The following is a 144,179-nucleotide window of genomic DNA, read 5'->3' as shown; positions in this document are numbered from 1 at the left end:
CATTGTGTTGTATGTATGATTTGTCAAGTGGAGGTGTGTATTGTGGGTGCTTAACAGTGCTTTTGTGGTGTTGCGGTTATGATGTAGTTGTGTTGTTTGGTGGTGTTGTGTGTGATTGTGCCCGTGCTGTGTATCTGGGGGTTGGTGTATGTTCCTGCTCTGTGTGTGTGATGGGCATAGTGTGTGTACTATGCATGTGCGTGTGTGTATGTGGCTGTGTGTGTGTGTGTGTGCACATGTCAATGTGATGTTACATGTGTGTTTCGCCCTCGCCACCCATTTCTGATATGTATGTTGTGTGTGCGCAGGTAGTAAGGCTTTTTGCAACAGTGACAGGTAAGTGTGTGTGTTCACGGTTGCTGTCGTTGTTGTCGCCGCTGGACCCTGAGTTGTTTGGCAAGCCGGAGCAACGGGAAGCAGTGTAGTTCTGGTTCCATGGCGGCTACGGATGGGTATGGCTTCCTGAAGGTGACTATCTCCTTTTATACTTTTGGTTTCTGGTTGGGTTTCCGTGGTGATGCGACTGCGGCAAAAACCTTGGCAGTGTGCAGCCTCTTAATATGTCCGGTGGAAACACGGTCTCCGCCGGCTTGCAGGTGGCTACGGTCAACCCTGGGAGCCTGACCGCATAGCGGTGCCAGAGGTGGTTTGGCTGTATTCTGTTGGGAATACTGCCATGGTCATAATTTGGCGGTCTTCTTCCCCAGCCTGTTGAAAGTACGACCACCAACATGACGGTCCAAAGACCGCCAAACGCATAATGACCCCCAGAGTGTATAGCCTATTTCTATTGCTGTTCCTGTACATTCTGATGTGGATTATTGATAAATGTTTTCTATTTCTGTTCTAATTTCCATAGACCCAAAGCATTCACACATTTCCAAATATATATCCCATGAAAGATGTTATCTAAGCAGTGTACAGCAATGTAGTTCACAAATCTCATTATCTTACTCATAGGTAACTGGTAAATGAGCAAACATCATTCATACCTTTGGGAAATTTGTGCCCGGATGTACAAAAGCATTTTTCTGGTTACAACCGGCCCAATTTGCAGAATCAGGCTGTTTGCGACTAGAAAATATTTTTTCCAATGTACAAAAGGCAAATTGTGATTCACTAGCATGTTACCAAATCGCATTTTGCATTTCCGGGTCTGCATTTGGAAGGGGTGTGTTTAGGGCATCCCTTCTAAATACCAAATTGGTATGGTATGTGTTGGAAGTGGCACCCGGGGTGAGCAGTGTAGTCGATCCCAGGAAATCACTCCCACGTACTCAGCCCGAACCGCTACATGGTGCCACGGATATCAGACATGCTAGTATATACGCACTCACACACACTTGCTTCCAGCACCCTAATGTGGTGCTCTGACATTCGGCAGGGGAGTTGTCAATGAGTTTGCATACCCGTCTTGGGCCCAAACCTTCCTCTACCCTCCAACCAATTCTCACCCCCAATAGCAAGAGATGTAGTAATCTTTACATGGATATGGGCTGCGTGCAGCCGTTGGTTTCACTTATTCAGGATCCCAGGGCAAAGGTGGGAGGAAGAAAGAGAGAATGGCTGATCAGGCAACAGTCAACAAATGGAGGTATGGCCTCAACTTGGGAAGTTCACTCAGAGGTCTCCACACCAGACTTCTGGTGAGGTCACCAGTTTGCAAAGCATAGGGGTAGGAGGCAGCCTTGGGACACACACTGTTCACAGTGGTGCCCAGCCAAGTTAGACACTCCAATCCACAAACATTTCCCAATTACTCACTTCCCAGGAACAGAGCCACCACGTCTGGGGCGCAATGACTTGGGCCACCTCAGGCGTCCTAGGTGCACATGAAGAGTTAAAAAATCTGCGCCTCCCTGAAAGGCAGCACAACTTCAGATGCACAATGACTTGAGTCACACCAGATGACTTTATTAATCCACGAAGAGTTACCAATTTCCATGCCCTCCTGGTATGGGGACAACGTCTGGTGTGCATTGACTTGAGATTCACCAGACAATTCTGCTCACAAAGGAAAAGGTATCAATGCAGCACTTCTCTGGAATGTGACACAACATCTGGTGCATGATGACTTGAGTCGCACCAGACAATTCCAAAAACACAATTAGTTCCAATCCTGTACCTCCCTAGAATGAGGAACAATGTCTGGTGTGCGATGACTTGAGCTGCACCAGACAAATCTGGTCACACATAGAGAGACGCAAGTTCAGTCATGTGGCACAAGGTAAAATGAGGTAAGGCTCCCACCTCTGAGGGTCGCAACTAGTGACAGGGACACCCACACAATAAGCATGCAGTCGGGTGTCACACAAGAGAAAGTGGCACGCTCAACAAAAGCGGGCCACACGGTGTCCCACAACCGGTAATCTGCTCACTACCAACTAAACATTTATGCATGTTGTGGTCCCACAATGAAGGGCCACATTAGTTGAATGCAGGCAGTACTTTGAAAGCTACGCACCAGGCAAATCCAGCACAATACTTTGTTCTACGCTCACACCGCTGGTACCCGGTGGAATCCAACAGATGAAGTAGACGCGTAAGAGCGTACCGCTCTCCAAATGACACAGGTAGAAAGTGTAGGTCCCTCGCAGGAGGTCTTTGATGTCCCTGAGAGCACACTCCAGCAAGCAGTTTTCCCAGGTTAGCCATAAAGCAGGAAGGGTGTGCTGTCTCTTCCCAAGACAGTAAATACTCCTGTGCACAACAGATTCCTCTAGCAGTTTGCACCACAGAGTTCAGGGTCTCTGTCCCGAGTTCCTGCAAGTGTATCTCTGAGTTGCTAAAGTGTGGTACTCCTAGTTATACTAAAGTGTGCCTTTGAAGTTGGGTGTTCAAAGGATTTCCCTTTGAACCACAGATGTCTCCCCTAAATGTCAGTCCTGTCTGCCATGAGGCTGTGGAATGCAGATCTTAATCTTTTTTTAATTTTATTTTTTATTTTCAGTCATAACTTATAACAAACACATTGCAGTGCAGTGCAATCCTCTAGAACAGCATCACATATGATCAACAGACCATCAGTGCAAGAGCTATACAGTGACAAATATATCTAAAAGCAGAAGTTAGACATTGGACCATAGAACGCCCAAAAGAGACAAAGCGTAGACAATAACCAGGGTAAATTGGGTATCAACATGAACTTGCATCAGTCATGGTCTGAGATGCTAGCGGGGAAGCGACAATTGTAGCTAAATAGTCCATCAGTGGTCGCCAGATATCTCTAGGTCTACAAAAACAGGTTGGAGAGAGGTGAACAGTTCGCTAATTGTATCACAGTACGTGAGACTGGACAACCAGGAGGTGATGCTGGGAACAATCTTAGATTCCCAACAAAGCACTTTTTCCTGCTGTGTTAAAAGGAGTGATATTGCACTAAGGTGCCTAATGGATTTACGCAAATTACCAGTGTATCCAAGCAGGGCTGCAAGTAGGTCAGGACTGAGAGGCCACCCCGCAATGACCGATAATCGATAATGCACCTCACACCAAAAGCAACAAATATTGGGGCAGGTCAATAACATATGTAGAAAGTCTGCAGTCAGTGCTCGGCTTTTGGGGCAGGCTAATGAGCAGGCTGGGTCGATACTGGACTTAGCACTGGGGGTGACGTAGGCTCTCTTACAGACTTTAAAGTGAAGATGTTTGTGATTGGGCTAAACAAATTGACTTTGCGTGCAGCATGTCTCCCAGACTTTCTGGGGCAGGGGGCATCCCAAATCCCTCTCCCATGGTTTCCCTGAACACAGCATCCAGAACCAGAAGGGCCTTAAAATACAATAAACAAAACTTAGGAACCAACCTAGCCCCCGCAGAAGCCACCAAGGAGAGTGGAGGAAACTCGGCCGGCGCTAGTGGATATGTGGGATAACGTACACGCAGAGCGCTCTGCTGTCGGCATAGTATGAAATGCTGTAATTGTGTGGCACTTGTGAAACGGGAATCTGTAGTGCAGGAAAATATGTGGTTGCCCGGAAAGACGTCTCCGAAGGTATGAAGTTGAAAGGTCTGCAGCTTGCGCTGAACTAACGCCTCCTGTGTGATGGGTGTGAAAGGGTTATTGATTAGTTTCAAGGGGGGAACACAGTGAGTCATAGTGAAGTAGGCGGGCAAGCTTATGCCAAGCCCAGCTGGTTGTGGCAAGGGTCCTGATATCTTTACAATGTACTGGGACACCATTGGGCAGCAGGACTCCCAGCAGTACAGGGGCCGCTAGATCACGCTCTGGGTCAGGCATCAGGGTGAATCCAGTGATTTGTATACTCATATTGCACCACCAAATAATAAAGTTGGAAGTGCGAAACCCCGAGGCCGCCACGCTCATAAGAAAGAGTGAGGACCTCCAAACAAATGTGTGGGTCTCCATTCACCCACACCAAACTAGTAACCAGGCCACGGAGTGTAGCAAAAAATGAATTATTAAGCGGAACCGGGATGTTCATGATAAAGTACAAAATTTGCATAGGAACCACCATTTTAACAAATGGGCAGTAAATCTCTCAACTGCAGGCCCATTGTTTAACCGTATCACCTGTTCCTTGTCTCTGTGGATATGGATGCCTAAGTACTTTGCAGATTCATGACACCAGTACAAGGGGAACTCTGTCACAGGTGGGTGAGTGATGTCAGTCAATGGGAATAGCTCCGTCTTGTTCCAATTTTTATGTAAACTGGAAAATTCACCAAAATGATTTACCTCATCCAATGTTGGAGTAAGATTAATGCCTGGGTGGAGGATGAAAAGTAAAATATCATCGGAATACAGCGATACCAGGAGAGGCCCCTAGTAAATTGCACACACCTCAAATGCCCTACCAGGGGATCCATTGCAAGAATGAAAAGCAGTGGGAACAATTGACACCCCTGCTAGGTACCACGCGTAATAGGGAAAAAAGGGGGATAGGACACCAGTGAGCCATATAGCTGCAGTGGGTTGTGGATATAGCAAGGATATCAACTTGGAACCAAAGCTTCCGAGTGCGGTGTATAAGAAGGGCCACTCGAGGGAGTCCAAAGCCTTTTCGGCATCCAAAAGAGCAATTGCTGCCTGCACCTCCAGAGATATTCTATTTAGCACAGAGAAAACGGTGCGAAGATTGATGCTGGTGGAGCGGTGTGGCACAAATCCAGGCTAAGTAGGGGATATGATCTCATTCAGCAAGAGGGAGAGGCGGGTCGTGATCATCTTGGCCCGAATTTTATTGTCAACGTTTAATAGAGAAAGAGGTTGGTATGATCCGCAATGTAGGGGGTCTTTACCGGGCTTGGGTAAAAGTGTAAATACCACCTCTTGCATGGTTTCAGGGGGGACCCCGAATTCCATAGCCTCAGCATAGACTGTTATGAGACGTGGAATAAGTATATCTTTGAACTTCTTGTAAAACGCCCCACTGAACCCATACAGCCCTGGGGCACTCATCTCCACAAGTGAGTCAATAGCCTGTACCACCTCCTCGTCAGAAAAAGGCTCACTGAGAAGTTGTTGTTGAGCAGCAGTCAGCCAGACCATAGTCATTTCATCGAGATACTCCTGCAAATCTGGACCTGGCAGTGTAGGCTGCGCAGTATACAGCTCTGAATAGTATGTGTAGAACTCCGCCTGAACCTCAGCGGACCGACTGCGATGCTGCCATCCAGCTTTTCAATTTCTAAAATGTGGGATGCTGGGTAGGATGGCCTGAGCAGCCTCACCAGTAACCTCCGAGTCTATCCTCTTCACCATATCTACGGGCTTTAGCGTACCTGCCCATGTATTGCATCTCCCTGCACACTAGAGTAACAAGCTCATCAAGCAAAAGCTAACGATGGTGCAGTAGAGGGGAAATCTCAGTGGACGCCATCTCATGGTTAATATCAGAGAGCTGCGTCTCCACCTTTGTCTTTGTGTGGATATGCAATCACCTCTGGCATATGGCTTAAAGGCGTCCCATAGCACTGCCCACGTGCCCAGAGAGCCCTCACTCAACTCGAAAAAGTCAACAGTTGCCTTTGTTAGAGCTACGCAAAATGGAGTGTCCAGTAGTGCCATATCTGGAAACCTCCAAAATCCCCTAGCACCACTGGCTTCGGGGATAGCGACAGTAATAAGTACTGGTGAGTGATCGGACAGTGTATGGGGCAAGTGTTTAACCACTGTGACCCAGTGTGCTATAACTCAAGTGATCAACCAATTGCCAATACGTGACCATTTGCAATGAGGCGCTGAGTGGAAGGTACACCCCACGCCGCCTCCGCCAAGCAAGCGCGATGGATCGTGAAGTGCCAGAGTGCTGCAAAGGTCCTTGAGTACCTGATGTGAGCGAGGTTTAGAAGTCGGAGCATGGGAAGTGATTTCAAGTGTGGGGTCCCGTGCTATGTAAAAATCCCCACCCATCAGGACATGCTCTGTGTTGAAGCGATCTACCTGTGCTTGGAGATCTTGAAATAATTCTGGAGCATCCATGGGTGTTAAGTCAAGAAAAAGGGAGACCACCACTCCCTGGTACTGCAAAGGGTCCTTCTCTCTGGCCAATAGGAGGGCAGTGTTGCGGTTCCTATAATTCAGAAGTTGTGCTAAAAACAGGCAGGCTGGTGCCACTGGAGGGGGCTGAGAGCCTAAGGTGCAGTGTGCCCTTTCCACCACGAAGGTGGATGTGAAACTTATATGATACCTGATATGCGCAAGTTGTTGCGGCGCCCCTTTGCCTCCAGTTCTTGGTTTTTAATTGCTAGTTTTCAACTTCCCCTCCACTTTATTGATGCACTTTTTCAATGCCGCTGTGTCGTCCTCAATAGCAGAGATGCGACCCTCCGTACCCTCCAGACGTGATGCTGTTTGTCCAACCTGTTTCCCATGTTGTCCAATCTGGAGGTGATCAAATCAAACCTGGTGTCACTGGCGCGGAACCCAGCCCTCTGCTCCAATCGCACAGTCCTGCACCAAATCATCTCGGGCTGCACAAGCATCCTCAGCCAGGGCGGACGCCATGTCCACCTGTCTTCTCTTTTTGAGGTGGAGCTTGCGCTGTTGACAGTCACCATGGCCCATGACCCCATGACCTCACAGGGCCTCACCACCGCCGTTCAGAGCAGTCCGCCGTGGCCCCCAGCCCACGCACTCCAACACCCAAGGGCCGGGGAAGCCGGGGCAGAGAGCTATCACTCAAGACATCCGAGCCACCTCAATAGCAAGATGTAACTGTGCATGTTATGGAAACGGATCAGCTCCAGATCTTGACTATCCAACCGGGAATGGCAGCATCGGGACTGGGCCCTGGATTAGCCAAGCCTGCAGCAGGCATGTAGCCACCCCGACGGTTCACCAGCGTGGCAGGGGGCTCCAGGGATCAACCCTGCCGCCATCCGATGCCCCCCGCAACAGCAGCATGGCCAGGGCCCAGAGCAGCTGAACGCACCGCTGGACGACCACCACGGGTGCCGCAACACCACTAGCAACTGCAGCACCAGGACATGCCTCCTGCAGTCACCGGTGTACAGGCCCGGCGGGGCCTACAGGTTCCCCATTGGTCACAATCTGGTCCTGGAGGGGGGGAATCACTCCGTGAAGTCTGTCCCAGACAGTGCGGCACCGCCTGCAGGCCCTGCGTCTGAGGCTTACCTGAGGCCCCTGTCGCCTTGAGGCCTCAGAGGCACGCGGGCAGACTGGCACAGGCTGAAGCATTAGCAGCACCCGTGCCCGATAACGCAGCCACCGCAGCACACCCCCACCGCCGCAGTACACACCCCGCACCGCCACCCCCTTCTCCTCACTGCATCGCTGTTGCTACAGACTTCAATGCGTGGCCACTACCATTCTCTGCAGTTTATTGGGAGACACCACAGGAGCTACACCGCCTCGCGGCCATCTTGGTCAGCAGCCTCGCCATGCCTCCTGCAGATCTTAATCTTTAGTGGTGCCATGATCTGGCTTTGGGAAGCCAAGTACCAAAACCTCTCCCTCCAAACAATCCAGCCAGGCCCTCAAATGGCAAAGTTCTGTCATTCCAGTTGCCCACGTTTTAATGCTGTCACTGGGGAATGCACAGATATGTTTTCCCCCATCCTCCAAAGGAATGAAGTTGAATTAAAAAGGCATACAAAAGGAGTTTTAAAACATAGATTTGCCCACTTTCTAGATGTGCCATTTCCGAGATATTACTGACAAAGGCACCTTTACCATTGGATAAAGGGTTTGTCATTGTGAATCCAATGATAGTAGACATTATGAGGCTGCTCCATTGCAAACCACTATTGCAGCGAGGATTATGTGAACATTCCGCCCCCATTAACCTATGGGCAAAGCAGCTCACAGTGGTACTGAAAACACACATGGGTATTTTTCACTCCCTGGGCACATGTGTCCTAGCGCACGCACAAGCCTGCAGGGGCTGGCTGGACACAAGGTTTTGTATGCTCACACAGGCCTACTGTGACAGGCTCAGTATATATAAGAAAACACCAATGTGCAAAGGTACACATACAGGCAAGCTGTGCCAGGCTCAGTATGTATATGAAAACACAATTGTGCAAGTGTGCACATGCTGGCAAACCGTGCCAGGCTCAGTATGTATCAAACCACAACTGTGCAAGTGTGCACATACTGGTAAGCTTTGCTATGCTCAGTATATACATTAAAACACCAGCAAGCTAGGCTAGGCTCAGTATAAATATGAGAACACCAATGTGCAAGTGTGCACATACTGGTAGGCGCCACTTCCTAAAATATGTAGAAAGGGCATGCATACTTTCCCACTACTACTAACAGTGGGAAAGCATCCAGGGCTCTAAGGCCACTCCAAGAGGATCAGCAAAATTTCAGGGAAGAGCTGATATTCAAGATAGGAAAACCCATGTGGGGGTTCTCCCCTTCAAGGGCATGAGAAACCCTTGTGTACCTTCTCTGTCTTCTGCCTACCAACTGCTCCGCACCCTAGGGGGTACTCCAGGGGTAGAACAAAGCCTACTCAGGGTTGGCCAAGGTGGAGAAGATGCCACCCTGAGTTCAGGCGCACCAGTGCCTCCACAGGCCTGAACTATCAACCTTAATACATGTTGGTCAGTTTAGTCTGGTGGGTCGCACACACATTGCAGCGTCCCACTAGTGGCCAGGGCTGTACCTGTCCCGGATATGTAGTGTACCTTTTTGCAGGGCACTCCTGGACACACAAGTACCCTTTCCTTGCATGGGTAGGAAGGGCACACACACTTTCTTACTGCAACACAGTAGGAAAGTGCCCAGAGTCCTAAGGCCATGCAAAGAGAGTCAGCAAAAAAAAGTGGGAGCGAAAAAGCAAAATCTTTCAGGAAAATCACAAACGGCTATGTCCAACAGTATGTATTACTGTTTTGAGACTGGAGTCCGGACACAATGCAGTAATACTTTACCATCAATTTAAAATGGGTGGCAACCCATTTGCAAAGGGAAAAGGGCCTCCAAGGGACCACTTACCCTGTGAGAATGTAAATATTAGTATTTTTAAGGCCAGGCAGCGGTCCCAAGGACCACTGCCTACTTTTAAAAAATGAAACTGCAAAGTTTTATTTTTCTTTTTAAATGCATTCCATTTTCCTATAAGGAAAATTTGCTGCATTAAAAAAAACAGAGCGCTTTGTCAAAAAGCAATCACCGACAGGGTGGTCTGTTGACCCCAGCAGGCCACCCTCTCTGTGATGGCTGTGATTCCTATTGGTTCACACATTGTGACCTACCTCATTAATATGGATGAGGTAGGTCCATTTGCAACCCACTAGGAATCACTAATGAAAATCAAAAGAGATTCATACATTAGGTATACCGATTTACGAATCCCAATTCGGAAATCAGTATTCCTAATGTTAGTACATCTGGCCCTTTGTCCCTAAATATTCCATCCACCAAACTTCAGTTTTAATAATTTTTCTGTATACTCCCTCCTCTAGTTGATGGATATATTATTTTGCAAATGGTCTACCGTGGTCCAAATTGTTTGGAAAAAAAAATATGAACACAGGAACACAAGATAATACTATAGAAGAAACAACTGGTTGTTCCACATGGTAGACAGAGGATGAACAAGCATTTGCAATGCAATGGGTCTCGCATTTGCTTCAGTTACAGCTATTGGTGTTGTAAATTCCTAACTGGACTTTTCCTGCCACATAAATTGAAAATGAAAAGTAAAACATTAGTTAACTTAAGCAAACCAATTCAAAGTGCCACGACTGCCATGAGCATGAGTGCGAAGGAGGGACAAAAAAGGAAAAATAACTTTGCTCTCAGTGAAACATATCGACAATCGTGCAATTATCCATGTAACGGGGACAGTCTGCAAGGCGGTAACAAACCGCCCCAAGGAGGGACCAACATCAGTATACCTAACAGCAGGTAATTTAACTGCGGGCCGTTTGCTTCAGCAAGTTTAACAAAGTAACACGCCTGACGTCCCAAGGAACTTTGGAGCCCGGCGATAGAGCTCCAATCCTGTCTTTTTGACTTAAGCACAACAAACCGTGTTAGTCAGTACAAACCTGCCTCTCCCTGAAGATGTGCCATGTAAAGGTGTAAAGGCGGCATCCGCAGCCCCTGTAACCAGGCTGTTTGCAGGCCACACACACCGCGCTCTCAACTTCTCATTCTCCTGCTACAGTCACAATGCTCACTGAAAGGACTGCACTGCTGACGGGAGCTCTGTAAAATAAAACAAAGTATCCATATTTCCCGGGGTCTTTGAAATGTTAGTTCAAAGCAAAGTACAGCTATGTAATTTACTGGGACTTCCTTGTTTAGGGGATAGCTTCGCAATTGTTTAACTTACTGGCTGCTAAAAGATTTTCTTAATCCGATGTAATTGAATAAAACCATGTAATGGTCTAAACTGTCAGTCCATACGCTCACTATCACATGTTTCCACCAAGTATTACAATATCAGCTGTACAGATTTCTTTCCGATACATCCTCAGTGGCTTTTCATAGGTCAGTGCCACCTTAAGCACGCACACAGGTGTCCTCCAGGAGCCCATCATAATCAGTAAACTCAGGAGCACAATTATAACACACATTCCATTCTGCGGCATGTTGAGTGAAGGTTGAGACTGGCACGCGCACCCATTGAAATAACGCTAACAGCGTCCGTGAGGTCCGAGACACACACACAGGCATGTCTCTGATATAGTCCCACTGGGGCCTAAGATGCACACTCGCAACGCATAGATGAAGGTGTCATACTCGCAACGCACAGGACTATATATCACACTCACACCGCACATATATAGATGTCATGCTCACAACACACAGATGAAGGTATCACCCTCACAACTCACAGATGTGACACAACACACAAATGCAGGTGTCACACTCACAATGCACAGATCTGTATTTCATAGAAATAAAGCACAGATGTAAGTATCACACTCACAGATCTATATATCACTCGACACACGGATCAATAAATCACACTAACAATGCACAGATGTAGGTGTAACACTCGCAACGCCCAGATGTAGGTATCACGCTCACAAAGCACAGATGTAGGTGTCTCACTCACAATGCACAGATCTATATATCACACTCACAACACACAGATTTAGGTGTCACACTCACAACACACAGATTTAGGTGTCACACTCACAACACACAGATTTAGGTATCACGCTCACAAAGCACAGATGTAGGTATCACGCTCACAAAGCACAAATCTACATATAATACTCACAAAGCACAGATGCAAGTATCACACTAACAATGTAGAGCACTGATGTATCACACTCAGTGCACAGATGAAGGTATCACACTCACACTCACAACTCACAGATGAAGGTCTCACACTCACAACTCACAGATGAAGGTATCACACTCACAGCTCACAGATGAAGGTATCGCACTCACAACTCACAGCTGTAGGTATCACACTCACAACGCACAGACGAAGGCATCACACTCACAACGCACAGACGAAGGCATCACACTCACAACGCACAGACGAAGGTATCACACTCACAATGCACAGATGAAGGTATCACACTCACAACGCACAGATGTAGGTATCGCACTCACAATACAATGTAGGCATCGCACTCACAACACAGATGTAGGTACCACACTCACAACGCACAGATGTAGGTATCAAACTCACAACAAAGCTCTACATGTCACACTCACAACACACAGCTCTACATATGCTCACAACGAATGCACAGATGTAAATATACTTATAAAACGCAGATGTAAGTATAATTGTGATACAGTCGGAATTTTGTGCTTGCTTGCAACGCACAGATGTAACATGTCACTCTGAACGCACAGATGTAGCTAGAGTTCTGGCACAGCTCCAGTGTGTTTAGATGTGCACACTTTGAACCAACACACAAATGTGAGGGCTCAGCGCACTGTTTTCTCTCCTCGCTTTCCCTAAACCCCTTTGTGTTGCTTCAGAAAATTGCTCCAAGGCCCTTCCCCAAAGTTCAAAAGTTCGCCTTTTACGACCTCCAGTGACTTCTCACATGTTACTAATAAAACCTGCCCATTGCTAATACCAGGGGGAAATGTCTCAAGCAAATACAAGCATTTGCAATGCAGTGGGTCTCGCATTAGAGCTATTAGTGTTGTGAATTCCTAACTGGATTTTTCTTTTTTTGCCACCCAAACTGAAAATACGGGTCTCGCGTTTGCTCATTTTAGAGCTGATAGCGTTGAAACTCCTAACCCGACTTTTCACCAAAAAATTATCTATGTAAAGTGCTCGACTTCTGCCAAGCGAGATCGCGCTTGTAAATTAGAGAAAAAGAAGTCCACGAGCCCGATGGAAAACAGCGAGCCTCGCATGTTTTCTATACTTGGTCACTGCGCTCGAGGAGGGCTAGCCACCGGAAAAGGCATGCCATATGTGTGCCTTCAACTAATTAAAGCAAGCAGATTTTATTAGGCAAGCCCACGAACCAATAAAAACACTGACGTGATGTTGACAGGGCTCCGAAGCCCTTTTCTAAACACGAAAGAGTCTCCCTGCTACGCATGCGCGAGCGCATGCAACGCAGGCTCGACCCTAAAAAGGAGGACACACTATGTTACAGGGCCGTAAACTTGAAAATCTTTGATGACAAGCCAATAAGAGGTGCATGCTTCTGTTTAGGAAAACTAGTGGAAGTTGACTGGACCGAAACATTTGCATATTTCAGGCCCAAACTAGACATTATGTAAACAGTCCCCATATGGAAATAAAGAGCATGAAGATAGTGGTAAGGGTCATATCCCAGATCCCGAAGATGTAAGGACTAGCTAGCAGGGTCAACGATGAGGCTGCATAAATTAATTGCTGATTAAGATGATATGTAGTTGGCTGGGGTGCAAGATTTGACTTACAAACCTTCTTTCACTCTAGAAGGTGGCTTGGTTGGCCAGTCAACATACACATCAGGGTCCCACTGCCTGCTCTTAAAAAAAGAAAAGAAAACTTTTCAGTTTTCTTTTTGTAATGCGTCCCGTTTTCCTTGAAGGAAAAAGGGCTGCATTACAAAAAAGGATTGCTTTATTAAAAGAAGCAATCACAGACATGATGGTCTGCTGATTGTGGCCATTCCCAAATGGGTCGCAAACTGCGACCTGCCTCATGAATATTAATAAGGCAGGTCTCTTAAGACCCATTTGGGAATCGCAAACAGTGTTAGACACACTGTAATACACAGCAGTTTGCGATTTCCTGATAGTGAATCGCTAAGATTTGCTATTAGGAAATTGCAAAGAGGTTTTTTCTACATCTGGCACTAAATTACTTTTCGAGGACCTGAGCTATTCATAGAAAGAGGTATCAAATGTGTTGATAGCACTTGTTTTACTACTATATTGTTAATTTCTTCTGCGGTGTGCACCTCTTCCAAACTCCTCCAAAGCGCAGCAAGAAAAAGGGAGGGGAAAAGCTGGAAATGAAATAGGAGAACACAGAGTTATACATAATCCTTCACAGCTTTTGGGGCTTGCTTTGTGGTAACGCCATGTTCGGTTCACTGGTTTATCCTGCTGAAATAGCTCTCATGGGTTACAACGACATCCTGTGAAAGTTTAGCAGCATGGAAAGCTACAGTTTTCCTAGTCTCTAGTGTGAGAGTTGGTCAGATGTCTAAATCTATGAGGAGATCAGGTTCTGATACTTCCGTTCAAGGGTAGTTTTTCAAAGTCCCCATGGCTTTGTTCTTCATTTGGATGGGAATTGCGTGCAACTGATCCATTGGATTAGATTTTAAAGCAAGGATTTGAACGCCATATGCAACATAATACCGTGGATGAGTCGTTATCAACAATGGGTAAGCTTCCATATGGGGGGACTTACTTTCATTGTCTCTGATGTTAGTTAGCTTTGCTCAGTGAAAATCAACCCTGATTTTAACAGCCATTCATTAGCATCCTATATATTTTCCCTAAGTCACATTCAAATTGCAGAGCTCATTGTTTACTTTGGGGCACTAAAATTACCGAAATGATGCACAAAGAGTGCAGTGACACACTTTAGCGAGTCTGCAACCCACAATATGCCGAATGTGTGGGTCATGAGCAGTAGAATACATTTCACCATTGTGTGTTTGTTTTTATATAGAGCAGGAATACGTAGCGTCTTTTATCTCACAATACAGGTTTCCACTGGTAGTATACAATTCTTCAAATGCCCAAGGGGGAAAGTGTTTGTTGAAAATGATTTGTTTTGTGAAAAGTAAATGATTATTTGTGTTGTAATCCCACAATTACTTGTTTATACATTGAACAACAATATTACAGAAGATGTAATTATATTCCAGGTTCATGGTCATACCGTAAAGACAACACAATTTAAAAGATATTGTATGGAGTTCATTAAAACTGGCTAGTAGATCACTTTTTAATGTGCCAACGATCAGGACCCAGGGGGCTTGTGTCCCCTTGCATCACGCAAGGTGATGTAAGGTGATGCAAGCTCTCAAGTCAGATTTACTATGTCACACAAAGCCACCTTGCATTGTGTGATATAGTAATTGTGGAGCAACAGATAACAGTCCATGCTGCCTTGTATTGCCCTGTGCTGGGAAGGTATTCCATTTTGTAGAGAATGGGTGTTCCCATACATTTACCCATGGTTTTTGGTGAATTCCCCTACTTACTAACACTAGTAAACTTGGGAATGTGTCAAAATTCTACCCCTTCCAAGGTGAAGTTTAATAAGGTCCAATATGCTTATTTATCCTCATCATTCCCTCTTTCTGTGTGTTCTGAATTCTGCCCTCTGAAATTAACTGAAATTTAAGAAGAGGAAAAAAGTAAAGTCTCCAAACAGAACCAGATGGTCCACTCAGGCACTCTGATGTTTACAGTCTTCTACTTTGTTTCACCTAAATATTGGTTCAAAAATGTCGTTTGACCATAACATTGTGGTCAAAATATCATAACTACCAATTTCAAAGTTAAGTATGTTTTTGCAATAACAGTTTATCATAGCACTTGTTAGAAATGGTGTCTTTGGTTGGCAATCAGGTTACCTCCTGTCCAACAAGGACCCTCAGTCTCGTCAGGGTAAGTCACACATAATCCAAACTTTCCTGTGCCCACCCTCTGGTAGCTTGGCACTGAGCAGTCAGACTTAACTTAGAAGGCAATGTGTAAAGTATTTGTGCAATAAATCATTCAATGACTGTAAGGAAATGCCTCCTTGGCATGGTTGCCCCCTGACTTTTTGCCTTTGCTGATGCTATGTTTACAATTGAAAGTGTGCTGAGGCCTGCTAACCAGGCCCCAGCACCAGTGTTCTTTCCCTAACCTGTACTTTTGTATCCACAATTGGCAGACCCTGGCATCCAGATAAGTCCCTTGTAACTGGTACTTCTAGTACCAAGGGCCCTGATGCCAAGGAAGGTCTCTAAGGGCTGCAGCATGTCTTATGCCACCCTGGAGACCTCTCACTCAGCACAGACACACTGCTTGCCAGCTTGTGTGTGCTAGTGAGGACAAAACGAGTAAGTCGACATGGCACTCCCCTCAGGGTGCCATGCCAGCCTCTCACTGCCTATGCAGTATAGGTAAGACACCCCTCTAGCAGGCCTTACAGCCCTAAGGCAGGGTGCACTATACCATAGGTGAGGGTACCAGTGCATGAGCATGGTACCCCTACAGTGTCTAAACAAAACCTTAGACATTGTAAGTGCAGGGTAGCCATAAGAGTATATGGTCTGGGAGTCTGTCAAACACGAACTCCACAGCACCATAATGGCTACTCTGAAAGCTGGGAAGTTTGGTATCAAACTTCTCAGCACAATAAATGCACACTGATGCCAGTGTACATTTTATTGTAAAACACACCACAGAGGGCACCTTAGAGGTGCCCCCTGAAACCTAACCGACTATCTGTGTAGGCTGACTAGTTTTAGCAGCCTGCCACAAACCGAGACATGTTGCTGGCCCCATGGGGAGAGTGCCTTTGTCACTCTGAGGCCAGTAACAAAGCCTGCACTGGGTGGAGATGCTAACACCTCTCCCAGGCAGGAATTGTCACACCTGGCGGTGAGCCTCAAAGGCTCCCCTCCTTTGTGCCAACCCAGCAGGACACTCCAGCTAGTGGAGTTGCCCGCCCCCTCCGGCCCGGCCCCCACTTTTGGCGGCAAGGCCGGAGAAAATAATGAGAATAACAAGGAGGAGTCACTGGCCAGTCAGGACAGCCCCTAAGGTGTCCTGAGCTGAGGTGACTCTAACTTTTAGAAATCCTCCATCTTGCAGATGGAGGATTCCCCCAATAGGGTTAGGATTGTGACCCCCTCCCCTTGGGAGGAGGCACAAAGAGGGTGTACCCACCCTCAGGGCTAGTAGCCATTGGCTACTAACCCCCCAGACCTAAACACGCCCTTAAATTTAGTATTTAAGGGCTACCCTGAACCCTAGAAAATTAGATTCCTGCAACTACAAGAAGAAGGACTGCCCAGCTGAAAACCCCTGCAGCGGAAGACCAGAAGACGACAACTGCCTTGGCTCCAGAAACTCACCGGCCTGTCTCCTGCCTTCCAAAGATCCTGCTCCAGCGACGCCTTCCAAAGGGACCAGCGACCTCGACATCCTCTGAGGACTGCCCCTGCTTCGAAAAGACAAGAAACTCCCGAGGACAGCGGACCTGCTCCAAGAAAAGCTGCAACTTTGTTTCCAGCAGCTTTAAAGAACCCTGCAAGCTCCCCGCAAGAAGCGTGAGACTTGCAACACTGCACCCGGCGACCCCGACTCGGCTGGTGGAGATCCGACACCTCAGGAGGGACCCCAGGACTACTCTGATACTGTGAGTACCAAAACCTGTCCCCCCTGAGCCCCCACAGCGCCGCCTGCAGAGGGAAACCCGAGGCTTCCCCTGACCGCGACTCTTTGAACCTAAAGTCCCGACGCCTGGGAGAGACCCTGCACCCGCAGCCCCCAGGACCTGAAGGACCGGACTTTCACTGGAGGAGTGACCCCCAGGAGTCCCTCTCCCTTGACCAAGTGGAGGTTTCCCCGAGGAACCCCCCCCTTGCCTGCCTGCAGCGCTGAAGAGATCCCGAGATCTCTCATAGACTAACATTGCGAACCCGACGCCTGTTCCTACACTGCACCCGGCCGCCCCCGCGCTGCTGAGGGTGAAATTTCTGTGTGGACTTGTGTCCCCCCCGGTGCCCTACAAAACCCCCCTGGTCTGCCCTCCGAAGACGTGGGTGCTTACCTGCAAGCAGACCGGAACCGGGGCACCCCCTTCTCTCCATTCTAGCCTATGTGTTTTGGGCACCACTTTGAACTCTGCACCTGACCGGCCCTGAGCTGCTGGTGTGGTGACTTCGGGGTTGCTCTGAACCCCCAACGGTGGGCTACCTTGGACCAAGAAATAAGCCCTGTAAGTGTCTTACTTACCTGGTTAACCTAACAAATACTTACCTCCCCTAGGAACTGTGAAAATTGCACTGTGTCCACTTTTAAAACAGCTATTTGTGAATAACTTGAAAAGTATACATGCAATTTTGATGATTTGAAGTTCCTAAAGTACTTACCTGCAATACCTTTCGAATGAGATATTACATGTAGAATTTGAACCTGTGGTTCTTAAAATAAACTAAGAAAAGATATTTTTCTATATAAAAACCTATTGGCTGGATTTGTCTCTGAGTGTGTGTACCTCATTTATTGTCTATGTGTATGTACAACAAATGCTTAACACTACTCCTTGGATAAGCCTACTGCTCGACCACACTACCACAAAATAGAGCATTAGTATTATCTATTTTTACCACTATTTTACCTCTAAGGGGACCCCTTGGACTCTGTGCATGCTATTCCTTACTTTGAAATAGCACATACAGAGCCAACTTCCTACAATGACACATTAGAACACCACAAAAATACACCACACAGTGTTTAAAAAAATATATATTTATCTGGATAAATGCAGGTAAAACCGATTAAAACACAATAAGTATATGTTGAGATATCTCTGTAAAAATTATATAAAGTGTCTTTAGTCTCTTAAAAGCAACAAATGTCTCCTACAAGCACAAAGTACTTGGTTTGCATGCAAAATCTCCACAAGGAACCGCAGAGGAGGAGATGTGTGGAAAACAGGGAGGCATGCGTTGATTTCTCGGGCCGCACATGGTGATGCATCGTTTATTTTTCACGCAGGGAAGGCTTTGGGTCGATTTTTGGTGCTCGGTCTTGGATCCTCTTCGGGTTGCGGGGTTTTTGGACGCCCCAGGGACGATGCGTTGAAATCTAGCGGTGTCAGGACGAAGTCACAGGGGCTGCGTCGAACCTGTGGGAGTTGCATGGAAATTTCTACCGCACGGCAGGTGCTGCGTTGATTCCTTTCTGGAAGTTGGGCTGCGTTGTTCCAGCTCGGCTGTGCATCGATCCAGTGGGCCGCGCGTCCAGTTTGCGGCTGCTATGCTGGCATTGCGTCGATCTTCTCGCTGCAAAGTCGGGCTGTGTGGTGTTTCGGACGGCATGCAGTGAATTTTTCACCGTGAAGCAGGCTGTGCGTCGTTTCTGGCAGACTGGGCATCGATTCTTGCCGCACAGGGAGTTCTTCTTATAGAGATGAAGTCTTTTTGGTCCTGAGACTTTAGGGAACAGGAGGCAAGCTCTAGCCAAACCCTTGGAGAGCACTTATCAGCACAGCCAGAGAGCAGCAAGTCAGCAGGGCAACAGCAAGGCAGCAGTCCTTCACAGAAAACTGTCAGGTGAGTCCTTTGGGCAGCCCGGCAATTCTTCTTGGCAGGTTGCATGTTCTGGTTCAGGTTCTCTTCTCCAGGAAGTGTCTGAGTTGGTAGGGGCAGAGGCCCTGTTTAAATACCCAAATGTGCCTTTGAAGTGGGGGAGACTGTGCACAAGGTCCCCTTCCAGTTCAATCCTGTTTGCCTGGGTCCCAGTAGGGGGTGTGGCAGTCCTTTGTGTGTGGGCAGGCTACTGTCCTTTGACATGTAAGTGTCAGGCCCTCCACCCTCTCAGCCCAGGAAGACCCTGTCAAAATGCACATGTATGCAAGTGAGGCTGAGCATCCTGTGTTTGGGGCTTGTCTGAGTTAATGCACAAGGGAGCTGTCAACTGAACCTAGCCCGACGTGGCTTGTGAGGCACCTAAGGATTTAAGTGTAGAGAAATGCTCACTTTCTAAAAGTGGCATTTCTATAATAGTAATATTAAATCCAACTTCACCAGTCAGCAGGATTTTGTATTACCATTCTGGCCATACTAAATATGACCTCCCTACTCCTTTCAGATCAGCAGTTACCACTCAAACCGTATATGAGGGTAGCCTTAATGTTAGCCTATGAAAGGAGCAGGCCTCACAACAGTGCAAAAATGAATTTAGGAGTTTTAAACTACCAGGACATGTAAACTACGCAGGTACATGTCCTGCCTTTTGTCTACACAGCACCATGCCCTATGGATTACCTAGGGTCTAACTTAGGGGTGACATGTGTAGAAAAAGGGGAGTTTTAGGCTTGGCAAGTACTTTTAAATGCCAAGTCGAATTGGCAGTGAAACTGCACACACAGGCCTTTCAATGGCAGGCCTGAGACATGGTTAAGGAGCTCCTTAAGCAGACGGCACAATCAGTGCTGCAGGCCCACTAGTAGCATTTAATCTACAGGCCCTGGGCACATACAGTGCACTTTACTAGGGACTTAAAAGTAAATTAAATAATCCAATTGGGTATGATTCAATGTTACCATGTTTAAAGGGAGAAAGCATATGCACTTTAGCACTGGTTAGCAGTGGTAAAGTGCGCAGAGTCTTAAAACCAGCAAAAACAGTATCAAAAAAGTGGAGGGAGGAAGGCAAAAAGCTAGGGTGACCACCCTAAGGCTGTCAGGTCTAACAGCACTTATTCAAAATGACTTCTATGTGACCACACTCAAAACAGAACTGGCACTCACCAGTAGCCTTCATCTGTGACTTTCTAGTGAAACACAACTCAGCACACCTACAGTGCATTCTGGTGAATGTGGTCTAGCTTTGTATATTGAAGTTCTTCCAAAGAAACAAAGCTTAAAAACTGTTAATTTCTTTGAATATTTCATTTTTGTAGCTTCAGACATACCTGTTTGGCCCTTCTGTTGAGCACAGCAGGTACTAGTTCACAAACCTATTTGCACCATAACATTTAAACACCAATGCCTTCTTAACCGTTCATCGAACAACATGTTACTGTAAGTGTCATCTTCCTCTGGCACGTATACATTGGCCCAGGGAACAATTTTATGCAAAATACCCTTGAGAGAGTGTTTTTTTGTAATTAGAAAATAATGTTTATTTATCTGTGTTAGGTTAGCATAATTAGGCCACAGTTATAAGTGTAGTTGCTTTAGCCTGTTTGCACTGACAACCATTTTAAAGTTGCTGAAGCAAATGTGTTTTTTAAATTTTCAGGAACAATTTTCCTACCTGCATGTTTCTTTTCTATGTATTTCGTTTGCATAAAATAGATGAAATGGGATACGTTTTACAGTGTTGATGTTTGTGCTGATGGCAATGTATTAATATGTGTGCCTTTGGAGGAAGCCACATCGAGATGTTCTCATATGTTGCATTTTTCTACGGCTGCTCAAGCCCAGACCACAACAGTATTTCATCCATTTTTAAATGGCTTATTGTGTAGTATGTTTAAATAATGCAATGTCATTTACCTTGTTTGCAGAGTAAATGGTTTCCAATGATTAATAATGATGTAGAATGCTGTACAGGTTTACTGGAGTGTATTATTTGATGTGCCACAATTTTTACAATGTTGATTCTTTATGATGTGTATATTTTGCTAGTAGGGCCACATGATCCCACTTCTGACCATTTTGAGTGTGTGACTTTTCACTTCTTTGAAACTATAAAATATGCCCTTTCTGAGAAGTGTGCTAGGCCTTTCTCTGGCTTTCACACAGAGCAGCCTTTATGTTGAACTGTTATCTGACTCCATAAATAGTCTCTTTTCTGTTCCCTTCATGAAGGCTTACTCTGCGAAAGTCTGTTTATTTGATTTATACATTTTGCCTTGCTTTTGAAAGGATCAGTCTCCACATTGGACTGCCTGCTGATTTAACTGTTTCCTCTTGGAGGCAGGATATATGTCAGTCCATTTGCCGATTTATTTTAGACTCTGTATTTACGATTGAATGGATTATGCAAGTTATTTGTTGAATGATATTTTGGTTATAGCTAAATCTCTTATGGAATGAACTCTCTCAAACTGATTTATTTTTGATACATCATTGGTGCTTATTTGAATCAGAATAACGAACTACTTTTTTTCTTCTGTGATGAGTCTTAATTTGAATAAACAGTTATGGTTTTGACTTTGAGTTTTGTCCTTTTAAGTTTTTATATTTTTGCTCAAGATCCTCAAGACTTGAAGTACTGGGTTTTTCAGAACCCAGCGGTGCCAGGGAACACACCCTAAGACTTCGAGTCCTTCCTGTTTCAGACTACAGAAACACAGAGTCTTCTTGGTGAAGTCAAAGATCTTGTTTATTGGCTGCAGCCAGTAACAGGTATCCTAGAAGTACAACACAGTGTATATTCTCAGGAGACTGCTCCCTTTGCAGAGCTAACCTTCTCTTTTATACAAAATATTATGCTTTAGGCAAACATTCCTTATTTTACAGTTGACCATTCACATATTTTCACTACAAAGTAATAGCAGGTTTATGATGACAAGCCCATATTTCAGTTTGTCCAGCCCTCAATCAATTACCCGGAAAGGCTTAGTACTTTCATCAGATATCGACGGACCCCCAATATAAACGGGCACCTCCTCCTTGTAAAGCAAGTCATAAAGAAAGAAACAGAGACAGGTGTGTGTAAGATTAGGCATGGTTTGTGTGTGATGAAAGGTTTATGATGTGTTGTGCCTTGATACTAATCTCATTCGGCCACTGGGAAAGAAACTGGCCGAACAGGTTTGGCTTCAGGCAGTGGAGTCAGCTTGCCCAGGTCACAGAGGAGTCAGCAAAGATGTACGTGTCCTTCAGACTCGTTTTCAGCATTAGACATTGGCCTATGTGAGGGCAATCACAAAATGGCTGTCGTTTAAATGGAACACGAGGGTTCAAGACCGAAACTCTGATATTCGGGTGATTTCGTTACCCGAATATGAATACAATGCGTGTGCATACTATTCTAATCATTCTCGGTCTGCTGATACCAAAATCGTTGTGATACGACGATGTTTATAACAAGGGTCCAGAATTTTCAGTACCACAGACCCTCCTTTTGCCCTTACATAGGCAATAACCTATACTCACGCTAATCTGAGTCCAGGACTATATTCATAAAGTCGTTGAGATGTTGCTGTAGCATCATCCTATTACTTAGCTCGTCCCTTGATACAGGTTTCCTTACACACGATGTAGCACAGAGGCCACATATTGCAGGAGCACACTGTACACACAGACAGGACAGGAAAAGAATGGCTAAGATCATCCCAATGACTATCAGAGTCTTCCATCCCCAGGTGGATATCAGCTCCCAGAACCACCCCATCAATGACCAATCTCCTTTATCCACGTGAATAGACTCGGAGATCTTATGCAGTTTGGAAATCGCCTGGTAGACTGTCGGAGCGTTATCTGGGATGAAAACACAGCAACTTGATTGGATCACTTTACATACCCCACCTCGGTCTGCAAGTATGATGTCTAATGCGACCCTGTTCTGAAGAGTCATAAGGCGATCCGACTGGAGCTCAGCAGTCAAATTACCAAGGGCACCGGCGGTTTCAACTACCGTGGATTCAACCACCCTTGTCAATTGCCTTATGTTCCTGCTGTTAACCATAGGGCCCCAAAATGGCAGAAAACCCTTTACGAAATCTCCAAATTCTTGTCCTGTAGTGTCTTCTTTACTTATGACACCTCTAACTATCCTTGTCTTATGGTAATCTGCCGCGGCCGTGTAGGTGGGAGGTAACAGGAACGAAACAAAACATGTGCCTGAGAAGTCAGGAGGCAACCATGTATAGGCTCTATTATGGCAGATGAAATAGGTACCCTTAGCTGCTAAGAACGAAGGAGAAGTCTGAGACGCAAAAACATATGTTTCAGTGCAGATACTTTTCCCTAACTGAGCTCTGGGATTCTTGCCACTACCTTGCAGACATAGGTGACCCTGATGGGGTACAATCCAAATCGGGGAGGATCTCTTTGCTCGCTGGTTCCCACTCAGAGTAACTCCATATCCTGTTATGTTCCATCCAATATATGCTAGTGTCTCATCTCTCGGGATAGTCTCATAGGAAATATCTTCCCTAATCATATCTACTATACCCTTAGCTAGAGCACCATTCTTAGGATTATCTTTCACAGAACGTAGGGGGTTGGCTTCATACGCGTATATAAACACCGTTCTATATGCCGATACAGAACCATTATGGCTGAAAGGCAGGACCAGATAAGGGATACCTTTATCAGTAGTATGGGGCATAAGACCACACACCCAACAGTTAGTTGTGTTCACTACTAATTGGTGTTGGTGTAGAAGCTGAATGAATGAATTGTTGACAAACTCTAATCTTCTGGCAGACTCGTGTTCAGGCAGGGGGTGAAAAGAATGCGAGGAAACAGTAGAAGGAGGTATGGGCTGTGTAATGGGTGCAAATGTCACTTGAAAAGAGAATAAAACATATCCTATTAAAAATGTCATTACACTAAGCAACATGAAAATACATAATATCAAAAATCGTTTCTTTGTCATTATTATACCCATTCTGGCTTTAAAGTCCATCTGTCTGGCAGGTCTCTCACTCTTGAAAAACTCCATCCTCTCTAATTGCTGCTTGTGGTGGTAGGGTGTTCTATGCTAGGGAATGCTTCTGTCAGTCCAGGGCAACTCCCTTAGACCGACCAGAACTGTTGACCTAACGTCTGCAGCTGCACTCCAAAGACTTGGGCAAGCACGACCCTACAGCTGAACCCGGATGGCGGTTCGAAAAGAAAAAAAACAAAAATAAGAAAGTTTCTCAGATGAGAGAGCCGCACTTTAAAAAAATAGCAAAGGAACGGGAAAACAATTATTTGTCCTTAGTTCTTGGTCTCAAATTATAACGGCTTTTTCCAGGAACTGTCTGGTTCTGGAACAAAAGTTCAGGCTCTGTAGTGTTCAATCGAATTGACGGTGGCACAGCTTCTTGCAAATTATTGTCACTTTCTTGTTCAGAAATTGTTCCTTTTACACGTGCATCGCTAAATGGCAAAAAACGAGGCACAGTCTCAGTCTCAGAGTCAGCGATCCCCTCCTGGACCCACCGGTCGTACGGTAGAGGAAAAGGGACCTTCTTGCAGTGTACGCCATGGATCCAGTTCTTTTTCCCTTCCACTCGAACAGCTGATCTTGTTGAGAGAAGGACGAGGTAGGGGCCAGTCCAACGGGGCTGGTCATTCTTTGTCCGCTGGAAGTTCTTGACCAGAACCCATGATCCAGGATCGATAAGATGTCCTGGAGCTTCAGAGACCTGAGGCAGAGTATCGTGAACCTGTTGGTGTAGAACACGCAATTTAGCCGTCAATTCATACAAATAATCAAGCAGCACAGGGTGTTCGATCTCACTGAATTTTGTTGGTCTTGGCACTCCCCATATGTTGGCCGGGCGGCCAAACACAATTTCATAGGGACTAAGTCCCACTCGTGAATGCACAGTCATTCTTGTTGATAGGAGTGCTAGAGGCAGAGCGTCAGGCCATTTAAGACCAGAGCTCGCTTGTATCTTTGCCAACTTCAGTTTTAGCGTGCCATTATAGCACTCTACTAGTCCAGCTGATTGGGGGTGATTTGCAGCGTGGAATATTTGCTGGATACCTAGCCCTTCACATACTTTTTTCATCACTCGACCCACAAATTCACTCCCATTATCACTCCAGACCATTCTCGGCATTCCAAACCTAGGGAAGAATTCTTTGACAAGGGCTTTAGCTGTGGATAAGGCAGTGTTGTCTTTTAAGGGATATGCTTCTACCCATCTTGAAAAAGCACAAACAACAACGAGTACGTATTTCAGATTGTTGCACCTTTCCATGTGGATGAAATCTAGCTGCAAAACCTCGAACGGATACGTTGGAGGCGCAAAATGACCAGCTGGAGTTGGGGTTCCCCTACCAGGATTGTATTTCAGACACACCATGCAATTCTTGACCACATTCTCTGCACATTTAGGAATTCCAGCATTTTGCCATACTGGAGCCAACAACTTACAAATCCCTTTCACACTGATATGGGCCATTCCATGAGCCATTGTCACCACTGCAAACACATACGCATCGGGTAACAACCATCGCTGATGTTCTGACAACTCAACCCAACAACCATTTTCATCCAATTTACCCGTACTTTCTTTCCACACGCTCAATTCTTTGTCTGAAGCTTCAGCTTGAATAGACTTCACACCCTCTATCGTATCTTCACATATTCCAACGTCACCAACCCATCTTGCGGGGCCTGCAACATACATTTGATTCATCACATCTTTTGCTGTTTCTTTTGCGATTTCGTCAGCAAATGCATTGCCACGACCGACATCATGAGTAACCTTCTTGTGTGCACTGCATTTCACAATCGCAACTTGTAATGGCAAGGTCAGTGACTCAAGAAGCTCATTCACCAACTGACCATGCTGAATTTTAGCTCCATGCGAAGTCAGGAACCCACGTTCTTTCCACAATCGTCCAAAACTATGGGCCACACCAAACGCATACTGGCTGTCGGTATATATGGTCACTTTCATTCCTTTCGATAACACACACGCTCTCGTAAGTGCAATCAGCTCTGCTGCTTGAGCTGAATTATGTGGTATATGTGCAGCTTCAACAATCGTATGCAAAGTTGTGACAGCATATGCTGCAGTAGTATCACCATTCGGAAGCTTGAAGCATGAACCATCCACCCATAAGGTACCATCACACTCTACAAGAGGAGTATCTTTAAGATCTACTCTCCCTTTAGTTTCTTCTTCTGTCCTAAGAAAACAATCATGTTGTTCAACATCATCTGTTTCTACTGAAATCGGCAATAACGTGGCTGGATTCAAAGTATTGCACCTCTTTATGTGCACATGACTCGCTAACAGTGTCAACTCGTAACCTGACAATCGAGCACTAGTTAAATGCTGTGTCTTGGTCCTGTTTAACAACGTGTCCACTGCATGTGGAACCATCACAATCAACATATTATTCATCACTAACCCAGCAGACTGTCGAATAGAAACAGCTGCTGCCGCTGTGGCTCTCAAGCAACTCGGCAATGCTTTAGCTACCGGATCCAAAGTTGACGAAAAATATGCGCATGGGCGCTGCTTGTCTCCAAAAGACTGTGTCAGCACTGACAATGCACAACCCTCTTTCTCATGGACATACAGTGTAAAGGGCTTACTGTAGTCGGGGGTACCCAACACAGGAGCCGAACACAATGCATTACGCAATTCGGAAAAACTTTTCTGACAATCTTCAGACCACGGAACGGGGTTTGGTGTATCTTTATAGGTCAATGCTACAAAAGGTTTGGCCAGCAAAGAAAAATTCGGTATCCATTGTCTGCAGTATGATGTAATGCCCAAGAAAGCACGTACTTCTCTCTGTGTCCTTGGCACACTCAATTTTGCAATTGCCTGAATTCTTTCTGAGGTCAGTTTCCTTCCCTCCTTCGATAAGAGATGACCTAAGTAGGTCACTTCTTGTCGACAATATTTCAGTTTTGAAAGGGACACTTTGTGATGTAAATCAGACAAATGACGCAACAACAACAAGGTGGCTTCTTTACAAATCTCTTCAGTATCTGTAGCGACTAGCAAATCATCAATGTACTGAATAAGGGTAGCGCCGTCAGGTAAAACAATTGCATCCAGCTGTGTTTTTAAAGCCTGACTATATATTGATGGACTTTCACAGTAGCCTTGTGGAGCGCGTTTGAAGCGGAAACTTCGGCCTCCTAAACTGAATCCAAAAATATCCCTGCTCTCCTCTGCAATCGGGATGCTGAAGAAAGCGTTCTTTAAGTCAATCACCGAGAACCAGGTGGCGGAAGCTGGAATCATAGTTAATATGGCAGTGATATCAGGAACAACTGGAAACTGTGGCACAACTATTTTATTTACCTCTCTAAGATCAATCACGAGCCTGTAAACAGGTGGCTTAGAGGGGTCAGTACGTTTCAAAACAGGCAAAACAGGACTATTACAAATGTTGCCTCTTGTCTCTTCAATTACATCTTTTTCAATTAAATCATAAATGATCGCTAGCAATGCCTTTTCACCTTCACTAGAGATCTTGTATTGTTGAATGCGTGGTAATTTAACATTGGCTTTCAATGTCACAACATAAGGCGGTATTTCCAACAGACCCACATCATTAGGACCAGTAGCCCAAATGATATCAGGAAGAAACGACAATTCAGTCGGAAGTTTGTCCTTCGACAAATACATTGGAGAGACCATTTTCCTACCCAGTGTAAGTTGTACTCCCGAAGGAGAACAATATAATGTCGCATACAATCTTTTCAACAAATCCAATCCTAACAAGTTTTCACCACAACCTGTCGTCAGAATAAGGGGTGCTTCCAATTCACAAGGTCCAACAGAAAGGGACATAGGACTAGAAATCGGGTTCCTAACCGGGGCGCCAGAAAAACCTACTGAAACATTCATCTCGCCAGACAAATGTGCGCCAGGGAGTTTTGAGTGCATAATAGAACTCTTTGTAGCACCAGTATCCAACAGAAAAGGCTCCGACACACCTGAGGTAATCACCTTAACATAAGGTCCATTCTGATCCACTGGAACTAAAAAAACTCCCTCTCTTCGTCTATGGCTGTCCTAGCAATTATTACTGTTAGACCTGACAGCCTTAGGGTAGTCACCCCTAACTTTTTGCCTGCCTCCCTCCATTTTTTGGACACTGTTTTTGCTGGTTTATAGACTCTGCGCACTTTACCACTGCTAACCAGTGCTAAAGTGCATATGCTCTCTCCCTTAAAACATGGTAACCTGGAATCATACCTGATTGGACTATTAATTTACTTATAAGTCCCTAGTAAGGTGCACTTTATGTGCATAGGGCTGGTAAATTAGCTACTAGTGGGCCTGCAGCACTGGTTGTGCCACCCACTTAAGTAGCCCCTTTTTCCTTGTCTCAGGCCTGCCATTGCAAGGCCTGTGTGTGCAGTTTCACTGCCACCTCAACTTGGCATTTAAAAGTACTTGCCAAGCCTAGAACTCCCCTTTTTCTACATATAAGTCACCCTTAAGGTGTGCCCTAGGTAACCCCTAGGGCAGGGTGCTGTGTAGGTAAAAGGCAGGACATGTACCTGTGTAGTTATATGTCCTGGTAGTGTAAAACTCCTAAATTCGTTTTCACACTACTGAGAGGCCTGCTCCCTTCATAGGCTAACATTAGGGCTGCCCTCATACACTGTTGAAGTGGCAGCTGCTGATCTGAAAGGAGCAGGGAGGTCATATTTAGTATGGCCAGAATGGTTATACAAAGTCCTACTGACTGGTGAAGTCGGATTTAATATTACTATTCTAGAAATGCCACTTTTAGAAAGTGAGCATTTCTTTGCACTTAAATCCTTCTGTGCCTTACAATCCACGTCTGGCTGGGCTTGGTTGACAGCTCCTTGTGCATTCACTCAGACACACCCCAAACACAGGGTACTCAGCCTCACTTGCATACATCTGCATTTTGAATGGGTCTTCCTGGGCTGGGAGGGTGGAGGGCCTGCTCTCACACAAAGGACTGCCACACCCCCTACTGGGACCCTGGCAGACAGGATTAAACTGAAAGGGGACCTGGTGCACTTCTTAGCCACTCTTTGAAGTCTCCCCCACTTCAAAGGCACATTTGGGTATAAAACAGGGCCTCTGCCCTACCTCATCAGACACTTGCTGGAGAAGAAACCTGAACCAGAAACTACATCCTGCCAAGAAGAACTGCCTGGCTGCTCAAAGGACTCACCTGTCTGCTTTCTACAAAGGACTGCTGCCTTGCTGTTGCCCTGCTGTCTTGCTGAACTCTTGTCTGGCTGTGAAAGTGCTCTCCAAGGGCTTGGATAGAGCTTGCCTCCTGTTCCTTGAAGTCTCAGGACCAAAAAGACTTCTTCCTTTCACTTGGACGCTCCGTGCGCTGAAAATTTCGACACACAGCTTGTTTCGCGGGGAGAAAAACGCCGCACACCGACGCTGATCGACGCGACGCCCTCGGGACGATCGAGACTTCGACGCACAACCTCGCAAGGACAAAGCCGCCCGACTTTCCAGGAGAAATCGACGCGACGCCTACCGTGAGCGCGAAACTTTGACGCACGGCCTCGCAAGGACAACGCCGCCCGACTTCCAAGGAGAAATCGACGCGACGCCTACCGTGAGATCGAAACTTCGACGCGCAGCCCCGCAGAACGACGCGCAGCCGGAAGACAAGCAGGAGAATCCACGCACAGACCCGGGACATCTGGTAATCCCCGCGACCCACAAAAAGAGACTGTCTGCGCGCCGGAAAACGACGCCTGACTTCCCCGCGTGGAAAAGAACGACGCAAGTCTGTGTGTGCTGAGGAGAAATCGACGCACACACCCCTTTTTCCGCGCATCTCTTCTCCCGTGGCCCTCTGAGGAGATTTCCCACCAGAAACCAGGTACTCTGTGCTTGAAAGACACTTTATTGCTTTTTAAAGACTTAAGACACTTTATATCACTTCCCTGTGATATTTCTACAATTTTCCATTGCAACTTTATACTTTTTGACCTACAATTATCCTGATAAATATTATATATTTTTCTAAACACTGTGTGGTGTATTTTTGTGGTGCTATATGGTGGTATTGTATGATTTATTGCACAAATACTTTACACATTGCCTTCTAAGTTAAGCCTGACTGCTCGTGCCAAGCTACCAGAGGGTGGGCACAGGATAATCTTGGATAGTGTGTGACTTACCCTGACTAGAGTGAGGGCTTTTGCTTGGACAGAGGGTAACCTGACTGCCAACCAAAAACCCAATTTCTAACAATTACCTTCCAAGTTCTCATCTTCTCCATAGTAGTCGTCAGCATAGTACTGAGCCGTCCTACCAGACGCGTTATGTTGCTTGTCAAAACTATTCATTGAGTTTTGAGACGGAAAGGAACGCGTGTTCTGGGGGAAACTTCCACGTCCTCTACCTCTAGGAGCTTGTTGAACACCTCGACCTTTTGCGCCAGAAGCACCATTCGTACACTGTAACAAAATAGGACAACTATACTTGAAATGACCCTCTTCTTTACAATATGAACACTGATTGGGACCTAAAGGAGCACGTGGTTGAGAAAACTCGAACCTTTGCGAGTTTCTCTGGAACTGTTGAGGTTGCTGATAGTTACTCTGACCACCACGTGGCGGATACGCCTGTTGTAAAAGAACCTTCGTCTTTAATTCTTTAGTTTTCTTGTCTGCTCTATCCTTCTCATCTTTATCCCTATTTTCGTAGTACTGTGCAGTAGCCAATATTTGTGCTGAAGAGGAAACGGCCCAAGAACTCTCTGAATCCTTCAATTTCTTACACAGCTCTGCAAGCAAATTGTGCACAAACTTGTCGACGAACAACCGTTGACCACCTTCTGTACTCATATCTTGACCACTGTGGTCGATAAACGTTTCCTCAAACCTGGTGAAGAAATCAGACACTGTTTCATCTTTCTTCTGCTTACACGCAGATAGTTTATCCCAATTCACACGCATCGCAGGCATTAAAGTCTTCATGTAAGTAATGATCCTAGCAGGCAGTTCTGCTACCAAAGGCTCAGGCTTGGCACCACCAACTTGTCTATCATTTGCAGCACTAATATTAGCCCATGAGTCGCCTAACTCTTGTGCATGATCTGTATGGCGAATCAATCCCCACAAAGGCTGTGGAACAACATTCCCAAATAACATGTCTATGTCGGCTAAATTCATAATGCATGAGTCTGCAGTCTGTGATAATTCCTTATAATACCCTGCAGGGTTTTTACGGGGATCAGGCAAAGTCTGCTTAAGGGCTAAAACTTCAGCTCGCTTCCACGGAACATGTCCCAAACACGCTGAAAATGAGCTGGGACAGCATCAATGTTATTAGCATCATCAGCCTCGACAGCGTCCTTCCATACAGGAGGGACTTCTCTCATTGGGTACTGTCGCACCTTTTTTTTAACAGAAGAGTCATGTTGGAACAATGACTGAGAAGGATCCTTATTCCTAAAGGACAACAACGTCGCAACTGCTGTCTCAACATCGGGACCCACAATCGTGCCCTTTGCAAACTCAAACCGTACACGGCACAAATCAGGCGGATTTGTTTCCAAATCAATATCTTCCAATTCCTCACAAAGGAAAGCACACATTTTCTCAAAAACGTATCTTTGTTTTGGTGCTCCCCATTGACGGAAGACATCCATAACAGACTCTACATCGTATCTTAAAGGGTAAACAATCCATTTACGCGCCATACGGTCCAACATTTCTCTCTCTTGAGAATTAGGCAGTTGACTACGCGACTGCTTACGCTCCGAATCTGGGGTCACACCAGATGACCCAAAAAGAGGAAATATAAGGCTGGCAACAGTATCTGTCACTCTCTGTCGGACAGAAGGAGAAGTTGATGAAAGAACAGGAGGAAAAACAGAGGGAGGCAAGGCAGACGCAGAAGCAGACGCAGAGGCAGTATCAGGAAGAACACCAGAAGAGGCAGTCGATGTAGTACATAAAGTCGTAGGAGGTACAGATGGAGCAGGTAGCGAAGTCGGCGGCCCTTGAAGGGGCTGCGCCATAGTAGTAGGAGCCAACTGAAAAGGAGTTGGTGGCTGTGGAAGAACCTGAGGCACAATAACTGGAGATTGCACGGCTAAAGGTTGCGGAGGTGCTGTAGCATTCTGCGCATAACGGGGTGGCGAACTCAACAAGTGTGGCATTAAAGGATCTTTCTCAAGTTCTTTTGCTGCATCTTGCTGAAGAAGCGGAAGAACTGGATAACATTTATCGGTCACCAATTTACGTTGCCTGTGCAACTGCTCATTAATCTGTTCTTCTTCATCATCTTTTAACTGCATGGCAGCTTGCATTATCGAGATACCCTCTTCCCTCTTATTTCTCTTTGCTAATTTAATTTCCTTCTGTTTGGCTTCCTTACGCCATTGGCGGAAAGAGTCAAACATCGCCGGCCGGGCTTTCTTCTTAAAAAGTTTAACCTCCAGATTATTCAGAATCTCTGTGTCAAAACTACCATATTGGGGCCATTTTAAAACACCATCTTTCCTGGTGTATCTGATCCATACTTCATTATATGTGAGGGGGCCTATGCCATGTTTCACATATAGTTCATAGGTTGGAGTTCCAATCGGAGGAACCGGACACGAGTCCTCCAATCGGGAATCCCTATTATAACCAAGACAAAACAAATTTCCATATCTGCTAAGACCAGGCATCTTCGCTCTCTAGTCTAGCTTCAAACTTCAAAGGATTATCGAATACGATAGTCTTGTGAATACACGAATCCCTCGGCTTTGGTACTTGCAAGTTCCAAATCAAAGATCCCAAGGGGATACCAAACTAAGAACCAAACTAAGGACTGGGAGACGCTCCACTTATACTTAACTGAGGTATCGATGACGTCACCAGAAGACTCGTTTATCGTTTTGCTCTACCAAATCATCAAGGGTCCAAAACAGGGCGATAGTCAGGGCAGCAGTCCTTCGTAGCCGTCGGAAAGCAGGGAACCTCGCAGCAAAGACTTTCGGACCACGTCGACATACAGGGGTCGATGAAGTGGCGGCCTTCCTCCAGAATTTTCACACGAAGCTCCTCACGAACCTCTGGCTTGGACTGGTACCGCTGAAATCGCCCCACGTTGGGCGCCAACTGAAGTACTGGGTTTTTCAGAACCCAGCGGTGCCAGGGAACACACCCTAAGACTTCGAGTCCTTCCTGTTTCAGACTACAGAAACACAGAGTCTTCTTGGTGAAGTCAAAGATCTTGTTTATTGGCTGCAGCCAGTAACAGGTATCCTAGAAGTACAACACGGTGTATATTCTCAGGAGACTGCTCCCTTTGCAGAGCTAACCTTCTCTTTTATACAAAATATTATGCTTTAGGCAAACATTCCTTATTTTACAGTTGACCATTCATATATTTTCACTACAAAGTAATAGCAGGTTTATGATGACAAGCCCATATTTCAGTTTGTCCAGCCCTCAATCAATTACCCGGAAAGGCTTAGTACTTTCATCAGATATTGACGGACCCCCAATATAAACGGGCACCTCCTCCTTGTAAAGCAAGTCATAAAGAAAGAAACAGAGACAGGTGTGTGTAAGATTAGGCATGGTTTGTGTGTGATGAAAGGTTTATGATGTGTTGTGCCTTGATACTAATCTCATTCGGCCACTGGGAAAGAAACTGGCCGAACAGGTTTGGCTTCAGGCAGTGGAGTCAGTTTGCCCAGGTCACAGAGGAGTCAGCAAAGATGTACATGTCCTTCAGACTCGTTTTCAGCATTAGACATTGGCCTATGTGAGGGCAATCACAAAATGGCTGTCGTTTAAATGGAACACGAGGGTTCAAGACGGAAACTCTGATATTTGGGTGATTTTGTTACCCGAATATGAATACAATGCTTGTGCATACTATTCTAATCATTCTCGGTCTGCTGATACCAAAATCATTGTGATACGACGATGTTTATAACAAGGGTCCAGAATTTTCAGTACCACAGACTGTGCAACTCACATAGCCCAAATCCTGCACACTAGCCCTATACATTTATTAGTGAAGTGCCCACACTCATGACATGGCTGAGTCAATAGCCTTCGGGTGAGGGTTTAAAGTGAAAAATGACTCAATAGTCCTCCAATGCATTCTGATTATTGTGGTTCATCTTTGCATAGTTGCAGTTATTCCAGTTAGGAAAAGCTTTAAAACTTTTAATTTCTTAAAATATTCCATTTTCTAAGCCTTAGACACATTTGTTTCACTCTTCATAAACTCTTTGGTAGACCACGCCAGGTATTAAATGCAAAACTCACTTGGATTATAATATTTGAAGACCAGAGCCTTCACACCTGTTCATCAAACAACATGTTAGAGAGTCATCTCCCTTTGATGCCTAGCCATAAACCTGGGAACCGTTTTGTGCAAAACAACCTCAATGTGACTGCACGCAAAAAACGACTGGCACACACCAATAGCCGTCAAATGAGAGTTTCAAGCGAAAAAACGACTCAAAAGCAAACCAGTGCATTCTGGTCCATCTTGGCAAAGCTGCAGTTCTTCCAGTGAAGTAAGCTTGATCACTGTAAAAATTTAATTCAGCATGTCATTTCTCAGCCCCAGGCACATGTGTTTCACCCTTCATGAGCTATATAGTGCGGCACAGCAGGCAATGAGTGCCAAACATTTTTTTCCGTATAACATTATAGACCAATACGTTTTAGCAGTTAATCAAACAGCATGTTACGACAGCAGTCATGTCTTCTGGTGCCTACTGTTTGCCCCAAGAACTATTTTATGCAACACATTTTTTAAATAATTTTTTGTATGTATAATATTAAGTTTTTATAGGGATTATTCATATTCTTATGAAATGTGTTTGTTTTATTACATAATCAAATAATAATGTATATTGTTGGGATTTGGAGATTTATTGGGGGATTGGGAGGTTATTGTTTTTTAATAAAAAGCAATTAATTTGAATTGAGCAATTACATTTTTTATGATATTTATTTGTTAGCATACTTACAAATGTTTTATTTATTTATTAACCCCTTCGCTGCCAGGCCTTTTCCCCTCAGGTGCCAGGCCTTTTTTTGGCTATTTGGGGCAGTTCGCGCTTAGGCCCTCATAACTTTTTGTCCACATAAACTACCCACTCCAAATTTGCGTCCTTTTTTTCCAACATCCCAGCCATTCTAGAGGTACCCACTTTGGAAAGGTTCCAGGTTCCCCTGAAAGAGACCAAGAAATTAGCCAAAATACAGTGAAAGTTTGATTTAAAAAACAAAACGGTAAAAAGGGCTGCAGATGAAGGCTTGTGTTTTTTTCCCTGAAAATGGCATCAACAAAGGGTTTGTGTTGCTAAAATCACCAGCTTCTTAGCTTTCAGGAACAGGTGGACTTGAATCAGACAACCCAATTTTTCAGCACAATTTTGGCATTTTACAGGGACATACCCAATTTGTACTATTTGTTGTGCTTTCAGCCTCCTTCCAGTTAGTGACAGAAAAGGGTATGAGACCAATGCTGGATCCCAGAAAGCTAAACATTTCTGAAAAGTAGACAAAATTCTGAATTCAGCAAGTGGTAATTTGTGTAAATCCTACAAGGTTTTCCTACAGAAAATAACGGCTGAAATAAAAGAATATTGAAATTGAAGTAAAAAAACAGCCATTTTTCTCAACGTTTTACTCTGTAGTATTTTCCTGCAATGTCAGATTTTTTAAAGCAATATACTGTTACGTCTGCTGGACTCTTCTGGTTGCGGAGATATATAGGGCTTGTAGGTTCATCAAGAACCCTAGGTACCCAGAGCCAATAAATGAGCTGCACCTTGCAATGAGTTTTCATTTTACACCAGGTATACAGCAATTCATTGCTGAAATATAAAGAGTGAAAAATGGGTATCAAGAAAACCTTTGTATTTCCAAAATGGGCACAAGATAAGGTGTTGAGAAGCAGTGGTTATTTGCACATCTCTGAATTCCGGGGTGCCCATACTAGCATGTGAATTACAGGACATTTCTCAAATAGACTTCTTTTTTACACAATGTCTTGCATTTGAAAGGAAAAAATGTAGAGAAAGACAAGGGGCAATAACACTTGTTTTGCTATTTTGTGTTCCTCCAAGACTCCCAATAAAAATGGCACCTCACTTGCGTGAGTAGGCCTAATGCTCGCGACAGGAAACACAACATGGGCACATCACATTATTACATTGAAATCTGACATGTTTTTTGCAAAGTGTCTAGCTGTAGATTTTGGCCTCTAGATCACCCGGCACCTAGGGAAACCTACCAAACCTTCATATTTTTTTTAAACTAGACACCGAGGGGAATCCAAGATGGGGTAACTTGTGGGGCTCTCACCGGGTTCTGTTACCCATAATCCTTTACAAACCTCAAAATGTGGCTAAAAAACACCTTTTCCTCACATTTCGGTGACATAAAGTTCTGGAATCCGAGCAGAGCCACAAATTTCCTTCCACCCAGCGTTCGCCCAAGTCTCCCGATAAAGATGGTACCTCACTTTTGTGGGTAGGCCTAGCGCCCGGGAAAGGAAATGTCCCAAAACACAATGTGGACACATCACATTCTACCAAAGAAAACAGACCTCCTTTTTGCAAAGTTCCCAGTTGTGGATTTTGGCCCCTAGCTCAGCCGGCACCTAGGGAAACCTACCAAACCTGTGCATTTTTTAAAAGTAGATACCTAGGAGAATCCAATATGGGGTGAATTGTGGGGCTTTCACCAGGTTCTGTTACCCAGAATCATGTGCAAACCCCAAAATCTGGCAAAAAAAAAACACTTTTTCCTCACATTTTGGTGACAGAAAGTTCTGGAATCTGAGGGGAGCCACAACTTTCCTTCCACCCAGCGTTCCCCCAGGTCTCCTGATAAAAATGGCACCTCACTTGTGTGGGTAGGCCTAGTGCCCGCGACAGGAAATGCCCCAAAACACAACATGGACACATCACATTTTCCCTAAGAAAACAGAGCTGTTTTTTGTAAAGTGCCTAGCTGTGGAGTTTAGCCTTCAGCTCAGCCCGCTCCTAAGGAAACCTACCAGACCTGCACATATTTGAAAACTAGAAACCTTGAGGAATCCAAGATGGGGTGACTTGTAGGGCTCTCACCAGGGTCTGTTACCCAGAATACTTTGCAAACATCAACATTTGGCTAAAAAAACACTTTTTCCCCACATTTCGGTGACACAAAGTTCTGGAATCAGAGAGGAGCCACAAATTTCCTTCCACCCAGCGTTCCCCCAAGTCTCTCGCTAAAAATGGTACCTCACTTGCGTGGGTAGGCCTACTGCCTGTGAAAGGAAATGCCCAAAACACTATCTGGACACATCAAAATTATCAAATACAAAACTTCCTGTTTGTGCGGGGGACACCTGCGTTTTTGGTACTGGGCTCAGCAGCCATCTAGAGAAACCTACCAAACCCAGACATTTCTGAAAACTAGACACCTGAGGGAGTCCAGAGTGGTGTGACTTGCGTGGATCCCCCAATGTTTTCTTACCCAGAATCCTCGGCAAACCCCAAATTTAGCTACAAATCTTATTTTTCCCACATTTCTGTGTGGGATCACTGCACCGGGAAAATTTCCTACCACCAAACGTTGCCCTCAGCCTCCCGCTGAAAATGATACCTCACTTGTGTAGATGGGCCAAGTGCCTGTGACAGGGAAGAGCCAAAAACATGTCGAAATTGAGGGGGAACCAAAGTAGGTCCAAAAGGGCAGTTTAAAAAAAACATTTTTAGGCTGACAAGTGGGGCAGCATTTTTAACAGTATGGATGAGACAATGCAGGGGGATAGGAATTTTGTGGATTCCTGAAGATTCCAGAAGGTTCCATCACAAAAATTTTGGAAAATGTGTGATTTCCAGCAAAGTTGGGGGTTTGCAGGGCATTGTGAGTAAGAAAATGGTGCGGGGTGCATGTGAAGCACACCACCATGGAATCACCCAGATGTTTAGTTTGCAGATGTGTCTAAGTCTTGTTGATTTTTCTACATGGCAGCGTCCCAAAGTCCAAAAAGTGCAGCACTCACCATTCCAAGTGGGGCGATTTTGAGAGTCAGCCAAGCTCTCATGGCCCAAATGTAAAACCGAAACCCAAAATAATCAACTGTCCTCTTGCTTGCTGTAGGATAAGATGTTTTAGTGTGCGGAGGGAGAGCTGAAAGACTGTTACCCCCTTCAGTTGGGGTGGGGGCATAACCAGGCCCATACTGGTTGGTAGCCACCACCCCACTATTTCCCTGGCATCTAGTATGCTTGCTTCCCCCCCAGGGAGTGGATCTGGGGTAATTGCCCCATCTGCCCACCAGTGGGCAGAACAACTTTGGCCCCATTTATTTGGGGTGAGGGTATGGCCACACCCCCACCCTCTTATTTTGGAAAATAAATCTTCCCTGGTCTCTAGTGGGCTTTCTACCTCCCTTGGGGGCAGATGGGCCTTCCAAAAATAGGCTGATCTGCCCCCGGAGGGACAGATATGGCCAAAAGTAATGTGCCCCCCATTGGGAGTGACCCTCACCCCAGGGGCTGCCCCTGAAACAAAACACACACATAAACACACACCAATCCCTGGTGCCTAAGTGTTTTCTTCCCCCCCCCCCCCAGGTGGCAGATCAGCCTAATAGAAATAGGCCAATCTGCCCCCAAGGGGAGCAGAAATGGCCTAAAATAAATGTGCCCCCCTTGCGTGAAATTGATGCAAAAAAATAAAAATCCCTGGTGCCTAGTGGTTTCTGTCCCCCTTGGGGGCAGATTGGCCTAACAAAAATAGGCTGATCTGCCCCAGGGGGGGTAGAAATGGCCTAAAGGCAATTTGCCCCCCAGGGGAGCGACCCTTGCCTAAGGGGTCGCTGCCCATATACAAAAAGAAAAAAGTAAACATAAAAAAATATATATCCCTGGTGTCTAAGGGTTTCTGCCCTCCCCCCCCCCCGGGACCAGCTCGGCCTAATTATAATCGGCCAATTTGCCCCCGGGGGGCAGAAATGATTGAAAAATATTTTGCCCCCCTGGGGAGCGGCCCTTGCCCAAGGGAGGGGGGTGCCTGGCCCCTAGGGGGAGCGCTAGCACTTCCCCCGTGGGCCCCTGTCTGGACGTAACAGTTACGTCCATGGCTCCCCAGGGATTAAACGCTAAGTTTGGGCTGTGGGTTTTATTGGAGGTTAGGCAGGTAGCCATTTTAAATCATTTGTTAATGTTAATATATTATTGTTATAATGGTTATTTATTTTTTCGCAGGTTTATTAATGCTTTATATATTTAATACATTTTAATTTTGGTTAATGAATTTTATTAGCGGATTGATGAGTAGTTTAAGTAAATAAATTAACCTACACAATAATTTTATGTATTAATTATATTAATGTTTTATTTAAATGTTTTTATTTATATTTTTCAATATTTATAACACGTAAGAACATATATATGTTATTGCAAGCTCTTATTGTAAGCATTTTTATGGATAGTTTTCCATATTTGGGTTTGGGTAGGCATGGTGTTTTTTACGGTGTATATTAATGTTACTTTTCATTATTTTCACATTTGAATGTATGATTTTTAAAAATATTTGTCATTATTTTATTATATTTTTGCTTGTGGGATATATTGGATGAATGAATGTGTTGTCTTTATATTTGAAAATACTGTAGAGTTACATTTTTGCACAATTCTAATATATTTCCTTCCACAATTATTTTATATTTTTTAACTTTTCCTATATTTGGGATTTCATTTTTTTTATTTACATGTATTAAATAGTGTTTAATGTCTATGTATTTTACTGGTATATTTGTATTTTCACCCCTAATGTATGCATTTTCCCCAATGTTTCTTAGCCGTGAGTTGAAACAGTGCATGTGAACCTTGAATATTTGCATTTTCTACAATGTTTGTTAAACCGGGCCTAGAATATTAAATCTGCTCCCTCCCAGTGTATGCTTGTTTTCCAATGGTCCCACTATTTGTAAGACTGGAGTTAGGATAGTAAATTCGACAACTCCCACCCCCGCCAATGTATGCATTTCCCCAATTTTTGTAAGATTGGAGTTAGAAGAGCAAATACAATCTACTTAATGTAATCACTTTCCACAATGTTTGTTAGATTGGAATTATAACAGTAAATCTGACATCACCCCCACCCCTCCACCGCTGCGACCTGCATTTACTTTTCTCCATATTTTTCAGACAGGAGACAGAACAGTTAATCTCCCCAAGTTTTTCAGACTGAAGTTAGAATATAAATCTGATACCTCAATGTATACTCTTTCCCCAGTGTTTGTTAGACTGGAAATGTAGGATTAGATCTGACCCGCATCTCACACAAATATATGCACATTCCCCAATATTTATTTGACAGGAGCTAGAATTGTAACTCTCCCACCCCACCCACTCAATGTATGCACGTTCCCAATATTTGATAGACAGGATTTAAAATAGCAAATCTAAGCCCTATCCCATAAATGTACTTTCCCCAATGTTTGTTAGACTTGAGTTAGAATAGCAAAACCCACCTCCACGAATGTATGCACTTCCTCCTCCAGGTATGCACATTCCCTAAGGCTTGTTAAACTCGATTCAAGATAGTAAATCTGACCTACCCAATGTATGGTCTTTCCACAATATTTATTAGACTGGAATTAGGAGGGTAAATCTGAACTTTTTTTGATAAAGAAGCATTCCTTGTTATTGTCTTCCTCCCTCAATTTAAATGGGAGCTTGAAGTGGCTCGGAGGATGGGGGTCTTTGATTATTAAAAACCAAACATGAACACCCTGTCCTGCATCTTGCACTGCAATGTTTATTTCTTTTGTTTCAGCATGCTAATGTGTTTTCGTTATCTGGAGATTTAGGAGCCCATGAAAGTTGACCTTACTGACCAGATGGCCAAAACACAATTGGATAAGGACCCAGCCTCTGGTGACATGCTTAGACAGTCTATATTATCTGAGGAAAGCATAGGAGGCATGTTGAATATTTGGCTTGCTGCATGGGAATTCTGAATAGGTATGCAACATTTTCGTAATTTGCTTTTGCATAATTATGTGAAATTTTGGTGGCATTATGTGCAATTACATGAAATGCTAATTTGTCATGTTGTGCTACATTTTAGAAAGAAAAGCATCCTCAGCTCAATTATTGGTGGAATGATGCATTTAAAAAAAAAAAAGCAACTCAAACAAGAGCCGCTCCTGTTCTGTTGTTCCTGTGCACGTGAGGTAAATTGTTACAGTGAATGGAGTATTTGCAGTAAATTTTCACAGTGAAGTGCGTGTAATTACCAAAAGTAATTTTGAGAATTTCACATAACAAGTGTAACACGAAATTCCCACTATTGAAAATTACCCCAGCGTAATTTAAATTTCGCCCAGGCCTAGTTTAGACAGTGTCCTCATGTAATGTTCAGCTTCTCCTTTTGCCTGTGGCTACCGAGGTATGATTTTGAGATACTCGATTATTAGTGAAGTTAGGTACTCAAAAAAATCTTAGCCCTGGAGCAGGCACCTAGTAAACTCAGATATTTTAATGGGTAGTCAGCACTTTCGCCAGCTTTAGATTTAATTTATTTGCTGATGTAGAGTTTATAAACTCTGGATATTTGGAGTAGTCATCAACACTCACAAGCAGGTGGCGACCTATAGGGTGTGTTCTAAAGTCTGCCCTTGCTGTTACCTAAGTGTGGTGCAAACTCTGTGATTATCAGAGCAAGAGAATCAGAAGGATTATCTGCCTAATAGTAGGGACACATATTCATTATGCTTTCCACAATCTGATCCATTCTGGGGAAACAGGCTTTGCTAAGCGTGCTGATTTTAGTTTTTGCAATCTCTTGAAGTCCAATGCGTGCCAGTTGACTTCTATTGATACCAGGATTTGGGACACCACTAGTTTGATCTCTCTTAAAAGACAGCCTTCTGATGGCACAGGGTGTTCTTGGCTAATCCTAAATAATTGTGTTTAAGGCTTGCCGGTCTTCTTGAGTGTAGGTCAACAGGCTGGGTATTAGTCCACTTCACTTTTTGCTACATGTTGCATGCACTGTCAGCTGTAGGCACTCACCCTTTTTTTGTGGCAGTCCAAATACCTTTCAGAGACATCAGCATTGCACTAGATCCTATTACACTGATGTACCCTTCCGTTTCAACAGCATTCTGTCCCTTATCAGTTATGGTGGGTCAGGGGTTCCATGTTTACAGGATTTTGTGTTTCAGGTCAATAGAGTACTGAGAATGAATACTCTAGTAACTGTAGAATAAAATTCTCTAGCCATGGTGGAGGTTTCAATGATGACCTTTTGAATAGTGGGATTAAAGTCTTGTGATAAGTACTAATGACAAACAAGTGCTCACACAAATATAGGTGGAAGTGACAACATCCCACGTATATTGCAATTGAGAAGAATGTTGCTCAGTGAGGGTTAAGGCTCAGCTTGTGTAAGCTACAGCTGCCAACTTTCCACAAGCATGATTTTGTGATAGAACAGCTACTAATGCAGTGGGGCTGGCATTGACCGACAAGTCCTTGTATTGTATTTTGATGGGTCAAAGTATAGAACTGTCGTCTTTGCTAACATAACATCTCTTATTGCCTGGAATGCTGTCTGTAGTGTTTCTGCCCAGCTGCAAGTGGCCATCAACAGGACAATTCTCGAAAAGGTTCTATCAATTAGGTGATATTTCAAATGAACCTCCTACAATTAGTCATCATTACACAGACATCTCTCCATTCTGGCACGGATGTGGGTGGAGACACTGATTTAATGCCTTCCACCTTGCATGAGCCAGGAGTCGACAGAGGACTATTCACAAAGAAATTGATGTAAGACTTTAGGGATTTCGATTCAGCATGCTATCACATTCATTCACTCTCTGAGAGCTGTTTTGAAGCATGGAATGGAGCTATTTAAGGTTTGGCATGTGTAAGAATGTTTTACTGACTTTTATAACTCATGTGAGTACAACCAAGACCAGACGACTGGTGTTCTGAAGCTCCTTAGGCACATGCAGAAAAATTAGCATCTTGTATTGATAAAGGCAGAGGTGGGAGTAGAATATAGTGGTGTACTTTGTCTTTGGGTCCAAAAGGAGTTTGAGGCATACATAATTGAGGTCTGTATTGGAAAACCAATATGACCCATTCACCTCTTCAACAATTCATCTAATGTTGGGGTGAGGTAACATCCTCATTTCCTTGCAGTATTCATCAAGCAAATCTAAACAAATACACACTTCTTTGAGTTGTGACAGCTTTCTGGCAAACAATGAAAGGAGAGGCTCCCCAGCTTGTTTGATTGCATTTGCCTTTTCTAGTTTCAACAGTTCGGCTTCTACTTTAGGCCTCAGTTGAAAGGCGATTCATCAATGCAACAGTTTGACCAGTTGGATGGACTGGTCAATGTGTAGGCTCACCATCTTGCATTTTGGAATCAGATTCCTGTAGGCTAGTTCTCAAACACTCTCAGTAAACATTTTCAATCATTCTTGTGAATGTTAATATGAGAGCCTTATTAGATTCAAATGTTCTGCAGTCACGCACTTTGATAGGTTCCTGAATCTTCTTGCATGAATTACACCATTGTCTGATTAATAGCTGGTTATGAGCTAACTTCGGTGTGAAGATGCCACACAGCAGTCGGGGGAGGTTTGTTTCATAAGCAGAGATTTTAATTCTTGTAGATCTTAGCTCTACCAAAGGTGTGAGGCAGTCAAACTGAGCTTTCGCCTTGACATTAATTGACACACCCTTGTCAACCAGGGCAGTTATCTGCCCACCCATCAGTACTTTACACTTTGGTTAGGGAAGGCCAAAATGTCTTCATTTACTTCATAGCATAGGCAACACGTACAACTCCTTCATATCCTTTCTCAGTGTCCATGCCTTCTGCAGATGGTTCAAGTACTGGCGACGCGTGTTTGATGAAAAAGAAATACATTATTGTCTGGGGTTGCAATTGGTGTGAAGTTCTTGTTGAGGTCAACCATGTCTGTGGCATAGGTGTGTGATGGTTCCACCTATATAGTGTGTGTTATCACTTGAAGATACTCTCGCCTGCAAGTGATAGCCGCAAAGGGCCTCTTTATGTCCTCTGCAGCATTGGTGGGTGCAAAGTGCATTTAAAGTGTTCAACTCAAAGCTTCGACTTGGGGAGCATGGGCTGAAGATGTGCCGAACATTTCATATAGTGTTATGGTCATGATGGATGACATCGCTGGGTAGTCACAGGGGTGCACACCAGAAGGACAGCAATCTGTTGACAGTTCCTTGATGTGAGGAGCATAAACATGTCTTTCCAGGGGCTGCACCTTTTCTGTATTTCTTTTATGGTTGTATGTACAGCTCAGGGATTGGCCATCTTCCAGAGACAAAACCTCTGTTTCACGTTTTCAGGCCAGTTGGTTAGGTGCTCAGATGACCGATTGTCTGTATGCATTCACTGCCGCGTCTCTATTTGGTATCTTCTTCCGCAACTTCAGCAAGCAAGTTGCAATAAGCCCATCTCAGAAAAGTTCTGTTATTCAAATGTCTTTACTTCGTTTATTTTAATGTCTCCTGTCTCACCTCTTAGCTTTAGTAAAAGGAGCACCAGGCCCTGGAAGGTGGCAGACTGTAAAGGAAGCATTTCACTCTGGGAAGAGCACATGAACCCACTGCTTGCACCAAGCACCAAGAGGCACTGGGGAAGTTTGCTTGGAGCACTCTGCACAGCTAGTGAACTGGAACAAGGGTGGGTGCTAGAGGATATGTCAATGGTGATAGAGGAGGCAGCTGCATGAGTGTCAAAATGCCAGGGGTAGCGGAAGTGACATCAAGCACCCTTTGACGTGATGAAGCTGAAATGAAGGTTTTACATTTATTAGCACATAAACGTAGAGTGAAATAATCATGTGTGACTTTAACCGAACTAATAAAGATTGTACGGGGACGAAATGTGCCTTCAGAGTAGTTTGCCAACATTTATAAGCGTGCTTTATATAACGTGATGTATTAGAAGTGCACTAATCCGACATAATCATAGACGTGTGCTACGATTTGCTTGTTTGAAATGTTTTAGCTTAGCATAACTTTAGTGCAGGCTTTGGTCTAGTTGCCTGGTCTCACGGTTTAGATGCTCGTATTTTTCCAATGTGCTAATAAACGTGTATTTTTGCTTGAAGCTGTACTTTTCCACTGAGATCGTTCACATGCTTATCTTAAGGTTTCGTGCCAGCCTGGCATTTTTTCTCTTTGCTCCAAGGTCAATCTGCAGGTGCGGACAATGGAAGCTCTGAAAGTGAGTTAATTGGTATAAAATGTTGCAACTTGCGTACCCGTCTCCAAGGATAATGTATGCTTAAGTAAAAGCTTGAGAACTGTTGTTTTTGATTGGACAATTTGAAGCCAACCTATGAACCCTCCAATGGAAGACCCTACTGGATTTGAACTGTTGTCTATTTAAACCAGGTGCACGAGAAGAAAGTAGCCATTACAGCCATTACCAGCCCGATACCCGCCATTTTGCAGGACATTGCAGTTATGGCCCACCTTGCTGCGACGCCATTTTGAAAGCGACTTTGATGCTTTCTCTAATCGAGAGAAAGAGACTTTAAATGATTCTTGCCCTAGAGACTTTAACTTTGATCCCTTGCATGAAGTAGTAGTTTTATCTTGCCGCCGTGAGGCAATTGCCCCGTCCACCTTGCCCCCTTGCCCCGTCCCATGCTGATCGAGAAACGGTATCTGTGAGACGAAGACTTCCTTGTATGCTGATCGTAATTGGTAAATATGAAAGGAAATTGTAAAATTGCATTGTGTTTCTTTTAGGTAACCAACTGCTGATTTTGATAAGATCCCTAGTTAGGAGTTTTCCAAATTTATGTTGCTAAATTGTTTTTGCATGAAGTCCCACATGCCGATGCTAATTTGTGGGTAGATGAGGATTCTTTTTGTTGCACGATGCAATTTGAGACCTTGTTATGCTGACTAAATGTATGCAATTAGTTCATTACAGATTATAATATTAGTGATTTGCATTGCTATTATCGAATGCCTTGTCATTCAAATGCTGCATAGATTGCACCTGTTTCGCCGTTATGGACAGCTATTAATGTTCATTTACGTATATCATTTGGTGTTGAGACACATCTATATTGTGCTAGCTTTGTTAATATAGGGAAATAAATTCACTAACTTTGAATAAACTGGTGTGGTTATTCCTGACTGAAAGGTCAGGGTTCGCCGAAATGTATTCTGGATTAATTGTTAAGTGTTATGTTGATCAGGGTATTGCTTATGTTCGTTATTGATTATCGATTTGACTAAATTGACTGATCTCTGGTGAAGAGAGTCCCACTTAGCCAAAAGATTCATCGGCCTAAAGAGCGTCCAAGATACGAGTAAAATTATCTGTACGGATCGCTCTATCAGTAGATGGTAGCAGAGGACGGTTTCGCCTTTTGGGACTCCGTACCGTTAAAGTACATGGTGTTGAATTAATGGTTTCGACTTTTGAGATCCCACTCGAGAAGTTGAATTAGATTTTTCTTGGGTAAAACAGATTGAGAAAATGATGATGGGCTAAGTCCACCGCGACTTTCCCGGGATCTCGGAGCTTGCGAATGGAGAGAACGGAGATGTGAAATAGGCGTTGGCGGTACTAGTGATGGTATGAGTGAAGTTAGGGTTTTGCGCTTGCATAGCTTATTGCCGCAGATTGTGTGAAAAGGTTGCGAGGATTTTAGAGAATAGCGGAGGTGCGACTCCGAGTGTAGAAGTAGGGAAGTCGTCGAACTTCATAGAAAATAGCGGAGGTGCGACTCCGAGTGTGAGAGTAGGGAAGTCGTCGAACTTCATGTGCGTGTGGCGCTTTGTGCATAAAAAAAGGTCCACGTGGTTGTTGTTGTTGAGACGGGCCCTGCGAGGTCAAGAGACTCCGGAGTATGTTGTTTTATGTTGTGGTCTGGGCGGTTTAGTAGGTTGATCGGGCGTGGTCAACGAGTCGGTACGTGTGTTAAGGGAGTGAAAGAAAACTTCGACTTCGGGCTTTGACAAAATTCTAAGTGCACTAGAATAGATCATTGACAAGTTGAGAGTAGGTCTGCGGGTCAGATTTGCTTGCGAAAGTGGGGACCGAGAAAGATGGAATAACTGCCGAGGCTAGTGAAAAATCCCTAAGGTCCTGAAGCGATTGTGTTACCCTTCCTGTAGTAAACCGACAGATCTGTTTTATTATTAATTTTTGGTAGCTCGCGATACATGCAAGAAGTTGTTACGAGAGGAGCTGAGTGAAGGAGGACTAGCCGCGAGGCTTTGTCAGCCGCAGTGGGTGTGAGTGTGACGTCACCAGGAGCCGCGCTGGGATAGGTTGGTTGCAGAGAAGGGTCGCGCACGGATTGGACGCAGTCCGTGGGGCTCGATTGGAAGGGGAAAGGCAAGCGAAGAGTATTCCGGGAATTAAAGTCACCTATTGATTACAAACTTTGTGAAATAAAAGACGAGAAAATGAAATTTTTTAAAGCATTAAGGAGTGCGATGAAGGGGGAGTCTTACATTAAAGCGAGCGTAGGAGAGGAGACGCCGCCCGAAGGCCCACCAGCTTACATTGTAATGGAGGAAAAGGGGGTAGCTCCGTGCCTTTGGCTAAAGCAATGGCACAAGCTGACAGAGAAACATGGGAGCGTAGCATTCCCGATCCATGGGACATTCAATATAAGGATCCTAGAGAATTTGAGATTCGCGATGTACGACATGAAGGTACCTCCAAGGCCAGCACAGTTTGAGGCTCTAGCGATTTGGGAACTGATGGCTAGACAGCAACAGCAAAGTAAGTTCGAGACCAGGATAAGAAAGGTAGAAAAGACACTAGCGGACGCTAGGTGGGATAATGCACAGAAGGTGTGGAGGTCAGATGTATTGCAGGGGATAAAATTGTTCCCCGCAATTACTAAGGAAGAAGAGGAGACAGGTAAGAAAGCTACCTGTAAGACAAACAGGAGGTGTTCCAAGGATAGGGAGGATGAGGAAAAGTTGAGAAGAGAAGAGGAGTTAGAGGATGAGGAGTTAATCATGCAATTGCTGAACGACCGTCCACCACCTTATGCAGAGAGTGGACAAGGTCCAAGTACCAGTTCTGCCCCTCCGGCACCGGTACAGAACAGTGAAACTCAGAGTTCAGGAGCATCATCGGGGTCTAAGGACCCGAGTTTACTGTTCACCCCGCAGATACCGCAGGTTAGGAGAATATATCCAGATGTGCCCATGTTGAAACCAGCAGAAAATTATCAGCCGCAGATCCCAGGGTACTACAGCAGTGACAACAGTGCAGGAATGATTCTAGATCCAACCGTAAGGGGAGTACAGAATGGTCACAACCCGACATTGGCACAAGCCGAATCAACACAGTTTTTGATGCCTAAAAAGCAGATGCAGGGGGGGACAGCACATGCTCAGATGACGGGGAGCCAGATGGGCATGCCGGCAATGATGACCCATAGTGTGGGAATGAACATGTCTCAGAACATGGGAAATGGACAAAACCCAGATGCGATATCGCTACCCATTACTGTAGGTCCACCGGTACCTTTGTACAGTCAGCCTAACTTAGGTATGAGCGGTCAGGGATCAATGCTGCAGAATGGGACAGAAAGGAGGTGCATAGAAAACACTCCAGGGATAACTCCGATAGCGGCTCAGCCAAATGGATCTGGGTCCTTGATGGAGTTTAGTCCCATATGTGCTCAGTCAACACTGGTGAATTCGAGTCCCCCACTGGTGATACCGCTGTCATCGAACACTGAAAAGTTGCCGCAACCATCAATGGCAGTCGATGTGAATGCTACACTGATGGGGTTGAATGCGCAACAGCTGACACAGTGGTTTAACAGTCTGAATTCCACACAAAGCTCAGCCAGTGGGAAGGGAGAAGACTATCTGAATAGGGTCAGGTTGAACATGGAAGCACAAGAATTGGTGGAAGGGACTATGGGTGTGAATAGGTTAGAGTCCTACTCGGAAGAAGAGTTGAGGTATCTATGTCCAAGGATTACGAAAGAAGTGAACAAGGTACATAGAAGCTTGCAAGAAATAGCTGACAAAAACGGGGTTGATATAGACAAGACAAAACACTTGAGCAGGAGCTATAGGTTGGATTTCGGGACCACAGATTTTGAACACATGAGGTCCGCAGGCATGAAGGCCCACCTTAGAGAATTGTTGCAGAGTGCACAAGTGTGGAGGTGCTTAGACAAATGGGAAAGCAGATGGGTAAAGAGAAAGGAAAAGAGGAAAGACAGTGTCCCAGAGCTCAACGAGAAAAGACCACAGAGTAGTGATGCAGTAACCATGTTACCAATGAGGGAGACAGCAGGGGGAAAATTAATACATGTACCATGGCACAGAAGCGACATTCAGTCTTTTACGGATGATTTTCCCAAACTGAGAGAGAAACCGATTGAATGGTATCAACAGACTGATAGGTTTGTGAAGCTTGCAAAATGTCTCTGGGAAGACCTGAACACTCTCTTTGAGATTGTGGTTCCGGCAGATTTGTGGGAGGATTGCAAAAGAGCTGTAGGTTGGCCGACAAGTGAACCAGAGAGAGACAGGGATACGGGTGCACCATCACCTATGGTGATGAGCCTGTACTATAAGGTGATTGAGCATTTGAAGACGAAGGTGGCCGCGAAAAACGTGGATTGGCAGAAGATAGATCGAACTGCCCAAGAGGCTAAAGAGTCGATTCATAGTTACTATGAGAGGTTGTTGAAGGCGTTCAAGAACTACAGCGGCACGGAAACAATAGAGGCGAAGGACATGCTTCATTTTGTGTTCAGATTTGTGGAAGGGCTGAGACCAGAGATAAGTCAGATGATAAAGTCGCATTTGATTTGTTGGCAATCGAAACCTATTGATGAGGTGTTGAATTATGCAAAATACTGTAGCGACGAAATTGAAGTGAAACAGAAAAGGTTGAAGGAGAAAGTGATGATGATGCAACTTAAAGCAGCTCAGACAGGTCTGCAAGGTTTGCAAGGGTTGCAAGGGTTCCAACAGCAGGTACCGCAACCGCAGCCGCAGTTGCAGGGAAATATGATGTTTCAGCCACAGGCGAGAGGCAGAGGCAGAGGAGGTTTTGGGAATAATGGTCCGGATTTGAACACTGTTGTGACTCCGAATGTTGTGCAGGCATTGAAAAAGGTGATGCCGTGTCACGTGTGCGGAATTGTCGGACATTGGAAACGCGAGTGCCCGATGGTGGTGCAGGAAGGTGCAGGTGTTGGTCAGCAAAACAATGATGTCAATGCATTTCAGACAATGAGGGGACCGAAAATGAGAGGTCCAAACCCAAATTTTCAGACCGTAAATCAGTTGCAGGGATTACAGCCTATGCAGCCGCAGCAGATGCAGATGCCCCATATGCAGATGACGCAAATGCAGCCAATGCAACAGCAGTTTCCCATGGTACCTAATCAGCAAATGCAAATACCTTTGGCACCAATGAGTCAGCAGCAAGTGATGGTTCCTCCACAGGTCTCGGGTCAGGTAATGAATACAAATGGCACCGTACAACAGTTCCCATTACACAGTGAGAGTGGAATAAACAATGTGTGGGAGAGTGAAAGTTCAGGAGAGGAAGGAGATTGTGTGCTTGCAGCATCCTTGGAAGTTGATCAAAAGGGTCCGTACGTGGAGGGAAGAGAAATGGGTCATCGTGTTTCATTTTTGGTTGACACAGGAGCAACACGTTCAACTGTTAAGAGCATTGAAGTACCAAATTTGCCACTCTCAGGGAGAACAGTTCAAGTGGTGGGAGTAGCAAACAGGCACCTGACAAACCCAATTACAGACCCGGTACCAGTCAGCATCGGTAACTATCAAGGGTTATGTGACTCAAGCCCGATAGCACTGTTAGGGAGAGACTTATTGTGCAAGTTGGGATGTTCGATTATGTGTTCGAACGAGGGAATTAAAATTCAGACGAGCAGTGATGGGGAAGAAGAGGACAGTGTAGAGGGGGATGAGATGGAAACTGTTGATGAAGAGTATCCTCTGATTTGTCTTTTCCCGATGATAACTGAAGAAGATATTCCAGCTGAATTACGGGAAACAGTCGGAAAGGAAGTGTGGGATATGACAGGGAAAGAGGTGGGATTGATGAAAGGAGTGGAACCAGTGAAAGTGACTGTAAAACCCAATGCAACCTTTCCCCAGACCCCACAATACCACATGGCACAAGACACCCTCATGAAAGTTGCCCAACTCATTGACGAATTTGTAAAGCAGGGAGTACTGAAAGAAGTGTTAAGCAGTCCATGTAATTCACCAATCATGGGACTAATAAAGCCAAGTGGAAAGGTCCGAATTGTGCAGGACTTGAGGAAAATAAATGACATCATAGTCAAGTGTTGCCCTGTCGTACCAAATCCAGCTGTGATAATGTTTCAAGTCCCTTGCGATGCCGAGTGGTTCTCAGTCATCGACTTGTCACAAGCATTCTTTTCGCTGCCTCTTCATGAGGACAGCTAATTTCTCTTTTGTTTCAAATTCTTAGACAGAGTGTACAGTTGGTGTCGAATTCCTCAAGGGTTTTCTGAGTCACCGTCAATCTTCAATCAGATTCTAAAGAAAGACTTGGAAGCGCTAGAATTGCCATTCGAGTCAACCCTAGTACAGTACATTGATGACTTACTGATTGCATCAAAGACAGAAAGTGGCTGCACAGCCGATACCATTGTCTGTTGAACCATTTGGGAAGGAATGGACATAAGGTGTCTCCTTCCAAATTGCAGTTCTGTCAGAAGAAAGTGAAATACTTGGGTCACCAGATAGAGAAAGGGTCACGGAGAATAATGAAGGAAAGAATAACAAGTGTACTTCAAATGAGTCCACCAAAGACAAGGAGGGAGGTGAGGAAGTTTTTGGGGATGGTGAGCTACTGTCACCAGTGGATTCCCAACTTCTCAACTCTAGCAAAGCCTTTACTGAAGCTGACCCAGAAGGATGCCTTGGATCAAATTGAGTTGAAAGGAGATGAGATGGATGCTTTTATCGAATTGAAAGAATGCATGTGCAGGGCTCCAGCTTTAGGTATGCCTGATTACACAAAGCCTTTCACATTGTTTTGTCATGAACGTGATGCATGTTCTTTGTCTGTCTTGACTCAAGCCCATGGTGGCATAAACAGACCAGTAGCGTATTTTTCAGCTACTTTGGATCCGGTCGCAGCAGCACTTCCAGGGTGTTTGCGCGCCGTAGCAGCAGTTGGTATCAGCCTCACTCAGAGTGAAGGAATAGTGATGGGACACCCAGTAACAGTCATGGTCCCTCACTCAGTTGAGATACTTTTGACCCGCTCCCGAACGCAACACATGACTGGAGCAAGACTCACAAGGTATGAAACGATAATTCTGGGCTCACCGAATGTGCAGCTAAGAAGGTGCACTACGTTGAATCCAGCAACCTTGCTTCCTGGTGAAAATGCTGAAATTGAGAACGCTGAAGACGTCGAACATGACTACCTTCAGGTGACTGAATTTTGCACAAAACCTCGACCTGACATTAAGGATACTAAGCTTGATGAAAATGACCAAATTGTTTTCGTTGATGGTTCATGTCTAAGAGATGGGATGGGAATTTTGAAAGCAGGATATGCTGTATGTACTGTAACAGGTGTCTTGGAAGCGTCCTGGCTTCAAGGAGTCTATTCTGCACAAGTAGCAGAACTTGTAGCCCTTACAAGAGCATGTCAACTGTCTGCATTGGTGAAAGTCACCATTTACACTGATAGTCAGTACGGGCTTGGGATTGTGCACGACTTTGGACAACCATGGTCACAGAGAGGTTTCCTGACTTCTTCAGGATCCCCAGTGAAAAACGGGGAGAGAATAAGGGAATTGCTACACGCCATTCAAATGCCAGCCGAAGTTGCAGTGGTAAAGTGTAGTGCTCATACAAAAGGACAGGACTATGTTTCTCTGGGAAATGCATATGCGGATCAAGTCGCAAGATTTTGTGCCCTGAACTGTATATTACTCAGAGATGAATGGAATTCGATAAGTGAACCAGAACTCGAACCAGCTGAAGCATTTGCCTTGAAGGTCGTAGATACAATAGATGAATTAAAAGCGTTACAGAATAACGTCAGGGAGGATGAAAGAGATTCCTGGATTAAATCACAATGTATAAAGAGACCAGATGAGTTATGGGTTTCAAATGAGGGAAAATTTGTTTTGCCAAATAGTCTCTTATCACAGCTTGCGCGGTTCTATCATGGGCAGGCTCACCTAGGGAGAGATGCTATGATAAGATTGTTCAAAACTGATTGGTTTAACCCCAGATTCCGTCAAGCTGCAGAAGCAGTTTGCCATTGATGTGTCACTTGCCAGCAGATGAACCCAGGGAAGGGAACGGTTGTGAACGCGAGCCACATTGGTAGGGCAAGCGGCCCTTTCAGTAGAATGCAGATGGACTTCATTGAGATGCCTGTGCATGGAGGTTTGAAGTATGTGTTGGTGATTGTGTGCATTTTTAGTCACTGGATTGAGGCATACCCCACACGTAGAAATGACAGCCTTACAGTTGCAAAGCTATTGTTGAGAGAGTTGATACCACGTTTCGGATTCCCGATCTCTTTAGAATCAGATAGGGGAAGTCACTTCAATAACGAGGTGATAAAGTTACTTTGCGAAGCGCTGAACATTGAGCAAAAACTGCATTGTAGCTATCGCCCTGAAGCATCAGGACTGGTGGAGCAGATGAATGGTACACTGAAATCAAGAATGGCGAAAATATGTGCATCGACAAATTGGAAATGGCCTGACGCATTGCCCTTGGTGCTAATGTCAATGAGAAACACCCCTGATAGAAAGACTGGATTGTCTCCGCACGAAATTCTCATGGGCAGAGCTATGAGACTTCCTGCAGTTCCCACAAACGCGCTTTTGAATATTACAGATGATATGGTGTTAGACTACTGCAAGGGTCTGGCTGACGTGGTTCGCTCTTTCTCTCACCAGGTGGAAGCAACCACCTTGCCACCGATCCAAGGTCCAGGACACGCACTGAAAGCAGGTGACTGGGTCGTGGTAAAGAAGCACGTGAGGAAGTCGTGTCTGGAACCCCGTTGGAAAGGCCCTTTCCAAGTGATCCTGACGACAACTACCGCTGTGAAGTGCGCGGGGGTTCCCAACTGGATTCACGCCAGTCACACAAAGAAAGTGTTGTGTCCCACAGATGAGGAAGTTGAAGCGCTGAAACTGCCAGTGCCTGATAAAACAGTGCTGAGTGCTGAGACAGAGCAAAACCGAACTGAAAGCGAACAGGCAGGAACAGAAGAGAGGGAAACATTCTCTGAGGACGAAGCAACAGACTCACTTGGGGAAGACCAAGGAGAAACCTCAGACAGCGACAAAGCAGCTGAAGGTGACAAAGAACCTGAAGCAGCTGAGGGTAGCAAAGAGCCTGAAGCAGCTGAAGGTGACAAAGAACCTGAAGCAGCTGAAAGTGATAAAGAGCCTGACGAAAGCAACGGTGACGAAGGGCTCGAAAGAGGTGAAAAAGCAGGAGAGCCTGATCAGAGGAGGGCTTTCCCAGAAGCAGACGATACAGAAAAAGAAAAAGAGAAAGTGATTGATTCCCCAGAAGGAGGGGACAAGGCAGAACAGAACAAAACAGTTCAAGCTTCCACAGAAAAGATCGCAGGTCCATCAAATGGACATGGTGCAAAGAGGAGACTAAGTATATCACCAGTAAAACTAAGAACTAGAGAAAATTTGAACGACGGTGAAAGACCAAAAGTGAAAGAGAAAAGAAAGGAAGTGTCTGTCGTGGTATCATCCTCAAGAGAAGGACAAGACTTGGCCAAAGAGGAAAGTACCAGCGAGGCAGAATCGAAAAGAGAAGCAAAATTGAAAAGGAAAAGGATACCGAACAGGAGATATTCCGGTCCAGAATGGGCCTATGCAGTCAATGACGATTGGACTGACGAATTTGTATCTCTAAGCCTCGAGAACGAAGAAGAAGAGATACCAATAGAAAAGAAAAGTTTTATGGACTCTGTCGATTGAAAGGGTAATAAATGATATTGCTTGCTACAATCCAACGTGATACAAACAACCAGCTGAGACATTGCTAAACCGGATAAGACACTTGCTGAACTGATAAAGACTGAGTTATTGCCGAATTGAGACAAATGCTGCTAACCGAGAAGTGACTGGCCTCTTGAAGAAAACTGTGTGAACATTGCGCTCGTTCAGCTTTGTAACTGAATTGCTAAATAGTTTCCTTATAGGTGCTTCTAGCTCTCTGATTCTATACAGATCATGACGCAAAACAGTAGAAAGAAATATTGTAAATATGCGTGTATAGGCTTGATAATTGCATGTGTACTAATAATAATGGGAATAGTGCTCGCTACACGTGGAAAGGGTGAGAATGAAAGAACCGATGCTTCTACTTTTGCTCCTGTTCCTGTCACTGAACTAACCGCATTGAAAAGACTAGAATTAGATGAGAGACACTTGCATGATAAGAAGGAACTTTCGTATAACTTTTTCTATCGCTTGCTAACAGAATATGTTGAGACTATGGATGCGAAAGATTGTTATGTGTGTACACAGATACCGACATCAGTAAAGGAAGGGGTGACTTATCACCACATGCCTCTTACATACGGGATTACATGTAGTATAGTGATGTCTAGATTTTATGGTCAAACTAACATACAGTATTTTTATTCAAATTATGATGTTACCTTTGCATATGTTCCTATAATAGCGCAGCTAAGCCAGATTGCTAAAGATTGGGATGCTAAAATAATGAGGGAATTTTTCGAGCCAATGCAACCTTTTGAAACGGCTCACGCTCATAGGGAAAACCTTACCTGCTCGCTCTCTGCAGTAGAAATAAGCTTTTTAGATCGCACAGATGATAGAAGGGCACAAATGAATGCGAAATTAGAAAAAGAGCTACATAAGAGGACTTCAGTAGATAATTATGATTTTGCTGCAATAAAAACACAAGGGAGAATAGCTTTAGATGCTTGGCATGTAGGGAAATTTTGTATATATCGAGGTGAATCTTATTATGACAACATTTTTGTAGGAGCGAGTGAGTGTAAACATACGTTTATCTTTAAGGCCAAATGGACATTCATGATGAACGGACTTGACCCTGTCATACCAGGTGTATATTACATTTGTGGGTATAATGCCTATTATCGTCTTCCAAAGGAATGGTGGGGGAGATGTTATTTGGGTATAGTGTTCCCAAAAGTTTATCAACTGGATGACCTATCGATGATTCAAAAGACATCTGGATCCCATCGTATCCAGAAAAGAGAGACCGCAGCTGGTGTGGTAAGAGATATATTTGGAGCCATGATTCCTTCATTGGGAGTCGTGTTGAACTCCATCAAAATAAGAAAGTTGTCTACTATAGTGGATAACATGTTGACAAAGTTTTCAGGTGCTATAATCCTGATAGATGCTGAACTTGCAGCGGAAAGAGCTATGACTCTTCAAAACAGGCTTGCTTTAGACATTCTTTTAGCAAAGGATGGTGGCGTTTGCAAAATGCTTGGTGCACGACACTGTTGCACGTATATTCCAGATAACAGTGTAAAAATTAAAACTATGCTTGCTAACTTAACAAAAGAGAGTGCAGATTTGAAGGAATTGAAAGAACCAGGAGTGTGGGAGAAGGTTGGAAAAGGACTTGCTTCAGTGGGAAATTGGGTTGGTGGAATTTGGAATGGAATATTGCTAAAAAATAATACAGGGAATTCTAATAGTTCTAATTTGCATTTTTGGAATTTGGGGAATAAAAAGAGGAATAATAATGATAATGGAAAGAATTAAGAGAAGGAAGGAAGAGAAAATGATGAAAAGAATGGCAGAAGAATACAAAGCGAAAACTAGGGGAATTAAAAGGAAAAGAGAACTGACAGAATTTTAATGGAATAAAATTTGTGGGAATAGTTTGTGTGATGACAAGTAGTCATCAGAGGAGGGATTGATGAAGCTGAAATGAAGGTTTTACATTTATTAGCGCATAAACGTAGAGTGAAATAATCATGTGTGACTTTAACCGAACTAATAAAGATTGTACGGGGACGAAATGTGCCCTCAGAGTAGTTTGCCAACATTTATAAGCGTGCTTTATATAACGTGATGTATTAGAAGTGCACTAATCCGACATAATCATAGACGTGTGCTACGATTTGCTTGTTTGAAATGTTTTAGCTTAGCATAACTTTAGTGCAGGCTTAGGCCTAGTTGCCTGGTCTCACGGTTTAGATGCTCGTATTTTTCCAATGTGCTAATAAACGTGTATTTTTGCTTGAAGCTGTACTTTTCCACTGAGATCGTTCACATGCTTATCTTAAGGTTTCGTGCCAGCCTGGCATTTTTCCTCTTTGCTCCAAGGTCAATCTGCAGGTGCGGACAATGGAAGCTCTGAAAGTGAGTTAATTGGTATAAAATGTTGCAACTTGCGTACCCGTCTCCAAGGATAATGTATGCTTAAGTAAAAGCTTGAGAACTGTTGTTTTTGATTGGACAATTTGAAGCCAACCTATGAACCCTCCAATGGAAGACCCTACTGGATTTGAACTGTTGTCTATTTAAACCAGGTGCACGAGAAGAAAGTAGCCATTACAGCCATTACCAGCCCGATACCCGCCATTTTGCAGGACATTGCAGTTATGACCCACCTTGCTGCGACGCCATTTTGAAAGCGACTTTGATGCTTTCTCTAATCGAGAGAAAGAGACTTTAAATGATTCTTGCCCTAGAGACTTTAACTTTGATCCCTTGCATGAAGTAGTAGTTTTATCTTGCCGCCGTGAGGCAATTGCCCCGTCCACCTTGCCCCCTTGCCCCGTCCCATGCTGATCGAGAAACGGTATCTGTGAGACGAAGACTTCCTTGTATGCTGATCGTAATTGGTAAATATGAAAGGAAATTGTAAAATTGCATTGTGTTTCTTTTAGGTAACCAACTGCTGATTTTGATAAGATCCCTAGTTAGGAGTTTTCCAAATTTATGTTGCTAAATTGTTTTTGCATGAAGTCCCACATGCCGATGCTAATTTGTGGGTAGATGAGGATTCTTTTTGTTGCACGATGCAATTTGAGACCTTGTTATGCTGACTAAATGTATGCAATTAGTTCATTACAGATTATAATATTAGTGATTTGCATTGCTATTATCGAATGCCTTGTCATTCAAATGCTGCATAGATTGCACCTGTTTCACCGTTATGGACAGCTATTAATGTTCATTTACGTATATCATTTGGTGTTGAGACACATCTATATTGTGCTAGCTTTGTTAATATAGGGAAATAAATTCACTAACTTTGAATAAACTGGTGTGGTTATTCCTGACTGAAAGGTCAGGGTTCGCCGAAATGTATTCTGGATTAATTGTTAAGTGTTATGTTGATCAGGGTATTGCTTATGTTCGTTATTGATTATCGATTTGACTAAATTGACTGATCTCTGGTGAAGAGAGTCCCACTTAGCCAAAAGATTCATCGGCCTAAAGAACGTCCAAGATACGAGTAAAATTATCTGTACGGATCGCTCTATCAGACGTCACTTACGTTCACAGACACATACTTACACATACACACAAATTCACACTTACACAGACAGTCACAAAAACACACTCTCTCTTGCAAGCACGCACACAACATACATTTAAAAGCATTTGTACTTACCTTAGCTGCTATTGAAGGGCATATATGCATTGTAATTACACTAACAGTGAATAATATTTTATTTTCCACTATTGGCGTAATAAAAATCTGACAGAGCAACGCCCCAACTGACATCCATAAGAACGAGGTTGCACTGTAATGACGTCCATGGGCAGCGGCGAGATGTGCTGGCCAGAAGTGTGGCAAACTTCCAGCCTTTTTCGCCAATGTGGTGTCGGGCCCAGGTCAGTGGTGGGGCATGCATATGTGCAAATAAATAACACATCACCAGTGATTATGTTGCTTGTCATCACAAACTGCACACAATTTATTGAAAATACACATCAGTAGGACAAAGCCATTATGAAACCCTACATCGGGGGGATAGGCTAGCCATGGCGGCATTGCACGTGTGCTACAAAGCATAGGTGAAGATGGATAGTGAAGAGGCAGGGAGCAGAACATACGTAGGCCATGGGGTACAGGTTTCTCTTTTTGACCAAGGGGTGTGAAACACCATACGTTGACAAGGAAATAAGTAAAGTAGTGGAGATGAAAATACAATGTAAACAATAGAAATCAGATATTAAAAGTGAGAAAAGATTATGAAAATAGCTGAAAATAATGAGTTGCAGTGGAATTTATCACCTGGAGGCCCCGCCACCAGGTTACTTCCTGCCTAAAACACATACTATTTTATAATCTTTTATTTTGTCTACTCCAGTCTTTCTTAACCTTTAGACCTATGTGGACCTCCACTTAATCATTGCTGGAATATGGAGACTCCTACTGAATCATTTTTGTAATCCAGGAACCCCCCAATGATTCATTATTGGAATCCGGGGAGTCCCGAGCTAAGGAATTTCGATCATTTTGAAACACAAAACAATACAAAAAAAAAGAAAGAAACAAGCATTCATCAGGCAACTACACATATGATGAAATATCTTATTGATTTCACAAACAAAAATTTTTAAACCACATTTTTTTATTTTAATGGGAACTTTGGCACTTTTCCAAGTACAATTGAGGCCACCTATCATCTCTACTGAATTCTAGTTGATGCACTTGCATTGCACCCACAAATCAGTGGGAAGATAGAAAATCAGGGGCAGATTTATGCGCTGCACCTAGTGCAGTCCACTTTTTTTGCACCCATTAGTGCCCTACTAATGCCACCATTTGTGCGCCGTATTTAATATACGGTGCACCATGGCAGTAGTTAGGGAACTAGCATCAAAATTGTTGATGCTAGTTCAGCGCTTTGCAGGATTAGCATCAAAAATGTTGATGCTAATCCTGCAAAGCATCCAGAGGCCCACTGAAACCAAAGAGAGCCTTATTTTACCACCTGCTCTGAGCAGGTTTTAAAACTGCTGAAAAAAATCACACAAAGAAATCTTTTAAATTTCTTTGCGCCATTTTTTCGTCATCCCCCTAATAGGGGAATGCCCCCTATGCATACATTATGCATGCCAGAGGCATATTGTAGAGCAAAGTGTTACAAAGTGGTGCAATGCACGCATTGCACCACTTTGTAAATTTGGCAATGGGAAAAGGCCACCTTAGCATATAAAAATGACACTAAGGCAGCGCTAAAGTGGAGCTACGCCCTCTTAAATCTGGGCCTTAATTTTTAGCCTCCAGTTTCAAATTCCTTTACAGAAATAGAACGTTTTAGAATGTCAATTTTGCATTTTGCTTCTTTACTTATATACAACGTATTAACCTATACTGCTATTTAATTTTCTAAAGAGTTTGGACTCCCTGAGAGGACATCATGGTCCCTGGACCACAGGTTAAGAACCGCTGCTCTACACCACATTGAATTATTAAATGTGATGCATTCTTAACCTGAATCTCTCCACAAAGCTTTGAGTGAATGAATTGACATACACATATCAAAATATCAACTTTTAGCAAATCTAGTGACGCATCATTGTACTGGAATTTTCTCTATATCTTCAAAGTAATGCTCACTGGGTTTAGCTGTAGTCTTAGGAGTAAACGTTTTACAGTGGAAACGGGACATCCGACTTTCAATTATGTTTTCACACTGGACCACACTGTGTGTTCCTGGAAAAATTAGTTTAGCTCCCCTATTGTCAGAGGGCTATAAACCACAGTTGACGGTGTTTTGGCATACAGTAACTCCCAGTGTTGAGCGTCATTTAATCAACTGAATATTTCTGTTTCGTTTCGAGATCTGCCTGTACTATTAGATAGCAATGGCAGGCCAATCTTCCCTGGTGATTTCACTGCCTCCTAAACGCCGGTTCTTGCACTGCAGCCTCGCTATAGCTCAAAGCTCATAAGAGGCACGTAGGACCGCCCACTCCTACACTGTGCGAGCAGGCGCATACCTCCAATCGCACCGCCGTGGTCCTTGATGTCGACAGAATGATGGATTCATTGGGAGATCTCACCCTGTCTCCCAGAGCTCCGGGGGCTGATGCAGCTCATCCCTCATGTACATTCGGCTTTATTAATATTTCAAACTGCAACACAGATCTAAGGATCTGTATAATTTGTTTCTGCAGGGATTGATCAATCACAGCTGTCCCTCTAGAATGCCAAATCTTTAGCTGTTTCTGCCGTGCACCGGCTGCAGGGATGCCGGGGCGCGCATCACTGCCGCGGCCCGTGGGAAAGTCGGTGCTGTGGGCGGGTGAGCCGACAGAACCACGTGCTGCTTTTTGGTTCTGCATCCAAATAAGGTGCAAGCAAGGGTGGTGGAGGAAGCCAAGTGCAAAATAAATATAAATTGCTTGCTTTTATTATTATTTGAAACCAAAACTATTAGCACGGATATTAAAGGTAGCGCTTAATTCGTGCCGATATTTGCTGGTAGTTGGCGCTGGCACCCATTGGTAGGGATTGGGACTTATATTTCACTATCATTATTTGACCCGGAGCAAGAGAAAAAATGAGGAAGAAGGGAGAGGAGGGAAAACAGTGACAAACTGAAAAGCGGGGATGAAAATTAAACTGCAAGACAGATAAAGTGACAGAAAGTGAAAGGTGTAGAAAGAGGCATGAAGCAGAATCAAGGGCGCACAGACTTGGTATTCACAACCTCGGTATTTGGCAGCTTCCATGGAGGGCTCCGACGAAACCTTTGGGCCCCTGTACATCTATTTTTATAGATTGAGAATTGCTCACGGGTAAAGTATGGGACAAGGTGCCTCAATGTACACGCAGAACCTTTTAAAAGAGGTCCCGTGCTTCAGCCCTCACACTTGCAGTATAGGAACATGCCTACATGAGTATTGCAGAGTGAGCACACTCATTGGCCCACAAGAAGCAATACTACATAACCTTTTACTCTGAAGACTCAGTTATGTTTCCTTTTGAAAGACATGTTTTGAATACAAGATGCTGCTCTGTGTTGGGAAACAGTGATTTGTAACAACTACATACAAAATTCTAATGACATTGAACAAAAACTAGATAGATCAGTGGTTCTCAACCTGTGGTCTGGGGACCCCTGGGGGTCCGCAAAGCCTCCTCAGGGGGTCCGCGACTGCTTGGAAAATTAAATAAAATTAACAGATTAGGTCCCCAGTTTACAGTAACGTCTCAGTGGGGGGTCCCCGAATTCCAATAAGAATTCAGTGGGGGTCCCCGGGTTCCAATAATGATAAAGTGGGGCTCCACAGAAGTCAAAAGGTTGGGAACCACTGAGATAGATAACTTACTTTTACAAGATCAACTATCAGATTGTTTATATCATAATCTTTGTAAAGCATTGGTCACCGACTCCGACTGCAAACAGCTAGCAGGAATGGCAATTGTTAATGCCATTACTTGATTATGCTGTTGGCACTGTATCAATGGCTGTAATTCTGAGGCCTAGAACAGGCTGGGGAAGGACCTTCAATGCTCATTGTATCCTCAAGACTTAGGGCGTAAAGGTAAATAGTGTCAACCCTGCATGTGAGCTCGAGGTTTGGTAAATAAGTCAGCCTCAGCCTGTCGGTATGGTCTGAGGGGCCACACCTCTCCCTTTTTACCTGACAAGGCAAGCGTTTGTCAGTCTAAACGAAAGTCAGCCTGACAGACACTTTTATTGTTGAGGTGAGCAGGAGCTAGAAATACACACAGTGTGCAAGTTCTTGGCTGCCTGAACCAAACTTTGCCAAGCTGAGGATTCACAGCACTGCAGACATGACCCCTTCAGCCTGGCAAAGTGCCTCAAGGTCACTCCTCTCGTGATGCGGTGGAGCGTCACTGACTGTCTCGCACCGGGCGCTTCAGTTTTAGGCCCTGAAGTGTCCAGGGCCTAGTGTTAATCAGTAACACCTCATGATAGAGTGGGATGGGGTCAGCAGTCTCACTAATCTCATCCCACTCTATGGCGAGTGAGGGACTTCTGCCTTTCCTCATTGGCTAACCTTAAGTCAGACAATGATTGAAGGCAGCAGTCCTAGCCCTCCAGGACCTGGGAGGCTTTCCTCCCAAAGAGCTGCAGTGAAGGTAAGTTTTGGTTTTTGATGTTTGCTGTGTGTGTGTTTGTAAATATGAATGCATGCATATTTGAGTGAGTCGTGAATGAGTGTGTGTGTATGTTGATACATGAATGTGAGTGAGTGTGTAAAATTCCTTGCCGCCACTGAACTGTTTTTTTAAAATCATTTTTCATAGAATTAAACATTCAACTCACAAATAGAACAATACAACGCATTCAAACACCAAAAGCACAGCAGTGCATTGCTGCCTATTCATAAAAAAATACAAGGTGATCACCTTTGAAATCCATAAAAGTGCAAATGCTTAACATGTTCATTTAAAGCACTCATGTTCTTCATTGTTCAGTGAAAATCATCTTTAAAGTATTACAATCAAAGTTAAAAAATCATGCAATTCACAGCACTATTCCACCCCCAAAGGAGCCAGCTTCTAACATTCGTGAAAAATAAAGAATCCAACAATTCTTTTTGAAAAGGTTTCCATTTTCCTCAAGCAAAATAATCATTTTTTCTGTAATCTTTCATTATAGAGGCCATATTTATTCCTACTTCAATTGTATATCATGCAAGCCACAAGGTGCGGTTTTTATAGCTGGCATTCGCCTGTTTAAACCTGATTAACTAAAAATATGTGTGAAAATGCGGATATGTTCCTAGATTTGTGTGCAAATGTTTTGTTACGGGAGCATGTAATTTAGTGTAAAATCAGCCAACTTCAGAGACACTAGATAAAACAAACAATTGACTACATGACTTCTGAGACATTTACTGGACGATTTTTGAAGAGGAGATGTCACTAAGGTCAGAAGAGTAATAACATTGGCAGAAATCCCTATCCTTTAATGGCGACTCATCAATTGCTCTGAGTTATTTGTTTCGGTGGGAGTCGATCAATCATTGCATTCCCTGTAAAATGTCATAGCTTTATGTAGTTGTGCTTCCCAGTCAGCTGTTTCTATGGTGATCCAGGGGCTCTCAACCTTTCTGTCAAGAAAGTCAGTGACTTTGGTTGATGAGTCGATGGAAACTTGCAGTGATTGTGGAACGGAATCCTAGACGTGTGTATATGGGGCACAGGTGGCCTGCATGGCCGTCAAGCGCAGAATACAAATTGATGATTGAATTCAAATTCAAGGAATGCAAGAATAAAGGAATAAGAGGTAGCCAAAACACAGTGTTATTTAGTACCTCAAATGTGCCTAGTATTCTAGGTGTTACGTTCAAGCAGATGCTCACTGACAGTATCAGATGTCCTGCATAAGGGTGTTGTGGGCTAGCGAGGAACAAGCATTATAGCCAATGGCATAGTTTATCATCTTAACATGTATTTTTCAAGATATTGTCCCGATAAAATGCAGAGCCCCTGCAGCCCTCTAACAAGTGTGTACTGGCCTGTGTATTCCAGCTAGTGACCAGTTGGTTGGTGAACCAATGTAAGCTACTACATTTGCTGCACATGTAGCATTAACTCCTTTGCCCTACAAACATAGCCAGCCTTGAGGCTATCATTATCACATTGGAAACCTAGAGTAGGTTATTCTTAACACAGGAAGCTCAGTTGTGGATGTTTCTTTTGATTCAATAGGCTTAAGTTGTTGAATATTCACTTCTGGGCCTGCGTCTATCCTCTGGGTTGCTAAATTTAGAATGTCCATTGAGAATTTTCCTTGTGTCTGATTATCTGATCGCGTTGGGATGTCAGCAACCTTTTTTTCAATAATATTTCATCTAGGAGCACAGAGAATCCTAAATGTATAAAATCTCTGCAACTCTTAGGATACCCAGTAGGGGACCTTTGCAATGACCGTGGGAAGAAGAAACTGCAATTGAAACATCAATACCATTTTTTCATAAACTTAGTACATTTTTCTAGGAGTCAATAATGAGAGTTGTAGTTTAGTTTTTCTTGACAGGTTTTTATTAGTCATTAGTTCATAGTTTGTTTTCTTTACTAATCAAGCATAAGTTACAGAATATAGTATAAAGCATGTCTCATAATCTGATCCCTATTCTACACTTTTAAATTAGGAAAGCATATTGTAATCGAGTAACTCCTGAGGAGCTTCTCGAAAGAGCATTCAAAGCTCAGCAATAGAGAATCATCAGAGTTAGAAAATAGCAATCAATGCCATATAAAATAGCAAAAAGGAACAAGTGTTTAGGGGTCAGTCTAGCCAGTAAGGCGATCAGTACTCATAAAGAGTACAGTGTTAGCCTCTGATAGAGAATAGTGTGAGACAAAGGGTGAATCTGTTAGAGTCTGAGAGTTCGCAGTAAGTCTGAAGCCAATCCGAAGTCAATCTCATGCTGTTTCTTCCCTGGACACTTTTATGAGCAATTCAATGATAGAACAATATGACAAATGTGTCAGTTAAGTTGTGCAGACAATCAAAGAAGAGGCGAGAACACTGTGAGACAGAAACAGCTTCATCGAGATGGCAAGTTTAAACAAAGGGATGTCTAAACACAAAATAAATTTTGAGAAACTTTAACTACTCTTCTACAACTAGGGTTCTTCCCACACGCGTATGTTCCTGAAAGCCAGAATGTTCGTATCAGTTTTAAGTGTGATCACATTAAGTCATATTCTTCTACACACATCTTCACCCTAGAAGCTTATTCATAAAGAAGCACGTTTAGGATTAGTTCAGTACGTTTCAAGACTTCAATGCAGGTCAAGTGGTTAAAAGGAAAAGAAGAATATAACTTTATTTGTTAGCATAGGAAGTTTGAGTCATGTGAAGCCATGCAAAGACCACAAAAGAAACATTTCAGCTGAGTTATGCAGTTTAGAATTTGATGACGTTAGCAAAAGGAAGAGGTCAAGCAAATGCTGGTCATGCAAAGTTTAGAGATGAAAGGGATTTATTTTTTTGAAATCTCTAGCACACCCATGTCTTTATCTAAAGCCAAGCTGACTTCTCAATATTTATGCTGATCAGTCATACACACAATGAATAGGAACAAGGTAAAAAAGTTCCCTAGTAGAAGTTAACAATAAGTCAAGGCAAAGATCAAGCTTTACATAAATAGAGATTGATTACTCTGGGAGATCAATGAATTGTATTGTAATTGGATTTATATGTCACTTACTACACCTGATGAGCTACTGAAATGTTTTATGGTGGGTAGCACACTACATATCCCAAAGTTAGTGGTTAATCCAGTGGTTATACTTTATTGTATATTGTTGCTATTGGGGTAGACATGTGTTCTTAGGAAATTGATTGGGGAATATTTTCCAGTTTCATGCTGTAGATTAAGTCTGTAGGAGTTAGGTTTGGTTATTAGTGAGAGATGGGAGATTATTTAGATAGATTTGACTTCGTACTTGGTTTTGTGCAATATGAGGTACACAGTTAAGTGTATTGTCCGGTTAACTGGCTCTTTCCAATTTGTCTGGTAAGATTTGGAGAATTGATGCATCTCAGGGAATTGCACTTAATTATTCCATTATGATTTTGTTTGAGATGGATGTATAGTTGGATCCTTCCAGTGGGATATGGTTCTACCTGAAACATTTTCTAGTATAGCAACATTACTCATCTCTGCCCCCAAGTCCTTTAGACTTGTTAGCACATATATGTGGTCCAGTGTCCAGATGGCTACAGGTAGGCAAAGGAGAGTTTGCATCACCATCCTTGAGGTTTCTATCTTATGCTGGAACTGGAAACTCTAACTTTAATACCAAGGACAAAATCTGTATTTTAATGAAGGATGACACTGTTTTTTATTTATAGTTTTTGTAAGTGCTAATTCAACCAGCGAATGCTTCAGAAAAGTGGTTAAATCAGGGAATTGGTAAAAAAACAGAGACATGACCAGCATTTCACAAATTCAATATATAGTCATTGTAGCCCAGGTGCTTGTTGGAAGAGCCACGCCTTCAGTTGTTGCCAGACATTTCTGAGGCCCAACTAAACACAACTAGTTAGAGGACAGAAGCTCCAAAGGGAAAGTATAATGACCTTCCTACACACCATTTGTATCTCTGCAGCAGCACAGTAAGGTAATTTTCAGAGCTGACCTTTGGTGTGTAATCAGAAAGTTGAGGTGAACAATTTGCAGAGGCATCCCAGATCACTTCAAATAACAACAAATATCCTCACTTACTGTGTATTGCTTCTTGTACGAAATAATCTAAAGAATAAATACTGAAACATCCATATTATTAGTACATTTATTTAATTACTTAATATTTTTTATCACTTTTACACAATTTTAAAAACAAAAGACTCATTACTATCATTATTTACACAAACCCCTCTAAACTCTGAAATTTGTTGGGGGCACATGGCTGGTTATTATGACTGTGTATGTGTTTGTGTGAATGGGAGGTTTCAGAGTTAATAGTCATTGAATGATTGGAGGGGTAAGCTGGGTACTGAGAGCAAACATGGCTATCATAAAGTAGTGTTCTTTAAGGAAGCATATCTTCAACTCTTTTCCCTAAATTGGAACCAGATTTGGGCATTCATGATTAATATGGGGATGTTTTTCCAGATCTTGGATGTATAAACGGAGCAGGACTGCTGTCTTTTCTGTATTTGCTTCTGCTACTTAATTTCTGGTGTGTATGTGTGCTGGCTGCATGTGTGGCAAGATTCAGCAACAATCGTGAGCTTTATAGCCAAATAACATATTATAGCATAGCATGACATGATATGACAAGGCAAGCAAATGTTTGCTCCTTGGGAATCTTGGTGCTGAATAATAGATGTTTATTAGGGATGGAGGGGATTCTGGTTGTGATAGATTTGGACATAATACAGCTGGTTTGAAAGATGGTGCAGGCCAGCAAAGAGAGCCAGTGAGGTTTCCTCAGGAAGGGGAAGATGTGATCATATTTCTTCAGGCTCTTAACCAGTGTGGAGTCTAGGAAGCTATAAAGCCTGGCGATGACACCATCTAAATAAAGAGAATTAGGGCTTGAACGTCAATTCTTAACTCATTTTCAGGAAGGAACGTTTCCACCTTCTTTAGTTGAACTGGACCCAAACCATCATGGTTTTCTTGGTGCTATGTTCCTCAAGGGTGAGCTCAATGTCCAAGGTAAATCATACTTTATGTTGGGGCAAGTGTTGGGGGCCGATTCCATCCAGGTTCATGTATTTGACCCAGGTTTGGACTAGTTGCTGTTTGTTCTGGGCAAATAGCAGCATGTTATTTTAGTTGGGGTGAGATTCAGGTATGGGCTGGACATCCAGGCTGGATGAGATGCAAGATAAGCAGTGTTTCAGGCTTTGGATATCAGCAGCAGCTATCAAGTAGAGATGAGTGTAATTAGCATATTGGTGATCTGTCAAGCTATTATTGCTGAGTAGAGTCCCAAGGGGCTCCATGTATATATTGAAGATGCTAGAGGACGAGATTTATGCTGGAGGACTCTGTATGTGACAGAAGGCATCTAGGGCCTAGAGCAGAGTTCAATAAACCAATGTAGGTTGGTGTCAATTGGATTGGCAGAAGGAGGGCCAGTGAAGGAAACTTCCGTAGAATCCCATTACAGACTTCAAATATGTATGAGGAAGGGATGGTTAATAGTTCAGAAACAGCTGATAGGTCCAGCAATATCAGGAAGCAGTAGTCATCCTTGTCAGTGATTAGGAGGGCACTGCTTACAAGGCTATCATTGAGACAGAAATGGAGTAAAGAAGTGGAGTAAAAGGTAAGTAGGAGTGAAGATCTTTTGGTCTATGAACTAGGATCCCTGAGAGCAGAATATGAAAATTCGGACATTCCAATTTGAACAAAGAGACATTTAGGGGCATATTTATACTCTGTTTGCGCCGGAATTGCGTTGTTTTTTTTGACGCAATTCCGACGCAAAACTAACTCCATATTTATACTTTGGCGTTAGACGCGTCTAGCGCCAAAGTCCATGGAGTTTGCGTCATTTTTTAGCGTGGACGCCTACTTTGCGTTAATGATATGCAAGGTAGGCGTTCCCGTCTAAAAAATTGACTCCGAGGCATGTGCGCCGTATTTACACTCCCGGGCAAAATTCGCGCCCGGGAGTGGGCGGGTCAAAAAAAATGACGTACGGCCGCTTTTGTGCCGTTTTTTAGCGCCTGGTCAGGGCAGGCGTTAAGGGACCTGTGGGCTCGGAAGGAGCCCAGAGGTGCCCTCCCATGCCCCCAGGGACCCCCCCTGTCACCCTTGCCCACCCCAGGAGGAAGCCTAAGGATGGAGGGACCCATCCCAGGGACATTAAGGTAAGTTCAGGTAAGTGTTATTTTTTTTTTTTTGTGGCATAGGGGGGCCTGATTTGTGCCCCCCTACATGCCACTATGCCCAATGACCATGCCCAGGGGACAGAAGTCCCCTGGGCATGGCCATTGGGCAAGGGGGCATGACTCCTGTCTTTGCTAAGACAGGAGTCATTTCTATGGGGGTTGGGAGTCGAAAAAAATGGCGCAAATCGGGTTGAGGCGAAAAATTTGCCTCAGCCTGACTTGCCCCATTTTTTGGCGCCCAAGCTCCATATCCCCCTACGCCGGCGCTGCCTGGTGTACGTCGTTTTTTTTCACGCACACCAGGCAGCGCCGGAGGCTAACGCCGGCTAACGTCATTGAATAAATACGGCGCCCGCATGGCGCTTCAGAATGGCGTTAGCCGGCGCTAATTTTTTTGACGCAAAACTGCGTTAGCGCAGTTTTGCGTCAAAAAAAGTTTTGCGTCAAAAAGTATAAATATGGCCCAAAGTCTCAATTAGATTCTGATTATTAGCTGACTTGTACTTCAAAGAGAGTACAGCTACATCATCACATAGTTTCTCCAAACAAAGTGGCAATATTTTCTCATTAGTGCTAGTTGGCATTGAAAATGGATGTGCCATTGTCTTGAGAGCTAACTTTCAAAACCATTTTTTTTGCAACACTGAAACTCGATGGATGTTAGCAGTGAATGATGATGGAAAGCAATTCCCAAGTTGCTATACAACAAGCATCAAGTAAAGGTGTCCTCCCAAGACCTCTCTATTATCAGTAAGTGGTGGTATTTAACTGTCACATGAATGGAAAATTGGCATGCACCCCTGTCCTGAGTACCCACCTCTATGTGAAACTGGCACCCTGAATTTTATTTTGGTCCAGGTATCACACTAATCTAGTATGTGTGCAGAGGCTAAGGTCTGTCCATGATAATGCAAGGTCCAGAATTTGTTCTGTGCCCTGCCGGGGTGCACAAAGTGTACCCTCATAGTGGACATTGAAGTACTGTCCATGACCTGGGAGTATCACAAAAAGCAGGGGTGGCAGCATATCGTGTTTTGTGAATTAGTAGTATGATTAGGCCTTTTTCTCTATGTGAAGGAGAGGCAAATCTATTTGCTTCTCTACTGTTATGTGAATGCCAGAAGTTTGTGCTGGCATCCTGCATACAGGTCGAGTACATGTCTGTACAATAAGTGTAAAGCACATGAATGGTAGCAGGATTCTGCAAATGCCTCAGTTTAGCTCCTTTTGAAATTCAGTGAATGCCATGTTAGCAAAGGGCTGCTGATGAGGTCTTCTTGAGCACTGCCATTTGGTGGATAATAGGGGTAAGGGATGAGACTGCAGTTTCCATTGTTCAGGGTATGGAAATATCTAAATAGGCCCTGCCCTTCTGTTTGTCTATAAATATTGCTTCAGGGGAAGCTGATGACAGCCTGATCAAGAGATCTCAAAATGCATTGTGTCCATGTTTTCATATTTCTTCTTGCTGTGAGAACCATCACTTTACATAAAGATTGTGTCTGGGGAGTAGTCTAAAATGACAGTTGAAGGAGAGACAACCTTATCTGATGTTGAAGCTATAGACAGAGAATCTACAGCCCCATCTGGAAAACGTGTGTAAAAGTAGGATCAAAAACACTACACTTTGTTACCATACCAAGTTCTTTTGGCCTAAAAAGGGAATGTTTCACAGAATACTCAAAGAGCTGCTGTGCAGCAATTAGAGAGTGTGTCTGGCTGACAGACAAACTCCCAGGGGTGATTCATTGTCTGCATGTTATGCTGGAGGAGCTGAGGGTCTGCCTGAAATGCCTAGAACCCACCTGACTGGTGAGAGATGGAGGGAGCAAGCCTAGCCCTGCCAGAGGACAAGCTGTCCAAGAGAAGCCCAGCATTTTCTAGGCATGTGGAGCATCCAGAAATAAATCACTATTTAAGGCAGCAAAGCCAGGACTGGTCTGCACAGACCATTCAGTGTGGTTTCCATGTGAGCCACACTAAGACTGTTAAAGCTCAAGTATCAATGTGTTGACCAGCATTCCATTGAGGGCTTGAAAGACTGATGCTGTTGCAGTCAATGTTGCAAACAGTGAAGTTGCATCACTGCAGAAGCAAGAGGCTCTGCTCTGCTTGGAGGCCACAACTGTTAAAGGTCCATCATTGTGAATGACACACCTCGGATGCCACAACTGGTGAATCTGAATCCTTGTTGGCAACAGGAGGGTTGCCTTGCAGATCTGCCTCACCAATATCATTCCAGGAACACTGTTGCATGGGTGCTGCTGCATCCTCACATGAGAGGCCTTGCCGTCCTGACGGCAGGAGTACAGACTGCATCCACCGCACCCATGCAGCTACACTTATATGCAGCAGGTAAACATGGGGCTTAGCCTGCATATGAGACAATATACTAGCGTGCACTAATGAGTCTACTTCACATACTTGAGGTTTCTGCTGGAGGGATACAATACATACAACTGTGTGGCACATTTTACCATTAAGAGTATTTGACATTATCTGCACCTGTGCCTGATCAATATCTAAGGCACAGTTTTGGGGAATGATGACATGGGATCCTGACCCTGGCCGAGAGAACGGACACTGGGAGGGGTATTTAGCATGTCACTGTTAAAAGAAACTTAGATTACAGCCCCTGTAGTATATTTCCATCAAATTATGTAGTATTTTGTTTTGCTGTGAGATTGATGTGCTTTCTTTTACATAAAAGATAAGTACTGGACTGGACGATATGTTCTCTAATCCTCCTACACATGGTGTCCCACCTCTTTGTTTCCAGAATGTCCAGCCCTTTCTCTTCACAAACGTTACTGCCCCCAGCCCTTGGAACTAGAGCCAAATCTATTACTTCCAGACAGGCCAAAATAACGCTCAGAGAATTGTCTACTTTTGTAAGACATTGGGAGCTGCTGATTGCTGGAAAGGAAGAGCATAGGTCTAGTAATAAGAACCTCAGGAAGTAAATATGCAGCATTGAACCGTCTGTCTTGCAGGCATCAAAAGAGTTAGGCCCTGATTTATACTTTTTTTGCGCCGCATTTGTGTCATTTTTCGATGCAAAAGCGGTGTAAACTTACAAAATACAATTGCATTTTGTAAGTTTGTGCCGTTTTGCGTCAAAAAATGCTGCAAACGCGGCGCAAAAATCGTGGCCTTGGTCTCTCTACTAATGCATTATTTCTTTTCCACGTAGTCTTGAAAAGGGAAAGCATAATCTCCAAGGGCCGTTGAAAAGGAATCAAGCGGTAAAGGGTAAGTTCAGTGCAAGTCAAGCAGGATATCTAGTTGATAAAATAGCTTTTTCGGAGTAAACATACAAAAAGAATGAATCATCGTGGTCAGTTTGCAAGGGTAGCAAGCAAAGGAATGTCAGGGCACAGTCACTGACACACTGATTTACTTAGTACAAAAGGCCATTTATTTAGGACAGGATTGCGTGTTATACATAAACATTGTATATACTGAACTTCAAACTCTTAATTTAAACTCCCCCACCCTTTAAACTTCTCCCCAGTCCTCTTTTTCACTCATTCCCTCACTTTGCCTCCATTCTCCCATCTTCCACTTCAATTCACACACACATCCCCCCTTTTCCTTTCATCGCCTACCTGCTTCGGGCATCCCCCATGCTATCATCCTTCACCTGCTTCTTTCTCCCCCCTGGAAGCGTGGCCAGGCCCGTATCTCTCTCCCATCTACTGCCACCCAGCACAAAACCGTTAGGCATTTTGCTGCCCCACCAGCGAGCAAACTGCAACATTGCAACCTTATTCCACTTCTTTGAGCCACATATTTTCACCCCACAAATCCCCCATGATCAATCGTAGCTCTGTTAGATCATATGCATTTCTCAACCATGAAAGGTGTACACCATCAATCGCAGCTCCGTCAGATAATATGCATTTCTCAATCATGAAAGGTGCACACCATCAGCCCGAAACAGACCTGCTTCCCCTTCTGTAATGTCCTCATGTTTCAAAACTTTAATACCATGTGCCCAGCAAAAAACCCTCATTGCCCTGTTCAGGTTCCTCTGAGCCCTCTTAATAGCCCCATGCTTCACTGCCCCTCTTCACTTCCTTCTGGGCACAAACTCAGTCCAGACTACACAGGTACCATGCATCTTCTGACAAATCAACTCCAGATCCTTTTGCATATGTTGCAGTAAGGTCAGCCCTGAAAGTTTTACCAGGTCATTTTCCCCCAGGTGCAATCTCAGCAGATCTGGGCAACCCCAATTTGGCATCATGGATGTTAAAAAAGGAAGCAGGTTACCCCACCTCATACTGCTTTTTCCCCACCACACAACTTCGTGCCGGCAACTCGGCAATCCCAAAGATCATCCATAGATCTGCCACTCTGCATGCTTCGCCACCCAATGCATACATGAATGGCCAACCAGCCAAGTGACCATCTTTCCACTCCTGGGGCCCGCTACACAACCTGTAGGAAGAATAAATTTCAACAAAATTGCCAACCAAGCATTTTTTTAAATGCAACATCTTCCCCTCCTCCCCAAACAGGCCCACCCCCGTAACTAAGGCCACACATAGCGCTCGCAGCTCAGTCCAGACTACACAGGCACCATGCATCCTCTGACAAATCAACTCCAGATCCTGTTGCATATGTTGCAGTACGGTCAGCCCTGAAAGTTTTACCAGGTCATTTTCCCTCAGGTGCATTATCAGCAGATCTGGGCAACCCCAATTTGGCATCATGGATGTTAAAAAAGGAAGCAGGTTACCCCACCTCATACTGCTTTTTCCCCACCATACAACTTTGTGCCGGCAACTCGGCAATCACAAAGATCGTCCATAGATCTGCCACTCTGCATACTTCGCCACCCAATGCATAAATGAATGGCCAACCAGCCAAGTGACCATCTTTCCACTCCTGGGGCCCGCTACACAACCTGTAGGAAGAATAAGTTTCAACAAATTTTCCAACCAAGCATTTTAAATGCAACATCTTCCCCTCCTCCCCAACAGGACCCCCCCCCCCCCAACTAAGGTCGCACATAGCGCTCGCAGCAGCTAGATCTCCACCTACCAATCCATTTAATCTGAGCCCAATCCCATCCCAGCTGCACTGCCACGGTAGCTGCACCCATTCTGAAGCAATGCATCCCATAGCACTGTGCCCTTGTCTCTATGCGTTGCAGCGCTGACCGCAACACCACCAACAATTGAAAAGCTCTAACCTTCTTGCCATTGGCATGCCTAAAAACCCCAGCTTCGCTTGTATGCACCTGTGACTGGAAGCAGCTCCACTCCACCACAGGACAAGCCGCTGCATTCCCCCCTTTCTCCAGTCAGACCCACTTCCCCCGCTCCAGTTGATTCGTTTTAGACTTTTGCAGCCATATGCCTAAACATTCCCCCTCAAGCATACATCAGCCGCTCTCACGCCTACATCCTTCCCAACACCAAAAGTTCAGACACACGTAAAGCCCTGAAAAACATCCACACCATGCACAAACAAAATAAAGCCAGCTTACGAGCATCCGAACAACAAACTGGCACACTCCAGCAACAATCCAATGTGATGGGTTCCCGTGCTTCCTTACCCAACCCTGCCCCTCGGTCCTACCCCACCCTTTCAACATTCTGCCCAGAATTTCGTCCCTAGCTGGATCCCAACCCAAAAAAAAAATTCTATAAAAAGAAACACTGGCCAACTTGCCCCCAATCATGGCGGACGACAAACCTTTCATGATTAAAAACAGCAAAAAATGCAGAGTGCGAGACTATAGCATGGTCTCGCTCTGTACCCAAAAATTCCCTTCAAAACATTCAAAACTCTGGAATTCCAACCATGCCAGATGATAACTCCTCTGAGCGGATTCCACCAGTGACATCTCCACCAGCTCAATGATCATCACGGCCACCACTCCAAATGTTGGCCAGGACCGCTGTCTTGTGCTGCTCTGCTTCTGACACCAAACTGTGAAAACAGTGCCACTGTGAACGAGACAGGGAATATGCAATAGCATTGTTTACCCCTGGAATGTGCACTCCTTTAAAGATAACTTTCAATGACAAGCATCTGAGCATGAAACATCTCAATAAGTGGAACACCCTCACATCCTTCACCCTCTGCCTGTTCTCTAGTTCTACAACTGTCATGTTGTCCATGTGAAAAACTACCGTCTTGTTGGCCAGTTTGTCCCCCCAAACAGTCCAACAATGGAAAAAACTACAAAAAGGCAATACTTCTTCCATGTTGCAACCAACGTGCCAGCCATTGTTCCGCACACCACTTTCCATCCCAAAAAAGGCCGAAACCAGAAGCCCCCGCAGCGTCTGAAAATATTTGGACCTGCTAGACTGTATCCTCCTCACGGAAAATCATGAAAACCCCATTAAACTGTGTCAAGAAGGTTTCCCACACTCGGACATCCTCTCATAAACCCACGACACTCAAATGCTGTGATGTAGGAGGGAAGCGCCTGACATGGCAAGCCCCAGGTGCCTACAAAACGTCCTGCCCCCTTTGACCACCCTACACGCAAAGTTAAGGTAACCCAACAGCTGTTGTGCCATGCGTAAGTCAATCTTGTGTAATGACCGAACCTGTCTCAGAAATTCCAAAATCTCCACAACCTTCCCGTGTGGCAACCGGGCTACCAAATTCTCTGTGTCCAGCTCGATACCCAAAAAAGTCAGTACGCACCTGTGGCCCTCAGTTTTCTCTGGAGCCAAAGGAACCCCCATCTCCCCAGCCATTCTCTCAAAACCTGCTGACGCCTTTCCGCAAAAGTCTGAGCAAGCCTTACCCACAAACAAAAATCGTCCAAATAATGGGTCACATCCCAATTTCAACACGCTTTCTGGGGTCGTTGTCCCATCCCCGCCCCTGCTGGGGCGGGACGGGACTGAAAAGTCTTGTAGATCACAGGGAGACCACTAGTGGTATGTGTTGAGGCTGCCAAATGCGATGAAGCCATCCACTGCATCCAAAGCTCTGAATCCACATACCTCCAAGGCTTATCAGGATTCGCACTCACCTGCACCCAAAACTCCTCATCGTAACTGAGCCACGCAAAACCCCCAAAATGCATTTGGGCCTTCCTTATGATATCCATCTATTTGAAGAATGCAATGGCCCTGTCGGGAAACGTCTCACAATATATACTAGCATATATCAGAAAAGCAGATGTCCAATTATCCATGGTAATCCGCTCCCTGAGCTGCCTAGCTAACTCCCACTCCTCCTCTTTAGAACTTTCCTTCGCCTGTATATCCCTATGCAACAATTTAAAAACATCAACATACTCATGGCGCCAAGTCTTGCTTTTGTTTTGGCCGCCACATGCGAACCAAAAGGCATCTCCAGGCCGATATATGAAAGCCTCTTCCTATGCCCATCCCCGACCTTGTCCTCCCCCTCCTTTTCCGCAGTCATCGCACTCCCACTTTCACCAGTGCTAGCTGTGTCCTGTGTTGACAGCATCTTACCGTCCCATGCCTGTGTCGCACTAGAAACAGGTGCCTTGTGAATGGAATGATCACCTACCCCCATGGACTTGTGCATTTTTGACACAGCCGTACCTTGACCCCCGCCCCATACACACCACCATTCGCCCTCACCTTGAATGCAGGGCACTGCCTATTTTCCACCCGTCGGCACCTGCCGACCATGCTCCTTATTGCGTGCCACCACCTGCGACGATCCACTTTTCGTTGTCGCCTGTAAGACAGAAATTGAAGAGGGTGATGCTCCGCTCTTGCGCCCTTCCCCCTCTTTCTTCCTGCTCAACTCGCGTTCGCGAATCTCCCCCTCTTCCCATTCATCCAGCTCCTTCTCATAATCCAATTCCACCACTACCTCCTCACCCATCGCACACTCGTCGTCCGCACCTCTCTCTTCCATTACGTCACTCCATTCATCCTGATCCTGTCCTACGTGGCGCCTACCACCTTTGCGGCAACATGTTCCTGCGGTGTAGAAAAGGCCTCCAAAGACCCCTCTAGTGCTTCAGACCAGCGTCCAGAGGCCGTGTTGCGCCCCGTTGGCGTCACCTTCCTACTGCCAGCCTCTTTTGCTGGCTTGTACTCTCTGCGCCTCTCATGGCCATGTGTGCCACTCGTGCCCATCACGCTGGCGGTCCCCTCGGCCGCATGAGCCTCTTGCCTACTCTCCCATTCATTTGGGGCATATCCAACTGCCCTGACCTTCCCTAGGGGATGAAATGGCTTCAGGCCCCTGTCTACCCACATTCCTCTGTGGTTGCTGCCCCCTCTCCATGGCCACTTCCCTGCCCAGCTGTGCCCATCTCTCCTCTGTCTCAGCCACTGCCTTCCTTTGCTCATGAATCCTGGCCTCAATGTCCACAGAGGACCAATCCTGAGGCATTTCTTGACCTGTTGAGATGCCTGAAAGTGCCAGGTTCCGGGGCCCAGATGGGGCCCCCAGCGGCCCAAGCTGTCCCAAACCCCCTTCCCTGGCCACCCCTCCCAAAGCAGTGCCCTGAATCATCCTTGGGGCATGACTGCCCCGGCCTGTCCCTTTCTTTTTTCCAGGGGCCCCACTTGGCCCCTCATGTGTGGGGCCACCTGGCAACAATATGGTGTTCATTGAGGGGGCTGCCCGAATCACAAGGGCCAGCCCCCATGTCTATATCCCCCATAGGAGCCTGCCCTTGCCCTTGCTCGGCAGGCTCAGATGATGGCAGCACTTCCACCCCGGTTGGAGGCCCTGCCCTCCTCCCTCCACATTTCTGACTGCAGGCCCCCCGGACAGTCGTCATTTTTGCACGCCGGGGGGTAGACGTTCGGTGTCCTCTCCCCCCAGCTGATCTCCTCTTTTTTGGCCTTTCCGGTGAGATGCAGGCTGCAATTGCAGCTGTGACTCCTCTGGAAGCTGTGCACGCAGGGCGCTACATCCCTACCCAGGCCTGGTCAAGCACAGCAGGCCTGTGTAGGCTGGTGCGCTGGCTTGGCTGATGACGCGAAGCACGTCCCGCACTGCAGCGGCATTGTGGCCTTGGGCCATGCCGCAACAAGACAGAAGCAACATCGTCTACCTAATCCATGGGAGGACCGGACAAAACTTCCCACCGCGTAATAGGCTGCGCGGAAGAGGCTGGTCCCTTCCTTCCCCACCCTATATATCTCCACCCTTTATCCCACCCCCATGCACTGCTCCACCAATCCTGTCCTGTTTGTGCCATTTCATCCTCCCGAATGATCCCGCAGAGAGTCTAGACTGCGTCTGCTCTTCGCGGGACCCTCCATTGTGTTAGGTTAGAAGTATGTATAAAGGGCCAACTGCTATGGTCTTGCAGTTTCTCTAATCAGCGAGTAGCATTCTGCAAAGTGGTGATACATGACTGCCTGCAAGTTGGTTTAAAAAATGTTATCAGTTCTGCCTCGTGTTAAGCAAGCAAGGGTAAAAACAGGAATAAAATCTGAAGAGAGTGCAGAGCTGATTCTTTCTCACTGCCACAAGGTGATCCAAGTACAAGTATGTACCTCTTTTCTTGCGTCGCTGAACTTCTCATTTCCCCAATGATTTAAGTGGAAAAAAAAGAGGGCCCTAAAAGTGGGATAGACATAGGACCTTAACTAGGCATCCTTTCTAAGAGGCATGGCCTACTTAATTGTGGGTGTGGCTTAAAAGTAAAATAAAATCTTGTGATTCACACACCATGCCACTTTATTAGCATTTGAGTGCCCCTCAAGGAGATCTGTTTTACTGTATCCATTCATGTCACACTACAACAAACATATATCTAAAACCATTCAGACCTATTGGCTTTGCCAACGGTAGTTAGCTGTAGCAGATAAATGAATAAAAGTGATTTTGTTGTGAATAATTAGAATAAGAATGTTTCAAATCTGGAGGTAGGCAAATGTGGGCTAAACCACACTAAGGTCAGTGAAAGAGGTAGTGGTCTTCGGAGTGGCTAAACATTTCCTTTCCCCTTGATCCCCATTTCTTCTGCAGTCTTGCGCTCTTTTTTTCTCTCTGCATCTTTCTTCAATCCTCGATCTGCACATCGCACACTTTCCCACAATTACCATTGGCACATATTTAAGTATCACTCTGTGCGCTCTGCTGAAACATCAAGGACTAGATGTGCATGTGGTCTTCACACCCTATGATCAACTGAAAGTTAAAGTGAGAAACTTGCACTGCCATCTGTTTTAACTTCGCAGTTCTCCATCTGGTGCCACCATCAACACATACCCACGACCTGAGCTCACCCAGACACTTAGAAACCACTGAGTTCACAATAAACACTATAAAAGAGTCATGTTGCATGGAAAGCACTTCATAAGCGCAACATATTTAAAAAGCAAATATTATTGGGAATACAAGATAAACTAAAATGTGAAATGTAAATATGGATTGTATGGCTGACATGAAATCCTAATGGGTTTTAACAGCCAATGTCGGGAAATAAATCAAAGGCCGTATTGCCAGTAAAGTTAAAGGCATGAATATAGAGCCCGATATAGACCCATTTCAAAGTCGGTTTTTAATTCCTGGCAGCTCTGAGACCTGACAGGACCCAGTCCACTTAAAGCCCTGCCTTTTTTTACACCTAGAAGTAACAAAGTTGACACTCCTGCAGGTGGGGGGGGAGATGATGAGACTGAACAGCTTCATTGTGTTCCCGTATGCCACTCAAGTGACAGCAGAGAAACCCATCTACCCATTGTCTAATGACACATCAGTGTTGGATGGAACATTTCACTGCAAGTATTGGATGATTATAGCTACACTGAGCTCCAACGGAATTAGAAAAATTCATACTTCAAGGAGTATAAAATTCCCCAAATTCACACACTCCTACTTACTACTCAGATATTGCTGTGAGCTGAGAAGACCAGAACCCAGCATGCCAAAACTGAGGCAACCAGTGCTCTGGGATGTGTAGTCAATAGTCAATGGGTTAATCAATAAGACCAATTCTCTAGGCTACTCTGCCCAGGGCAGCGCTGCTGAAGCCATGTATCCTACACAGCACTGGATAGCTGTTTTCACCCTCAGGTAGAAATCTGAAGACTTTACAGAAGCGGTATCCTTAACATGTCATCATTAGACCCTTCCATACCTACACAATGGCAAGGTCCCTAGAGATGAATTTGAGCGATGTGCAGTTCAATTGAAACACGGACTGAAAAGGAAGTGGTTGGAATTCTGGGGGATTTCTTTATGGTACAGTACCCTGACACGTCCATCATCGGTTTACCATTTAGGATTTGGCCAACGAACATTGGGTTATAATCCTATTCAAATGGAAGGATGAAAGAAGGGATGAATTTATGATTGGGATTAGGTTTAGAGTAGAGTTACCTAATCAGGCCATGGTTAGGCAGGAAAAACATGCGCACACAAAACGGCCAGTGAGTCACAAATGAATACATTTAATATTATTTGAACTGCTGATAGGGAAATCGCCAAAGATTAATGTGGAATCCCTTCTCGTATAGATAAAAATCTAATACTTCCTCATAGGATAATTTTTTAGGACAATCTTGGGAGCTCAAACACACCCAAGGAGCGCTTGACATCATATGCTGGTATCAGATCACATCACATGCATTGTCATTTTTTCAAGCGTCTAGTGGGTAGCCGTAAAGCTATTTTATTTGGCGAATCTCTGAGAAGGTTCAAAATACAATAACAGATGTTTTGGGATTTACTGTTAAACCCTACATGCGTAAATCATTCTTTTTAGTGTACACTTGTTTTAGCCATATGTCAAAGCCCATATGAATCAAATGGGTTTCATCAGAACAAAAAGGAAGGTATAATGATACCTAGCTAATATACACCCAAACTCCCTCTATGAGTAACTAGGGGATGTGTTGTTCACTGCACACGTGATCATGTGCTTGCCTAATTGAGCATAGATCCTTCCTTATTTTTCTGATGAAGGGAAAAAAGGAAAGAGTATGGGTGAGCCTACCAAATCAATGTTCTCCTAGGGCAAGATAAATCAGCCTACGATGAAGCATGCTACAATAGGTGGGTGAGGATTGTTTAGCTAAAAGGAAAGAGGTTCCTTCTTTTCGAATGACTCAAGTGATTTTCCTAGAGTCTAACAACAATTCATATAACCCTAAAATGTATTCATTTGTGACTCACTGGTCCCTTTTTGTGTACGAATTGTAATGTTAAGAAGGATGGACCAGCGGGTTTGCACCTCTCCTTGGTCATGTTAAGACATACTGATAACCTCACCATCCCTTTCATAACCTAATATAGTAGATTCTTAAAAGGGCTAGAAGCGAGATGTCTTAAGGTGATTTGTCATGGAAGGAGGCATATATCTTCCACAGGTGAGTGTGGAAAGTTCTTAAAACCTACATTTCTCTTCTATAGAAATAGTCATAAAACAGTGTTGGACATTGAGAAAATGATTCCGGTTTTGGAGTTCGTCCAATGTCACTTTTTAATTTATAAAGTGAATGATAAGAACTCTATTGGATCCAGGCTTTTTTGTTTGTTTTACAAACAAACAACCAGAATCACTCAGTAAAATGAGGCCCAAAAGTAAAACACTAATGTCTGTAATGACTAGGACATCCCTGGTCACATAGAAACTCCTCATGAGGTTAGAAAGCACCCTTCATTGCTATGCATGTCTTTATCAACTTCAATAGCCATGATGGAAGGAGAAGAAATTATTTTAAAAATCAACAGCTGACCTTCTCCATTCATCTTCAACCTCATCGAAGCAAGGGGAGAAATGCTGGGAGCATATGTGGATGACTTATCAATGCAAAAAGACTCCAAAGATATAACATGACAAATGTATGAAATATATGTGACACCCATTTAAATTAAGTCATTTCTCTTTACTAAACTTGTCTTTAAGTGATCTAGATGTCTCAGGTTCCAAAGACCCTCAGCAGAAAGAGATCCTGAATGCCCATGTGTCTGTCCACAACACCTCTGACATCAGAACTGTGTTCAAGTTTATTACCAGCTTGAAGATGCCAAGGAGAGACGCGTCTCTGATAACAGAGGTAAATTTGCTTCAACTCTGATTAAACGAGACTCGTGTCCCCCCAGCCAAGAGACTTTAGAAAAGAATGTCAAGAACTGAACCTGTAAGTGTGAGCTGCTCTGCTGTTGTGGCCGGGTGCTGCTAAGCAAGAGTAGGAATGGTGCAAGCTTATGAAATGCAAAAATAAAGAACGAAACTTAAACACTCAAAATATAAGCTCGGCATATTGCATAATATATATAAAGACAGAAAAGTGAACTTTGGGAATTATGGGAAACTCCCAATTTTTGCATTGGTAAAATAGGATTTCAGCTGTTGGTGTGTTAAAAATGCAATCAAATTCATACACTGATAGATATTACCAACTCCTGACACGCGTTTCGATCTCTTTATGGTTCATCAGAGGAGTACAGCTCCCTCCAAACACAAGCACGGCATCATTACAAAACCACTCAGGAAAGCATGTAAACAATAGCAACAGAGAGTGCACAAACGTCTGTAAAAGTTTGCCAAGGATCTAAATTAACGGGAAAGTAATGTCAAAAAGGCAGGAGTTATGGACAGTGGTAATTTTAGAAAGCATAGCCAGCGACCAGTAATGAAAAAGAGTCTGACAGAAAGCCAAAAAATGGACATTAATATGTTGTGTTATATGTACAACCATTGCTAAGTTCAAGCACTGCAAAAGGTTTTAAAGCTTTTAACTGACAAAAACGCTGGCAAAATGCAGTAAAGTAGCATGAAAAGACAACTGAAATAAACATACTTAAAGATGGAGAGCTGCACTGCTTCTTAATGAGGGCACTTTTTAACTTTCGGAGGTGCTCATGCTAGCAGCAATTAAAGAAGTCTGCAAAAGCAAATGTTTGATATAAAACAGTGATGGATGTCCTTGAAGTTAGGGCAAAATGCAAAGAAACCACTCATAATCAAACTAAGAAACTTTAGAAATCAAACTGGGCTACAGAGCCTGAACTTTAATAGAGGTATACCCCTGAATCTCAATTTACTTTACCAACCCCACAATGAAGGACCAAGGCCTAGATTTATACTTTTTTAGCGCTGCATTTGCGTCATTTGTGATGCAAAAGCAGCACAAATGTACAAAATAAAATATTGTGGCCCATATTTATACTTATTTAGCACCGCATTTGCGTCATTTTTTGACGCAAAAGCGGCACAAACTTAGGCCCATATTTATACTTTTGGACGCAAACCTGCGCCAGCGTAGGTTTGCGTCAAAAAGTTTAACGCTGGCTACCACCATTCCAACACACCAGCCGGGCGTCATATTTAAGGAATGATGGTAGCCGGCGCTGCGGCCTTGTTAGCGTCAAAATAAATTACTCCAACCGGGCAGCGGAGGCTTAGGGAAGACTGGAGGTTGTGCATCAAAGAATGGTGCAAGTCAGGTTAAAGTCAAAAGAAATGACTCTAACCTGACTATTGTCATTTTCTGACGCACACCCCCCATGGAAATTACTCCTGTCTTTGCAAAGACAGGAGTCATGCCCCTCTGCCCAGTGGCCATGCCCAGGGGACTTCTGTCCCCTGGACATGGCCATTGGGCACAGTGGCACATAGGGGGGCCCAAGTTAGGCCCCCCTATGCCACCTAAAAAAAACGAAGAAATTACTCACCTCTACTTACCGTAGATGGGTCCCCCCATCCATGGGTGTCCTCCAGGGGTGGGCGAAGGTGGCAGGGGGTGTCCCTGGGGGCAGGGAAGGGCACCTGTGGACTGCTTTCATTGTCGGGCGCCATTTTTTAAGGCCCGCCTCCTCCTGTGTGTCAAAATGACGAAGGAGGATAAATAAGGCGCACATACCTTAGAGTAATTTTTTGCACGGGAGCGTCTACCTTGCATGTCATTAGCGCAAGGTAGGTTTTCACGTCCAAAAAATTACTCAAACTCCATAACTTTGGCGCTGGACAGGTCTAGCACCAAAGTATAAATATGGAGTTAAAGTTGCGCTGAATTTGCATTAAAAAAATTATGCTAATCCGGCGCAAACAGAGTATAAATATGGGCCTTTGTATTTTGTAAGTTTGCGCCGCATTTGCGTAAAAAAATTACGCAAATGCTGCGCTACAAAAGTATAAATCTGGGCCCAAGTGCTTAATTAAAAACGAATGAAACTACCACTGAGGCAGAAGTGAACACAGACAAGCCATGCCTTCGACAGCAGCAGAAAGGGGTTACTGAATATACTAGCTTCATATATGTCTGTGCAGACGCTAAACAACATTTGACTGAGCAAACCAAAAAGGGACTTAGCAAGGGAGGGGGCCTTAACAAGGAACCAAGCTGACAGAACAAGTGCTGCAGGGCACAGCAAGAAGCCCTCTGCATTCCTAATCTAATAATGATGTGAAATGCCTACATGGGGGAAGGCAAGAACTTTCATGAAGAGATCGTAAAAAAAAATACAGTTCCTCAGCCAACAAGATCTCAAAACTCATAGCAGTACAACCCTTAAAGAGGCAACGTGCTGACCACTTTACACCTCTTTTTTAAGAGTAATAACTGTAATTGCCACATATAGCCAGCTGACGCCATCTCTTACTGAATGTTTCTGCAACTGATTCAGGAATGTGCTCCTTTGAACTCCTTGACAGCAGTTAAGTACTAAATAGCAGTATAGTGTTTGAAGAAAATTTAATATGAACGTTTTCAGATTTAAACTACCAACAAATAGCAGGTTATTATCATAACTCAAGGTTCAGATTTTATTGGCCTAAGAAGAATGAGAGCCTAGGGCCCATGTTTATACTTTTTGACGCAAATCAGCGCTTAGGCAGATTTGCGTCAAAAAGTTTACCGCCAGCTACAGCCATTCCAACGCGCCAGCTGTGCGCCTTATTTATGGAATGACGTTAGCCGGCGCTGCGGCCTGGTTAGTATCCAAAAAATTATGGTAACCGGGCAGCAGAGGCGAAGGGAAGACTGGGGGTTGTGCGCCAAAGAATGGTGCAAGTCAGGTTAGAGTAAAAAATATTGGCTCTAACCTGACTTGCGCCATTTTGTGGCGCACAACCCCCATGGAAATGACTCATGTCTTAACAAAGACAGGAGTCATGCCCCCCTACCCAATGGCCATGCCCAGGGGACTTATGTCCCCTGGGCATGGCCATTGGGCAAGTGGCATGTAAGGGGGCCCAAGTCAGGCCCCCCATGCCACTTAAAAAAAAATAATAATAATACTTACCTGCACTTACCTGCAATCACAATGGATGGGTCTCCCCATCCATGGGTGTCCTCCAGGGGTGGGTGAGGGTGTCAGGGGGTGTCCCTGGGTGCAGGGAAGGGCACCTGTGGACTGCTTCCATGGTTTCCCACCATGGAAATGAGCCCACAGGTCCCTTAACGCCTGCCCTGACCCAGGCGTTAAAAAACAGTGCAAATCCGGCTGGGCGCCATGTTTTAAGGCCCGCCTCCTCCTGTACGTCATTTTGATGCTGGAGGATAAATAAGGCGCACATGCCTTAGAGTCATTTTTTGCACGGGAATGCCTACCTAGCATGTAATTAGCGAAAAGGTAGGTTTTCAAGTACAAAAAATGACTCACACTCCATAACTTTGGCGCTAGACGGGTCTAGCGCCAGAGTATAAATATGGAGTTAAGTTTGCGCCGAATTTGTGTGAAAGAAATTCTGCAATTCCGATGCAAACAGAGTATAAATAAGGGCCTAAGTGATCCTGCCAGCAGGTAGACCAGCGTTTGTAGGTGGTGCTCAGATCTCAGCAGCGGCACCTATCCTCGTTGAACTGTAGCGTTGGCTTTAACTCTTCAGGTAAACTTTATTTCTAAGTCAGCATATTTTGCAGTTCCAACTAACTTAATAATAAAGGATTGTTTTTTGATACAACACTACTATTGCATTATTAATAACAGGTGTTACTTTTTACCTACTACAAAGGTGCACTCAATATCGGAAGGATAATATTGAAGGTCACTGAGGATGTTACAAACAAGCACTCTACCATGTCAGCTATTTTATCATCTTATTATATTGACAATTCTGAATTCACAAAGGTTATGTTTCTGGAACGGTTGTTTTTAAGCATGTAAACTCCACATTATATTGTCTTATCTCATTTTAAGGGAAAGGGGCCAGTCACTACCCCCTAAAGCTTGAGATGTGCCACCGTAAGAAGCATATACCTCAGCATGAGATATCAGAAAAAAACCTTCTCCAGTAACTTTCTAATTAAAAGTCAGAATATGAGTGTCCCCAGAGGTTTGTACCTATAAACACAGAAGGGTGCAAAGGATGGAACGAGGTCTACCCAACAGTGTAAGGAAAACGGATGTCAAATAGATGTTTGTGACCATCAGGAGGAACGCCGATAGAGTTATATATCGGATTAGGCATCTTAATATGTAAAATTGGTAGGGCACCTTAATATGCACAAAACAAGCAACTGCTCATGAGAATGTGTACTTTCCTTTATGATGTGCCTACTATAGCATCAGTGCCCAGAGTGCTACCTGCTCCTGCACACATATGCGATCAAAGTATTCTGTTGAGTGAGTTCCATCACAGCCATTTGTAGGTGGTCTAGAGAACCTGAGGGCTGATCAGGAAAACCTGTGCCCCAGTTGGGACGTTTTATGTGTGTAACTATGCAAGATTTTGCAGCAAAACCTGGAGTAAAGGTGTTTTACATTTATCTGACTGTTAGTCATTCTTGCGTCTTCAGATACAATTCCGACCGATCAATTTCCACCTCCTACAGCCAGTAGGACGGCTCACTCGTTGAGCACTTCTGGCAGATATCTTTACTCATTTCGGGGTAAAAGGTCTAAATCCTTAGAACTGGGGACTTTCGTTTTAAGAAAAGCAGGAGGGTCAGGAAGAGGCCTGTTTTGTCTATCCTTAACTCTGGAGAAATCGTACGCTGCCTCAGACATATGCCTGACTGCCAAGCTGCACCAAGCATTGTCGGTGCCAGTCTGTACCCAGAAAAACCTGGCTCCGCACTAGTGTAAAGAATGAAGCATTGCCAAGTGGAGACCAGAAAAAAGGAATGAACACCTTTGAACCGGTGTCCTTGCCAGATGTCTGCCAGTGTAGGCGCACATGAAAAGCATATTGCTGTAAAAGGCCTTAGAAATGTGTTTTCAAATGACCTTCGCCTAACAAAAGAGGACTATTTATCCCTTAGGTAAATATGCTTATTTTCCAGTAAACACTGATCTGGGACTTCAGGACGTCATGGAGTTTTGAAAAGGGTTTGTTTAAGACTACTAATAGGTGACAACTTATTTTCCCTCTACTAGGTGTAGGGAGTACATCTCTGCTACCAAGTCCCCCAGAAAGATTGGCGCTGGATTCTTTTGAGAGACTAAATCAAAGTTTATTTAGACTTCAGTCCATTTAACCGAATTTCATACAAACATGCTAACAGTATTCTTACACTCAATATGTCTGTGATTTAATATTAAAATGTCTGAATAGTAATATCATTAACAAAGATAACTTTTGAAAGCCTGTATATTAAAATTATTAACACATGCACTTACAATTGCAACCATAATAAACGAATAAGCACAGGGATTCTATTTACCTACCCTCAATTCGGGATAGACTATTCAGCATGTTCCCTCCAAAATCCCTTAAGCTTAGGGCAGTTCCATAAAATATGCATGATTGTGTGAAGTTCTCTGCAAAATCTCAGTCAGAACTGGGGGCACCATGTATTATTTATAGTATGCAGACATGAGGGAGTGTATTGTATGTGATTCTCGCCTTATACACAATGTACAAAGTTATCACCCTTGTGTAAATGGGGTCCCAATGGTTATGATCTAGTGCGATATTAAGGTCTTTCTCCCACTGACTCCTGAAAGCAAAGCTTAATTGCGGGGGCAAGCATTGAAAATGGCATTGATTCTAGAAACAAGGGGGCTTATTTACAAGCCCCTTGCGTCGCTGGTGCGTCACATTTCCCATGAAAAAAGTGCCGCACAGGCGGCACAATAGGCTTGTAAGTAAGCCCCAAGGTGCTGTGTGGTTGCGAAGGTTTGAGGAAACCTTTCAAAAGTTTGGAGTGACTGTGTGTCTTCCTCCTTTGTGTGAGGTTGCACAATCCCCTGACTGAGTTGTAGGAAATGGAATCTGTCTCCTGGATTTGGTAAGTAGTTTTGATATTGTTAAAGGATTTAGGGCCAGATGTAGAAAGAAATGGGATTGAGACTCGCAAATTGCGAGTCGGAGCGACTCGCAATTTGCGAGTCGCAATCCCATATGCAGGATGGTGTCCCTGACACCATCTGCGAATCGCAGGGGGAGGGGGGTCGCAAAGACCCACCTCATTAATATTAATGAGGTGGTTCGCAATTTGCGACCCCCTTTCGATTCCCAGCACTTACAGGGATGGTGGCCTGCTGGAGGCAGAAGACCACCATGTCTGTGACTGCTTTGTCAATAAAGCAGTTTTTTTTTTGGTATTGCAGCCCGTTTTCCTTAAAGGAAAACGAGTTGCAATACACTTGTGAAAATGAAACCATTTGGTTTCATGTTTTCAGAGCAGGCAGTGGTCCATCGGACCACTGCCTGCTCCGAAAAAATATTTTTAGAGCCATTCACAAAGGGGAAGGTGTCCCATGGGGACCCGTTCCCTTTTGCGAATGGGTTAGCACCCACTTCACATGGGTGCTAACTGCGAATTGCTTTGCGACTGCGTTCGGGGTCACAAAACAATTCTGCATCGTGGTGCGAATCGCAAATAGGAAGGGAAAACCTCTTCCTATTAGCGAGTCGCATTCCCATTTTGCGAGTCGGTACCGATTCGCAAAATGGGAATGTGAATCGTGATGCACATTTTGCATGGTGCAAACTGCGAATTTAGCAGTTTGCGCCATGCAAAACATTTACTACATCTGGCCCATTATTTCCTCATTCTGGTAGAAGTCCAAAGACCCAAGGAAAAACCCATGTTTCCCATGTAAGGGATCATTGGGGAAGGCTATGCAGTAAGGCTTTGGTATGAAACCAAGGCCCTGATTTATACTTTTTGGGGCAAAACTTCACTAACACAGTTTTGCACCAAAAAGTTTAGCACCGGCTTGCACCACTTCTGTGCACCAGCCGGGCACCATATTTGTGGAATGGTGCAAGCCGGTGCAAAGGGTAAGCTAGTGTAAAAATAAATGACGTTAGTCGGGTGGGGCTGGCGGTATGGAGGAAGGGGGTTTTGTACCAAAAAATGATGTTAGGCAAGTTAGGGTAAAAAAAAAAGTCTCTAACCTGCCTAGAGTCATTTTCTGACACAAAACCATCCATACCACATGACTCCTGTCTTACAAAAGACCGGAGTCATGCCAATTACCGTAATGGGCGGCACAAGGTACCAGGGTACCCTGGGCATGGCCATTACACCATGTGCCATGTATGGGGCCCATTTCAGGGCCCCCTATGGCACTTTAAAAAATAAAATAAAATACTTACCTGTACTTACCTGGGATGGGGTCCCCCATCCTCCACTGTCCCTCTGGTGTGGGTGCGGGTGTCCCTGGCGCCTGCAGAGGGCACCTGTGGGCTTATTCCATGGTGTCCTCACCAAGGCGTTAAAAAATGGGGAAAAGCAAGCTTTGCACCATTTTTTGACCCCCTGCACCCTCCTGTGCACCATTTTTGCACCGGAGTATAAATATGGCGTTAAGACCATAGAGTAATTTCTTGCACGGGAACGCCTACTTTGCATCTCATTAAGGCAAGGTAGGTTTCCACATCGAAAAAATGACTTTAACTCCATAAATTTGGCACTAAATGGGTCTAGCGGCAAAGTGTAAATATGGAGTTAGTTTTGCACCGAATTAGAGTATAAAAATATGACACTAATTCGGTCCAAACAGAGTATAAATATGCCCCCAAGTGGTCCAGGGTTTCTTATGAGAGGCATGTATAAGTCCTGACATCTATGCTTCCTCTAGATCCATAGGACCTCCCCCACTGGCGAGCTGTTAAGTCTTGATCTATGAAGCACAATAATGGCATGGATCCGACAGACCCAATCCCCCTGTCTGGAGTGTTTTGGGCATGCTCATCTATGTAGTTGTGGCTTTTTTCAATCCAATACAAACGCATTGCAGACCTTTTGTAGATGTGAAATCTTGTCTTTTAGAAAGGAGGGATATAGGGTGTGGATATAAAATATCTTAGGGAGAATCAACATTTTAAGATTGGGTATTTGCACTGTGAGATTAGAATGTCTTTAGTTGTCTTCAGCAAAGATTTAACATTATTCCTGGCACATTTGTATAAATTGAGATTTTGAAAGATCCCCAGAAAATGTAGTTCTTTCTGAGTCCGATGAAAAGGGGTCTCCAATTGTAAAGATGCAGCAAACCTATGCCCCTGTGTTATTATCAGTCCTTCAGATTTATGGAGGCTAATTTCAAGGCCTGCTATCATGTGATATTCCTCCAGTAAGGGAATCAAAACACGCAGGAAGTGCCTAGATGGGGTGAGTGACAGCATCATGTTGTCTGCAAAAACTCACACTTTGAAAGTAACTTGAACAAGTTTGGGGTCCTGAGTTTGCCGATGCTCCATTATCTTTTGCAGGAGGGGTTCTAGATAAATCACAAAAATGTAAAGTGGGGTGTTGGCAGTTCTGCTTTCTCACTTTCTTGATCTCCACTCTAGGAGAGGTTCCACCGTTCACCCAGATTCTTGCCAATGGTGAGCCGTAGAGTGTATTGACCCAACCCCTCAATCTAACCCTGATCCAGAATCATGTTAGGGTAGCCTTCAACCTGCCCCAGATGAACCCTATTTAATATTTTCTCTGCATCTAAAGACAGTAAAGCCACCTCTTCATGGCATATACTCAATAGGACTAATTGTTGGAGAGCCTTTTTTGGTGTTGTTGCTCGTAGATCTGTTGGAATGAATTAGGGCCGATCTGCATGTATGAAAAGCGGCAACACTGCCTTGAGTCTGTTTGCTAGGACCATGGCAAAGAGCTTCACATCCACATTCAAAAGGAAGATCAGGTGGTATGAACAGCATGTGATTGGTGTAGGAGGCTGGCCTGGCTTGTAGTGGGTACCAGAGGTACTTACACCTTGTGCCAGGTCCAGTTATCCCTTATTAGTGTAGAAGAGGTGTTTCTAGCAGCTTAGACTGATAGAAGGTAGCTATGGCAAAGTGGCTTATGCTGAACTAGGAGACATGTAAAGCTCCTACTATACCACTTGTATCATATGCACAATATCATAAGAAAACACAATACTCAGAGGGCCAGATGTAGAAAGCTTTTTGCATGGTGCAAACTGCGAAAATCGCAGTTTGCGCCATGCAAAAAGCCTTTTGCGATGCTCATTCACAAATTGCGACTTGGTACCGACTCGCAATTTGTGAATGCGACTCGCAAATAGGAAGGGGTGTTCCCTTCCTATTTGCGACTCGGATCGCAATTCAGAGTTGCTTTGTGACCGCGAATGCGGTCGCAAACCAACTCGCAGTTACCACCAGGACCCCTTCCCCTTTGTGAATGTCGACAAAAAGATTTTTTCAGAGCAGGCAGTGGTACTTTGGACCACTGCCTACTCTGAAATAAATGAAACCAAATGGTTTCCGTATTTTTTTCGTTTTGCAATTCGTTTTCCTTTAAGGAAAACGGGCTGCAAAATGAAAAAAAAAACTGCTTTATTTACAAAGCAGTCACAGACATGGAGGTCTGCTGACTACAGCAGGCCACCATCCCTGTGAGTGCAGGGACTCGCTATGGGGTCGCAAAATGCGACCCACCTCATAAATATTGATGAGGTGGGTCTTTGCGACCCCATAGCGAGTCGCAGAAGGTGTCTGAGACACCATTCTGCATCCGTTTTTGCGACTTGCAAATTGCGAGCCGCTCAGACTCGCAATTTGCAAGTCGCAAAAACAGATTTTGCTGCATCTGGCCCAGAGTTACTAAAAATAAAGGTACTTTATTTTTATGACAATGTGCCAAAAGTATCTCAGTGAGTATCCTCAGTATGAGGATAAGTTATATACACAAGATATATGTACACAAACCAAAATTAGGTAAGTAATAGCGAGAAAAGTAATGCAAACAGTGTATAATTACAACAGGTTGCAATAGGAGCACATAGGTATAGGGGCAACACAAACCATATACTCCAAAAGTGGAATTCGAACCACGAATGGACCCCAAACCTATGTGAGCTTGGAGAGGGTCACTGGGACTGTAAGAAAACAGTGAGGGTTAGAAAAATAGCCCACCCCAAGACCCTGAAAAGTAGGTGTAAAGTGCACCTACTACCCCCAGAGAGCACAGAAGTCGTGATAGGGGGACTCTGCAGGAAGAACAAACACCAGCAATGCAACAACAGTGGATTTTCAGACCTGAGTACCTGTAAGACAAGGGGACCAAGTCCAATAGTCGCGACAGTGTCGAGAGTGGGCAAGAGCCCAGGAAATGCCAGCTGAGGGTGCAAGGAAGCTGCCACCTGTTGGAAGAAGCCTGGAGTTCTGCAAGAAAGAAGAGGACTAGGGACTTCTCCTTTGGAAGATGGATGACCCACGTTGCGTTGAAGCTTGCAGAGGTGTTCCCACGCAGAAAGACCGCAAACAAGCTTTGCTAGCTGCAAGAGTTGCAGTAAAGGTTTTTGGGTGCTGCTGTGGCCCAGGAGGGACCAAGATGTCGCCACTTGGAGGAGGAGACAGAGGGGGTGCCCAGCAACTCAGGGAGCCCTCACAGAAGCAGGCAGCACCCACAGAAGTACCCCAACAGGCACTTAGAAGAAAAGTAAACCAGAGTCCATGCAAAGTCACAAAAGGGAGTCCCACGACGCCAGAGGACAACTCAGAATGTTGTGCACTGCAGGGTGGTGTGCCGGGGACCCAGGCTTGGCTGTGCATGAAGGAAATCCTGGAAGAGTGCACAGGAGCCGCAGCAGCTGCAAATCATGTGGTACACAGCTTTGCAGTCTAGCTTGGGGAGGCAAGGACTTACCTCCACCAAACTTGGACTGAAGAGTCACTGGACTGTGGGAGTCACTTGGACAGAGTTGCTGTGTTCCAGGGACCACGCTCGTCAGGATGAGAGGGGACCCAGAGCACCAGTGTTGCAGTCTTTTGGTGCCTGCGTTAGCAGGGGGAAGATTCCGTCGACCCACGGAAGATTTCCACAGAGCTTCTGGTGCAGGGTGAAGGCAGGCTACCCCAAGAGCATGCACCACCAGGAAACAGTCGCGAAAGCCGGCAGGATTAGGCGCTACAATGTTGCTGGTAGTCGTCTTGCTACTTTGTTGCGGTTTTGCAGGCGTCCTGAGCAGTCATCGGTCAATCTTTTGGTAGAAGGTGAAGAGGGAGATGCAGAGGAACTCTGGTGAGCTCTTGCATTCGTATCTGAAGAATTCCCCAAAGCAGAGACCCTAAATAGCCAGAAAAGGAGGTTTGGCTACCAAGTTAGGAGGATTGGCTACCATGAGAGGTAAGAGCCTGTCAGAAGGAGCCTCTGACGTCACCTGCTCGCACTGGCCACTCAGAGCAGTCCAGTTTGCACTCTCTGTTTGCAAGATGGCAGAGGTCTGGGACACACTGGAGGAGCTCTGGGCACCTCCCCTGGGAGGTACTGGTCAGGGGAGTGGTCACTCCCCTTTCCTTTGTCCAGTTTCGCGCCAGAGCAGGGCTGGGGGATCCCTGCACCGGTGTAGACTGGCTTATGCAGAGATAGGCTCCATCTGTGCCATCAAAGCATTTCCAGAGGCTGGGAGAGGCTACTCCTCCCCAGCCCTTCACACCTATTTCCAAAGGGAGAGGGTGTAACACCCTCTCTCAGAGGAAATCCTTTGTTCTGCCTTCCTGGGCCAGGGCTGCCTGGACCCCAGGAGGGCAGAAACCTGTCTGAGGGGTTGGCAGCAGCAGCAGCTGCAGTGGAGACCCCGGAAAGGCAGTTTGGCAGTACCCCGGTTCTGTGCTAGAGACCCGGGGGATCATGCAATTGTCCCCCCAATACCAGAATGGTATTGGGGTGACAATTCCATGATCTTAGACATGTTCCATGGCCATGTTCGGAGTTACCATTGTGACGCTATACATATAGTGACCTATATACAGTGCACACGTGTAATGGTGTCCCTGTACTCACAAAGTCCGGGGAATTTGCCCTGAACGATGTGGGGGCACCTTGGCTAGTGCCAGGGTGACCACACACTAAGTAACTTTGCACCCAACCTTCACCAGGTGAAGGTTAGACATATAGGTGACTTATAAGTTACTTATGTGCAGTGGTAAATGGCTGTGAAATAACGTGGACGTTATTTCCCGCAGGCTGCACTGGCAGGCCTGTGTAAGAATTGTCAGAGCTCCCTATGGGTGGCAAAAGAAATGCTGCAGCCCATAGGGATCTCCTGGAACCCCAATACCCGGGGTACCTCAGTACCATATACAAGGGAATTATATGGGTGTACCAGTATGCCAATGTGAATTGGTAAATTTAGTCACTAGCCTGTTAGTGACAAATTTGGAAAGCAGAGAGAGCATAACCACTGAGGTTCTGGTTAGCAGAGCCTCAGTGAGACAGTTAGGCACCACACAGGGAACACATATAGGCCACAAACTTATGAGCACTGGGGTCCTGGCTAGCAGGAGCCCAGTGACACATAACAAACACACTTACAACATAGGGTTTTCACTATGAGCACTGGGCCCTGGCTAGCAGGATTCCAGTGAGACATTGAAAAAACCCTGACATATACTCACAAACAGGCCAAAAGTGGGGGTAACAAGGCTAGAAAGAGGCTACTTTCCTACACAACCCCCCCCCCCAAATGAAGGACAATAAGGCTAACCTTGGCCAGTTGAGTCTTTATTATCTAAGTGGTGATAAGTGGAGAGTAGCTCTGCAATAGACTGGTTACTCCCTTTATCACCCACTGTATGGTTACTTCCCTGTGGGGGTGTAAACCACCCTGTTTATAGTTTTTTAGCTAGCCAACAATGTGAAGATATATTCTCAGAGTTCCTATCAGTAAGTTTTAGTTTAGAGCAGTGGGATTTGTCCACTGAACCTATATCAAGTGGTGAGAATGCCAGACAGGGATGCTGTCTCAATAAAGCCATACTTTGTCCATATGGCTGTAAGAGAGAACAGGGGTGCTGTTTCTCTTGAGTTGGAGCAGTGCAGGGATGCTGTCCTATGAGCTCCACACTAGGGCAGGGCTGCTGTCCTAAGTGTTGTGAGGCAGTGCTGGGTTTCTGCACTAAGGTTTCTCTGGGAGGGTTGGAGGGAAGCTCCATGTTAACTAAAATGGTGCCCTTTTCCTCACCAATATTAGTTATCCCACAGAGAGGTACGTTTACCTCAGGGAGTTCAGCTGTGCCAGCTGATGGTTTCCTTGGTATGGGTGACACCCCAGAAGAGGTTTCTCCTACCACAGGAATGGTATCCTGGATGGCAGGGTGGGTAGGGGATACTGTGATGCCCTTTTTACCTGTTGTTTGAGAAAGATCCTGAGTTTTTAGGCTTGTTCCTCTCCTTTGCTTTTTCATTTCAGCTGAAATGAGAGGAAGCAATTCCTCAGGGATACCCAGCATGGCTGCATGGGTATGAAACTCTACCTGAGCCAAACCTGAGGTCTCTAGGTCATTACCTAAGAGACAGTCTACAGGTAAGCTAGGTGACACTACCACCTGCTTAGGGCCAGTAACTACACCCCAACTAAGCTGAACTATAGCTAAGGGAAGAAACTTAGTGGAGTTATGGACATCAATAATCTTGTACTGTTGTCCAATGATGTGTTGTTCAGGAGACACTAGGGCCCATATTTATACTTTTTTAGCGCCGCATTTGCATCATTTTTTGATGCAAAAACGGCGCATACTTGCAAAATACAATTGTATTTTGTGAGTTTGCGCCGTTTTTGTGTAAAAAAACGGCGCAAATGCGGCGCTAAAAAAGTATAAATATGGGCCTAGGTTTTCACTCACCAAAGTGATACTGGCACCTGTGTCCCTGTAGGCCTGGGCCTCAACACCATTTATTGAAACTGTCTGCCTGTACTTATCCATTGTAAGGGGACAAGCAGGCAGTGTGGCAAGGCCAATGCCACTAGGTGTGACAGAAACTGTATTGGGACTGACTACCCCAGTTTCTATGATGGACCCATAAGTGAACCCAACTACACCCTTACTTTGACTGTTGCCAGCAGTCCCACCACTATTACCACTACTGCTATAGGCACTAGAGTTTGATGTATTAGTGGTGGTTGTCTCAGGGGATTTACCTGGACAGGACTTATCCCCTTGCAAATGGCCTTTATTTTTACACATATAGTACCAAGGATTTTTAATGTGTATATGTTGTGAAGAAGAGGAAGAATTTGATTTATCCCCACCCCCTGAAGAGTGTTTAGGATTTAAAGAAGGATCTTTGGTTTTACCCTTATCCCCATGCTTATCCTGAGATTTCTCACCATCTTTCTTCTTGCCATCCTTGTCACCTCCTGTATGAACTTTTCTGTTCACTCTTGTTCTGACCCATTTGTCTGCCTTCTTTCCCAATACTTGGGGAGAGGTCAGATCTGAGTCTATCAAGTACTGGTGTAACAAATCAGACACACAATTATTAAGAATATGCTCTCTCAGAATAAGATTGTACAGGCTTTCATAGTCAGATACCTTACTGCCATGCAACCACCCTTCCAAGGCCTTCACTGAACAGTCTACAAAGTCTGTTGAGTCTTCAGAGGATTCTTTTCTGGTGTCTCTGATCTTAATCCTGGATTGTTCAGTGGTTAAGCCAAATCCAACCAAGAGTGCATCCTTCAAAACTGTAAAAGCGTTAGCTTCACTTTCTCTTACAGTAAGGATCCTATCCCTACCCTTTCCAGTGAAAGATAGCCACAATATAGCAGTCCACTGCCTTTGAGGGACCCCCTGTATCATACAGGCCCTCTCAAGTGCAGCAAACCACTTGTTGATGTCACCCCCCTCCTTGTAAGGGGGAACTATCTTGTGCAGATTCCTGGAATCATGCTCTCTAACAGGATTACTATCAGGAATACTGCCGCTGCCACCATGGGGTCCTAACCCCAATCTCTGTCTCTCCTTCTCAATGTCAATTCCATGATCTTAGACATGTTACATAGCCATGTTCGGAGTTACCATTGTGACGCTATACATAGGTAGTGACCTATGTATAGTGCACGCGTGTAATGGTGTCCACGCACTCACAAAGTCTGGGGAATTTGCCCTGAACGATGTGGGGGCACCTTGGCTAGTGCCAGGGTGCCCACACACTAAGTAACTTTGCATCCAACCTTCACCAGGTGAAGGTTAGACATATAGGTGACTTATAAGTTACTTATGTGCAGTGGTAAATGGCTGTGAAATAACGTGGACGTTATTTCACGCAGGCTGCACTGGCAGGCCTGTGTAAGAATTGTCAGAGCTCCCTATGGGTGGCAAAAGAAATGCTGCAGCCCATAGGGATCTCCTGGAACCCCAATACCCGGGGTACCTCAGTACCATATACAAGGGAATTATATGGGTGTACCAGTATGCCAATGTGAATTGGTAAATTTAGTCACTAGCCTGTTAGTGACAAATTTGGAAAGCAGAGAGAGCATAACCACTGAGGTTCTGGTTAGCAGAGCCTCAGTGAGACAGTTAGGCACCACACAGGGAACCCATATAGGCCACAAACTTATGAGCACTGGGGTCCTGGCTAGCAGGATCCCAGTGACACATAACAAACACACTTACAACATAGGGTTTTCACAATGAGCACTGGGCCCTGGATAGCAGGATTCCAGTGAGACATTGAAAACACCCTGACATATACTCACAAACAGGCAAAAAGTGGGGGTAACAAGGCTAGAAAGAGGCTACTTTCCTATAATGGGGTTCTTGTTTAGTTTCACAATTAGGGTGATTGTAGCTTCAACCATAGTTTTGATCAGTTCGTGTTCCTAGTTAAGGCAGTTGAAGACCTCTGCAAGAAGTGGGGCAAGGAGGGAAGCAAATTGTTTATAGAATGCTGGCATATAGCCAGAAGGGCCCAAAGCTTATCCCACTTCAGGTTTTTGATTACGGAAGGGATCTTCATCACTGAGAAGACCTCATTCAGATGCTCGGCCTCTGATGGGGGCTGAGGAGGAAGGGAGATTGTTTGCTAATGTATACTTATTTCTGTCGAGGAGGTTGCATAAAGAGTTGCATAATAGGAGTGGAAAGCATGCAGTTTACCTTCATCAGTAGATTGGGTTTCTCCTTCACCATTTTTGTTCTCCCCAATGTATTTGTGCACTCATTCCACATGAAGCTTATTTGCCAGTAGGGTGCCCACTTTGTTGCTCCCTTCATAAAACTGTGTACTAACCCTTCCGGGAAAGGAGTTGACTTTATCAAATTCCAGTACGTGCAATTGGCCCTGGTAGACCACATTTGCCTCCATGTTTTACTAGGATTTATTTTATGCTGCTGCTCCAGGACATCAGCTCTACCCTAAGGTGAGTTAAAGTGGCATCCTTTATGTGGCAGAGGTGGCTAGCCTCCTAGATGAGCACCCACATACGACTGCTTTTAAAACATCAAACACCACCCCCAGATCAAGTTCAATTGTAACATTAAATGAGAGGTACTCCTGTATAATTTCACAGATTTCATGCAGAACAATAAGATCATTCAAGAAGGAATCATTTGCATACCAGAGGCCTCTAACTCTCCCATTAATTCATATAGGCATTCTAGTATAAGGAGTATCAGGCCATTGCCTAGCACAGTTTGGGGTCCCTGATCAACTTCCCACATCTTCAGAACTAGTCTCTGGTCAACTAATATGTGAACAACAATTGCATACGTCGGATGTGCCCTGGAGTAGTGGGAGTAGTTGGTTTTCATGAGATGTCTGTAACACCATTAGTCAATAAGGCACTGTTAGAAATGGGGTCTTTGGTTGACAGTCAGGTTACCCCCTGTCCAAACAAGGACCCTCACTCTAGTCACGGTAAGTTACACACAATCCAAATTATCCTGTGCCCACCCACGGTTAGCTTGGCACTGAGCAGTCAGGCTTAACTTAGAAGGCAATGTGTAAAGTACTTGTGCAATAAATCATACAATAACACAGTATAGCACCACAAAAATTCACCACACAGTGTTTAGGAAAATATAAAATATTTATCTGATAAGATGAGGGTCAAATCGATTAAAATGCAATAAGTATATGTTGAGATGTCACTTTAAAAGTGATATAAAGTGTCTTAAGTCTTTTAAAAGCAATAAATGTCTCTTTCAAGCACAAAGTACCTGGTTCGCGTGCAAAATCTCCACAAACAACCGCAGAGGAGGAGATGCATGGAAACAAAGTGGTGTGCGTCGATTTCTCGGGCCGCACACTGCGATGCATCGTTTAGTTTTCCTGCAGGGATGGCTGTGCGTTGATTTCCGGTGCTCGGTCGTGGGTCCTCTTTGGGTTGCAGGGTTTTCAGACGCCCCAGGGACGATGCATAGATTTCCTGCGCTGGTAGGACGAAGTCACAGGAGCTACGTCAATTCAGTGGACGTTGCGTTTAAATTTCTACTGCACGGAAGGCGCTGCATCGATTCATCTCTGGAAGTCGGGCTGCGTCGTTCTGGCTCAGCTGTGCGTTGATCCAGTGGGCCGTGCGTCAAATTTCTGGTCGCTATGCTGGTGCTGCGTCGTGTTGTTCCGGTTCAGTGTGCTGTGAATTTTTCACCACGATGCAGGCTGAGCATTGTTTCTGGCAGGCTGTGCGTCGAATTTCTCCGCACAAGGAGTCCGTCTTGTAGAGAGAGTGTTTTTAGTCCTTAAACTTCAGGGAACAGGAGGCAAGCTCTATCCAGGCCCTTGGAGAGCACTTCTCACCACAGCCAGAGAGCAGCAAGGCAGCAGGGCAACAGCAAGGCAGTAGTCCTTCACAGAAAGCAGACAGGTGAGTCCTTTGGGCAGCCAGGCAGTTCTCCTTGGCAGGATGCAGGTTCTGGTTCAGATTCTCTTCTCCAGGAACTGTTTGAGTTGGTAGGGGCAGAGGCCCTGTTTATAAATACCCAAATATGCCTTTGAAGTGGGGGAGACTTCAAAGAGTGGCTTAGAAATGCACCAGGTCCCGTTTCAGTTCAATCCTGTCTGCCAAGGTCCCAGTAGGGGGTGTGGCAGTCCTTTGTGTGAGGGCAGGCTACTGTCCTTTGACATGCAAGTGTCAGGCCCTCCTCCCTCCCAGCCCGGGAAGACCCATTCAAAATGCAAATGTATACAAGTGAGGCTGAGTATGGGTGTGTCTGAGTGAATGCCCAAGGGAGCTGTCAACTAAACCCAGCCAGACGTGGATTGTAAGGCACAGAAGGGTTTAAGTGCAGAGAAATGCTCCCTTTCTAAAACTGGCATTTCAAAAATAGTAATATTAAATCCAAATTCACCAGTCAGCAGGATTTTGTATCACCATTCAGTCCATACTAAATATGACCTTCCTACTCCTTTCAGATCAGCAGCTACCACTCAAACAATATATGAGGGCAGCCCCATTGTTAGCCTATAAAGGGAGCAGGCCTCACAGCAGTGTAAAAACGAATTTAGGAGCTTTACACTACCAGGACATGTAAACTACACAGGTACATGTCCTGCCTTTTGCCTACGCAGCACCCTACCCTACGGGTCACCTAGGGCTTACCTTAGGGGTGACATATAGACCTGGCAAGTACTTTTAAATGCCAAGTCGAATTGGCAGTAAAACTGCACATACAGGCCTTGCAATGGCAGGCCTGAGACAAGGTTCAGGAGCTACTTAAGTAGGTGGCACAATCAGTGCTGCAGACCCACTAGTAGCATTTAATCTACAGGCCCGAGCACATATAGTGCAGTCTACCAGGGACTTATAAGTAAATTAAATAGTCCAATTGGGTATGATCCAATGTTACCATGTTTATAGGGAGAGAGCATATACACTTTAGCACTGGTTAGCAGTGGTAAAGTGTGCAGAGTCTTAAACCAGCAAAAACAGTATCTAAAAAGTGGAGGGAGGCAGGGACGCAAAAAGCTAGGGGTGACCACCCTAAGGTCGTCAGGTCTAACAGGCCCAAGTCAGTAAGAAGGGTTCTGCCTTTGGCTAATGAAGCTGCAGTCTCTTCCATCCGCTGTTGCGGGCTATCTTAGCTTGGGTGCATCACAAGTTGGAAGTCCCTCTATTTTGAATGGATTGTCTGAAATGTAAGCTACCATGTGTATTGCTGGTGAAAGGACTTTTGTCATGGCCTATGGTTGGTGCATAGATAGTTGCTCTAATAATCAGTGAGTCTTCTAATTCACCCACTACAAACCGCCAACAACCTTGTTTGTCAGCTTTAACCACCCTTTCCACTAATTTGTGTTTATTGTGGACTAACATAACTACACTGCCTATCTTTGTTGGTGCATATTTACCAACCACGGAGGGTAACCCTACAAAGCCCCTAAGGGGTTTGGGTATAAATAATTTACAAAAAACAACAACCCCTAGGTACAATAATATCCCACCATGCAAACCACATTTCCTATACACACAACATTACCCTTCATTTATCTCAAAAATAATTTATTTTAAACATCAAAGAAATATCTTTCTTTAAATACAATTTATGACTCCCCCATCATATCACAACAAATGTAAAGAGAAACCAGTGAAAAAAGATATAAAATGCTCATGTTTATAGTAAAGCATGAGAAGTAGTAGATATCCCCTCAAACCATCCCAAAGATCATTCATAGAAATATATACATTCTAAAATACAGCCTGTTGGTTAATCCTTCAACCACATTAAATCATCATATTATTTCTTCAAAATAGAATTATATTCTCCAATCTCCAATTCTCTCCAAGAAATCCAACCAATCCAGGCATGAGCAATATCGTCGACGTTTGGACCCCCCCATGCTCTTGGGCCAAATATCCGCTCCATACGGGCCTTCATCAGGACTGATAGATAGGGGAGTCCATATAAATCCACACTAGTTACAGTATCCTCCTCCATCCATAACTCTTACTGAATCCATCAATCTCCACTCAATTAGTTCCCGCTTATTTCCTTATTCCTCTTGTGGATGAGGAGATTGATTTTCATGGAAGTCGGGCCGAATGAAAGGTTGTGGAATTATTGCAGAGGTGGTATTGCTTTGGAATTTTGTTGAAGAAGCATGAAACTTATGGAGTAAGGAAATGAGTGGGCTCTAATTGAGTGGAGCTTAAGGTTTGTGAAAACAAGAATTGGACGAAAGCCATTATCCACACATGTGGCCACATATTGGGTTGAGAGTTGTCCTAAGACAAGCTAAAGTAGGATGGAGACCAGAGTCTCAGTACTGGTCCAAACATCTATACATAATTGTATGATACGGGTAGGGAGAGTTATAAATATTGTACTACCAGAATATGATAGCAAAACTATGTAAACTGTCATGAAATGAAACAGAATGCCTATCGTAAGTCAGTGGGCGCTAAAAACTCTAGAAGATAGGCAGTAAACCTGGCCCTGCTTCAGAGTCCAAGGTGCATCCATGAAGCGTTGTTGTACATGCACGACCATAATTGGGAAGAAGAATCCCCCACCACCATTGAGATAATGTTCTGCATTAAAAGTAACCTGATCACTTTATGTGAACAGAACAGCATGTCTCAGTACTAGGATTTGATTTCACAAAATGGGGTTATCTGGTGTGTAAGTCTAATTGCTTCAATTGAAGCAAGCAAAGACTTCAACTCAGAATGCACTGATTTATTAAATGAAATCTCAGGACATGAAACCAGGGGCCAGATTATAGAGGTGCCCCAGGGGCGCAACAGGCATGTACACCTGCTTTTTGAGTCTCCAGGTCACTTTGGCATTACAGAAAAGGCCGCAGGCGCTTGTGCGGCCTCTTCTGTAAAACCGATAGTGCAGCATATTATAGGTGTGGGCACAGAGGCAAAGAAGCTCCCAGAAGATGCACTGACAGGGTCCCACCTAAAAGGTACTGCACTGCCAGTGTGCTCTCTGATGGCAGCCCTCTGAAGTGGGGAAAGGGGTCACATGGACTCCCAGACATCCCCTTGCTGGTGGGCGAAGTCCCTCTCTGTAGCCGCCTGAAAGGGGATCTCTAATCCCCTCAAAAGTGCAGGCGGGTTGATACCTACAAAGTGAAAAAAAGAGCGGCTTTCAAGCAGTAGCTCCATTTTTCACATGAAAACACTGCCCCCAGAGAAGCATGAATCTGCAACTGCTCTGGAGCAGTGCATTCATGCTAATGTGAGTGGTATAAGGGGATACCTTTCCTCGTCAACTGTAAAGTGACAGTTATCCCGCCCCGGAAGTGATGTCACTTCCGTTACTGGGACTTCCGGTGCCCCAGAGAGCCCTCCCCGGAAGTGACATGGGTTGTAGAGGTGTCACGTGGTTTATGACCTCATGATGTCACGTGTTAGCCATGTGCCTGGGTCCTAGCCCCTGGGTGTTGGTCTATGGCCTGTGTAAAATAAAAGCTTTGGTGTTGTGCAAGCAGTTTCAGAGCCTAAGAGGACAGGTCTGGACATGTCAGACATTCAGGACCAAGTGGCTTACAGGGCTGTGAAGTGGGCGGGCTGGCCAGACCTCCTTCCAGTTGGCTAGTCCAAAAAGAGGGAATGGTCAAATGATGCAAAAGTAGCCAATGTGTGCATGCAATAGTTGTGGGTTGTAGAGGCATATGCCCTTTTTGAACCATTGAATACATATAAGTGACGGTTAGAGTAACATGTCAAACCGTGATCTAGCGTTGGAATAGGGTTTCTAGACAACATGAAGAGATACAATCCGATAGCCAGAAAAGCCACTGCCTCATGAGTCCAGAACCCCATCAACAGATACTATCGGACCATTGCACCGGTGATGAGGGATGAGAATGCACAGCAGACTTCTCCTAAAGACGGTGGTTCCGACGTTACAGGGTTGCACGAGGAACTCTGCCAGCGACTTGAAAAGCTCAGCCTCAAGGATTTGCCGCAACTGGTGTCACCCATCAAGGTTGATAGCAGCGACAGCGAAGCCTCGAAAGACGAAATAAGTGATGCAATCAACTTCAACGACGATGAAGATGTTGAAGAAAGTGTAGCACCACCAAATTTGCCTATCTATGAAGACGGGTTTCCAAGAGGGCCCAGATCCAGAGACCATCCTGAGGCAACCAGCAACTGTAAAATCCAAAGTCACTTATATACCAATGGACCTGTGCGACTCGCAAGATTTCAGAGGTGCCGCAGAGGGTGGCGAAAATGTTGAGGTTAGTAAAGACTCTCTGGACAAATATCCTGTATACAACGTTATCATACTTTTAACTAATAGTATGTCTTTTACCTTTCTGTTTGAACCGTGGAAAACAACTACCGAAAGAGATGCACTAGAGGGGTCTATGCCAAAGATTAACGTACATTTTTACTGCTTATGCTGTTCCAGACAGTCTGAAAGTATTACAAGCCAGAACAAAGAGCAACGTAAGAAATGTGTCAGCACTTACATTAGCACCGATTATGAAAAGGAAACTCCGGGCGTGCCCTACGACGCCATATGGCCTGTTAAAGGTTTTGTGCAGCTGTTGTGAACACGTGTTAAACGTGACTATTATAACTTGTGTTACGGGCATAAAATTAAAGAGCCCCAGCAGGAGGCTCACTACTGTCTATATGAGTCGTACACTGCCAGAACAATTCGAAACATCTGCAGTCGTTTAGACCCGCACAAAGTATATAGGTTGTTAATGGTGGTGTATGGGTTGGCAGCTGTGAAGAAAGGAGGCCACGACGATATGATTAAGAACTTGGCAGATACTGTCAATGAGATCCGATACGCTTCTGAGCCCTGTTCAAAACTGGAGCGCATGCAGGGACTATGGGCCAGATATAGGTAGGTTGTAAATTGTGAGTTGCAATTTGCGAGTCCTTCCGACTCGCAAATTGCAACTCGCAATTTGCTATCCAGAACGTTGTCTCAGACACCGTCTGCGAGTCGCTATGGGGTCGCAAAGACCCACCTCATTAATATTAATGAGGTGGGTCGCAATTTGCGACCCCATAGCGATTCAGGGCACTCACGGGGAGTTTCAAAAGTTTTCAAAGTGCAACCTGTTTTCCTTAAGGGAAAACGAGCTGCACTTTAAAAAATAAACCGAAACCTTTAGTTTCGGTATTTATCAGGGCAGGTAGTGGTCCATGGACCACTGCCTGCTTTGAAAAATAATTTTTAATGCCAGACACAAAGGGGAAGGGGCCCCATTGGGACCCCTTCCCGTTTGCGACTGGGTTACCATCCACTTCAAGTGGATGGTAACTGCGAGTCCATTTGCGACCGCATTCCCGGTCGCAAATGGAATTACATCGCATTGCGAGTCGCAAATAGGAAGGGAACACCCCTTCCTATTTGCGAGTCGGAAATGCATTTTGCGAGTCGGTTCCGACTCGCAAAATGCATTTCTACATAGCAAAGTGGCTTTAGCGACTCGCAAACTGCGTTTTTCACCGTTTGCGAGTCGCTAAACTTTGCTACATCTGGCCCTAAGTACCTATTTTGTCAAAAGTTTGATAGAAAGGGTCATAGAAAGATGTATGTGTGACATTTATTATAAAAATAGAAGAATTACGTCTTTAGCTCCCAGAAAGTTGTTTTAAAAAAATAAAATAACTAATAATAATAAATAAATAAAAACAGCGGTCTTGGACAGTAGACCATAACGGTGTTACTTAATGCTCCATACTTACTCACTTTTAGGACGAGAATCAGAGTATCACCGGGCAAGATATCTATGAGTTACACCCTGGCTACATCTGTATCGGGAGATTAATGTATGTGTTGGTTAAAGAGAGAATAGCTGAAATACACCCTGTGACTCTGCGTTATGTGAACATCACGGAGCCGGCGGCGGTGCTGCAGTGCAACAGTCCTGTGTGTATAGCCAAATGGTGCATCAACGCGTGGCTACCCGCAGCGGATAAATACTGGAGTGCAGCCCGAGACTGGAGTTAAGACTTTCACCAATGATGGGGCTACACAGTGCTTTGGAGCTCATGATTGAAGATTATTTACAAATAAAGGTTCTATACTGTCTGACATAGAACTGTATGAACTGTTTAATGCTGTCAGCATCCTGAGCATCCAGAGTTATAGGCAGGAGGTCATGACTAGAGCTATTGAGAGTATAGCTATAAAAATATCAAAGCTTGTAACGCTGAGACCTTGTAAAAGGAACAACTTGGAGTAATATGTGTAACATGTGTCATTGTATGTATACGCCGTCATACGACCTTAAGGTGACCAGCAGTCTTTTATGTTTTTTATGTTTAATAAAACGAGCTTACACAAAACAAATGTCTTTCATTTCGTGGTTGCTGTGTGTGACAACATGGCAGGGTCTACTTTAAGGAGGTTTTATTTCGATGCACGGGGGTTGGAAGTTTCGGTGGCAGCAAAGCTCTATTTATAAGGGCGCGAGCTAAAAACGAGTCTTTAAACCGCTCATTGGTGAAGACCTGGTTAGCGGGAGAAGAGGCATATTCGCTCCACAAGCCGGCCAGGAGACGTTTTAAGAGAGGGCCACAGTCATTAGCGCGCAGCTAAATTATCAGTGGCAGGCGGACATAATCAGTCTTCAAGATCTTGCAAAACATAACAACGGGGTGTTGTATATATTAACAGTCATAGATGTGTTGTCCAAGTATGCCTATGCAGAGGCGTTAAACAATAAAAGTGGTAACAGCGTTACAGCCGCCTTTGAAGACATCTTTGCGAGAGGTCGAGTACCTCAAAAACTACAAACGGACACCGGAAAGGTATTTTTAAACAAACGTTTCCAGAAACTATTAAAGCAACACACTTTTCAACATTTTGTAACACTTACAGAGGTAAAAGCAGCGGTTGTAGAGCGTTTTAACAGAATTTTAAAATCAAAGATGTGGCGATATTTCACAGCCAACAATACCTACAGATACGTGAATGTTCTACAGGCTTTTATAGATGTTTATAACACTAGTTATCATAGAACAATCAAAATGGCCCCCATGGAGGTAACAGCTGATCATTTGTTAAAGGTGTGGAGAACCGCGTATGGCAGTCGTCTCGCATCAGGGGTGAAGAAACCAGTTTTAAAAGAAGGGGATCATGTCAGGGTTTCAAAGTTGAAGGGTGTCTTCACCAAAGGCTACCAACAGACATTCAGTGATGAGATATTCATAGTGGAAAGTGTGGAGCTTAATGAAGGGGTATATATTTACAGGTTGAAGGACTACGCTGGGGAAAAGGTATTGGGTGTCTTTTACACCGAAGAGTTACAAAAGGTGCTCTACGATCCGAAAAGGGTGTACAGGGTTGAAAAGGTTCTGAAAAGGAAAGGCACCGGAGCTAAGAGACAGGCGCTGGTCAAATGGCCTGAGAAATTTAACAGTTGGGTGTTGGACAGCTCGCTGCATGGGGTGTGAGGCTACGCTGTTAGCGCCGCGATGGAGCACTCACCTTTTTATATTACGCTACCATCCAACGCTTTGGATGGCATGTTCCCCAACAATCAGATTTCTAATTATACGGTGGAACTGGCGAAACCTGTGGACTTGAAAGGGCCATGGGAGGTGGCCCTAACAGAGATACAGTACCCTAGAACATGGAATACATTTACAAAGCTAGAGGCTAAATTTAGTATAAAGCATGAGCAGGACCCTCTGAGCATCCACGTGGGATTTCCTCATGGCTATTACCCAACCGTTTCCTCGGTGGTCTACGCCATCAACAAATCTATAGGCAGCTTCAAGACGTATGCGAATATACATCTGGTGTCGGATAACGTTAGAAGAAAAGTGTTTCTTAAAGCCCCGGAGCTCAGTACAGTGTTCAACTGCTCCTGTAAATTACAGAGGGTTTTAGGGACTGTACAACATGTGAAAAGGCAGGTGGATCCAAGCCCTACGTGCCCTGATGTTAACTGCGGGTTTTATACACTATACGTGTATAGCGACATCGTAGAACCACAGAGGATTGGTGATAGTTATTCGCTGTTGTTGAGATGGGTCCCAGTGAAGGGGGAAAATAACACAATGGCTAATATACCACATCACAAACCCGTCTATATGGCAATTTCCAAAAACCATTTTGACACTATAACTATCATGATCTACGACGATCAGTCAGAGCTGGTGGCCTTTAAATACGGGAAAGTTATTGTTAAGCTTCATTTAAGGCCTCGTCGTGACAGTGACTATTAGGCAGACGCAATGGTCATTATGAAAACGTACGGGGATCCCTCGATGTACAGGGATTATTATAGAGTTCAGGCCGGTTATGGGGGCCACCGCCCTACTTTCAAGGGGCCCCCGTTATGTACGGTGCCGGATTGGGGAGCTTCTTTCAGAGTTTGTTTAGAAGAGCCATGCCGTTCTTGAGACGGGGATACTAAATTGCAAAACCTCACGTTAAAACCGCTGCCTCAAACATAGCCCATGACGTTGTGGGCTCTGTAACATCAGCTGTCGCAGAGCACATGAATAAACAACCCCAGGAAGGAGCAGGGTAGCTGTACAAGGCGCGCTCCGGTGTTAAAAGAAGGGCGAAGGACTTTGCGGCGTAGGGGTCCGCCAATGCCTTATAAAAAACGGAAGACTTCTTCAAAAGGCCCACACAAAAGAGGAGTCGTAAGACGGAGGAGACCTTCCAAGAAGAAGAAGAGGTTGCGTTCTAGTGCAAATATTTTTTAAAGCCGCAATCATGGCCTTCGTGCACTGTGCCTCGGGTGAATGTGGCAAATCAGAGGTAGATCTGTTTTCCCTCAAACCCACACAGACCAGCATTGAGAACAGTTGTTTCATGGAAGTATCACCTCTAGCCGCTCTGACACCTCTGGCGCCAATATAGTTTTATGTGTCTGGGTCAACGAACATGTATCTGGATCTCAACAACACCCTGTTACACCTCGTATGTAAAATAACCAAAGCGAACAGCACCAACATTGAGGATGATGCTAAAGTGGCACCGATCCCCTACCCCATCGCAACCATGTTTGATCAAGTGGACATTAACCTGGGAGATCGACTCGTCACGCAGAGTGATAACATGTACACTTACAGGGCATACATAGAGAGTACTCTAAATTACAGTCGCGAAGCCCTGGACACACAACTTTAAGCGGGCCTCTTCTACAAAGATACTGAAGCGCATTTGGAGGACACAGCATTGGACGGTTCCAACGTTGTTTTTTTTTCAAAAAAAGAGACCGCTTCACAGCTGACAGTAGGCAATTTGATCTCCTGGGGCGCATACATTCAGACCTTTTCTTCCATGATAAGCTTCTAATCAACGGTTTAGATCTTAAGATCAAGCTCAGCTGCAACAAGGACGCATTCTGTCTAATCAGCGGCGATGTGGAACAGTATAAACTGGTTATATTGTCCGCAAGTCTGTTTGTAAAGAGAGTGAAAGTGTCACAGAGTGTCAGAGTGGCCCATGCTGAAGCTTTACAACTATCTAACGCAAAGAACGCCATTGAAAGAGTTGCTCTGAAGATATTCAGCATCCCCGCCGAAACTAGATTAACACAGCAGCAGAACCTATTTCTGAGTCAGTTACCGAAACTCATCATCAAAGGGTTTGTGGACAATACAGCTTTTAGCGGACTCTATACCTCGAACCCTTTCAACTTCAAACACTACGATATCAACCACGCCGCTCTGGTCCACGAGGGTGCTGTTATCCCAGCAAAACCATTTACTCCGAATTTTGGAACATCCAATTTTGTCCGGGAATATCTCAAACTGGTCTCAGTAACGGGGAAACATCTGCGGGACTCAGGAGTCATTGTTTCAAGAGAGGGGTATGGGGCTGGCTATGCACTGTTTGCATTTGACCTGACACCTGATATGGAAGATGGTGACCACTACAATTTGATCAAAAATGGAAATCTAAAAGCTGAAATACGTTTTAAACAGGCCTTGGCGACCAATGTGAACATGGTTGTGTTCTCTGTATTTGACAGCGTTATTCAGGTCAATCACGCCCGCCAACTTGTGTTTGACTATCATTAAAAGCTTGTAAAAAGACACTACTGAGATACGTGACTTCTTAAGTAGACATAGATACACTAAGAAATACTTTTTAGGTGTATTTCCGAGCGATGGACTACCTGAAAAGATAGGCCCTGAAAGACCCCGCACCCTAGTCTTTAACACTGACCGGCATTACAAGGGCGGTACACACTGGGCTGCAATGTTTCTCGATGTAGACAAGGTTATAGTGTTTGACAGTTTAGCTGAGTTCCCTAAGCATGACACTTATACAAAACCGATATTCAAATATGTTAAAAAAAGCATCACCCACTGTTGTGTATAACAAACTGCGTGTGCAGGATTCTCTAGCCATCACATGTGGGGAACATTGTATATATTTAGTTAGTAAAATGTCTGAGGGTATGACGTTTAGAATTTGTTTTAATCTGTATTCCGATAATCTAGTAAACAACAACGGTATAGTTATGAAATATGTGAAGGAGAAGACTAGACCACTGTCGAGCATTGTTAAAACAGAATATGGTGTATGCCAAAGGTGTAAGGCTTTGTAAAGCCTCTATTGTACTAGTGATTGTCTAAAATAAAAAAACATTGTAACCTGAAAACAGACTATGCATTTTTACCCCCCCAGCACACATTTTAAAACCATTAAAAAAAAAATAAAGATGTCGGACTACTGATGAAATGTTCAATGCGTTTATTAGAAACAGTTTTCACCATAAACATGTACAAGGGTAAAAATAAAATGAGGTAAAAATCTGAAGACATGCTAACCTTTTAACAATACTGTACATTGGTTCAGATTTTGGGATTATATTAGAGCGGTAACCAGGTGTCCATTCTGAACAGTCTCTTTTTTGTAGAGCGCCAGCGCTCCTAGACGGTGTTAGCTGTGGGTAGAAAGGCGATGTCGGCACAAGGGGTCCCCTGGTAAAAACACCAGCGCCGGAACCTTTCAAACTTTCAAGCCTTCGCCGGTGGTCGGCGTTACCGATGATCGTGGAGGGGATATTGAGTTCCGCAGCGGCGCTTAGGAACTGCTCCCAACTTCTAGGAGCATCTTGTGTCGATAGGGTTTTACCGTGTGTGAGACCTCTGACCAGATCATACATGTGGGATCCAGCAACCGGCTGCCCCTTGTAAACAAATTCACCCCTGTCGTTCCAAGTGGTCAAATTTTTAGTAGCAGCCATTTTACTGAACAACATTTGAGCAGCCCCTCTATACTTCTGACTTATGTTTTTTAAAAGGTCTACGACAAAGACGTCCGTGGTGGGTGAGTGTCCAAGGTCTTGAGGAGGTACTGGGTTAGCGGTTGGCTGTCCTCGGCAGGGGTGTACAGTGTTAGTTTGTTTTTTTCATCATGTAGTTGCTTGTAATACTGTAAACCGTTTTGAAGTGCTCCTGAGTAAAGCCCCGCTTTGTCATGTGGTTTTAAATTGGTTCGGTTCAAAATGGTTTTGATCTCAGCATCGAGACACTGTGTCTCATTTCTGCGGATGGCCCAAACGTCGGTGGTCGTGGGTCCCAACTGTTCCAGCTGATGGCGAGGCACAAGGTACATTTTTTGGGAGTGCTCCATCATGTCCTTGACAGAAGACCCGTTATTAAGGGGATAGCTATACCCAGCAAGGAACCTATAAAGCCTTCTGACTGTTTGACCAGTTTCCTTTTGGAAAGGACCAACACCCTTTTATTGCTGAGCTTCTTAATAATGTGGAGCTTCTTCTTCAGCACATGGAACTGGCTCGTTGATATCGGAGCATTACCTTTTAGGGTGTTTAGGGCTATTTCTGAAATGGCCGCAACTAAATCGTCCGAGGCAGCGCATAGGATAGCTTTTCTTTTCATGGGGCTGGCTGTGACCAGCATTTTTAGGAGGTCTAAATTCCGCCGTAGCCGCGCAGACATCGTGGTGACCGTATATTACAAGGTTAGGGCATAAATGTTATAAAAGTCTTCTTCAGGGGTCTTTTTATCAGCTTTGGGGGCTGTTTTAGGTATGTAAGCGACTGGAAAGTCCGGGGGGTAAATACCGGTGCGTAGGCAGTAGTCTTCTAGAGTGTTGGGTTTTACATTGACCAGTAAGGGGTTTTACGGTGGCATCGTTAAAAGCTTCCATGAAAAACTGGGTGTTTCCGGGGTACATCTATTTAGCTATAATTGCTATCTGTAGCTTGTCCCTGGGGGTTTTAAATAAGACCAGGTATGAGGCATTGAGAGTTATACAACGACTGCTTTTGCCCTTGTAAAACAAGTTCTGCACGATGTAGCATATACTCAGATTATGATGATGTGAATATGGAGTAAAAGCTCTCTCAATCTCGGGGTAGTCAACTCCTTCACGCATGAGATCGTCCACAACGATCATGTCTACTAGACGTTTAGGTTACAAGACATCGTCGTTGATGATATTAGGGATGCCTTCTATAAACCTGATTTGTGGGAACTTTAAGGAGAGTTCCATGTAAAGATCTTGCCAGCAAAAATAAAGCCATGCAATGTTGTTAGGGGTCTGAGATAAAACACAGGGAGCATTTTCAAGCAGTTTCTTTATAAAATAGCTTTTACCGCTATTTGAGGGACGGCTAGAACGCATGAGAATGGGTGTTGCAGCCTGGTGTCCATAGTGGTTGGGGGTCGTCACGCTAATGTTTTTCAATAACTGTACTGCAGTGTTTTGTAGTCCTCAGAAAGGACCCGTTTATCAGACACTACGCACAGTGTTTTATACAATGGCTGTGTTGTGATTTCCCACCTCTTTTTGGACCTGACTATGCTGGGGTGATTTACGACTATTGCTCTGCTATTTTCATGGTCGCTCTATACATAGTACTCATGCACCAGCCCCTTTAGACTGTCAAAATGTATTTTAACCGTGTTGTTAACGTTTAAAGTGATGCCTTTGACCTTCATGCATACCTTGTTGTTAGAGGTTTTGTAACTGTAGCTCTTGGGCCCTGAGGACGTATATTCGAGTATGTACTCATTCTTTTCGAGTTCGCTGGTCAAATCCCCTAGATAATCGCCCAGTGGCGGATCTTCATCACCCTCTTTACTAACAAAAGTAACAGAGTCTGTGTTGTGGTACAAACATCGGTCCTGAAGCTTATCCAACAGTCCGTAAAGCTCTAGATGAGCGTGAGCGGTTGTGAAGCATGCTATGAAGATGTTTATATTGTTAAAAGATGTGGCGTACTCTTTGGGGTATTTCCAGCATAGAACAGCAGTCTCATCGTCTATAAATTCACGACTGGACACGTCATAAGATGGGGCAAATAGATACTTAAAAAGCTTGTCGGGGTCTGTGACGATGGTTGGGTTTGACAGATTGGTGCGTTGTGCGAATTTATCCCACAATGAATTAAGACAGAGTTTGGCCAGCTGGCGTCTGGCGGGGTGAACCTTAGTGAACTCAGGTCTCAATGTAATACCCTCGTGAGCATGGTAATCAGCGATATACTTTGGCTTTATGGGTTCGTCAATACACCAGTCAGGGTACCCCGATGCCTCCTATTTGTCTCTGAGAAACAGGTTGATGTATTCAGAAAAGAGTCGAGTTGTGGTGTGTGGAAAGTGCCAAATCTCCAGTATTTTACTGAGACGGTAACCTTTCTCGAGGGCCGCTTATACCTCAATGGTACACTATGGGGGTTATTCCAACTTTGGAGGAGTGTTAATCCGTCCCAAAAGTGACGGTAAAGTGACGGATATACCACCAGCCGTATTACGAGTTCCATAGGATATAATGGACTCGTAATACGGCTGGTGGTAAATCCGTCACTTTTCCGTCACTTTTGGGACGGATTAACACCTCCTCCAAAGTTGGAATAACCCCCTATGTCCCCTCCAGCAGCCTTTGCTAATCACTGTGTGCACACGCTGGTCTGTTAACTTTCAGCGCATGTTCGACATAGGGGGAACATTAGCTTGCCGTTGACTCTGTACGGAAGTACTGGGAAGTAAAGCTTCCGTGGAGGGTGAATTTGACACTTTACGAGCCCAAAGTACTCGTTGAGGGGCTTAAAGTTCCTTTATATGATCCCAGGATGCCCCACTGGGTACAACTTCACTTTGTTCACATAGGGATACAGACTGGTGAAGTCATAGTAGTGTATTTTCTCACCCTCACCAGCGACCCGGTACAGTTGTATGGCATTTGTACGACCGCTGAATAAGGCGTTGAGGGGTTCCAAAGGTGACTCTTAATAAAAGTGCTCAGTTCAGCATCTTTTGCTAACAAGTCTATCCACTCGTGCTCCCAGAGGGTTCTCAAAGCAAAACCGCTGTTCTCAATATACTGCGCCTTGGCCCGAGTACGTCAGTGCAGATGTTCAAATGTGGTGCCCCGCAGTCTATTATACTCATGGGGCTTGTAACAACACGGGCAACCATGATAAAAACAACCGTTGAACTCCAAAGGCGGTTGGCACCCCGTTAATTAGCGCATATCCGTCTAGGTAGTAGCGGCCAAGGCGGTATTCACCACCCCGCAAAGCGTGTTGGATGAAGATGTTCTCTTTCTCTGAGACGTACATGAGCCACTGAATAGACGGGGTTGAGTAGCGTTTCTGTTTACCGTTATAGAGGTCGGGTGGTACTAGAGCTATGGTTTCAGGTTTTAAAAACATGTTCTGATGAGTAGACATGCACATCGAAGCCAGAGTAATGCTCCTAAATGGGTCTAGGTATTCAATGATTTTTTTTCTCTTGCAGGATTTGGTTTTAATAATCCTAACCCATTTTGTCATCTCCACCACAATGTCTCTGAAAAGGTTGCACGCTTTACGCAAGATCATGACATCTGCTTTACAGTAAGCTTTCAACTCTGTTTGAAAATGAAACTGATTTTCACGGTTTTCATTGTACGACTGTAGAAAGTTCTCTTTTTCAGACAGCATCATGTACTCTGCACCGTAACTGTCGGGCGGAGGCATAGGACAGTTGTAATTCTGATTAGCCCACGTGTTAAAAAAGTGAGGGAAATTACCTTTACAGCCTTCAAAACCAAAGGCTTTTGGTAACTTGCTCAACTTCATGGGCAAAGAATTCAAGGTGTTTATGAACCTAATTTCAAAAGGGACAACCTTTAACAACATCAGTTTGGAACCCTGGGTGATGAGGTCCACAGCCAACTTTTCACAAATCAAGTCCCAGAGAATAAAGAACGAGTCGTACGCTTTTGAGTTGTGCGCTAACATTGCATACTCGTAGTATTTTGGTTGCATGAACGTGTTGAGGAAATCGTTCACGCAAGACCGGCCTTCAAACTCCCAGTTTTCATTGGATGTTAGATGATGGGTGTAAATGTAGTTAGGCTGGTGCACACCTGTCTCCTGCGTACACTCTATATCAAATACGATATAGTCTTCTGTTTTTCTCTGGGGGTGTCCTATGAGCATGTAACATTCGTGCAACAACCATGGTATAAAATACGCTTTACACCGGGGACATTGCATGCACGTACAATCGTGGTCTTCGGCCTTGTAACGACCGCAAGCCCCACCGTCTGATTTATGGACGCAATGTGCGAGGTTTATGTGCACGTTTAAACAGGCTTGTGATCGACAGAACATCTTGCACGTCGAACAGTTCACCTTCTGAACGTCACTTGCGACACACCCATCCCTCTTACACATTTTACAGTGCATTTCACACTGATGTCTGGTTCGGTTGTAGTATATGTGGTCGCAGTGTTCGCACACATACTTGGCTCCTAGAAAACCCTTTAAGTTCATGATACCGTAAAAGTGCTTTCCATGATGTAGCACATAAACAGTCTTGTTTCCGACACGTTGATTGGTCGTGAAGTACTTCCAAAAACCCCTGTGGTACAGAACTTTTACCGTAACAGCAAAATTGTTCACAAAAAGACCCAGGTCCCCAAAACCAACCAGTCTGTCGGGTGGTAGTGGAAGCGCCTCTTGGGCTGCAACCGCCATAGACATATTGACGTTGTCTGGGGTGGCCCGATCCAACAACAACCCCGCAATGCTTGCCCCCAGACACATGTTGGTACTGCCAGTGTTAAACTCGATTAACCAATGCCATTTTTTACCAATGATTTTACTATACATGACGCTCTTTAAGGATCTGGAAGCACCGCCCTCACGACCCTTAACAATGAGGGTGATGATTCTAAAGGTCCCGTACGCCAGTAATTCGGCCTTGCTCTGTAAAAGCTTAGACAGGTTCTCTAGAAACGTCACAGCGTCAAACACATCTCGAGCGGGCCGTCTGGTGAACAGAGGACCTCGAGACCCTGCCCTTGAAAACTCATCTGAAGGAATTTGTTAGGCACCACATCTTGTAACAATCATTCTATGAGCATTTGAACTGACTGGTGTATAGCTATAACCCCATGATCGGAGGAGCCTAGACGGTCAAGGTTAACGAACCTAAACTCCTCATAATGCTCTGTGGCGTTAAACCGCTCTACAATGCGACTATACTGTCTCACACTTTCCATAAACACCTGTTCTGAAGCCTCAGTATAAGAATTGTCAGTGGTTGGAGGATCCCCCGGGGTGTCATCCACAGGTAGTTGACTATGGTCAGCTGTAGGTGTGTTTTTATACCTTTGTGTAACGCTTAGTCTGGCTTTCTTTGACTTCCTTATTAAAAGCTTTCGTTTTCTAGTACTACCAGCCCACTTCTGTTTCTTACAGGTCAAATTTGGGTTTTGGCAGCCAGCCACAGCCTGTATGAACAACATTTGGGGGGCTTACAAATGTTGACCCTGACCTTTCACCTAATAAGGGTGGTGATCCTTCAGATTGTTCTGGGTTGAGCCGGGTCTGACCATCACCCTCTGAGGACCTGTAAATACCCTTAACAACTCCTAACTCTATATTTTGAGGCCATAACGGTTGTGTTTTAGGTGTTGACGGTTCTATTTTTACGTGTTTTAATCCGTTAGGTGGTGACTCACACAGCTTTTGAGTTTTTAGCGACCGTAAAACCCTTAAAGCTTTAGTGAACAAATACTGGGTCTTCTTTTTATATTTAGACCTGAGGACAGTGGTATTAGTAAATACGGGTCTTTCAGTCCCCAGGTCGGTTTGCATGCATAGTCATGCGGGTATGTTACACATGTCCGCAACTGTTGAATCACAAGCTTGGCCACCGCGCTTCTACACTGGCCCAACCGTTGTATTAAAGCCCTTACGCTAGCTCTGGAGGCCCCGGTATTGTAACTGTTCTTACCCAGTTTTAAAGTCTTTAGACGGAGTCTGAATTTTAACTGTCTAACAGACTGATGTATTTCTTTTATATAGATGTCCAGGACTCTAGTACGGTCCACAGGGCCGGTTTCTAAGTCGTAATTTGAGGCTTTATGTGTATGAGTGACACCCCCTTGAGCAGCCCCGGCTATAGGACCCTGGTTAACATTGTGACCCTCTTTTTGGATGGGCGGAATGGCGCGGGCCGTAAAAACAGGGACCCACTGTGAGCACCCCGGGTTTAGAGAGGCCTGGTCATCGCTAGACGGGGTTCCTAAACTGCAACTTTGTGATCCGCTACACCCTATACTGCTGGCAGGGTATATTGAGGAGGATGGTGAAGACCACTGTGCACGGTGGTGTAACTAGCGACAACAGACATGGGGAGGTTAAATGCTTATCGTAATAACTCAGGGCCTCGGATGCATCGGAAGTGCTTTGGGTGGGTGATGATGATTGTATTCCTGCTGACTGCAACCTTGAGGGGGACACATTAGAAGTGTCATGGGGCGTTGCTGTGGCTTTGGAGCCCCCTGCAGTACCAGATAACGCCTTTAGAAGCCCTAGACAATGGAAATAAGGATCCTCTAAGTGATGCTCATTTTCAAAGTCTGTGCCACAAAGGCTGTGATGGAACGTTACACTGCTTGTTGGTGGTAGTTCAATGACAGGGCCCTCCCATATTAGCCTTTGACAGTGCTGAACATTTAGAACGTTGAGGGCTTGGTGGTGTAGGCTGAGCCTTAACAACTTTTTTAAAAGACAGGTCTATAGGCATGGGCTGGGGCTCAGGAGTTTGCAACTTCTTCTTACGATTCCTTAGGGACAGGCGGTTTATTTTAGGATTGCTTCATTTGTTAGGGGGCCCTGCTGCGGTTTCACAGGGTGCAAGCTGTGGGGTGTCTGGGATTGTGAGCATTACAATGTCAGAGTGGCCAAGTCGCTGCCCTGATGTAGGCGGTGTGGAGGGGTTCGCGGTGTAGGGTATGCCCTTTATGACGGTTGATGTGTTGTAGTTAAGAGCTGTACCTGGGTCACGACTGCTGTCTGTAGAACTGCTGCAATGTAGGTCCTGGGGTCCTGTGGTGTTCACGAATATAGCTGGCGCCACGGGGTTTTGAACGGCCCCGCTGTTGACCTTTAAAGACGACTTCGACCGTTTAGTCCGATGACCAACTCCTCCAGAGCTCTTATGTGATGACCCTAGGATGTAAAGATAGCAAAATACATATTAGGGGTTGTTATAGCCGCTATACCGCAGGGGTGAAAGAGGTTTGAGACACACTGAGGATTGTATTCATCTGCCCCTACAGTTTCTAAAAACGCACCTGTGGTTTCCGGTGTGAGGGGCCCTTCTTAATAGGCACTCCAACGTTAAACGGTGGGGTCTTCCTCTTGCGTACAGTGTTTTGAACTCTCCCATCCGTCTTCATGGGTGTTACCCCTGGAGTCGCACGCCCCATAGGGGTTATGGGGTTTTAGATTTTCAAGGTGTTTACACCTGGACTCCTTTATTTACCTGCATAAGTGGAATCCTGAGACACTGTGCATGGAGCATCTTTAACCTGTAGGATCTGTTGCAGAGCGTCAACCGCAAGCTGTAATTCTGCATCATAACCTGTACAAGCACACAAACAGGGGGGTAACCATTAAAGGTGAAATAAAAAAAATAACACTCATGATAACTCGCTTTAGATTGGTCTTTGTCCCATAACTCACCTTGTTGCATGATCTCCATTTCCTCTGGGGACGTCGCAAGCTCTTGGAGATCCTATGTACAAAAGAGACAGAATTTACTTTTAGCACAACTCATTTAATGTTATATGCATAACCCTTTCATAAAACCGTGCAATGTGCAAAAAAAAAAAAAAAAAATCTCTCGCGATACATCTTGTTGCGCCCCTATGTTTTGGAAGTATAATACACAGAACCATTTGTAGACCTTTTATCAAAAACTATACAATGTTTAATAAACAAAGTCCACAGGTTGGCGCCCTTGTACAATATCAAGCCTAGAATTCTCTCTATATAGCATTATTTATATAATTCTAAAGAACTCACAACCCTATATTACTCTTATTACAAGGCTAACAGAGGCCTTTTTTAATGACATATAATTACACCCGTTATAAAAATATATAACAACGCACTACTTAAAAACTTTACAAGTCCCAGAATTTATACATATACAAAAGACCAGAAGCAGAATCCTAGGATCCAGGCCGTGTTTTAACCTTAGCTCAACAAGGCGCTGAACCCTATGCGGGCGGAGCTTGATCTAAACTCCCGCTTCCTGGTTGGAGCAGACAAGCTGAGCCAGTTCCAACAGCCCAGACACAATCTTTTTTTTTAAATGGCGGCCTGTGGTAGCAGCATGTGTGGTGTGTTTTTCACTGTGCAGACCCTGGACACCAGTTTCCCTTGAACTCTGGTGAGTGGCTGAGGGGCTTGGGGGCCTGAGCCTACTACTCAATACCCCCAATAGTCATTGTATTTTATTTATTTTTTATTTTTTATCATTATTACTATTTTTATTATTTGCCCCTGGTGCTTTTTTTTAATTCATTATTAAAAAAACTGAAAAACAAAGAAAAAACGCCCATGTGGAGGCTCTGGGGTCCCCAGGGTCACACATGTCTTATTTTGCATTTTTTTGTTCTTTGTTTTTCTTATTTAATTTTTTTTTTATTATAAAAAAACAAAATGTGCCCCCTGGGCCCCTGAGGATCACCCCAGAGGCCAGAACATGCTTTAAAAAAAAAAAAAAAGTTAGGGGCCCGAGGGCCCAAGTGCGCGAGGCTCAGGCCCTCGCGCCATTGGTGGCTTGAGACCTCTGGGTCCGCAGCGGGCTCAGAGGCCTCAAGTTAATAATAGAAACCGGTCTGTTCTCTGAGGCATCGCTGCCTCCAAGAACAGACCGGTTTCTATTATTAACTTGAGGCTTCCGGGGCTGCAGTGGGCTCAGAGGTCTTAAGTTAATAATAGAAACCGGTCCGTTTTCGGAGGCATCACTGCCTCCGAGAACGTACCGGTTTCTATTATTAGCGTGAGGCCCTTGAGCACCGTACGGCTCGGAGGCAGCGCGCTAATTTTGTGTATGGGGTGTAAAGGCCTCCGAGGCCTCCGAGCCGCACGGCGCTCAGAAGCCTTCCTAAGCAACATACCAACAGAGTTCTCGGAGCCCACATGGACTCCGAGAACGCGGCGGTTATGTTGCTAAGGAAGGCCTCCGTGTGCCATGTGGCTCGGAGGCAAACCATTCTCAGCCTGGAAACTCCGATCACAGAGCCCACGTGGGCTCTGAGATCGGTATGGTTACATTGATAACCGGGTCCCCATGAGCCGGGGACCCGGTTATTATTTTAACATATCTGGTCTCAGGACCCACGTGGGCTCTGAGATCGGAGCTTTTAAATTTATAGCATGGGTCGCCGAGCCACATCGATGCGGCGCGGCACCAGGTTATTAATTTAACAGCTCCGGTCTCAGAGCCCACGAGGACTCTGAGATCGGTATGGTAAAATTGATAACAGGGTCCCCATGAGCCGCGCCGGTGCGGCTCGGCGACCCGGTTATTTATTTATCACATCCGGTCTCAGAACCCACGTGGGCTCTGAGATCGGAGCTTTTCAATTCATAACATGTGGTCCTCTGAGCCTCACCGATGCGGCGCGGCCACCTAGGTTATTAATTTAACAGCTCCGGTCTCAAAACCCACTTGGGCTCTGAGATCGGAGCTGTCAAATTAATAACTGGGGTCTATGAGCAGCATAACGCACGAGGCGCCCCCATGTTATTAGTTTAATATCAGAGAGACCTCAGGGTCTCTTTGAAATTAAACTAATAACATGGGGGGCCCCATGCGTTATTCTAGTTGTGGGGCTCGTGGGTTAATAATAGCAGCACAGATCCCCCCAAAATACATATAAATGTACAGCATCTGAACCATGCTGTACAAATTATGCAAGGCCTCCACCTCCACAAACTATGGTGGTCATTCCGACCTAGGCGGGCGGCGGTTGCCGCCCGCCCGTCGGAAGCCGCCTGAATACCGCCCCGCGGTCAATAGACCGCGAGGGGTATTCTGACTTTCCCGCTGGGCCGGCGGGCGATCTGATTCAGATCGCCCGCCGGCCCAGCGGGAAAGCGCCTTCCACAAGGAAGCCGGCTCGGAATCGAGCCGGCGGAGTGGAAGGCGTGCGACGGGTGCAGCAGCACCCGTCGCGCTTTTCAGTGTCTGCATCGCAGACACTGAAAAGCCTAGTTGGGCCCTGTTAGGGGGCCCCTGCCGTGCCCATGCCATGGGCATGGGCACGGCAGGGGCCCCCAGGGGCCCCGCGACCCCCCCTACCGCCATCCTGTTCATGGCGGCTTTCCCGCCATGAACAGGATGGCGGTAGGGGGGGTCAGAATCCCCTCGGCGGCGCAGCGAGCTGCGCCGCCTTGGAGGATTCTAAGGGGCAGTGGAAAACCGGCGGGAGACCGCCGGTTTTTCCGTTCTGACCGCGGCCAAAGCGCCGCGGTCAGAATGACCAAGGGAGCACCGCCGGCCTGTCGGCGGTGCTCCCGCCCCCGTTGGCCCTGGCGGTAGAGAACCGCCAGGGTCAGAATGAGGGCCTATGTGTATACCCTCAAAAATACCAACAAATACACAATCCCAGAACTAGCAAGTACAAATTAAGCAATGCCGCCACCCAGCCAAAATACGTGCAGACCCTCATAAATATCTGCAAATACATAGTCCCAGAACATGCAGGTACAGGTTAAGCATTGCAACCCCCCTATAAAGTACCTGCAGACCCTCAAAAATATCTGCAAATATATAGTCCCAGAACCTGCAAGTACAAATTAAGCCTTGCCACAACCCTATAAATAAGTGCAGACCCTCAAAAATATCTGCAAATACTCAATACCAGAACCAACATGTACAAATTAAGCCTGGGCACCACCCTTACAAAACACGTGCAGACCCTCAAAAATACACACAAATACGCAACACCAGAACCTACAAGTACAAATTAAGCAATGCCTCCAACCCCCAAAACAAGTGCAGACCCTCAAAAATACACACAGATATGTCACCCCAGAACCAATAAGTACAAATTAAGCAATGCCTCCAGCCCACAATATTAGTGCAGACCCTTAAAAATACATACAAAAATACAACCCCCAGAACCAGTAAGTGCAAATTAAGCAATGTCTCCACCCCACAAAATTAGTGCAGACCCTCAAAAATACATACAAAAACAATGTCCCCAGAACCAGTAGATACAAATTAAGCAATGCCTTCCCCCCACAAGATTAGTGCAAACCCTCAAAGATACATACAAAAACACAGCCCCCAGAACCAGTAAGTACAAATTAAGCATTGTCTCCACCCCACAAGATTAGTGCAAAATACAGGCAAATATATAACCCCAGAACCAATATGCACAAATTAAACATTGTAGCCACCAGATTACCACTGACAATCTCCAACATACATTAATATCATTTTTAAAACATGTTGATTTTACTCTGCTATGTATAGTTAAACCGGTTGGGGCTAATAGCAATGTTAAACTACCTTAGAACATATACAAACACCACACTGTTACAGACCTTAAGTAGAAGAGGTTTAGCAGCACCAGTCTGAGCTCCGCCCTTCATGTTTTCAGCCAGGATGTCCTGATGGTGCCCTGCTTGGCGCAAACTTCAGTATGTAGTTAAAAAAAAGAGGCCTGTGAAGGTGGGGGTTCTTATACCAGGCTCACTATGCTAATTATGCCTAGACTTTGTGGTGGGTGGGGCCTGGAAATAGACATCTGTTTTAGATTTGCAATACTAGTCCTTTGTTTTGTTTTCAAACTTTAATTGCTTGGACAGTTTCTAATTTAGCCTCCACTGTATCCCAGGGAAATCCTGTAGGCACACATCTGTTTTAGATTTACAATGCCACTCACCCTTTGAGGCCAGTCCTGGGAACACTTGGGGCTACATCTGTTTTTGATTTGTAATACTAGTCCTCTGTTTTATTTCAAACTTTTAATTGCTTGGCCAGTTTCTAATTTAACCTCCACTGTGTCCCAGGGAAATCCTGTAGGCACACATCTGCTTTAGATTTACAATGCCACTCATCCTTTGAGGCCAGTCCTGGGAACACTTGGGGCTACATCTGTTTTAGATTTGCAATACTAGTCCTTTGTTTTGTTTCAAACTTGTAATTACTTGGCCAGTTTCTAGTTTAGCCTCCACTTTGCCCCAGGGAAATCTTGTAGGCACACATCTGTTTTAGATTTACAATGCCACTCATCCTTTGAGGACAGTCCTGGGAACACTTGGGGCTACATCTGTTTTAGATTTGCAATATTAGTCCTTTGTTTTGTTTCAAACTTGTAATTACTTGGCCAGTTTCTAATTTAGCCTCCACTGTGTCCCAGGGAAATCCTGTAGGCACACATCTGATTAGATTTTACAATGCCACTCATCCTTTGAGACCAGTTCTTTGGGGGCCTACATCTGTTTTAGATTTACCTCTCTAAATTGATAGGCTGGTTCTAACAAAAGCATCATTTGACCATTCTTTTTGGACTAGCCAACCAGGATGAGTCTGGCCAGCCCGCCCACTTCGCAGCCCTGTGAGGGGAGCCCCAAACAGCCACTTGGTCCTGAATGTCTGACATGTCCAGACCTGTCATCTTAGGCTCGGAATCTGCTTACACAACACCAAAGCATTCATTTTACATAGGCCATAGAACAACACCCAGGGGCTAGGACCCAGGCACATGGCTAACACGTGCCACCATGAGGTCATAAACCACGTGACACCTCTACAACCCATGTCACTTCCGGGGAGGGCTCTCTGAGGCACCAGAAGTCCCAGTAACGGACATGGCATCACTTCCGGGGCGGGATAACTGTCACTTTACAGTTAATGAGGAAAGGTATCCCCTTATACTACTAATATGGTGCATTTTCTTGTTTTCGCAGTGCGCACCTTTTAAAAGGTGCACCTGGTGCAAACAATGAAAATATGCTGTATGTATATAGCCCCAGATGTTCAGCATACGCAGAGCGACCTGGAATCCATACCTGTGCACACATAGGGGCATATTTACAGGCCTCTAGCTCCTACTTGCACCCCACTATTGTAATTTGTTACGCTAAGGCAGCGTCAAGGAGGCCTTTTCCCCCACCAGATTTGCAAAGTGGTGTAATGCAGACATTGTGCCACTTTCTAACCCCTTGCTCCACATTATGCCTGCGCCAGACATAATGTATGCAAGGGGTCGTTCCCCTGTTAGGAAGCTCAGATGAATGGCACTGTGAAATTTACGAGATTTCACTGTGCAATTGTTCCCGTCATTTTTAATGCCTGCCCAACTTAATTGTAAGTATGCCCTTTAGTGTGCAAAAATATTGTATGGATGCTGTGACCATGCCATGATAAAGGAAAAGTTGCAGAGGTTCTGGGTAGTCCCACTAAAAAGGTGAAAGGGTCTACCACTTCGCAAGAATGTCACAAATGAAGGTTTACAACACAATCCTTACTGTTGCAATGAAGAAAATATCTATGTGTTTAAAATGCTATGTGTTAAATGCCGTGCTGTCCATTCACTTCTTAACAATAAGACTTGGAGAAATCAGCTAACAAAGACCCAGACCACTTCCCTAGAACATTCTATGAGAGAGCCACTGGAACAGGAATCACACCCACATAATGCTACTCCCGCCCCCTACAATGTAGCGGTGACGGCTAAGTAAGCTTAGAAGTGCTGCAGGGAAGCACCCTTTTCTAATGACCCGTGCCCGTCACATGGAAAGACAAAGCCTTCGAGAAACACAATTAAAATATTCAAATTATTTGCACTGCCGCGTTCACCTTCATTAGCTCCAGATTCAAGATGCAAATCGCACTCGGAATTGCTAACGCTGTCAACATCAGACATGGGCAAAATCTTAACATTAAACAGGGGAGGGACAGCTAAAACGGCGGAGGCTGGGACTGGTGTCCAGCAGTATCAGGGACAGCGCGAGAAAGGCTAATGGTGTATTCGCTAAAAGGAATCCTGAGCTGGCCAGAGGACGCTGGTTCTATTCCCCTTTGTCATCCACAAGACGTAAAACCACAGGACGGGCACCCCGTGGTTGGATTAAAGAGTCTGAGTTCTCCTTGGGTGGGCATCTGTAGGAGGAGGATTCGCAGTTATAAGGGTCGAACTGAGTCAGAAAACAGGCCAGCACACTAAAATAAAGTGGCCCCCAATAGTGAATCAGGTGGCTAAAGAATTGGCCCACATTTGCAATTCAGGGCAGTTTTGCACTTGTAAAGACAAGCTGTATGGATGTTTTGCATGGTATGGATCTGTGCTTGCTGCAGGTAACGTTTGTAGTAATATCAGGGAAATCAACGGTACAAACCGACCCATCAAACGATAAACAGTCCCACAAATATAAAAAAACACCTTCACACTGACCTGCCCGACCAGCCCTTGTAACACTGCCACATTGCTCCATTGGCCAGTCTGACCCCAACAGTTACTTTTAGCAGTTATCCTTCGCTATATATTGTTTTATTTTTATTTTTGCTCCTACATGTTCCCCTGTTTGACATTGTTTAGATTCCCTAATCCCAGTGAAAATACAGAATGCAATTGCTATTCTCAGAGGATTCCCAAAGTACCCCCAACCCACTAAATGTTGCTAAGTGAGTAGTCACTGTCTGTTGCAGGAACATTGTCTGGGTAAAGGAAGAGTAATTAATGGGTATGGTGCATCTTTTGCTTTTACCAAGGGTACAATGTCTACCTATGTCACCGTGTTCCCGTAAAATATATGCAGTCGTCCATAAGAACTACTGCAATCAGTGTATGTGCCCTTACAAAAAGTCTTGATGTCTGTAATATGGAATTGTCCTCACGGGTGACAGCCTATGAATGGGACAGCTCTTTTCTCCACTGTCTGCCTATATAGACTCATTTACAAGATGTCTGAGATAGGCAGAAAATGCACTAATCTTAACTGGAAAGCTGACACTTTGTGGGTTGGCCAAATTTTCAAATGATGCACCATAATTAGGAGCCTGCGCCCTGTCCACTTCCCCTAGCTTGGATAAATATCAGGCCCAGACAAAATTTAAATTACTGCGGTATAATTCATGTAATTAAAGGAATTTTGTGTTAAGCTTGTTATGGAAAATTAATTAAATAATGCAGTTACTGCAAAATTAATGTTTGGTACCGCAGGAACAACACGACTGAGCAGAAATACAGAGAGGGTTGCGTGATGGCACTCCTGTTTTTCATGCTATATTTTTTAATGGGAAAATGCCCTTACATTACAAAATTGACACAAGATTGCACTACACTTAAAATTTTAGTGCTAAATGACAAATTTGCATTTCACATAATTATGCATAATTTCACATAATTTTCCCAGAACTTTGCATATCTATGCAAAATCAATTTACACGAAGAAATACTTTCTACTTACAGCTGCTCCCATGAAGAGACACACCTCAATAGATCTGGATTGATCCGGCTAGAGTTAAAGGGGTGATTGGAATAGTGCACTGTCTCATAGCCCTTGGCTTGACCCAGTCCTGGAGAGAGGAACCTAAGTCCCACCCAGAAGCTGCTGCCATCAGTGCTTGTCTTCAGACACAAAACACACACCCAATTAAAGTGAACCTACATTGAAGCTATCCATGATCTAACTGCAGCTGTTCTATGCCAACATGAAGCAGAGATGCCATGACCCTCAACAAAAAAAAAAATCACCACAAAGTGCTCCTAGAGCAACGGTGCCTAACAAAGGTCCCGAAGCCCAAATCCATGCCAAGTTTCTATCATAGCCATGTAAAATAAATTTACATGGAGTGAATTTAAATGGAACACATTTTCTCAGTGAGTGGTTAAGATGAAAATGTGGCATGCATGTGCCCATCCTTAACTGCAATTGGACATGCATTTCCTAGGGCCTTGTTCTCTGGTAGGGGAGAGGGATTTCTTGATCTTTATGATCAAGTTCAATAACTGCACACTTTAAAGATGTGGAAAGTCCGCAGACCATAAACTCAAGGTACTAGAGTATACAAGGACACCAAGATCCCCTGTAAACCTCCACCATACAATGCATAGGCACAAGCCCTTTATAGCCTCAGTAGCCGAGACCCCAACCTAATACGAGGATAAGTTGAGGGATCCCGGACTGAAAAAACTGTTAAAAAGTGAGCTAAACCTTATTTCGGGAACTTTGAGTTCGTTCTCACAAAATAACAGGAACCATTATATGTCTCTGAAAAACTAGATCGCCAGACCTGGCAATCTCATGGAACCAATATTGTGTCTCTCCTAGGATGTCGAGAACCTGACTTGTAAAATATAGGAGTAGGGGTGAGGAGTTGGCGGCTTTTGTTGCGTCGGCAGATTTATTTAATGTGATGGACGTGGAGGGAATTGGAAAGCAGGATTTACCAACTGTTAGGGGCAGAAATAAAACTAGTATTATAGATTATATTTTTATCTCACATAATCTGAGAGGTGTCTTGCAGCAAGGAGAAACGGTCGCTACTGATTATAGGGACGATAATCCAAATATTATTATTTAAGGAGTCCTGTGTAAGGGGCTTTACCAGGAGGTTAGTAGCATGGTGAATTTATACCCCTAAATGATAATTTACGGTTGTACTGGAAATTACAGTACTCGGCAAAGTTTTTAAAAGTGGTAGTCGTAAAACATTTTCAACTCTCATGCAGAATTTAGAAGAGGGTGGGAGCAAAACTGGTATTCTTAAGGCATTTGAAAGTTGTTGTGGGCAGATTAGATACTCCCTATTTAAGCCATCGAAAGTTGAGTCATCATCATCATCATATATAACTTTATTTCGGCTATAAGCCATAAAAGTAAACAATACAAGACATAACATGATTAAGAAGCATAGCACTTTAAAAATTTTAAAAATTTATAGACAACGTTATTTTTAAACATTTTTTGTTTTTACGAAATCTCAAAAACATATAAAAGTATTAGGTTGTTAAAATTTAACTTCAATTAATTAAAATTTTATCAAACTAATTAAGTATAATCTAAAATCAGGACATTAGAAGCACATGATTATCAGAATTCTAGTTCGTGTCACCTGTGTATTTTACAAGAACCTTGCCGCTGAGTGACCAATTTTAACATTTGTCTCTATTATCCGAGATAAAAGGAGAAAGTTGCATAATTTACTTTTTTTTAAGAACACTAAATAAATAGTGAGGTCATATATTTATAAAACATACAAATCGTCATTATTCTTTAAACTAAAATCCAGACCGTTTAGGTTTTAGGTTCATCCGGTTAAAAACTGATGTATTAAGTGAATATAGTCTAGAACCAATGTATTAAAATTACACATTTATAATAGTTCTTTTGTTCTTAATAACCATGCACTTCGCAGATATCCCACCACAGAAAAAACTATTTTATCATTTGTATCAGTTGTTAGGAGTCGTAATGCCGTATTCCATTCCCTTATCCCAATAGCCCTACATAGTGGAGCAATCCACTTTTTCCTAGGTACCAAATATCTAGGGCAGAAAAACATAAAGTGCGCGAGTGACTCTTTTGTCTTTTGGCAATGATGGCAGTATATTGAATTGCAGTCCTCCGGTCTCCATTGCGCTGTAAATGACTTAAGCGGAAGAGTCCCTAGTCTAAATTTAATAAATAGTGTTTTGGTATATGGAGGATTTACATTATCCATATAGGCCTCGAACTTGGGACTACATTTATGGTCTAAGAACTGCAAAGTCAGACTACCATGATTTTTTAACCAAATTTGGGTCAGAATGCTCTCCCAGTAACACCTTTTTACACGTTCCTTTGTTCCCTTTGCCAAATTGTGGGGAGCACTCCACACCTCCTCCATTTTAAGAAATTTACACGTATCTCTGATGTATCTGAACCAAGGGATCTTTAATACGCTGTCATTTGCAAGAAATTCATCTAGTGCTTTATGGAGAATGGACCGGTCCTCTGAGGACCAAAGATTAATCCAATACATTAGGGGTCTTAATGCAATTTCATTGTGTATTTCATTTAGGGCTAAATCAAATCTTAGTGGAGTGAGAGGGGTGCTCATCGGCAACTTTAGGAAATTTCGAATAAACCGGTTTTCTACAGTGGTCAGACACCTAGAGTTGGTATGACCCCAAAGCTCGGCACCATAAATTGAGGCCGCTACTGCCACTGATTTGTAAACGGTGATGGCAGGTGTTATCTCCCCTTCACAAGTATTAGCTATTTTCTTAGCTATCACTATAGACCTTTGCCTAAGTGTTGTCAGACTCTTCTTAATCTGTGCCGACCAACGTTGGTCGTCACTTAACCTAATCCCCAAATAATCAAATTGTCTGACTCTCTCCACTGGTTGGCCTGCTATTATCATTTTCCCCCTAAATAGTTTGTGTGGGTTATAGGCCATAAACTTAGATTTTGTTGAATTAATTTCAAGTCCTCTGTTAGAGCAAAAATTATAAAAAGTGTCCAATTCATTTTGCAAGCCCATAGGTGTTCTTGAAATTAGTAAGGTGTCATCGGCGAACATTAAAATAGGGACTGGGGTTCCAGCTAATCTAGGGGCATCATGATTACAGTGTAGCAATTGGTCCACAGCACCGTTTATGTAGAGGTTAAATAGTGTTGGTGCCAAGATGCAGCCCTGCCTAACCCCTCTATTGACGGGTATGGCTTCCGTTAGGTCGCCACTATCTGACCAACGTACATGAGCGTAAGTCCCTTCATGGAGATATCTAATCAGTCTTAGTAGTTCGCTATTGGGTTGATAACTCTCCATAACTTCCCATAATGTATCCCGAGGTACCATATCAAAAGCAGCTTTTAAGTCGATAAAAGCTACATACAGTTGACTTTTGTTGAATGACAGGTATTTCCAGCAGAGGAGGTTAAACCTAAATACCTGGTCTATTGTACTCACTCCTCTTCTGAAGCCTCCCTGGGAGTCTGAGAGAATTTGGGCATCATCTATCCATGTCTGTAATCTGTTCAGCACTTGCTTAGCGAAGATTTTTTGGCTAACATCAATAAGACTGATAGGTCTATAGTTGTTAGGTTGTTCCCTTGGCCCTTTCTTATAAATAGGGACTATAACTGCTCCTTGCCATGTAGTAGGGAGTCCTCCCCCCCTCAGTATTTCGTTACTAAGTGCGTTTAGATACAATGACCACGTTGTCAGACGAGAAAGATATAAATCTCCTGGGATACCATCAAGACCAGGGGCCTTTCCCTTGCGTATGGATTGGAGAGCCTCTGTTGTTTCTTTTATGGAGAATAAGTCCAGGTCAAATTTGGGTGGTGTTGTACTCCCCCACGTTAGGGTATTGCCAACAGGATCATTAGGTTTTAGTAGGGGTGTAATAGTGCTATTGGTATGTGGTTTTCTGTATATATTTGAAAAGTGCGTCATCCAAATTTCTGGCTGGATGACAGGGTAACTTTCCATTTCTTGAGGGCTACTCTTATCTGACACTAGTTTCCAGAATAGGTTAAGATCTTTCTCCTGGAGCGCCACAACCATCTTGTTCCAATTCCTATTCGCCCATTCTTTTTTTGCATTTTTAAGTACATCTTTGTATACAGTCCTGCTCTTCCTTATCTCTCTTAAATTCCCTTCCTTAAGTGCTCCCAGTAAGTGTATCTTAGCTTGACGGCAGGAGTTGGAGAACCACCTAGAGGTTTTAATCACAGTCTCTGTCCGCCTCCTTACCGTCTGAAAGTGTGGTTTTAGTCGGATGGCCAAGATATTATGAAGATAGACCAAATCAACCAATTTGATATTTGTATGTTTCAGGGGGGAAAGTGTTGTTGCAACTGTTCTATAGATCGCTAGCTGGAAATTTACATCACTTTCAACCCGATCCCATTTCACATTTTTACGGTCATTGGTCCTAATGAGGGCACTATTTGAAGTCCACGTTGATAGTGTCTTGTCACTAAATAAGATAGTGGAAAAGGAGGTACTTAAGGCTAGATGGTCACTATCAATGCGAGGGAGAACTATCATGTCAGTTAGGGATTTCCAGAGGGCGTCATTTACTAAGACATAGTCCAGGTGGCTGGTATATACACCTCTCCTATATGTAGGTGACGCCGGATTGTCTGATCTGGTATTCCCATTTACTATTCTTAATCCCTTTATTTTTATTAGGTCTTCCAGTAGGTCTAAGGCTCCTCCTTCTTTCTTAGATGTAATTTGCACCGGCCCTGATCTATCCCATGAGTCTGTGAACTGGGATCCCTCTTGCTGATTGCCATCTCCGCGGTTCAATTGCATAGTGAAGTCGCCCGCAACCATTATACCCCGCCCAATAGGTAAGCAGTTAAGAAATTCTACTATTGAACTCATCTGGATGGTCTGGGTCCTTTGGGTGCCAGGTCTAATATATAAATTTACAATTATTATGTTAACAAGACCATTAACAGTACTAATTTCAACTGCAACGGCTAATAAATCCATCAAAGGGGATACTATCTCTTTAACTTTTGGGAACAAGTCGTGTTTTAACCAAATTATCAGGCCGCCTGAAGCCCTACCTGATGGAGATGGTAATGCAGCCTTCTGGAAGGTCCAATAGCCTTCTCTATTTACTACAGATGGCGCCCAGGTCTCCTGTAATAAAATGATGTGGTGTTGATCTATAAGTCTGCACCAGTCAGGATTAGCTATTTTCTGAGTCAGGCCTGCCACATTCCAGGATAGAATCTTAATCGGTGGGTCATGGTCATACCCATTTTCTGGTAGATTTTCCCTAGTCTCATATGTACAAAATATTTCTTGGTGGGGCTTCTCCTTTGGCGAGCCACTACAATAAGTTTTAGGCTCTGCTCCCAGGATATTAGGTAAGTCATTTTTTGTAGTATAAGAGTCGGGATTGGGTATGCCATTGCTCCCAACTTCAACGGCAGGAACTTCAACGGCAGAGACTTCGCGTCAATCTATGTCTGAAGTATGTGTTTGCTTTCGATCCCTTCTCTGCGGGCAAGAATATTGGGCCATTATAGTACTATTTATCTCTTGTGGAGACCGGTTTGTCAATGATTGCGGAAGTTTGTGAACAAGTGTCATTTGGGAGGAGGTGCCCGGTCTCATTCTTTCCTCAAGTGCCAAAAGGCCCTTAACTAGATTCTGACTGGTCAATTTTATCCCTATGAGATCTGATGTTGAACCTATTTTTATAAGTCTCTGTGCAATGACTATATCGTCCCTTATAATGGATCTACACTTCTTTGTCCTTCTTATCCAATGTATAACTTTATTTTTAAGGGAATCCCCTTGCTCAAATTGATCTTTACTTAGCTTCGGGACGTTTGTTATGTAAATATCATAGACGTTATGTCTAGTCTGGCATTGGAGGTTATTTCCCAAGGGGCATTTGGAGCTTGTATCTAGGTGTCTTTCTCTGTGCACCTTCCAATTATTCCCTGTGTCCATGGGTGGATTGTAGTTATTACGAACACACGCTACAGGAGGTGCGCTATTGCCCCCCTGAGTAGTCTGTGTTACCATTTCGACCCTTTGACGCCTACGCCTCTGTGGGATAGGTGTTTCCGGTATTTCAACTGACTTTGGTAAGGAATTAAGGTCTAATTTTTGTGGTATCTTCCTTATATCCCCAATTACTGCAGATATGCCATCCAGCTTCTCATATATCATATGAGTAAAAGATGTAAGATGCTCTCTAAGGCTTAAAATTTCATCTCTTATCTGTACTAGCTGGAAGACAGCTAGATGTTCATCTTGAGTGGCTATGACTGGGACTGGTTTCTCAATTTCCCTTGAGATGGTTCTCTCTAATTCAGCTGGCGATGGTAGGACAAGGGGTAAGAAGCGGTTATTGCAGTTTGGCAGGGGGGATACACCATCTTGCTGGTTAGGCAGATTTAAGTTAGGGCTCTCTGTTGGATTCTTTAAAATTTCTAACTTCCTAAGTTCTGTGCTGGTGCCTTGGGGTATAGATATCTGCGAATCTCTGTGTACAGGAGCGAAGAAAGATTTTATGACATTAGAGGAGGAAGAAGCATCTTTCCTACGAGATTTTGAGGGTTTCGTGGCTAGCAAACTCTCCACTTCCTCTATAAGATCGTCAATTTGGGTGAGCGTACAATTTTCGGCCGCGTGTCGAGGTGCTCTTTTTGCCCTTCCCTGCTCAGTAGGATTACTGGTAGCTTTCCTTTTCCCCATCTTGGTAAGCTATTTGCCTCAAAGACGTTATAACTAGTGCGCGAAGGGGGAGTTATGAATACCTTGGGTAATAAATTCCAGAAGCCGATAGGCCCTAATTGGGAGGTAGTGCGATATGGGTAAGATTGTTTGTACTTAAATAGACCCAGGCGCACTGCTTTTAAGGGGCATCACATTTGAGCCTACCCCGTTCAAATTATTAGGGGAGTGGCCCTGCCCTGGCTCTTCCAGGCAATGACGGGCAAGGACGGGCCCGCCCTTGGCCCGGGCTTCGCCCGGGCGCCGCCCGCGCGCGTCCCGCGCAGCGGGAGCGCGTCAATGTTTTTAAAGGGCTCCTTGTCCTGACGTGTGGCGGCTGGCCCCTCCTCCTGCTCACAAGTGCGCTACCCGCGGCAGCGGGAGCGCGTCAATGTTTTTAAAGGGCTCCTTGCCCTGACGTGTGGCGGCTGGCCCCTCCTCCTGCTCACAAGTGCGCTACCCGCGGCAGCGGGAGCGCGTCAATGTTTTTAAAGGGCTCCTTGCCCTGACGTGTGGCGGCTGGCCCCTCCTCCTGCTCACAAGTGCGCTACCCGCGGCAGCGGGAGCGCGTCAATGTTTTTAAAGGGCTCCTTGCCCTGACGTGTGGCGGCTGGCCCCTCCTCCTGCTCACAAGTGCGCTACCCGCGGCAGCGGGAGCGCGTCAATGTTTTTAAAGGGCTCCTTGCCCTGACGTGTGGCGGCTGGCCCCTCCTCCTGCTCACAAGTGCGCTACCCGCGGCAGCTGGAGCGCGTCAATGTTTTTAAAGGGCTCCTTGCCCTGACGTGTGGCGGCTGGCCCCTCCTCCTGCTCACAAGTGCGCGAAAGTTGAGTCAGATAGCCCCAGATGGTTTGACAAGGGATGCTCTAGGGCGAATTGAGCACTGCGTAGGGCTTTAACTGCTAGCCTCCGGATCGTACTTTAGTCGCAGTTCACAGAAAATGTATAAATCCACAACGGAGAGTGTCCTGTACTAAGGATAATACCTCATTTTGGAGGGCTGCCTCTTGTTTGTGACAAGTGGATGTTAAAGTGGCATCGACCAGCTGCCATATAATGGGGGAAGAATGGGTGGCGCATATTTCTAGGGTATATTTATTAGGTAATGGTAGTAGTGAACAGTTGTGGCCAGTGGGTGCCTCTTCTTTCTCACAGTTTACCGTACCAGAGGTGGGCCGATAGGGGTCGTGATAGATGTGAATAAAAGCAACGTGGAACTCTGAGCACCGATCTTAACCAATGTGTATAATTGTTTGGGGAATCTTGGATGCCAGACACTTGGAAGTGCTCCACTATCGTGCCGATCTTTAAAAAGGGAAATAGGGTGGAGCCAAAGAACTATAGGCCTACTTCCCTAATTGATATACCGGCTAATTTACCTATCAGAGTATTCTATATCAGGATTGGCGAGTGGGTTAAAGAACATAATGTGCCAGTAAGCTGTCTGTATGGTTTTCGTAGTGGACTTGGGACAACTGAGCAATGCCTCAATGTAAATTTGATAATCTGAAAATATACTGTGGCAAAAAAATCAAATTTATATTTTTCCTTCATGCACCTATCAATGGTCGTTGATTGTGTGGATATGGGTAAATTATGGCAGACCATAATCAGGATACAAATGTATTCTAATATTGTGCATATGTTGGTGTTATTGTATTCTGGTATTAAGGCCGGATTAAGATTTGCAAGAGTTTGTGATAGGCCAAGGGGTGCGCCAAGAATGTATTCTTTCCCCACTCCTTTTTATTATATATCTCAACGAGTTGAGCTCAGTGTTGAGCAAGTGTACCCTGGATGTACCAAGGATTTAGGGGGGTCCCTCTACTTGTACTGTTGTACGCAGATGATGTGGTGTTCATTGCGCGTACCCTAGGGCCCTTTGTCTTTTAGTTAGCTAATTTGTTCTTTTTGTGGGGAATTAAATTTAAATACAAATTTTAGTAAATCTTTTTTAAAGACTTGTGAGTTAAGATGGCCAAAGCGTTTAACCATTAGAGTTGGGGACAACATTAATAAACATCAGCACTTTCTCCTATTTAGGGGTAACATTTAGTTTGTCTTTGGGGTAACATTTAGTTTGTCTGGCTCCTGGGCTTAGCAATTAAGCAACATAGGAATAAGTTTACAAGGTCCATCAGTTCGTTATTAAGTTTGCCCTCCGCTCCTGGGGAACGACTGCTTAAATCAGTTAAACAAATATACTCTACTCTGTACGTGCCCATTGCAACTTATGGGGCAGAATTTAGAGTGTGGGAAATCCACTAAACTTTCAAAGAGAGGACAATTGTTTGAAAGGTGTTATCGGCTCTCCCTAGTATATCTATTTATATATGTCACAGGGAACTGGACCTAGGATACTTGAGTGATCTAGTGAGTTGTAGGCAAGTTCTATTGTGTCTGTCTGTATGGCGATCTGATGAGGCAGTTTTAGCATAAGATATCATTTTAGATTGCTTGGCGTGTGACCAGGGATAGCTATACCTCGGCAAGCATATGTAAGGAAAATGTTGGCGGCTGTAAGTACACAGGGGATGTGGATTAGTAAACGACAGGTGCGTTATTTATTGTTGGAGCGAGCAAGTGTGGAGAGGATGTGGATTGTGGATGTGGATGTGGATTTGTGTAAGGGATTATTGTTATGTATTGGCAGTGTGTCTATCACGTCATATTTGTGGAACAGTAATAACAGTTGGTGCTGCTCCCTATTGTTTAGGTTCAGAGCAAGTACCTTGAAATATTCACAGTCTCGTCTGTTAGCCAATCACTGTTTATGGGGATTAGGGGATGATGAAGTTTGCTATCATGTGTGGTTTTTTTTTACAAGTTGCGGTTCCAGCTAGGGAGTCAGTGTCGGTTTATTAAACCAGGAATTTGCCGTAAAGGTTAACATGTATTTTAGTGTTTTGTTGATTTAAAGATCATGTACATAGGTATATTTAGCCGAAAAAAGGTGTTTTGACTTGATTTAACTTGTAAAATGTGTTCAGCCCAGAACTTCAAGAACATCCACGATTATGAAAGTTAATGGGACAACGTTGCACAGCCTATTATATGAGGACTTAATTTTCTCTCTTATTCTGATGTGTTAGTTAAAGAGCTAATATTTTTTAATTAATATTTTCGATTGTGCATTGATCTTTAGCGGCTGTGATAATTATTTGTATTATACTCGGGACCAGTGAAATTATAAGGCAATGATTGTCGAATTATCCAGTGGAGTTAGCAAAATTATGTAGCATGTAAGAGAAATATATAGATTGTATTATTTGGCTACTTTGTTCTTTTAGCACACATTTATATTGACTTGGTAAAATGTTACTAATTTGAACTAGTCTAGCACCTGACTACAGCAATCAGCATGTGAAAAGAGCCTGCCATTGCATGGTACCACGTGTGGAGCTTTTTTTGATAACATTTGATCTGTTTGAGCTAGACACAGTAGAAACACAGGTGAATTATGTGGAGGAGAGGTTAATCTATAAATATGAAGAAAACGCCACACTCATATATTTCAATGGCCATAGGGTCTCAAAATTCACATCACAGTCACTGGAGCTAAGTCTCTAGCCAGTAGAGTCAAGGAGGATTTGAAGGCCAAACTTTCAGTCTCAGACTTATGGGCATATTTATACTTGGTTTGCGCCGCTTTAGCATCATTTATTTTGATGCTAAAACAGGGCAAACGTAACTCCATATTTATATTTTGGCACTAGACCCATCTAGCTTTAAAATATAAGAGTTAGGGTCATATTGTGGATGTGGAAAACTACCTTTTGCTAATTAGAAGCAAGGTAGGTGTTGCCGTCCACAATATCACGCTGACCTCTTACCGCCTTATTTATACTCTAGCGCAAAAATGACATGCACAGAGTAGGCGGACCCAAATAAGGGTGCTAAGCCTGCTTAGCCCCATTATTTAACGTCTGCGTCTGGCCAGGCATTAGGGGACCTGTGGACTCATTTCTATGGCTAAACACAATGGAATGGGCCCGCAGATGCCCACCCCAAGCCGCAGGCACACCCCCGCCCACACCAGAGGGACGCCATAGGATGTGGGACCCCATCCTGGGTAAGTATAGGTAAGTATAGGCACCATGTACATGGGACACTGGTCCCCTGGGCTCGCCATTGGGGTGGTGGACTTGACTCCTGTCTTTGATTTTTGAGTGGTAGTGCATCAGAAAATGAGGCTAGGCTGCTTAGCCGCATATTTATTGCTGCTAACTAGCCTAGCATCATTTCTCACTCACTAACACCTTTTCCCCTCCTGCCATCCCCCTCCTAGCATAATTTCTTTAGATGCTAGTCTGTCCTTTGCGCCACCGTGCGCTATTCCATAAATATGGCGCCCAGCTGGTGCAATGGAATGGCGCTAGCAGGCCCTAAGGCTTTTGATGCAAAACTGTTACCACAGTTTTGTGGCAAAATTCATAAATATGGGCCTTAGTGCCCATCATTCTAGTCGGTAGGGAAGACACAAGTCTCCCTCTTGTTTTTTCTCAGTGGACAATGTTGCCTATAGGATCTGAGGAAAAGCCTCACAACAGCCTGTGGTTGAGTTAGCATGGGTTAAGAGGAGCTCCTATGATGATCTCAGCATACATGGGTTTACTGTTGGTTGCATTACCTGTTGATGTTTTTGGAAGCTTATTTCCCATAAATGGGTGCCTCATGGAGTTCTCAGCTGGACTGAATTGTATACAGTGCTCTTCCAGTGTTTTTGTAGTGTAAATCAGATCCCAGGGGTGGCATTCATAAAGTGCTCTTTGGGTGGCTCACTTATTTAGGTTATACTCCCCACAGGAAGGACGATTCTCTTATGTCTGTTCCCTTCATGATAGTCTCAGTCTGACTAAATTCTTTTTTAGTGATATCTCTGTTAGTGATCTCACTGCTCACTTAAACAGCCTTTTCCACAAGTGTGTCTGAAGAGTTTTACTTAGTGCCGTCCCGTCCGACACTCACCCTCGTCCCCACTTTAGATTCCTTTCTTAGAGTTATCCCCATCTCCACACCAAAAAAAAAAACCTGAAAGGCCTCCTGAAAGTGAACCCCCTGTCTGGCCCTTTGGCACTACGTTCGCTATTTCCTGCTTACAGATAAAGAAGATGGAAGCAAGAACGGAGAGTAAGCAGGGCTAAACGTGCCATGTTTATTGCTTCGAAGTCCACTCCCTGCTCTGCCACCTAGCCTCTCATGAAAACCTAGAATTCTGATAGATATCTGGGGGTGTTGAAGAGTCAACTCTTTGATGTCATAATGGTCACACAGTGCGTGATTTCTCATCCCTTACTCCTGGGATTTCAGTGAATCCACACCCATGAAGTATTCGCGAGGATGAGCACCCCTGGGTCTAGGCCCATCCTAAGACATTGCAGAGACATCTGCAGTTAGCACAGTGGAGCTGAACCTCCCAGCCTTGACAGCGCGCGCTCCCGCTGGAAGATTGGCACGGAGCGCTTACTACGCACTGATTAAAAACCATTCATAAATCTGACCCGCAGAGAAACTGTAATCAGTGTGTTGGATTTTTATTTATCTGCATCTATTGTTTACTTTGGTTTATCTGGAAATCAATATGTTCAAGCTAATTAGCTCTCTGTGGTAATGTCTCACACATGGACACGATATGTGCATGAGAACGACGGCCATCACTCACCGCCTCTAATGAGCTACACGTCACACCCTGGCGAGGCTATTTTATGAAACTGTTAATCTTAATATCGGATAATGTTCCTCGACTACAAAACCACAGAGCATTACAATGGCTGCTTCTTACAGGGCTTTAATAACCGTTTCTGCTAACTTGTCAGGCCAGCAATGAGCAGATGAAGGCAACCATGCGCCTGTGAGTAACGCAACCTATTCCAGGCGCATTTTAACCTTCTTTGGTGTGACTCAAAATGTTTGTTGCGCTTTCTGTGCATTGAGTACTCAAGCTCTCCCACGCCCATGAACCTCAATATGGGCGAAACGTATCTGGGGTGTGCTTCCATTCCCTTTCAACCATGCGCCTGTGAGTAACGCAACCTATTCCAGGTGCATTTTAACCTTCTTTGGTGTGACTCGAAATGTTTGTTGCGCGAAACGTATCTGGGGTGTGCTTCCATTCCCTTTCAGACGGGATATGGTTGAGAACTTTGGGGTGGTGTGTCCCTTTTAGGGTAAAAACAAGAAGTGATGGACGGAATGCTTATCTGGGTTTAATCCATCGTTCTCAGTCTTGAGGACCGGAAACAAGCATCCTGGGACCGGTTTCGGGGTTTCACCCCTCATCAGCCAGGCTAGCTTGAATCCAGTGGCATGGGAAGCACGGGACCCACGTCTGGGCATACCCTTCCCACTTAGGGCAACAAAGCAAAAACAACAAGTGATGGACGGAATGCTGAACATTGTCAAGCACTCACCCACAGTCACAGATCTGGGTTTAATCCATCGTTCTTTTGCTCACCATGCTCCCCCAGTTTGGACCAGTCCAGCCCGAACTGCCAAGCCAGGTCCTCACTGGACCAGAAACAAGCATCCTGGGACCAGTTTCGGGGTTTCACCCCTCATCAGCCAGGCTAGCTTGAATCCAGTGGCATGGGAAACACGGGACCCACATCTGGGCATACCCTTCCCACTTAGGGCGACAAAGCAAAAACAAGTGATGGAAGAATGCTGAACATTGTCAAACACTCACCCCTAGTCACAGATCTGGGTTTAATCCATCGTTCTTTTGCTCACCATGCCACCCCAGTTTGGACCCAGCCATATGCAAATCAGTCTTGACCCTGTTCCTCATGGGAACAGTCCAGCCCGAACTGCCAAGCCAGGTCCAGCTCCTCACTGGACCGGAAACAAGCATCCTGGGACCGGTTTCACCCCTCATCAGCCAGGCTAGCTTGAATCCAGTGGCATGGGAAGCACGGGACCCACGTCTGGGCATACCCTTCCCACTTAGGGCGACAAAGCAAAAACAACAAGTGATGGACGGAATGCTGAGCATTGTCAGCACTCCGTCCATCATTCTTTTGTGTTGTTAATCCCTTTTAGGGTATGCTGAAGACTGCTTTGCATATATTTGGTCCACCTCTGTAATAATCTAAATGAGTTAAAGGAATGTTACTCATAAAAAACAATAGTAAAGACTGAGTCAATCACCCCAATCCGTCACGTTTGGGTTTTCCTTTCTCAGTAACATCCTGCAAGTACTGTGCAATTATGAGTAAATCCCAGACGGTCAGAGGGAAATCTGTGCGGCCCTGCCTTTATCGGGTGGAATGCTACATGGTATTGCTGTTCTGTGGGGATGAATGGTCACATTTACCACCTCTCCTGGGAAAGTGTTGAATGTGAGCTGAGGAGCGGGCATGGGTAGGGAGTAGGTGAGAGTGGGAGAGGAGAGGAAAGGACAGGATGTTGCTCATCAGGCATCCCTATGTGCCTTTGGAGGATATTAGGGCATCCCCGGAAAAGGGCGGGGCTGCGCCGCATTTCCTGCACCGAACGGCACTTCCCGCACTGAGCCGCAAGGCGATTTGACCTGTCTGATTTTCCAGCCAGTAAAATCAGGCCCTTTGCCCTCTCCCTGTTAAATCCGGGTGCGAGAACTGCAGCCCGCTTTTGACGGAGTAGAGCGAAATGTGTGTGGTGTGTGCGCAATTACCGGTGTGAAAATGCATAAATCCAGTCCTTTACATCTGAGCCGATGGGTGTCGGTTTATCTCGTTGCACCTGTTTATATTTGTGTACATATTAATGTCTTTATTGTCCGCGTGACGTGTTCATCTATACGTAAGTTATGTGAGAGGCCTTGACGCTGCTTGTTCCGCGGTACTCCCTGTGAAGAGGTCACTTTTTTACCAGCTTCTGGGTCATTATTTCAGCGATGCCAGCAATCAAAATCACCGGAAAGGACTGTCTTTAATATTCCAGCACAGGCTTTAACTCCGACTCCATTTCCTCAGTTAAATTGTTTAACAGCGTTTAAAGAAAGACAGATAGCCCTGTGTATTCTAGTGAGAGGCAGGGGGCAGAGACTAAAAATATTTCTACTCGCAGCGAGTTAACAAAGAAGCCCTGAGAGATCCTCCTGTGAAATTCAAGGTTTGTCCTCTACAAATACAGTGCAGCTGCAGCGAGCAGCAGGGGAGTGCGATGCAGCCCGGGTGGAGGGAAGCGGAGCAAAAAGGAAGAGAGATGAGGGATACATAAGGTTCCAGGCAGCGGAGAATGCAGAGTTGGAAACTGGATAGGGAAAACAAGAGACGTACGGGAGCGAAGCAGTGAGGAAGGGAAAGATGGCCGACGGAGAGCAATAACTATTGACCAGGAGGCACATCCGGAGAATAGAGATAATCAGGGATGCGGAGAAGGAACCAGGATGGAAAAGAACCAGATATGAGGAGCGACATACTAGTAACCAGAGAGGAGGTGGGGTGGACAGAAGACAGAGGTAACCAAAGATGAGGACGTAGGGACCAAGGACATAGATAACTAAAGATGAAGAAAAAGGGGCATAGGGCTGGGATAGCTAGCGGTGAACAGGCATTGACCTAGAAGGGCAGTAACGAGAGATGAGGAGAGGCGGACCTGGATAGGGTTAATTAGAGATAAACCCTGGGCAAGGCGATATGGACCAAGGATACGCATCACTAGAGATAAGGGGACATGGGCTTAAATTAGGGATGAGAAGAGAAGGACAGAGGACAGAGATAATTAGTGAAGGGGAGAGAAAGCACTAGGCTTTGAATAAAGAGAGAGGAGGAGAGAGGGATCTAGGTTGAGGGTAACCAGAGGCGGGGAGATATGAAGTTAGGTTAGGGATGTGTATCAAACGAGAGGGACAGGGAGATTAATGGTCCAGTGTACAGCCACCCAAGCGTAGCCTATACAAGTATAAGGTACACTGTTCTAGCAGAAAGAAGACACAGGATAACCCTACTGTTAGAAGCAAAGGCCTTCACACATCCTATTGGATGTCATGCTTCATTATTGGGCATGCTCCTCGTCAGACCGGTGCTGCAATGTCTGATGGCCCCCCCCTTAAAGGAGTCTCTTTGCCGGAGATCTTTTTCACTGTCTATGTGCCTTGAGAAGTACGGAGACAGGCAGTGCCGCCTCACAAAATCAACAAAGGAAGGAAAGCAGGAAAAAATAAAATTGGCTCAAAACCAAGCTTTTCGTCATAAATTTATTAGATCAGCAAGAGGTTAAGGCCAAGGTTAAAAAACAGGTGGAGTGTGTTGATAGTGATAATGCTCAAACCCTCTCTCAATGTAAATAACAAGGTGGGAAGAACATTACCTAACACCCTCTCTAATCGGTCGACATGTTTCGCGTCTCGTGGGTCCACAAGGATTCAGCGACGCTTCTTCATGACCAAAACAATCAAAAATACTTCTCCATCTAGAAAAAGAAGACCTTAAAGTGTCTGAGAACGTCAGTCTACTAAGCTCCGGTCACTTACTTTATCGAACTGCGCGTCCAGCTAGTCTAGGAAGTAAGGGTCGCGCTGCGAACAAAAAGATAAATGGTGACAAGCGTCACATTTATAATGTTTGCCAAAACATTTCATGCACACACAAATGTGAGTGACGTTCAGTGAGTAAAAAGTGAAAAAGTGCTAGGTGGTAGTGTGGAAAAACATCAAAAAAACTAACTGGCTTTCCGTCTCAAATTATGAAAACGGCTCCCTAGGAATCACTTGTCGAGAGACTGGTGCACTAACTAAAACGATATAAAGGATAGTCATAAGCATATTCATGCGGCTACTAGAAAAATAAATACATTGTGTATGTGGTGTAATAAATTCATTGAACCTCAAATATATTTAGTAACGGAAAATAATCCCAGCACATGTAGAGAAGTCTGGTTGTTCCAGACCTGGTGCTAGGATAACCATCCCTTACCCTAAAGACAGTCTTGCCCAGTCCCACCTAGTATGGTAGGTCAGAAAAAGTAAGTTGACTTAATGACCATGGTACAAAGCGGAGGGGAGAGAGGGAAAAGAGGGAAAAAGACAGCCGCAAAAAGGAAGAAGCAGGCCTCATCAGGGGAGCTATGGGTATCGTCTCTGGATGGTGGGTAGACGTTCAGAGAGTATTCAGTGGTAAGCTAAAAAAATATTGTTGAGAAAATCGACAAAATCGGTGAAATGCCTGTAAATATCCAAGACTCTCATTACCGAAA

This window comes from Pleurodeles waltl, chromosome 3_1 (genome assembly GCF_031143425.1).
Source record: "Pleurodeles waltl isolate 20211129_DDA chromosome 3_1, aPleWal1.hap1.20221129, whole genome shotgun sequence".
In the NCBI taxonomy this organism is placed as follows: Eukaryota; Metazoa; Chordata; class Amphibia; order Caudata; family Salamandridae; genus Pleurodeles; species Pleurodeles waltl.
This window is presented reverse-complemented; position numbering follows the sequence as displayed.